This window comes from Mobula hypostoma, chromosome 9 (assembly GCF_963921235.1).
Source record: "Mobula hypostoma chromosome 9, sMobHyp1.1, whole genome shotgun sequence".
In the NCBI taxonomy this organism is placed as follows: Eukaryota; Metazoa; Chordata; class Chondrichthyes; order Myliobatiformes; family Myliobatidae; genus Mobula; species Mobula hypostoma.
In genome coordinates, this window is record NC_086105.1 from 125700743 (window position 1) to 125844921 (window position 144179).

The window sequence follows — 144179 nt, forward strand, 5'->3', positions numbered from 1 at the left end:
CAGCCTTGTCCTGAACACTCACCTTCTCCAAAGTGCAGGCATTCAGGAATACTACACTCATTTGTAGAGACCCGAGCGAGTTCCTGCTTGAAGGATGACCACAGCTCCATGTCACATATCCTTTCCACAAAAAGTGCCACACCCTGTTATTCAGCCCGCATCGATGCCATTGAAGTCTTCTCCAAGCCCCTTTCCATCATTGCAGTATGAATTTGTGCTGTCACAACCATCCCCAGGGGTCAGGGAGGTTGCTTCTTCTACTCGGACATGCCTCTTTGAGATACCTAGAGTCATGGCATTAATAGAGCACTGCAGCACGTAATCAGACGCCGCAGCCTACCTTGCCAATGCTGGTCTGGTTTTCTGCCTAGTCCCACCCACCTGCACCCCGGACCATTGCCCTCTACATCTCTTTAAACCAAGATTGAGGCTGCTAGGCCAAATGTGTAAAGGTGCAAGCAGTCGCAATAATAGAAGCCACACCGGGACACCTGACAGCACTGCTTTGTGCACGGTCTCTATCCTGACTGATTAAACTTAAAACAAAATTGCAGAAGAGAACAGCATGCCCCATGTTATACCAGGTAATAAATGCAAATTATCAGTACTGAAGCTCCAGGACCTCACTTTAATGAAATCTCTGGCAATTTTCTGAAGTAATTTGAATGCCCGGATTCAGGTCCCATGTTAATGAAACCTGTTCCTCTACAACAAGACATATATAAAAAAAAGAATTTGTTCATCTGGTCTTTGCAATCAATCCTCTCCTGTATCCAAGGTGGTGGTCAATGACTAGCTGCCATCTGAAAACACTCGAGATCAAGACTGCTTTGATGGAAATGTGTACTCTTTTGAATTGCACATTGTCACTAATATTGTAAGGGTCATTTATTTGTGGCATAAATCCTGACTGACTCTAATTGAGGTTAGGCGGTAAGGTGTGGATGCTGAACCTAAGTCATTGACACCATTATCAGTAGGGTGGAGATTGGCATCATCTGATGAAACAAGTTAAGATGGAAGGGTGAGAAGGGAATAACTCCGTATTATTTATTTACATACAAAAACCTGACAGAGGATGCCGATTGAAAACCCAAACTCCAACACCCCAAACTGTAGTAGCACTGCACTAATCTCTATGCTGCCATGGTGAAAAAAATCTCATTTGATTATTCAGGTGCAAATGTGGTCTCAATTAATGCTAAACTACTCTCTGGCACAGAAACTTGATTGCTCAACACTTGAATAGGTCTTCATTCTGCTGTGGTTGGCTGAGACTAGAACTACAGCTCGTGGGTTAAGCATAAAAGGTGAAATGTTTAAAGGGAACATGAGGGGGAACTTCATTCAGAGGGCGGTGAGAGTGTGGAACAAGCTGCCAGCGCAAGTTGTGGATGCGGGTTCGATTTCAACATTTAAGAGAAGTTTGGATAAATAAGTACATGAATGAGAGGGCTATGATCCAGGTGCAGGTCAATAGGATTAGATAGAATAATGGTTTGGCATAGATTAGATGGGCTGAAGGGCCTGTTTCTGTATTGTAGTGCTCTATGACTCTGTAATTTGTACTGGAGATTTCAGAAGCATAAAAGCATTTCAATAAATTTGCAAATTTGGAACTTAAAATAAAAGCAGAAGAGGTTGGAAATACTAACAAGCCAGACTGCATCAGGAGAGAGAGAAACACACACACGTTTTTGCTGTCTTTTATATCTGTTTTGTAATTCCAACTTTCTTCATTTTACTGATGTAAATTACTTGTATGTTTCCTGGCTTATCTCAGTGAGGATTCTTTAATGATTGAATAAAGAGCCTCACTGTTTGTTCTGCTCATCTGAATTGCAGAGATGTCCCACAGAGGGTGTGTGTTGTATCAGATGCCAGGTCAGAACAGAGCCCTGAGAAACGTGGAGCGGGCTGCTACCACCACGAAAAAAGGCAACAAGAGTCCTTCACTGGAAAATCAAAACTGATGTTTCAAACACTTGAGAGCACAAGCGAGAACACAATTCTACACCAGAGATTAACAATTCCACAGGAAATGCAATACATTGAAGAATTATTAGTGATGCAAAGCTCAAAACAGATTTATGCTCCATTTCCAGCTTTTGCTATACCAGTCAATGACTAGAAAATTGAAACTGAGCATAAATCCATCTGGGAGTTTAGCTCCATTTGAGTAACCATAATTTTCTTTTCAGTACAGTCACTCCAGCTGAAAATATTCCATGTACTGAGAACTGAGCTTAACTTCCCAGTACACAGCTTCGGTTCCCTTCCACATCTTTACTTATTCCCTTTCCTCTCTGCTGCCCTGCATTCTTATCTCTTGTATGTTTCGTGTATGATAATCCTCAGAAGTTCTTCAGTTATATTATCAGTAAAAAGGTGACTAGGGAGAGACTAGGCCCTCTTAAAAAAACATCAAAGGCTGCCTATGTGTGGAGCTGCTGGACATGGCAGAGACCTTTAAAGTCTATTTCAGTTATCCACTGACCAATATGTGTTTTGTAAAAGCTGCCTTCTGCTATTTCAGTATGAGCATATAAGATGATTTCTCTGAGTCTTACAATAGCTACCATTGCTGTGGTATTTTTCAGCTATTGATTAAGTTATAAACACTTATTCACTGCAATTGAATGTTTTCTTAATGTACAATATGCCATTCATCACTTTTAATCTACCTTCCCTTTCTGTGTTGCTATGTTAACTGGCAGGGGGATTACTAAGAACATATTAGATATGGGCAAAGATGCAAAGCACATAATTTCATATCACTTGCTCAGAATTCATCTACCCAAAGTTTATCTGCTCTAATTTCAATAATACAGAGCATCAGAAGGGACCTATACTGTACCAAGAGACAGTCACCCATTTAACAAGAGATATTGAGGCTTGTTAGATCTTATTTTGGAGATGCAATATAGCAAATATTAACTTTGACAGTAACTAGCCTTCAGATCTGAATATGGATTGTAGATTGAATTTAAAACACAGCTCGGAACAATCCCAATTGACTGATATGGCAGCAAATTCATAACTGTAATCAACCCCCCATTGCATGAATATAACTCAGAGACAACAGTAATTAATCGCATTTTGGGTGCATTGGTGGGAATGCCCAGGAATCTAAAAATTACGTGCAACTCAAAAGAAGCACTATGAGACCATTGTAACTATAGAAATTTTCATGTTACCTTTGTTCATTAACATATAAAAATGTGCTGTAATGTTGTGTAAGGGGGTTTCGATTTTTATGTTACTGCGGAGGCTAATTAAAATGGCGTCTTTGTTATGTTAATCTGGGGAATGCGGCTTTGTTGTGTTAAACACTGAGAAGGTTTGCGCTAACAGTTTGTTTTTGCTTTAGAGTCTGATAAGAGAGTGCTATTAACCAGTTGGGATAGTTGTTATGGTTTTGGTGTATTTGAAGATACTGTATGCGCGGGGTTTTGGGGCAGAAGGCGGGAGAGAGAGACAGAGGATGGACGAGCTGCTGTGAGTCCGCTAACGGGGTCGGACCCCGAGCGGGACGTTCGGCGAGGAGACGGAGACGGACTAGTGTGGAGCGTCTGGTCGACCACCGTTGTTGATCCCAGGCGGCCGGTCGAGGTGGTCCGAGAGGTCGCAGGGTGAAGAAGAAGGTCCTTGAGCTCCAACGGTTTTGTGCACGAAGAGATTGAACTTTGATAAGTGTGGCGCCTTTTATTTTCCTTTTATATTTTATTCTCTTTTAATTATATAGTTCCAGTAATATCTATAAACTGTAAATCATTTAATTGCATCTGGTGTATTGTCTGTTATTTGGGTGGGGTGGGGTACCTCACACAGCATCCACACAAACGAATTATCCAGTTTGGCAGGGCCGAGGCTGTTTCACTAGACGACAGCGAGCCGAGCGACCCTGAGGGTGGCCGGGGGGGCTACAGTTGAATTGGGGAGCCTCTCTCAGGAGAGACTCCAAAAGCTCCCAGCTTGTGTGTGTCCCAAACAAAGACTTCGCTAGCCGCATCTCTCTGGTGGCTTCATTCACAGTCATGACATTTGGGGGCTCATCTGGGATATGTTTGTACCCCATCATGTGGCCAGCAGTATCAGCATTTCTCAAGGCTCTGGTAAGGAAAATGAAGGAAGCGTGCATCACATTTAGGCAGCTGGGTATAAATTAATCCCTCATGGATTTGACAGGAAAGATAATTCCAAAAGTTCTTCACTTACAGGTATATTAACAGTAAGAGGGTGACGAGGAAGAGACCAAGTCCTCTTAAAGAGCTCCAGGGCCACCTATGTGTGGAGCTGCAAGAGGTGCTAAGGATTTTGTCTATTTCTCCACTGTGCTTACTAAAGAGAATATCATGGATGCCAAAGCGATGCGAGTAATAGGTAGTGAGGTCATGGACCATATGCATATTACAAGAAAGAAGGCATTTGCTGCCTTGAAGCACATTTAGGCGGACAAAGCCCTAGGGCCTGACCAGGTGCACCCCTGGATCTCATTGGAAGCCAGGAAAGAAAAAGTGGAGCTCCTTGTAGAGATATTTTACTTTGTTGTAATCTGCTGGTGAAGTTCCAGAAACCCAAATGAAGGCTAATATGATTCTATTGTTCAACAAGGGTAGCAAAGACAGATGAGTATGTCAGAATGTTCTTTCCTTTATTTACACAACATTGGCAATGTGGACAATTTCCTTTGAAATCCAGCATATATCCCGTAACCTAGCATCCAAATTTATAGGGGACAGCACAGGCCGGAGATTGTGCCCCTTAGAGAGCCGAGTCAGAATCAGAATGGTTATCATTAGCATATGATGTGAAATGTGTTGTTTTGCAGCACCAGCACAGTGTAAAGACATAAAAATCTATAAATTACAAACATTTTTAAAACAGCAAAAAAGCTAATGTACATGTGTTCATGGAGGATTCATAAATCTGATAGTGGAGAAGAAACTGAGTCAATGTAAATCATTCAGGCTCCTATACCTCCTCTGTTACGAGACAGGACAAGTCCTGGATGGTGAGGGTCCTCAATGATCAATGCCACCTTTTTGAGGTACCACCTCTTGAAGATGTCCTCAGTGGTGGAGAGGGTTGAGTCCATGATGGAGCTGGCTGAGACTACAGCCTTCTGCATCCTCTTTCAATCTCGTCCATTGGAGCTTCCATACCAGGCTCTGATGCAACCAGTCACAAAGCTCTCCACCGTACATCTGTAAATGCTTGCAAGAGCCTTTGGTGATATGACGTATCTCCTCAAATTCTTAATAAGTGATGGGTGCGCAGAACGTGCTACCAGGGGTGGTGGTAGAGGCAGATACATTCAAGACATTTAACAAATTCTTAGATAGCCACATTGACGATAGAAAAATGGAGGGTTCTGTAGGAGGGAAGTGTTAGATTGATCTTGGAGTTAGGTTACAAGGTTGGCACAACATTGTGGGTTGAAAGCCGTGTACAGTGTGGTAGTGCTCCATGTTCTAAAAAGGCATTGCCTTCAAATTAAAGCTAAGTATTTCAGTGCACTATTAAGAAGCAAGTCCATTTTTACAAAAATAGAACCTTTACCCCAAAGTTGGATCAGATGAAACATTCTTCAGCCTAGACTGCTAGATTGTTATTAGGCAAGTGTATTAAAGGTTGTGCAATTCGGATGAACAGAGTTATGCTACACATCAGCCTTTAACATCAGATCCTACCCTTATCCTCCAGCTCTCACTTCAAAGAGTTCTTTGCTTCAAAATTGTAAGTCCATTATTTTTATATTATTTAAAATCCAAAAGTATTTATTACTGTCAATGGTATTTTTTATGCAGAAATTATTTATGATCTTGATTTCTTATTCAACTTTGCTCAGTAATGACTACCAAGGAAAAAGATCATTAACCTCTCTGAATAACTTTATGCACTCAGACTAAAATAATCATGCTTTAATCTCTTTCTTCAAAAAAAAAATTAAATTAAACTCACAAAATATTGTAATTTACCTCTTTATCAACTGAAATTACACAAGACATTGGCTTTTTCTCAACATATTCAATGATTTTGAATAACACACACAAAATGCTGGAGGAACTCAGTAGGTCAGGCAGCATCTATGGAAAGGAATAAAGAACTGACATTTCATCAGGACTGGGGATGGTTTTGAATTTCTATTTCCCTGATTTTGTCATTTGATTTGTAGTTTCCTCATCAACTTTATGAAACATAATACTTAAATGGTTACTAAAATTAAATCATTTTGCAAGTGAGGTCTTTATTCTTAGTATTGTACAAACCCCATTTCCAGAAAAGTTGGGATATTTTCCAAAATGCAATAAAAACAAAAATCTGTGATATGTTAATTCACATGAACCTTTATTTAACTGACAAAAGTACAAAGAAAAGATTTTCAATAGTTTTACTGACCAACTTAATTGTATTTTGTAAATACCCGTCATGTGCTAGGCTGAATCCATTACCTTTTGTGGGGTTTTCCATTCAAAGGCATTGGTGTTCCATCACACAGCTGGTCAGCACACTTTCCACCGTACATCTGTAGAAGTTCACCAAGGTTTTTGAAGGCATTCTGAATCTCTGCAGACTCCTGAGGAAGTAGAGACACTGTCATGCCTTCTTCCAAATTATGTTTATAGCAAGCAAGTAGACTACAAAGCCTAAATTGGGAAGTTAGGAATAAATTTTAGCCTTACCAGCAACAACCAAATCTGAAGAAACAAAAATACCAAAAACAAAATAACATTGTTTAAGAGATGTAGAAGAAATAGAATGGCAGCCTAAAGTGGTTGTTTGAAGTAGAAGATTTGAAATTCAGAAACCCAATGCTGTTGACTTAGTTATCCATTCCTAACGCATTATATCCTGTTCTGCTAATGTTGGTGTTCAATCAAGACCCAAGCCCCAACACTGCCTGGCACTGTTCTTCCCTCAGCCTCTCCACCAGTTCATTCCTTTTGTACCTCAAAGTTCAGTTCTCTGATGGCTATTTCATGGCATGGAATGGACAGACCAGTCCATAGCCACATGAACTGTCCATCGTGAGGCAGATTGTGGACAGGAGGGGAGGACTGGGATGTTTGGTGAGCTGCAGGTTGTCAGATGATTAACTCAATGTCACAGATCAACAGATCGGGTGGCAGTGTCAAGATTTAGTGAACAGGACAGGAGGAACCCAGAATTTAGGTAAACAAAATAATGGCCCACAAGTCTGGCAAATCAGCGTTCTGATTTTCCTGATTGCATGATTTGACCTAGAGCTTGATTCTTGGTTAAACTCTAATACGAATCTGGGAACAATCAAGGACGAGCACATTATCACAGGAAATATTCTATCTGTCCTAGTTACATAGCTTTAAATTGATTGTTACACTGACAAAGATGCCCTGCATTTGATATGAGATTTTAAATGGTCAATTAATAACTGGGACTCATTGAGAGAACCTTTCTACAGCTATTCCTGGTGATAACTTTCACTGATTGCAGTTGTGAAAAGGTAAAAATATTTAATAAACAATAAAGTCTATGGATCTTGCGGTGCTGCAGTTCTGCAGACAACGTCACATAGTGTAAAGGAGCTGTCAAAACAATCTCAGGATTGAATTGCTCCACTAGCTAAATCAGCTGAGTGTGCAAATAATACATCTCTAAAGAATCAATCTAACACTCCGGGACATAAAATAACTCACTTTGTTTTATGTGCCAACTAAGTTTTTAATTCCCTAAATGTCACGTTTAATTAACTAAGCAGACTTGGGAATAAAGTGGCCTGAAGAGAATGGCAAGGAAGAAAAGATGGTGAAGAAAAGGCATCAAGAAAGTATAAGAGTGAGAAATTATTTAACATGATAGGCCTTTGCGTGGGTAAAAGTACATGTGTGAAAATGGATTAAGGTTGTATTAAGGATGGAGTGTAAGACTGGAAGAGACAATGCTTTTTTATCTTCTGCTGATGAAGAGGGGAAGAGGGGTTATGTTTGTGATGGGTGTGGTCTGAGTTTGTGCTGGCTGCTTCACTGGTGTATAGACAGAATCCACAGAGGGAGGGACGTTTTCTATAAATGTTCCTGGAGGTCTATGTTTCTGAATTGTATATTTTATTGGTTGGTACCACTTTACGAAACTACAGAAAGAAACTTTGTTTTGCACAGGCAAGTTCTTATATAAATGAATCTCAGTTTTAGTTTGAATAACTGGCTATTTCCCAACCCCATCCTCCATCTATCCTAGTTGGTGAAAGAGAGAAAACAGTGAAACACTTACAAAGTCAAGGTGTCATAAATACTGGTAAAAGTACAAGTATATTTTGTTATATTTGTTCATTTTATATATATATGTGCAAAAACAGTATGTCTGTTATTTTCATCATCAATTCTTTCATTACAACAGAAATCTGAATCCAAAATAGTGTTTATGAAACTTTTTTTTTAAGATAATGCTTACATCAAGTGAAAGAATGGCACAGAGGGAATCTGCTACCTCACCTTCTGGCAGATGGGATTCAGTCCTAACCTTTAGTACCGTTTGTGTGAATGTATCATTTTCCCCAGACACCCCAGTTTCTTCCCACTTCCCAATCACGTGGAGTCTGTTAGGTTAATCAGCCATGTTAATTTTTCCCCAGTTGAAAATCAGTTAGAGATACGAAGGACGAAAATGGGATGAGTGTAAGATTGGTGTGAATTAGTGCTTGATGGTTAGTGCAGACTCAGTGGACTGAAAGGTGTGTTTCGTGTTATATGGCTCCAAAATAGAGTTGTGGTCCTTGGAGAAAGTTTGCTGCAGCAGTGGGAGGGAGCTTAGATTATTCAGGGTAAGTAAAATGGGAGAACTCCAAACAACCTTTGCAGTATCTTTCAATGTTAATTAACTACAAAGTATAGTGAAATGCATTAATGCTTTCTGGGACATAACTGTCACTCCCCTTGCTTTGGTTATCCCATAGATGTGTAAAATGTACTTTTAGAACACAGTTGAGGAAGAATTTCTTTAGCCACAGGGTGTTGAACCTGTGACTGTCTACAAGAAGGGTCAGAGCTGACTCTATTTCCTGAGGAGACTGAGGTCCTTTAACATCTGCTGGACGATGCTGAGGATGTTCTACGAGTCTGTGGTGGCCAGTGCGATCATGTTTGCTGTTGTGTGCTGGGGCAGCAGGCTGAGGGTAGCAGACACCAACAGAATCAACAAACTCATTCTTAAGGCCAGTGATGTTGTGGGGATGGAACTGGACTCTCTCACGGTGGTGTCTGAAAAGAGGATGCTGTCCAAGTTGCATGCCATCTTGGACAATGTCTCCCACCCACTACATAATGTACTGGGTGGGCACAGGAGTACATTCAGCCAGAGACTCATTCCACCGAGATGCAACACAGAGCGTCATAGGAAGTCATTCCTGCCTGTGGCCATCAAACTTTACAACTCCTCCCTTGGAGGGTCAGACACCCTGAGCCAATAGGCTGGTCCTGCACTTATTTCCTGGCATAATTTACATATTACTATTTAACTATTTATGGTTTTATTACTATTTAATTATTTATGGTGCAACTGTAATGAAAACCAATTTCCCCCAGGACCAATAAGGTATGACCATGACTATGAATTTATTGCAACAGATAGTTACGGAGGCCAATTCACTGGGTATATTTAAAGCAGAGGGCGATAGGTTCTTGATTAGTAAGGGTGAAGGCAGTTGAATGGGGTTGAGAGGAACAATAGATGAGGCATGGTGAAATGGCAGAGCAGACTCAATGGGCCAAATGGGCTAATTCTGTTTCTATGTTTAATAGTCTTGGGGCCATTTATTTCCTAAAATATTTCCACCTTGAAAACATCAGGAGTGTTGATCCAAAGGTTAGGTTATTGATCATTTCTACAAAGATGTAATTGCTGCCACTATTAACTAAATAACAAAATATTCTCTGGATATTTGACAATACATTTGTAATGAGACAGAACTCTCTTCCACAGGCAACTATTTAATTCTGACATTAATTCAATGGTTTAGGACTTTCCACTTTTTTTATGATGTTCTGAAAACAGCTGGATCCTGGATGACATACTATCAGATCACCAGGAGGTGGCAAGAGTGGGCTCCTTCACTCTGTCCCTCTGACTCTCAACACAGGTGCTCCTCAGGACTGTGTCCTAAGCCCCCTCCTTTACTCTCTGTATACCCATGACAGTGTTGCCACCCATAGCTCCAAGCTGCTAATTAAATTTGCTGACACCCTACATTCATTGGTCTAATCTCCAATAATAACGAGGCAGCCTACAGAGAAGAAGTTATCACCCTGACACAGAGATATCAAGAAAACAACCTCTCCCTCAATGTCGCAGAAACAAAGGATCTGGTTGTGGACTACTGGATCTAGGATTGAGAGACTGAACAGCTTTAAGTTCCTCGGCATACACATCACCAAGGATCTCACATGGTCTGTACATACCAGCTGTGTGGTGAAAAATGCACAACAGCACCTTTTTCACCTCAGATGGTTGAAGAAGTTTGGTATGGACCTCCAGATCCCAAGAACTTTCTACAGGGGCACAATTGAGAGCATCCTGACTGGATGCATCACTGTCTGGTATGGGAAATGTACTCCCCGCAATTGCAGGGCTCTGCAGAAAGTGGTGCGGACAGCTAGTGCAACTGTAGATGTGAATTTCCCACTATTCAGGACATTTACAAAGACGTACGTAAAAAGGGCCTGAAGGACTATTGGGGACCAGAGTCACCCCAACCACAAACTGTTCCAGCTGCTACCATCCAGGAAACGGTATAACAGCATAAAAGCCAGGACCAACAGGCTCTGGGACAGCTTCTTCCACCAGGCTATCAGACTGCTTAATTCATGCTGATACAATTGTATTTCTATGCTGTATTGACTGTCCTGTTGTACATACTATTTATTACAAATTACTATAAATTGCATATTGCACATTTAGACAGAGAAGTAATGTAAAAATTTTTACTCCTCATGTATGTGAAAGATGCAAGTAATAAAGTCAATTCAATTAAAATTACATTTTTAATAACTTTATTGTTTCCAGCAGATAATAAAACATAGCTGTCATGACTCAAATGTCTCATAAAGTTGATCCAAAAACCAAAGCGGTAATTACAATTTTCATAATACATAATACATTAATAAAGCTGGAGGTACTCAACAGGCCAGGCAGCATCTATGGAAAGGAGTAAACAGTCGACATTTATTCATTTCCATAGGTGCTTCCTGACCTGCTGAGATCCCCCTGCGTTTTATGTGTTTGCTTTGGATTTCCAGCATCTGCAGATTTCTCATGCTTTTGACATTAATAAACATAACTAGATATCGTACTTTAGACAAGGTTGAAAAACAGTGCAAGATTTTGCTGATCTCTGTATAGGTCCATGTATAGAACAGTATAAAGAGACAGCAAAACATATACAATCAGTGGCCACTTTATTACATACATCTGTACTCCTGCTCGTTAATACAAATATCTAATCAGCCAATCATGTGGCAGAAACTCTATGCATAAAGGTATGCAGACATGATCAAGAGGTTCATTTGTTGTTCAGACCAAACATCAGAATGGGGAAGAAATGTGATCCAAGTGACTTTGACCATGGAATGATTGTTCATGCCAAACAGGGTGGTTTGAGTACCTCAGAAACAGCTGATCACGGACAACAGTCTGCAGAGTTTACAGAGAATGGCGGGGGAAAGAAAACAAAAGAATCATCCAGTAAGTAGCAGTTCTGTGGGTGAGAAAGACTTGTTAATGAGAGAGGTCAGAGGAGAATGACCAGACTGGTTCAAGCTGACAGGAAGGTGACAGTAACTCAAATAACCATGTGCTACAACAGTGGTGTGCAGAAGAGCATCTCTGAATACACAACACGTCAAATCTTGAAGTGGATGGACTACAGCAGCAGAAGACCATGAACATACACGTGATGTATTTACCGTGGATCGTGACATTCAGAGCTGCTGATGGACTTGAAGTGTAGTTATTTTCTTTACTACAGTCCTATTATTGTCAAAAGCAGAACCTGTGATAGAAGAATCGCAAGGCAGAAAATAACAGTAGTATATTGCGCACTGACTCTTCTTTCTGCACTACATTATTGACTAGCATTTCTGTGCTAATATTTGCAATGCAAGTGCAGAGGCCTAGCAAAAAGAAAAAAGGTTAAGCTGTTTTTTCCCTTTCCCTCCATCTATAACTTTAAAGAGAGTGCTCTGTCCCTATTTTCTTTAAGTTAACCTGATACATACAGTATTATCAAAGATATGGAAGTAATTGATAGAGATGATTCAAACAGACTGGAAACCATATACTTGAAGAAAAGTTTGAATCTTGTTAAGATTAAGAAGGAAAGTCAAGGTAACATTGCTTCACAAAGATAATAAAAACACAAAGACAGAGGATACAGAAATGGAACTTTCCTGCACAAGAATTCAAGTCCAAGGATCAGCCGATTCCTTTTATCCATTCTGGAACACAGATTGGCAATATTATTTCTAATTATTGAGTTCTGGAAGAATTTAGAAAATGAGCTGCAAATAAATTTTGTGGAGAGGAAGTTGTTGGCATTTAGTATGAACATTTGTTCACTTTGCTGACCTTGATCATCTATTCCTGTGTCTCTCTAATGTAGATTCCAGGTTTATTCCAGCCATTTGAAGCCAATGCACTCCAATTCAAATCACATTTGAAGCTGGTGTTCTACACTCAGCTGCTTGTTCAAATGCAATGTTTTATCATTTGGCGCTGCCCTGTTTTTTGTTCAATATCTAAAGCGGATTTCATTCAGCACAATCCTTCATCTTAAATGCACCATGGCTGCGTAGCAATTAACATGACACTATGACAGTTCAGGGCATTCAGGAGTTTGGAGTTTAATCTTGACGCCATTCTGTAAGAAGTCTCTGTATGTCCTCCCCGTGGAATGCGTGGGTTTTTTCCGGGTACTTCCACAGTCCAAAGATGTAGCAGGTAGGTTAATTGGTCGTTGTAAGTTGTTCCATGATAAGGTTAGGATTATTTGGGGTGTGGGGTCGCTGAGGCAGCGTAGCTCGAAGGGCTGGAAGGAGCTACTCTACACTGTTTTGCCAAATAGATTAATTAATAGGCAGACAAAATATCATCCACTGCAACATTTGACGTTCTTGCGTTCACATTCTGTATTTCTGAAGATTAGACAGACCTTTCTATACACGATTATAATTACAAGCTGCAAGCTGTTAGGGACTATAATTGTCATGCTTCATGAAGGATTCCTGACAAGCAGACACAGGATGAGCTTGACATTTTGCTAACCAAAATTAATTTTAAGACCTTCAAAGGAACATTGAATTATACTATAGTTTTTTTCATTTAAAATGCAATATTTGGTTTCACTGCCCTTTGACAGAGTACAGAGAGTTCTGATGTGATAAAGGATTAGAGCATGTCAAAATCTGATTAGCATCAAATAGGATGCTGTTCTGGCAAATCAAATTTTCATGATTGAGATTCTATAGCATAACATGAAAAGATGAGGATACAACTGAAAATCTACAGTCAGAATAACATTTATTTTCCCACAAATATTATCATTTCAATTTCATTGATGTTGCCTGCGTGCAAAGGAGAGTTCTGTCCCATTAAAGTTGACAGTTTCACATCTACGGTCTTTAGAAATTGAAAAGTAGATGGAAGCAATTGAGAGAAAGATTGAACAAATACTGTTGCTAACCTAACAGAGCCATGGAACATTATACAGAAACATTTATAATTTCCACTAAACTACTTGCAAAACATTACTCCTTTTAAAAGCCAGCAATACTTTCAGTTAATGAAATGAATGTGACAGAAAATTGAAAAGAACAGTAGGTGGAAGGAACAGTTTTGCTTTCGGTTCTAAATCAAGAGAATCATGAGGTTTACATTAACCGTTTGCACGGCAGGGAAGAAGAAGAAGAAGAAGAAGAAATTCAATTTTGGTTGGTCACACAGATGAGATTTCTGAAGCTGTTGATGTTTCGGTTTAACTGCGTCCAGATGCATTTGGAATTACTCCGTTGTTTTAATCATTTTCGAAGTGTACACCAACACTTTCTGCCTGCCCTTAATTGCCCTCAAGAGGTTGTCAGCAACTACCTTAAACTACTGCAGAACTTCCAATGAAGTTATCCCCATGGTGAGAGATTTCCAGAAAACACTTCAAAGGTGCTCTCAGTCTCCTTGGGATAAAGAAGACCGAGATCATCCCCAGGGTAGGGTTAATTAGGTGGGTTGCTGAATGGTGCAGCTTGTTGGACCAGAAGTGCCTGTTTTTGGCAGTATCTCTAAATAAATAAACTTCTTTAAAAGGCTGCATCATCTATTCTCTTTGTCTCGTGGGAATTCCTGCTCTGTGACCAATCAAAATGGACAAGGAGCATCTGGAAAGGCACTAAGCACTTTGCTCCCTTGGAACAGGTGCACATGGAAGCTAACCAACTATGAATGAAGCACAGAACCTCCCAAACAACCCAACCATCCACCACGTCGAAAGACCCCCGCTCCACTGAGGAAGAGTCCTGGGAGCCCCAAGGACACTTTAGCCACCTCAGAACCGATGAAGCTGAAGTGGAAGCAAGTTCTCCTGTACTTTTCAGGATTGCTTAGGAAAGAGACTCCCAAAACTACTGGATAGGAATTTAGACTCTACAGCGATGGAAGGATGATAGTGAATTTCTGGGTCAGGATAGAATACGATTTGGTGGGAAACCTGGTGATTGTGGTATTCCCATGTGCCTGCTGCTCATCTTGGTTTTGGGACATTCTGTACTAGTAGCCTAGACTAACCTAGATCAGTGGTCCCCAACCTCCAGGCCGCGGACCGATACCGGGCCGTGAAACATGCAGTGGTGCAGCGGTAGCTGGGACGCACGCAGCGCATCTTTAAGAAAAAAGCCGAAATAAACAAGCTAATTAAATAGGTGCCTGCCCAGATCAGAGGCGATTGCTGATTTCACTTGCTCTACGCAATCGTCAATGGCCTCTGATCTGAGCCGACATTTACGTGCCAGGCGGCACCTAATTAATTAGCTTGTTTATTTTGGCTTTTTTCTTAAAGATGTGCTGGGTGCGTCCCGGCTACCACCGCACCCCTGAATGCTTAGCGGCCCGGAGGCTGGGGACCACTGATCTAGATGATACATTTGGCAGCCCTGGTGCATGAGAAGGAAGGAAGGAACTATCAAGATGGTGGATAGGACACTAATCAGCTATGCTACTTCATCCCGGATCTTATCGAATCTCGAGTTTGAGGTCCACTCATCTAAGCAAGTGGAGTAATTCCACCAGTCTCCTGACTTGTGCCTTCCAGATGAAGGGAAGGCTTTGGGGTGTCCATACTCTGGTGCTTGAACAGAACACATGCCCCATCTCTGGCATGGATGTACCAGTGTCCAGGCACAAAATGCTGCAGGTGCCTCCATGGCAAGCCAGTAAGGGAATAAAATGTAGAAGACTTTGGGCTTGGGTTCAGGTCAGGTTTTAAACCTTAGGGGAGGAGTGAGAGAATGGCTCTCAGAAGCAATCCGCGTTTATCAAGTATATTCAGGAAGCAATTTTCCTACCTGGATCTCAATGAGAAACAGCATTTGTGATTTCTGCTCCTAGGCAGAGATCTCTTCACTGAAGTCTCCCATAATCTGCAGCCACAAGTGTTATCTCAAAGCATGACAAATAGCAAATGGCTACAGCTGTTACAGCTCAGCTGCAATGAGAAAATGGAGGTATCCGATGTGCACTTTGTATCAGTTAGATCACAGACGCTCTTGATCTGAAAAGAACTTTGCCAAGAGGTACGAGGCACCATTGATTGCACACACACATGGTTATGAGGCTGTCGAGGCTCAACTCTTCCACGTTCTGGACCCAAAAGGGTTTTCTCTCTCCTGATGTCCAGCTAGTGCAACGATATGGGTTGATGCCCAGACTCCTAGAAGTGAGCATCTTGGCGTGATTCTGCAGTGGTCAACCATGCTGACTGCATTCGAGCACCGATGCAACCCAATGGCACCAAGCTGCCAGAGTTTTCCATGGGTGCACGGTCCATGAGCACACCACAACCAGTGGGAGACCAGAGGTATACCAAACACAATCTTCACACTCACTTCACACTCGCACGCTGAAATGGCACCTTTGTCCGAACTGTTGTGAACGACCTGTGCTGTGCTCACCAACATGGAGCTCAGGGTTATAACAGTCTGCTGCACAGCCTTGCGATCGTGAGGGCCTTGGCTTTGCCAGCAGCTACAAACCCACCCAAAGACAGAAGGATGAAGATGAGATGGGGGAAGAGGAGGAAGCAGATGAGTGAACCGGGTCAACCCATTTCTGTCCAGGTTGAATGCTAATAACCAATGCCCCATGTTACCATCCCTGTGAAACTGAGCACCAGTCAATGCAGAAATCCATTACAAGTAAGCACTCTAAACATTTTACATGAGGTGATGCCTTGCATATGAAAGTTAATCAATGTTTATCAGCCATTCATGTGTTTCCCTGTCTTGGTGCTCCTACACCCTGCTGTCTCTGTGAGTTCAGCACCATCCAGTGAAAGACCTCTAACTCAGCCATGACCTTCACTAGCTGAATGGTGAGGATGAGCGCAGCCTGCAGTATCTTACTGTTGGTTCTCAGCATCTGCGCTATGTGAATGGGAGATTGAACATTGATAGCAGTGCCTCCACGGTTCTAGTAACCTGTTGGAGATGGTTAGACAGCTAGACTGGTGTGATGCACCGCGACCTCTATGTTACCATCTTTAATAACACTTGGATCTCCTCAAGAGCATTCTAAAGTGGGAGTACCTCATCTCCCACAACATACAGTTACCAATGTCCGATTCATTGACTGGCGGCACTAGCTGGAGTTCTCCGCTCTGTAACATGTGCACTTTAGCATTAATCAGCACAGAAAACTTCAACTGGTTCAGACCCGTCACAATTATGCACAGCTCCCCAAGCTGGTGCATTCAGCCAATGCATACTGCAATCATTCCAATACAAAAGCAACAAGAGGTGACTTATTGCCTGTGGTCAACCTGTGGGAGCAGGTTAATCTCACATCACAATCCCTCCAATTGATTTCTGGGCCTATCAGACTTTATTTCCCCCTCCCTCCCCCTCCTCCCCACAAGGCTGCATACAGTTTGTTGTAATCTGCAAAGCACTTTTGACAAACGACAGTCAAAACAAAGGAAATTTGTAATGCTCTCTGTAAGCAGACTAAACGATATTTTCCACCTCTTCCATCCTTCTCGTGAAAGGCACAAATCATCCTGAGTAACACTTCTGTGGATGGTGATTTGGTGATTCCTCTCTGTTAGACAGATGTGCAAGCTGAGCAGATCCAGAGTGCTGGAGATAGCATCTTTCAGAGGATATTTTAAAACGAGCCTCTCCGTACTCTATTGCAGTTAGAACAAGAAAGCTCTGGCCAGCATTTGGTCCTTCAGCTATCACCTCCACTAATTGGTCATTTATCTTAGTTCTAAATGAAACTCAGTGTTTGCCAATTTGCACTTGCATTTATTGCTAACATCAGAAGCAACACGTCATGTCACGGTGGTTACTGACAGGACTACAGCCAAGAGCAGAGGGACAGCAGACCCTCGCTGTCACGTTGGTTGCTGGCACCGTGCGGCGGATGGCAGGCTCTCACGGTAAGCACTGGCAACCACTTGACTCCGGGAGCAAAGCAATGGCAGACTCTGCATGGAGAGGTGTAAACAAGAGGATAGGCAAAGGAATACCGACAGAGACTTGAAGGCACGACCAAGCAACACAGAAGACAAATCACCATCTTCCTGCCACCCTACCAGGGATAAGGTTCCTTATGTCATTGCCTACCACCCCACCGGCCTCCACGTCCAGCACATAATTCTCCGAAACTTCCGCCACCTCCAACAGGATCCCCCCCACTTTCTGCTTTCTGCAGGGATCGCTCTGTACGCACTCCCTTGTCCATTCATCCCTCCCCACTGATCTCCCTCCTGACACTTATCCTTCCAAGCAGAACAAGTGCTACGCCTCCTCCCTCACTACCATTCAGGGCCCTAAACAGTCCTTCCAGGTCAACTGACATTTACCTGCGGGTCTGTCGGGGTCATTTACTGTGTTCGGTGCTCCCAGTGTGGCGTCCTATACATCAGTGAGACCCGACATAGATTGAAAGACCACTTTGTCAAGCAGCTATGCTGTCTGCCAGAATAAGCCGGATCTCTCAGTGGCCACCCATTTCAACCCCCCCCCAGCTCTCACCTCTCACCATTTCCCACCCCCTTTTCCCTCTCTCACCTTAACCCCTTGTCTACCCATTGCCTCCCTCTGGTGCTCCTCCCCCCTTTTTCTTTCAGCCAATCAACTTCTCAGTTATTTACTTCATCCCTCCCCCTCCAGGTTTCACCTACCACCTGGTGCTTCCCTCTCCCCGCCTTTCAAATCTACTCCTCAGCTTTTTTTCTCCAGTTGTGTGAAGGCTCTCGGCAGGAAATGATGACCGTACTTTTCTCCCCCAGTAGATGCTGCCTGGCCTGCTGAGTTCCTCCAGCATTTTGTGTGTGTTGCTCCACTATCCCAAACCAGTAGGACTCTGTCTGTCTGTCTGTCTGTATCTTGTTTTACGGCGGTTGGCATCCAGCTTAATGGTGCATTACCACCACCCTCTGCTCCAGAATGTGCACTAGACATACATTCTAAATCCCTTCACCCAATCGCACACAAACCTACACTTCACCCTCCCATCTTTGACCATCCTAGTAACCTATTCCTGTTTATTCGTCATATTCTATAAAAAAACCCCTGTACCCCTTAAAAACGCTAAAAATACCCGGGCTCTCTCACCCATGCCCAGCAACCCTTTTAATGTGAATTCCTGCATCCCCAACTCCCTTAACTTATTTCTCATCATCTCTCTCTGTATCCCATACTTCCTGCAACACAAAACTACATGTTCTACTGACTCCTCTTCCTGACATTCCTCACACAATCCCGTCTGGTGTTTCCCTATCATTTTCAATGTTTTGTTTAATGCACAATGCCCCAGCCTTAACCTAGTCCACACAATTTCCTCTCTTCTGTTTCCATTACCTACCCTAGTAACTGCAACACTCTTTTGTATTTGATATAAATGCCTCCTTTTCCCCTCCCTGTCCCATCTTTCTTGCCACATTCGGTTGACTTTTTCCCAGATTACACACTTAACCTCTGCTTTACTGATACTAATGTGCATTTTCACATTTTCTTTCTTTAACGCCCTCTTTGCCAACTCATCCACCCTCTCATTCCCCTTCACCCCTACATGTGCTGGAACCCATAGAAATTTTACCTGACCTCCCTGATTTGCAATTCTTGTAACTAACTGAAGGACTTCATAAAGTACATCTTGCCGACTGTTTGTGTGAAAAGACCTTAAACTTGCTAGAACTGAGGATGAATCTGAACATATCAATGCTTTGGCTTGTCTGGCTTTCTGCACCCATTGCAACGCAACCAACACTGCCAGCATCTCCACTGTAAACACCCCTAACTTATTAGATGTTCTTCTGCTGATTCCAATTTCTTTTGCTGGTATTACCACCCCAAACCCTGTCACTCCTGTTTCAGGTTCCTTCGCACCATCCGTATAAATGTGAGTATAATCACTATACTCTTCCATCACATGACAGTTAAATGCATTTACCAAATCTGTTTTATATCTTTCTTTCCTTTTTACCTCGAACAAATGCCAGTCTATGTCAGGTCATACAAGCTTCCGTGGAGCTACAACCAGATAAATTACTGAAGGACTTATCCTCAGATCAAATACTCCACATTCTTTCGCGATATCATTCCCTACCCGACTAAAGGTATCCCTCTGAAACCTCCCATTTTCCCAGCACTCCTGCAACACTCCTTTAGCAGGGTGAGAATCATTGTGCCCCTGCAAGTTAGCCCAGTAGTTTGCCATCAGTTGCATCCTTCTTAGTTCCAAAGGCATTATTCCCATTTCTACCTGTAGGGCTGACACTGGTGACGTTTTAAAAGCCCCACTGCACACTCTCAAGGCCTGAGCCTGAATCACATCCAGTTTCCTTATAAGAGACCTAGCTGCTGATCCATATACTATATTTCCATAATCCAATACAGATCTTACTAAAGCCACATACATTCTCTTCAAAGCTGAACAACTTGCTCCCCATTCCCTATCAGTCAAACATCTCATCACATTTATTACTTTTTTACATTTCTCCTCAACTTTCCTGATATGGTCTGCCCATGTTAATCGTGAATCAAATATAACTCCCAGAAATTTAAGTGATGCAACCCTTTCTAATTCAACCCCATACATCCTTAACTTCTTCCCTACCTCAACCCTTTTCCTGGTAAAAAATACAGTTTGAGTTTTGTCTACTGAAAATCTACATCCCCAATCATAACCCCACTCCACCACTTCACCAATTGCTTCTTGTAGTTTCCTGATTATATGGTCCATGTTCCTGCCTCTTTTCCACAAGGCCCCATCATCCGCAAACAGTGACCTACCTATATCCACTGGTACCTTTGTGAAGACATCATTGATCATAATAATGAAAAGTAATGGGCTAATCACACTACCTTGAGATGTGCCATTTTCCACTATGTACTGTTTTGATAATTCTGATCCAATCCGAACTTGAATTTTTCTACCAAACAAAAAAATCTTTAATCCAATTAAAAACTCTCCCACCAACCCCCATCTTGTGCAGTTTAATTAATAATCCTTCCTTCCACATCATATCATAGGCTTTTTCAATGTCAAAGAACACTGCCACTACTGACTCTCTATTTGCCTGGGCCTTCCTTATTTCAGTCTCTAACATAATCATTGAGTCCATGGAATTCCTTCCCTTTCTAAAACCACTCTGATAACTTGCCAGCATTCCCCTTTTCTTAAGCTCATATGATAACCTTTCTGTTATCATCCTTTCCATTATCTTACATATACTTGATGTTAATGCAATTGGTCTGTAGCTAGTGGGTTTTGACAGATCCTTGCCAGGCTTCCTTATTGGAATTACTACTGCTTCTTTCCATGCACTTGGTAATCTTCCCTCCTCCCACACTCTGTTATAAAAATGCAGCAACTTGAAGAGCGCTCCTTCTCCTAGATTTTTTAGCATCACAGAGCATATCAGATCTTTCCCTGGGGAGGTTGGTCTCGATCTCTTTATTGCTCTCACCATTTCTGCTAATGTAAATGGATCATCAATTATATCATCTGTTCCTTCCCTCCTGCTTAACACACCTGGGTGTTGGCTCATTATTCTTTCCCTTCTTCTCCCTTCTTCAGACAAATTTTCTGAACTGTGTATCAGTACAAATGACTTGGCCATGACCTCAGCCTTATCCCTACTGGAGACTGCAGTTTCCTCCTCAGATATCATTACTGGATATTCCCATTCCCTTCTATCTCCTCCCATCCTCTTAATAATTCCCCATATCTCTCCCACAGGTGTTGTTCTTCCTACCTTGTCGCAAAAACTCCTCCAACTTGCCCTTTTAGCTTGACGTATAGTTCTTCTCACCACTGCCTGTGCTTTCTTATATTGAACCAAATGCTGCATATTATGGGTTCTTTTAACTAGCCTGAATGCTCTATTTCTGTTTTTTACAGCCTGACAACATTCCTCTGTCCACCATGGTACCAGTTTTCTATTCATCCTATTTTTACTCCTAGGTATAGATCCTTCTGCTGCCATGATAATTGCTGAAGTCACCTGACTATTTAATTCATCTACATTTCCAGAAATATCAATCTTTGTCAACCCTTCTTCACTCAACTTCTGGAACTTACCCCAATCAGCTTTTTCAAACACCCACTTTGGAGTTCCACCACCTGGTCTTACTTCAACTCTTTCACCCACTGAACACAAAACTGGGTAGTGATCACTGCCTACTGTTGAAGCAGTCCAAACTCCCCAGTTACTAATGCCAGCCAAGGTATTAGACACTAACGTAATATCTAACACTGACTCAGTTCCTGTTGTTATATCTATCCTTGTGCCGCTACCATCATTCATACACACCAAATCCCTTTCTTCCATCAAATCTTCAATTACCTTTCCATTTGGATCTGTAATCTGATCCTCCCATATTGTGCTATGAGCATTGAAATCTGCACACCACACTACTTTATGTCTGTTTTGTCCTTGTATCTTTAATAGGCTGTCCAAATCCAACCTTTTACATGGATTGTAGTAGTTAAATATAACCACTCCCTCCCCTCTCTCCCACACTTCTACCACGATGTATTCCCGATCATCTCCTTTTTCCAGTACCCTATATGGTATACCTTGCTTGATTAACATAGCACAACCCCCTCCTCCCCCTAGATTTCTATCTTTCCTTATCATTGTATACCCATATACCACAAAGTCTAAAGTTGGTTTCAACCAAGTTTCCTGAATACACACTACATCCGGTTTTACAACCATTTCTTTAATAAAGTGCTTGAATTCCTGGCTATTGGCCAGTAAGCTCCTTGCATTCCATTGTAAAAGAATCACCATAATTAGTATTAACCAACACATGACACTTCCTGGCTTGACTGATTACTGAGGTTCTCCCTCACTTCCTCCCATGTCAGTCCTACTAACCCTAAATGGTTTACTGCTGCTTTTACCACCAGCTGAATTTTGTCACTTTTTGACTTTACCTCAGCAGTACTATTAATCACTCCTGCAATGAATGTTACTAGAGCCTCTTTGTCTACATAAATCCTGTCATTTGTTCTTTGTTGCATCTCTCGTATCCCTATTGCTCCCTGTTCATTAGGAACATTATTCTGTTCTCTTGACATTCTTACAGCTTCTGCATAAGTGATCTTTCTTTTCACTCTTATTTCTTGAATTTTAGTCTCCTGTCTCACAACCTCACACCCACTATATGCAACATTATGAGCTCCTCCACAATTGCAGCATTTTGGTTGAACTCCTGTTACGCACTTTCCATATTCATGATCACCCTCACATCTAGCACATCTCCTCTGCCTTTTACAGTTTTTAGTCACGTGTCCAAACCTTTGACAATTATAGCACCTCAATGGCTTTGGCACATACACCCTTACTGGGTAACTCATGAAACCCAGGAACACCTTCCTTGGCACTCTTTCTTCTTCAAATTCAATCAATACAGATTCACTTTCCTTTTTCACTCCCTCCTTTGTTGTTTTCAGTCTTTGAACATTCATTACTTTCCCTCCTTTGATATTCCTCTTTATCTCCTCCATATTTATACTCATTGGTATCCCCGTGATCACTCCTTTACAACCACTGTTTTGTGCTCCCACCCTCTCAGTGTATTCCACCTTGCATTTTCCTATCTCTTTTAGCTTGAGTGCTTTCTCAAGTTGTTCCTTATTTGCACATCTTACCAATAAGTTGCCATCATTAAGGACTTTTGCAAATACTATTTCCCCTATCTTATTTGTCAGAGTTGTTGTTAGCACAAACGGGTTAATTTTCTTCATATGTCCCTGAGCCTTCTCATTAAACCTAATTATGACAACACCTCCTCTCTGAGCTTGTTCATCTTCCTCACTTTCAGAGCTTTCTCCACTATCGTTTCTTATTCTTTTATTCCCTTTGTCTTGGTTTTTATTCATCCGACCCCTCACTACCTCCTCATTCCCTTTATTTCTCCCTTCACAATAATCCACCTCTCCCCAGCTGCCTATCTCTGGTCCCAAGTCTCTATCCCTCTCCTTCTCCACTTCCTTTCCCTCAACCCCGCCTCTTATCTTGTCCACCATTACCGGACCCACACGACCCCCTCCCAGCAATTTCCGTTCCTTCCCCACTCTCTTTCCCTCAACAGGTTCCAAAACACACTCATGCATCAAGCAAAACACAGCCAGCTTCCAGTCAAGCCAACTCAGCCACTCCCACCTGTGTAGCCCCCACCCCCCTGATCAGGGTCACGTGAACCCCACCAGTAGGACTCTGTTTACAGGGCACTTTAAATAATCATGGAGGCCAGGCAACACATACTGATTATGATTAACTTGCCAAGAATCAACCGAAAGCACCTGGGTTTAAGGCTCTAACAATTAGTAAATACAGGTGCTCAAGGAACCCCGAAGCCCAACACTTTACGGCAAGCCACAGAGCTCATTACAGTCAGGTGGAATTTGTTCCAAACAATATTAGGATAGTCTGGTGATGTTAAATGTTATCTATAATTACTGGCCCTAGTATTTCCCAACAACGTGAAGGTCTTTGATGTGTGTTGTTATAAACAAAGTTGCTGGTGAACACAGCAGGCCAGGCAGCATCTCTAGGACGAAGGGTCTCAGCCCGAAACGTCGACTGTACTTCTTCCTAGAGGTGCTGCCTGGCCTGCTGCATTCACCAGCAACTTTGAAGTGTGTTGCTTGAATTTCCAGCATCTGCAGATTTCCTCGTGTTTGCGTCTTTGTTTATAAATCTGCAGGTTGTTCTGGATTCTAAACATACTATGATGCTCCGGGGGATGGGGGGAGGGGTGCGTGGTCAACAGTCCACCCCTGAATTTCTAATGACCAACGCTGATTATTGTTCTTGTTTAAAATGCTTTCGAGGGATTGTGGTGGGAAGTTCCAGTTCACTTATTGTTGCATTTTGGCTTGGGTTATACAGTTATTCACTTGTGTATTTGTGGGTCACCCAGACTGTAACCAGGGTGTGTGATGGTCACCTCCCCTGACTCTATGTGACCCAGGTTCTCTCCCAGGGTCATAGCGCCCAGTCCGGTTTTGTGTTTATCACAATAAAAACGATTGTTGAGTTTAACGAGCTTACTCTTCTGTCATCATGGTCGGAATGCTCGCCACATTGGTGTCAGGAGTGGAATTAGAAACTGACGATGAGATTGAAGAGCTACGATATCGGACATTGCACCTTCAGACCCGGGGAATAAAATGACGGACCAAGCAGTGACTTCTGGCTGGGACATGCAGGCGAGGCCAGGAGCGAGGTCCTGGGAACTGAGGATCGTACCTTCCCAGGGAGCCTCGACAGAGCAAGCATTCCCAGGCTCCCCAACCTGGGGGACAAAGCAGAGCGTGTCATCTGCTTCCCTCGTGACCTACACCGGGGAACCCAAGATACCACAGCCATGGGAGGTTGGGCACCATGGCAGATGCCACCGGAGCAAGAGGAAGACCATCGGGCATCGGCTTCTAGCGCTACAAGGCTCACACTGAAGGTTATACCAGGGCGCCTTCTGCAGCAAGTCCACCTAACGTCACCACCATCGCTGGCCGAGGTGCTAGCAGAGGCAGAGGGGTCACTCCGCATGCTGCAAGCCTGGGCTTGTGTCACTGAGGAGGAGCCCGTGAAGCGGGCCCAACTTGCACAGTGACGGCCCCGCTGCAGACCATGAAACAATCCCGGCTACCAGTGAGGTAAGGTAGGCCATATGGCCTGGAACTGTCCCAAACTAGCGCCACACCACAGCCATCAGGAAACGCCATGCGGGCAGCGCCACACAAGACCTCCAGCAGAATCGGTCCAGTGTCGCCTCTCTGGGTGGGCTGTTTGGGTGAAGAGTGGAGGGCATCAGGTGCTGTGCGTTGATGGACACGGAGTAAACCACCACCATCATCCATCAGACATCCCTGCCTGTGTGGTCAGTGACAGTGGTGCAGCTGACTACGGTCACCGGTGACAGTGCGGCAATGCGCGGGGAGAGGAGGCTGCGTATCGCAGTGGGGGGAACACAGTGGAGCACGAGGTGTGGCTCGCCGACATCCGAGAGTCGTCCTGCAGCGTTGGGCTAGACCTGCAGTCCCGCTGGGCGGCCCACGTGGAATGCCGGGGGCAACACTCCACCTCGGTGCTGAAGCCCGTGGCTCCCTGGCGGGGCAGCTCCGGAAAGCAGATCAGGCAGAAGCAGCAACAACCACCATCAGTCTCAGAGCAGCCCGCGGCGGCCCAACGCAACACAGCTGAACCACGGGCAAGCGACGGTGACAGCCGGCGACCACCTCCCCACCAGGGACCACTGGCAACTGTGCAGCGAACAGGTGAGCGATCCCATGCTGGCCCGGGTGAGGGGATGACTATGGCGGCCGGAGCGGGCACAGGACTCCCCTCTAGACCCAGAGACCAAAGCCGTATACTCGCAGTGGGGAATGCTGGAGATGCATGATAGACAACTCCTGCAGCAGATGGCCTCCCGGGGGCTTCGCATTGCGGTCGGTGCACAGGCTGCTGTGGGCCGGGGTTTCGAGGTCGTAAAGATGTTGGGCAAGCTGCGTGAAGGCTTCTACTGGCCTGGGTGCAGGCAGGACGTAGAGCTGCTCGTGCACTACTGCAACGTTTGCACGTGCCAGGAGCTGGACCGCCAGTTTAGGGTGCCAATGCACGGGGGTGTATCAACGGAAAATAGCGGCTATGGCAAGCACTGAAATTGTGCCCGTCCAAACATCTGACACCCAACCTTTAGATAATTTTACCATAATATCAGTTCAAAAATACAAGTCAAGCTTGTTAATCTTTTAATTAACAAATTATGGCACTACATGAAAATTATAACTGCATTATATGGTCGAACATGAGACCATAGTACTTGGCTTTACGAATGCTTCTCAGTAAACTCTGGCGAACAGTGGATGCCATCATGTGGATGAATTCGTTCTGGACACGCGGTGAAAGATAAGACGTAGATCCAGGATGACTTTCCAAATGAGTGAGGTGTTCTTTTATGACAGGGTCAAAGATGGCTAGTAGTTTCAGTAAGCCAAGGAAATTTCCCACATTGGAGTCATTGTCTAGTTGAAGTGACTCCCTATGTCCTCGCAAAGCCAGGTTCTGAGTCACAAGGAATTTTATGCAGTGAAGGATTCTCGTCAAGATATCACGCCTCTTCTGCTTTTCCTTCTCAATCTGTGACTGAAATACCGCGTCAATAACTCCGCTGTTTCCAGCTAAATTCCTTTCCATTTCTTTCCACTGTGTGAAGCATTCCCAATGATTCTTGGCATTTTCATGAACACTAATCCTTTGAGGTGCTTTCCACTGGTTGAATCCACTTTCCTGCTCCAGTGAGGATTGATGGCCTGACCGGGGAATAGACCAGCCATGAGTGAGTCACTTCCTTACCACAACCATTTCCCAATTTCTTCTTGAACCAAGTTTTGTTCATTGAGCGGTTATTTGTTGGTAGGAAAGGCCCCTCACTGTTCTGAAAATACTTCGAACCCAGCTTTATTATCTCTGTTCTCAACGCGTCAGGCAGAATTGCTTTTCCAGTATCCTTGTCGAACTTCAGAAGTCCAATGTCATGCTGTTCAATCACCTCTGGTATGACAGTTCGAGGCTCTTTGACACCATCCAGTTCACCAGGTTCAGTGTCGTCAGGTTCAATCTCGTCAGGTAAAATCTCATCAATAAACTCAACATCACCACCACTACCATTGTCTTCCCCTCCTGTCACGTCCACGTTCTCTGTGGCAGCCTCACTCTTAATCTCGTCATACTCGGATTTATCTGACTTGACTTCCTCCTCGGCTTGTGATGCATTTGTACTTGATCCACCTTCGGATTCTAACAGGACTTGTAACAGGTGCAGGTGACTCCATGGAACATGTCGAACTACTTGTTCCGGGCTTTTCAAAGAAAGGCATGAAGAACTTGCTCGACTTCTTGGCTTCCTCCGCCTCCAACTTCCGTCTCTTCCATCCTTCAGCTCCACTTTCCTTCTTCTTCGTGAAGAAACATTTCATGGTCTTCTTACACAATGCTCTGAAATAAGGCCATCCTGGTGCTTCTCACCCATGATAATCAAAGACAGATCAGACATCCGAAGAAAATTCTTTTTTCACTATCTGAGGATGGCTTGTCTGACTTTAATAGAAACTGCTCAGTGGCGCCCCCCCCTTCAAGTGGCGCCCAGGGCACATGCCATACCTTAGATATGCCAATGCAGCAGCACATAGTGGGAGCCCCAATATGGGGCTACTGACTGCATCTACGATGTTTTACACGAGTGGATTCTCTCCCTGGGTCATAGCGCCCAGTCTGTTTCTTTGTTTATCACAATAAAAATGATTGTTGAGTTTAATGAGTTTACTCATCTGTCATGGACTGAACATTCACCACAATAGAGTTGAATAATGTAAATATTTAGTCTTCTCGATTTGTATTGGAAATCCTGACCTGAAAGATAGTCTGATGGGTGTTCCACAGAACAAAGGCTTTTGCTGAAGTTGTGGACTTACAATTACTGTTGCTTATTATGTAAGGATGAAAAGAGGTCAGCCTTCTTCAGATTCTACATTGTGTAATGTTGTCATGATAAATATAGTTCCATGGTTCACACAAAATGAGCATTAATACTTGGAGTGTTATTACTCAGCACTGAGTTTGCACTGAGGCTATGCATGCATCTAAAATGGCAAATTACATTAAATCACATTTGTAATATGTATACTGTAGTTGTGTAAAGGGAAAAGAAAACCAACTTGGGATTCAAAAGGAATAATTTCAGGAGCTGAAGCATGTTATTAGAGCTGACCAGAAGCTAAGTACAGTAAGCAGAAAAGCATTTCCAATCTTATAACTTGTCCAAACGATTTTCCCTATTTCATAACATGCCCCACATACCTCACACTTTAGATACAGAAACTTTGACTGTCTGTGAACACTTTAATGTGTATCAAGTCACTATGCTTTAAAACTAAAATACTGAGAAAATTGTAGTTCCAATGAATCAAAACCTGGGGATTCACTTTCTTCTTCATCTTTGCCTGTAAAGATTGGTTGTTGTTTCCTGCTCTAGACATCCTTTCTGCTGTTTCTTTAACCGTACAGCCCAAGATCAGTGGCGCCTGATATCACTGGTATTATCCTCCATTATCAGAATTGCATCAGCCAAGTGTGAGGAAGCTTCTCTCCTTGGTTCAATCTTTCTATTATTCCACAAATACGCTGGAAGTATTGGCCCCTTTTCCATTTTTCCTTACTCCAGTATTTTGTGTAAAGTATTCATGATTTTTTGTGCACACTGTGCAGTTGAATTAATAACCATTCTCAATTAGCCCATTCTCCACTTCTAGCCATCCCCACTTTAAACAGATGGCATGCATATCAATGTTTTGCCCCTCTTTAACTCTATAAACACTCATCAAACAGTGTGATTCCAATACAATTTGTCTTAAAATTGATCAAATTGAAACACTTCATATCATGTCTTTGAGACTATTGTATGAAACCTATCTCTGCATTTGTCTGGCTCTGGCTTTTTTATCTACTCCCTTTCCTCCCTTCTTGGTGGTAAAGCCTTCAGACACTTCAGCTCCTAACCCTAAAACCCCATCCCAAAATATTAACATTTTACTTTCTCTCTCTCTCTCTCTCTCTACTTGGGAAAGTTGTCTTAAAACCCAATTTACAGAACAAACCCACAAAGACTGCAAATTATCCAAAATGGCATCAGTTTTAATGTCCCCTTCTATGAAACGGAAGAAACCAAGTAGGCTCTCCAGTGTTTTCAGCCTATTTGATCATTCAGTGACATCATTTCAAATCTGGAATTTAGCTCAATCAACTGACTTTAATTCAACATTCACTTTAGACAAACTTACATTTGTCTGTTTACTTTCTGACTTTATTCTTTTTGTCCTTTTGTTATTTTCACTCAACTCAACCACTTAATTTATTGTGCTACCAATTTCATTCCCATCTTTATCTCCATGGTATTTTGCTTTGTAGACTTTCATTACTAATTTCCATCTTACTAAAACAGAACAAGTGTTTTCTATGATGTTAATTTAAGCTTTATGAAATGAAATTATAACTTGAGCAATGGCCCTTGAATTACTGCAATTATAATTATACAGATTTATTCAAAGATATTTGGTAAATATGCAAATAAAAATGTTATTACCATAAATAGTACAATTACTGAAAAATTGATAAGCCTTAATGAAAAACAAATGAATATGACATACTACCAAGAAGAATCATGCTGTTTGCAGCCACGGTATACTAACAAAGTGGAACTAACTAGTCTTATAACAACCTCAGTACAACCTGGCTCCAGTCAGTTCCTATGTTACATTAATTGGCTTTAATTTAATGGAACAACCGTTCTTATTTTGGTTTACAGTATCTATAATAAAAACTTGTCTTAAATTTGGTGTCGGCATTCTCTGAATACTATGCCAACATTTGGCAGGATCCTCTGATCTACTATCAGTCCTAGTATGTATATTTGTGTTAGCTATTACAAAAACAACTTAAATTTTATGTGGCACATTTCACAAGATCCAAAAACATATTTTAAGGTAGAAAAAGCAGCAACCAATTAGCATTCAAGTGTCCAACAATCTGAAAATATCAGGTAACTCATTATTGATATTGACTGAGGAATAAATATTGGCCATTACGGTAGGAAAACTACTGTTTCTCAAAATATTGCCACTTGAACTTGTTTGTGTACCTCTGTAACGCTATCAGAAAAATAATCAGAAGGAGCTGTAGAGCTGTTTCAAGAGCCATTCCCCCAAAACATCACTTGTGTACAATGTTTCTACTTCAGGGCCACAGGAGATTCCTCTGCCTAATTACAATTGTTCATTATTAGTTTCAGAATTAGTGGGTCATTACTCCATCAGATATGGCCATCTTCAATTTAATTTACTTCAATTTAATTATTAATAAAGAACACTTCCTTCCTCAATAAGAACAGCATATGTTTATGTATTTAAAATAATTGTCTTCTAAACACTTATCCTCTACATAGTGATCATTGGTTGGTAACTATATTTTCAAAAGGGAACCACAGCAGTTGCTGCACTTCCCTTCTGTATTGTGTTTCAAATGTCAAAAGCATCCGCTGTTTTAATAACATTATTGATAATTACAACTGATCTACAAGCAGGATCACTGACTAACAGTATGGCAGGACAAAATTTTAATGATATATTTTGCCATTTATCAATAGTTAAGTGTTATTTAAAATTTTTAAAAATTAAGAAACATAGAATTAACCATATTTAATCTTTTTGAATCAAATAGTCAGATTACAACTTTTTTTTAAAAAAAGGATACACTGATGCATCACCGTGGAGCCTCAAAATAACAAGTAACCTCGCTAAATTGCTTACTTGCGTATTGCAGTGCTATATCTCAATCTAGTTAGCTCAGCAATGCTCTATAAACAGACTGATCAGATATCCCTCTGAAACAAACCCCCTTGTAGATATGGTATAAGGAAATGGAGTAAGAAACAGAATTGTCACAAAGAATTAATCAAAATTATCTATAATTTAATTTCTACTAAAGTGAATTTAAATCTCCTATATGTGTACCAGGATAATGTAGCCCATACAAAGTGGCTTGATCACAGGTAACTAACCTATACGCCTTGTGGGAATGGTCAGGACTACAGTGGAAACCCATTTTACAGTTTAGTACCTTAAATGAAAGATGAAATCAACTGGTTAAAGCCTGAAGTCCCACACCACTAAGTTCAAGAACAACTACTTCCCTTCAACCATTTGGTCTTGAACAACTGGCAAAACAGTTCAGCAACACTATGACCACTTTGCACTAAAATGACTTTTTTTTGTTTTGTGTTCTTTGGTGTAAAAATGTTTAGTTTGTTTGCTTATATACTTTGTGCCTGCTGCAAGTAAGTTTTTCATTGCACCTGTGCAGACATGTACTTGCACATGACAAAAATTGACTTTGACAATAATGAGGCATAAGATGCTAGAAACATGCAGTACCTGTGGTTTTCTACCTGAAACCTACACTCTCTCATGCATACTGCCTGACCTGTTGAACATTCCCAGCATTTTCTGTTTCAAGTTTCAGATTTCCCAGCTGCTGCTGTTTTTGATTTTCTTTTGTTTATGATTTATAAATCAAACTGAATTGACTGAAATCACTTGCAAATACAGTATATGCTTAACAGTGATAATACTTCGAATGCCAGAGCTTTGCAATCTTGTACAATTTAGCAGCTATTTATCTATTATTTAAAATATTTGGTAGCATATAGATATAAGAATGAAGCTGCAATACACAAACCAAGCATAACTTGGGCCCTCAGTCTCAGACTTCCTGCTGCAGAGGGGCTCAGGTTGACGCCATGATCTTCATCCACCCTCTAGCCTGCTGATTTATGTTCTCAAATGAGTGCACGATCTGCTGCACCTGAGCAATTAACATTTGGAAGCATGTCTTTTCTTATCAAATCTGTGGAATTATCTGTAGCTGGCCCCAATTTGGATCTTTGTCCTTACCCCTACACTTTTTCAGGCTTGGCCTCTCTTGGTAATATGTAAGGCAATGCCACCTGTTCTATGGGTTGTCAGTACCTAAACTAACACTACTGCATCCACCTCTCCTCCCCACTACCCTGCACTAGCCTAGATGAGAATAGCGTGTGGATAACCAGCAGTCAGCAGACAGAGAGGTAGAGCGGCTTGTGGACTGGTGTGAACACAGCAATTTGAGTCTCAGCATGGACAAGACTAAAGAGATGATTATGACTTCAAGAAGGTCCGGGCTGACTGCTCCCTACTGCACATCAATGGCTTCTCTGTGAAGAGTTAGGGGCACCAAGTTTCTTGGAGTGCATATCATGGATGATCCTACTTGGTTCCTCAACACCATCTCTTTAGTCTAAAAAGAGCATAGCAGCACCTGCAGTTCCTGAGGAGATTTAGGCCAGCGAGGCTCCCATCCCCCACTCTACCAGAGCACCATCAAGAATGTCCTGACTAGTTGTATCACCATCTAGCATAGGGGATGGCAAGGCATCTGACCACAAAGCCCTGCAACAGATCACAAGGACTGCTGAGAGAATCTTCGGGGTGTCTCTCTCCCCTCCCATCCAGGGCATATATCATATACCACTGTGTTTGCACAGCCCTCAGCATTGTCAATGACCCTTCCCATCCATCTCACAATCTCTTTGACCTCCTACAATCAGGTAGAAGGTACCATAGTATAAAGAATAAAGACTTTTAGGCTGGGTAACAGCTTCTTTCCCCAGGCTGTGAGACTTCTGAACACCCTGCTACCACCCAGTACACATTATTTATGACAATGCCAGTAGCATTATACTGCTGTACACTTAATTATATATCATATGCACTTTATATCAACTTGTACTTCTACATTTGTTATCTGTTAATATTGTTATTATTATTTGTGTGATTTATATACTGCATTTTTCATCTTGATCCCAGAGGAACATTGTTTTGTTTAGCTGTATACATGTGTACGAATGAATGACAATAAACTCAAACTAAAATAAAGACCTATAAAAATGATGCTGAGATCCCTGCAAGTCAATGGTTATCTGGATACAATTCACCATGCTTGAGAATCACATTCACCCCACATCAGTCAAGGCCTGGGTCATTAAAGACCACATTCTTTATTATGCTGCAATGTAAGATTACTCAATATTTTACTGAATATTTCATTCTGTGACTCTGCTACCTTTGTCATATTAAATGTATTTGCACTATTCTTCAACACTGCATCAAGTGGATTAGATTAGATGCTAAGGTAATTAAATTCTATCCATATGGAGTTGCAAGCACACAAATAGAATACTGAACAATGATTAAAAAGATAGCAAATGGATGCTCAGCAAAAATAAAACCCAGACCTGTAAAAGTGCTGATGAGGTCCCTGCAAGTTAATGGCTTTCAGGAGACAATTCAGGGAGCTGCAATTTAGGGAGATGCAAAAATATCAAATCACGTCACTGGCTATGCTCCATGCAAGCCACCATTTTTAATCCCATTTACACAACTTTTCTTTGAAAGCCCTTCAGCTCTGGAAAAACATCACTGAAGTTGTCAGAAACCTTTAATAATCTTTGTAATTTCCTAAAGGGAAAACAAAAACAGAATTTCCAGTCTCTATATTGCTGTTTCCTGGCAAGATACCATCCTAAAATCTGTACTGAGGTTTCTCAATTCTCCCCTCAGTATGAAGAGCAACACTTCACCCAAAACTTGTTATTGCTTTATATATTTTCTATAACCCCTTGGCATTTAGTTTCCAACCCAAAAACAAACTGGAATACTACTACAGCTTTGACGTGAGGGGCTGTTTTGTGAACTGACGTGCCTCAAATACCACACCAATCCTATTTCAATTCAAACTTCCAGATTATTTAACTAAAATCCACAAACCCTGTTACAAAATATTTGCTTGTTACAACTAGATACTTCAACACTAAACATTTTTCCAGAGAACAATATGTAATCTAAATAGGCCAAGTGGTGTTCAGTTGCCAAATGATCACTATTTACTGAGTTCTAGTTCATTTCACTATCATTCAACCATGCATGAATACCCATGAGTGCAGCCAAACAAAACTGCTTTCCTCCGAGATCAAGGTGCAAAACCCAGTACCAACAGTCATACGCAGCACAAAACACGTGTGGTACAGTAATAGCAGTAACACAGCCTCACAAAAAAATAATATAGCCCAAGTCCCTAAGTAATTTGTCCCATAGATTGATAGTACATGAATTTTGTTGGCAAGAACAAGCCCTTGGCATTCAGCAGACGATCACATACACACAATCCAGCTCGTCTTCTGAACGAACACTGGAGGGCAGCATCGCTGGGAGGAGCTTGGTCCAGTCGAGCATTGACACTACACCACACGGCCACCGGTCTCTCCCCTCATTGAAGGGAGGGGCTTGGCCCAATCGAGCATTGACACTACACCACAGGGCCACCGGTCTCTCCCCTCATGGGTGGGAGGGGCTTGGCCCAGTCGAGCATAGACACACCACACGGCCACCGGTCTCTCTCCTCATCAACGGGAGGGGCTTAGCCCAATCGAGCATTGACACTACACCACACGGCCACCGGTCTCTCTCCTCATGGGTGGGAGGGGCTTGGCCCAGTCGAGCATAGACACACCACACGGCCACCGGTCTCTTCCCTCATTGACGGGAGGGGCTTGGCCCAATCGAGCATTGACACTACACCACACGGCCACCGGTCTCTCTCCTCATAGGCAGGAGGGGCTTGGCCCAGTCGAGCATAGACACACCACACGGCCACCGGTCTCTTCCCTCATTGACGGGAGGGGCTTGGCCCAGTCGAGCATAGACACACCACACGGCCACCGGTCTCTTCCCTCATTGACGGGAGGGGCTTGGCCCAATCGAGCATTGACACTACACCACACGGCCACCGGTCTCTCTCCTCATGGGTGGGAGGGGCTTGGCCCAATCGAGCATTGACACTACACCACACGGCCACCGGTCTCTCTCCTCATAGGCAGGAGGGGCTTGGCCCAGTCGAGCATTGACACTACACCACACGGCCACCGGTCTCTCTCCTGGGCGGCTGTGATAAGTGACATCCTGGCATGAGGCTTATTACACACTACAACCAGGGCCATGCGGTTCCTCCATTGTGGGTCTCAGCCATAAACCAGTGAACTTGACTTGCAGAATTCTAAGTTACCAACTCAGTTACCAAGTATATTAAATTAAAATAAACCATTATTATAATGCAGAAAGCAAATCAATATTCAGTTAAACTTCCTCAGAAAACTAACATTTTAAATACAAACAACAGGAATTCTGCAGATGCTGGAAATTCAAGCAACATACATCAAAGTTGCTGGTGAACGCAGCAGGCCAAGCAGCATCTCTAGGAACAGGTGCAGTCGACGTTTCAGGCCGAGACCCTTCGTCAGGATTTTAAAATACATTAAATATATTTGTTTTATTCATACAAGGTAACTACAATAATCATAAATAATGTGCAGCTACTAACTAAGGGAATGAATGTGTAGAAGGATAAAATAAACCTGTAACACTAAATCAACAAAGCAAAATAAGACAGGAAATAAAATTGTGAAAATCTTCTTTAATGTAGGAACCTTGTTTTCCGGCATTTGTTGTCATCTATTGAACAGTCATTTTACCACATATTCAAATGGCTCAGTTCAGAAACACAGGACAAGCAAATATAAAACAAATTGTTTTGCTTCTTGGTTGAGTTCTCACAACAGCAAAAAATAAATTAACATACCAGCTGTTAAATCATAATTCTGTCCAATATTTCCCAAATCTTTTAGTCAATTCAGATCACTGATCAAAAACAAATGCAACCTCAGTTCCTTATAAATACCATTCAAGAACGTTAGGAGGTTAGCAGTTTAAAAAAAAGGCTCTTAACATAACAATGAGTGATTTCAACAAGAGAAATTATTTCATTGTATAAAGAACAAGAACTCCATAGAACTGATATGTAGGTCTCCCAATGTTAACTATGTGCGCCTTGTCTTTGGTCTTTTGGTTTGTCTTTTTGCTTCCTCTTGACTGATGCCATCTGAACCACCTTGACTGAGAGCCCGCACACCTTGTAACCTATTTACCAACTGCATCAGCAATGGGATAAGCTAGAGGAGAAAAGGTCACATACATTATTTTTATTACATTGAACTACTTAGCCAAGTGGGAGTGAAATCCTAATGATTAAATTATCTCCTAAAGTAGCTTAACTGTGAACAAAGTTATGTATTGACCACTCATTTTAAAGAAGACAGTCTATCTTCAAATCTGGTATGAATAATTAAAAGGGAAGATCTGACAATTTTATTTGCCCAATAAAAATCTTTGTAGGAACTCATTGCACAAAGGCTAGTTCAATTCGTCTTCATCATGTTCAGTTTAAAAGAACAAGCAGTTATGGAGAGCTCGCAGCAACTTAAAGGCAATAAGGACAGATAAAATACTGAAAACAATCATTTCAATTTTTCTGCATAGCTTAATCTTTAAAAAAAATTGGAGAAAAATATCTAACTCAAAAAAGGATAATGTGATATATACAGTATATTTATGATTGCATACAATATAGTATACAAGAGCTCCACAGTTTGTCTGAAAAATTAATGTCACGTGAAATTGGATTCCATGGGCTACTTTCAAATCAAAGGTGGTACAAATGAAATATATTCATGTGTGCTCAATAAGATTACAACAAAATCTTTCTAACTACAAATCTGCCACATGCAAGCATTTTATGGCACCATCATGATACAATACTAAGTTTAAGGGTTTATAACTGCTTTTGTAAAACGAAGCAACTGGCTTTAATTAAAGTTAAAAGAGTTCCTGTGTCTTCCTGCTAATAGCATTATTTGGGAATGGTAGAGCTGAGAGAATTAGCATTGAATGTAAATTAATGGATTATGAAGGATATCCAGTAGAAATATAAACAGCCCACAGCATATTGGAAAGTTTAGTTGTTGCAGCAGCACCTATAATTTCCACTAAAAACATAAACAAGTTATTCTGCTGTATAAATGATCAGAATTTGAAAATCCTGGAAGTTTTTTCACTGCTGAACACATTTGATATCTCTATTGTTCATGAACAACAAATATAATTGGTTTTCTTCCAATACTACAAATTACAATAAACCTGAAATATTGCAAGGAAGCAGGCAATCATTTAAAATAAAAAGCTGGTAAAAGTGAATTCAAGTGTGTGTTTAGTTCACCTTGTTTGATCAGAAATACCAACACCCAACCTGTTATCAAAGTGTTGTTAAAATCAGCACCAGTATGACAAAACTTCAAATAGCCTGAATTTTCTCTTCTGTCTTAGATAGATGACAAGCCTAAACACTAATTGGATCAATCCTGAAATAAAGCCTTGAATGAAGTACTGTTGTAAAGAATTGATTGCAACACTGAAATGCTGTCTCGATAACCCAAACACTTGGCGCCAGTGATAACTCCTTAAAATGTTCCAATTTTGAACTTCCAAAGGCTCTTCTTTTCTCTGTTAGATTAAATAACTCATTGGATCTTATTTTTTTTTACACTGAATTTTGAATTGCTATTTGTATCATTAGTTATGTGTTTTCATAATCTGGTATACAGCTGTTCATTTTAAACAATTCATTTTAAATACAAAAACGTTAGCTTTTATTAATAAAATGTCCATATGCGGCACAAAACACATTTATAAGTGCTTGAAACAGAAGCTTACCTTATCATGATTATAACCAGCCAACAGCAGGAGCAGAGTAAGGGGCAGAGCAATGTATGACCCCTGGGCAACATCCTGCTCAGGTAGTTTTCTCTGGAAAAGGACAACATTAAATGGTAACATTATGGGCAAAACAAGAATAGGTTGCTTTATGAATTTATTTCATATCCATTAGAATCATAGATAAAGGTGATAGTTCATAATGGATTATAGGTTCCAACAGAAGGTAACCAAACATGTTGGTATGTGCTTAAAATATATTTTTGGTATTTGGCATCACTGAGAAGGCTGGCCAACAATTGCCTATGCCCAGTTACCTGGGAAAACAAACCATTGATTTCAGCCACAAAATACCTTGCCAAGTGATCAAAGGCTATTAACCAAAGGTGCATAAATGGATGTGTAATGTACCTCTAATGACATGGGGAGTTACTGAATGGCTACTCCTCTTCCAAATATCCGTAAAGTTTTCAGCCTATCTCTTGAACTTTGTAATCTACTCAACCCCTGTAACCACGAGAATTCTGCACTCTTGAAAATCAAATCAACAGCAGATAATTTAATCTGAAATAAAACTAAAATGGTGGAAACTGTTTTTAATTCTATAACTTTCCTGCTCTTCAAAATCAGCTCCTGTGCTCCATGTTGACACTCTGGATTCTGGAAGCATGCCACCACTTTTTCCTCCTTTAAAAAACCTCAAATCTTTCTCTTTGACCAAGTTTGCAGTCAACCATCCTTGCATTTCATTTGGTTCTGTCACATTCTGCTTCTATAATGCCCCCTTCAAAGCTCAAAGCAAATTTATTATCAAAGTATATATATGTCACTAGACACAACCTGAGATTCATTTTCTTGCAGGTATACTCAGTAATCCAAAAAACTTGATGCAATCAATGGAAGACCACACCAAACAGGGTGCTAACCAGTGTGTAAAAGACAACAAGGTGTGCAAATATAATTGAGATTAGATAGACAGAAAGACAAACAAACTGACAAGAACGTGACACGAAGAATCCTTGAAATGAATCCATAGGTTGCAGGAACAGTTCAGTAATGGGGTAAGTGAAGTTATCCTCGCTGGTTTAGAGCCTGATGGTTGAGAGGTAATAACTGTTCCTGAACCTGGTGGTGAGAGTCCTGAGGCTCCCCAATGGCAGCAGTGAGGAGAGAGCAGGACCTGGGTGGTGGGGGTCGCTGATTATGGACCTTGCTTTCCTACGACAGTGCTCCATGTAGATGTGCTCAACAGGAACAGCCTTATCCGTGATGAAGTGGGCCATTTTCACTACCTTTCGTAGGATTTTCCGTTCAAGGGCATTGGTGTTTCCGTACCAGGCCATGATGCAGCCAGTAAATACACTCTCCACCACACATCTGTAGAATTTTGTCTAAGTTTTTGATGTCATGCTGAATTTTGCAACCTTCTAAGGAAGTAGAGACACTGCCGGATTTTTCTCGTAATTGCACATCTGTACTGGACCCAGGACAGGTTCTCTGAAATGATAGCACTGAGGAATTTAAAGTTTCTGACCCTTTCCACCTCTGACCCCCTGATGGGAACTAGCTCACGGACCCCTGGTTTCCTCCTCCTGCAGTCAATAATTAGCTCCTTGGTCTTGCTGACATTGAGCAAGACGTTTTTCATGTGGTATCTTTTCAATCTCCCTCCTACATGATGACTCATCACCACCTTTGATTCAGCCAACGACAGTAGTGTTTGCCAGCAAACTTAAATATGGCATTGGAGCTGTGCATAGCCACATAGTCATAAGTATAAAGTGAGTAGAGGGCAAAGCCTGCAGCTGATAGAGATTGTGGAGACGTTGCCAATCCAAAATATCTGGGGTCTGCAAGTGAGGAAATTGAGGATCTAATTGCTCAAAGAGGTATTGAGACCAAGGTCTTGAAGCTTATTGTTTAGTTTTGAGGGGATGATACATTGAATGTTGAGCTGTAGTCGATAAACAGCATCCTGATGTATGCATCTTTGCCGTCCAAATGGCCAGGGTTAAGTGAAGATCAATGAAATGGCATCTGTAGTGGACCTGTTGTGCTAGCAGGCAAATTGGAGCACATCACATGCATGTACACTCAAGATTAAATTTAAATAGCAGAGCCAGTAGTTCTAAACATAAGTGCCTTCTTTGGAACTGCTGACTCCAACCAGTGATGTTTACCTTAATATTTCAAGTTTAATTTGTGGGTTGCAGAACCTGGATGCAATATAGCGTGTTATGAATGGATAATCGGATTTTGTTGATTCTCATTTACTTTAGCAGACTTATCTCTCGGCATCCTGGAGTTGCAAGACAAAGCTTTATCGTGCTTGACAATCTTCTTGTTACCATGTTAATTTGTGCTGCACCACCGTAAAAGCTTTATGTCAATGCGAAAGTTGCAGTATAAAACGTTCTAACTTTATTTAACTACTGTAATGAGACAATGTTTATAGTCAAATAGCAGACATGAATCAGTCAGCATGCCAATTGGTAAAAAAGCGGTCTGCTTAAAAAGCAACTTTTGGTAAATTTGTTAAATGCAAAATAGTATATTTGAAGTTAATTAGATAATAGCAGTTAAGATAATGTATTACTTCGCTTTCCAAAAGGCTTTCGCTACAAATCTAAAAAAGGTGAAGTAGTACAGTGTTCACCAGGGTAAAAATTGCTCACCAAAATTTAATTTTTCTTTATTTTCATAGAACAACAGACTACAAAAAGGCCCTTCAGCCCACTGGGCTTGCACTAGTCACATTAATTAAAATTAAAATTAAACAACCTTGCTTCTTCCTGTACATAACCCACATCTGAGAAGAGTCTCGGCTGTTTATTCCTCTCCATAGATATTGTCTGACGTGCTGAGTTCCTTCAGCATTTTCTGTGTTACTCTGGATCTCCAGCACCTGCAAATTTGCCTCTGTTCATGATCTATAACTCTCTATCCCCAGTGTCCAAGAGTCTCTGAAATGCTATTATCATATTTGCTTCCATCACAATGTCTGATGGCCCATTACAGGCACACAGCACTTAATAAGCAAAAAGAACTTACACTGTACATCCCCATTAAATGTTTTCCCTCTCTTCTTTATAATAATTCAATTAATAATCGGTAAAGTATAATTCAAAATTCAAAGTAAACTTATTATTAAAGTACATATATGCCACTATATACAACTCCGAGATTAATTTTCAAAAACTGTTATAGATTCAATGAAAGACCACACCAACAGGGCAGACCACCAGTGTGCAAAAGACAACAAACCATGCAAATACAAATAGGAAAAAATAATAATTAATAAATGAGCAATAAATATCTAGAACATGAGATGAAGAGTCCTCGAAAGTGAGTCCATAGGTTGTGGAAACAGTTCAGTGATGAGGCAAGTGAAGTTATCCACACTGGCTCAAGAGCCTGATGGTTGAGGGATAATAACTGCTCCCGAACCTGGTGGTGTGAGTCCTGAGGCTCCTGTACCTTCTTCCTGATGACAGCATCCAGAGGAGAGCCTGACCTGTGTGGTAGGGGTCCTTGACGATGGACACTGCTTTCCTGTGACAACGATCCATGTAGATGAGCTGAATGGTGGGGAGGGTTTTACCCATGACAGACTGCGCCATATCCATCACGTTTTATAGGATTCTCCATTCATGGACATTGGTATTTACATACCAGGCCATGAAGCAACCAGTCAATATACTCTCCACCACATAGCTATGGAAGTTTGTCAAAGCTGTAGAGGCCATGCTGAATCTTCGCAAGCTTCTAAGGAAGCAGAGGCACTGCCGTGCTTTCTTTGTAATTGCACTTAAGTGCTGAACCCAATGGTAACGTTGACAAATTTAAAGTTGCTGACCCCATCCATGTCTGATCCCCCAACGAGGACTGGCTCATGAGCCTGACGTGCTGCTAGGCAAATTGGAACAGATCCAAGTCACTTCTCATGCAGGAATTGACACGTTTCATCACTAACCTCTCAAAATACTTCATCACTGGATGTAAGTGTTACTAGACGATAGACATTGAGGCAGGTCACCATGTTCTTCTTAGGCACCGGTCGGTATAATTGGAGCCTGCTTGAAGCAGGTAGGTACCTCAGACGGCTAAAGCGAACACTTCCAAAGAACAGCCAAATCAAATTATATATTCAACATTTCTTAACAATCAGAACAAAAATTACTTTGCACATTCTAATTAATAATCTCAAAAATATTCTTCACTTACCGAAGGGGTGAATAGAAGGGTAACGTGTTTGTGGTAGCCTGTGGCACTGAAGGATATCTGGGGCAAGGTGTACTCATAAAGCGACTTAGGCAAAGTAGACTCCAACGCAACTACATAATTCTGCATGAGCAAACAATAAAGCAACTTATTCTTTTCTATATGTGAAATAAAATCTCCTTTAAGCCAATAAAATTTAATTGTGTAAACATTACTTGGCTGTCCAATTCTATAAAATGAAGCACTTTTTACCTCTCCATCTCTTAGCAGCGGTGGGAAGTGGAAAAAGAGGGACTGACCCAGTGACACAGTTTGAATGGGGTTGTCCAAGTTTTCACTTTTGTACAGCACCACCTGAACAAGTTAAGCAGATCTATTTTAACCTTCTTGATGAACAAATTTGAAGTATCAAATAGATTACATCTATTCATATTCTACTACAAATTATCAAACCTTATTAAGTTCACAAAGCTGTAACTTGTCAGCTGGCAGCAACTTTAAGATAGCATTATGCATGCCATCAGGGATTTGTCACCATGTTCCACAATCTCAGTATCTCTGCAACAATGAGTTACAAACTGTGAAACAGATGCTTCAAAGGGAAATAGGAGAGATTAAACTGTAAAACAGTCATTAATCCTCCATCTTTTATCTTGTAGGTGATAAAAAAGCATCTTCTGACAAAATATGAGATCAGGTTTTTTCCATAACCAATTTAGATCCAGGAACTGAGACAATCAGAAGGAAATAAAAAGATGGTATCGTTTGCCAATGAACCAATGAGACTCACCCGCAAAGTGGAAAGATGCTCTGCTGAAGTGATAATATTACCACTTAAATCGAACTGATTAATTTGTCGGAATGCTAGAATATTCACACCATCAATATCGCTGTTCTCAACCTGTACAAAAGACATGCAAAAGGATTAGATAAATTTGATTTTTAGTGTTACCAGTTTACTAACCACATAGAAGTGGTAAGGAAAGAATAGTAAAGTATTTAGACCATAAGACAAAGGAGCAGAAGTAGGCCATTCGGTCCATCGAGTCTGCTCTGCCATTTTATCATGAGCTGATCCATTTTATCCTATTTAGTCCCACTGCCCCGCCTTCTCACCATAACCTTTGATGCCCTGGCTACTCAGATACCTATCAATCTCTGCCTTAAAGACATCCAATGACTTGGCCTCCACTGCTGCTCGTGGCAACAAATTCCATAGATTCACCACCCTCTGACTAAAAAATTTTTTTCGCATTTCTGTTCTGAAAGGGCGCCCTTCAATCCTGAAGTCATGCCCTCTCGTACTAGATTCCCCCATCATGGGAAACAACTTTGCCACATCTACTCTGTCCATGCCTTTTAACATTCGAAATGTTTCTATGAGGTCTCCCCTCATTCTTCTAAACTCCAAGGAATACAGTCCAAGAGCGGACAAACGTTCCTCATATGTTAACCCTCTCATTCCCGGAATCATTCTAGTGAATCTTCTCTGTACCCTCTCCAAAGTCAGCACATCCTTTCTTAAATAAGGAGACCAAAACTGCCCACAGAACTCCAAGTGAGGTCTCACCAGCACCTTATAGAGCCTCAACATCACATCCCTGCTCCTATACTCTATTCCTCTGGAAATGAATGCCAACATTGCATTCGCCTTCTTCACTAAACTTTAAGGGAATCCTGTACGAGGACTCCCAAGTCAACATCCACTCTGGGACTAGACTCCTGTGGAATTTTGTAATGATTAAACTGATCAAAAGCGCTGAATTGTGCCAACAATTGCCCTTACTTCTGCTCAGCATTGCCAGCATTCAACTGAATCTTGGATTCACTCTGATTCTGAACTCCACAATGCACAAGATCTAAGAGTTCAGTTAGACAGGGTCAATGGGGATTGTAGGGCAAGTAGTCAGGAGGTAAAGGGAAAGAAAGGGATTTTTTACTTAAATCATTTTGTTTCATTTTAATTACTTCAGTTTTATCTATTCTTAATTGATTTTCACATCTTTAAAAAACTTATTCTTATACAGGATGAAACGCTCTAGTTGGCATTATTGGAACCAGGCTAGAATAACAGAAGTTGCATTGACAGGTTAATTAGCTGAAGTTTTGTACAGATCTTAGTTAACATCAGATTTTAGATCTTAGTTAGACAGTTATTATTACAGAACCGTACTCAATTTCAAAATAGGTAGACTACAAAATACCAGACTAGAGTTTCAATCTGCAGAATTTAGATACTCCTGAATATTACTAAAATTAATTAAAATACTAAGTAGCCTGCAAAGCCCTGCTAAAAGTCCAGACACCAGTCAGATCATATCCCTGTACTCCAGGGTGTGGAGAGCCAGTGATACACCCTTCCCCCAACATCTGACTCAGATATGGGCAGACATTGTGTGAACCACAGAGAGCAATGCCAGGTTAAGGGACCAACAAGGTCTGGCCGCAAAAGCTTTTTTCAGATCATTCTGGACTAAAGTTTTAGAAAGAACACGTGCATAAAAAAAGCTTTTATATTTAGTTTTTATATTTAACGCTTACCCTTTTTAATCAAGTAACAGGTCTAATGCCATAAACAGAAGAGCTTGATCAGACATGTACTTTGATAATAAATCTACTTCAAACTTTTTTGAAACTTATTTCATCCTCCTCTAAACTCTCACCATGCTTTGCAAGGAGCAGAACAACTGCATGCAAGGTTAGTTTGCTTGAGTAACAAGTCTATCACAGTACACATTTGAAGATGAGCAAGTGGCAGAGCTTGAAAAGTAGGAACCCCTTGCCAAATGGTTGCCAGCAGCAGCCTATCCATTTTGGATATTTAACGACAGTTATGTTGTAACTCAGCTGGGTAAGAAATAAGTGCTTTCAATTCATCAATGTGATGCATGTGTGAAAAGCACAAAAGATGATAAAATCAGTTTATACCCTCCATCACAGGCAAAGAAAGTGAGAATGCTGATGGATGGCACTGTCACTATGGCACAGGTTAATATGAGGTGGCCTTCTGACTGATGTCACAGTGGCTTCACAGAAAATACCTCTATGATGGTATTTGCAGAGTAATCCTTATTTACTATCAGGCAGAAAAAGTCAGGCTTGAAGATATCATTGGTCTTATAACGATGGGCATGGCTGTGATTATCACAAATGGGCACAATATCCTTTTCAAACGAGCCATTTCAACCATAAAAAACAATGTAAAACTAACCGTCACCATCCGACCAATATACACTTGTTAAAGTTTGCTCATCTACAGTTCCACCTTAAGCTCATGTTTACATCTCAATTTTTATTTTGCTTTCGGTAAAATTCTAAAATAAGCACATAATGTGGTTTTGTATCTTTGAGATTTATTCAATGTGGCTGTTGCTCAACTAACTCCAAAATGAAATTAACACCAAGAAAAAGAAAATCCACAGCATAGACATCAAGGACAGTACATAACCAGCTTCTATCTAGGTCAGTGCCAAGCTGACAGCAAAATCCAGGCCAAGGAAGTCCATTCAACCAACCTGTATGGCGCGATACTGTGGAAGAGCCCTTTCTATGTGGTCATTGCCCTCAGCTTTCAACTGGATATGATATACACAGGTTGGCTATAAAGAAAGAACAGCAAAGTTAATTAGCATTTCACGACAAACAAATTCCAATGAAGAATTCCAATGAATACTTTTGCTGCCGATCAGCCAATCTGCATGTGAAAGTTACCAATGACAAAATGATAGTTGTATTTCAGCTCTAATGCACAATAGCTCAACCTCTTGCCCAAAAAGTTCCGTTTCTGAATTCAAGAATCTGCTGCACAGAAGCAATGAGCAGAAGATACACCTATCCCCATATTTTAAACAAAATTAAAATGGTCTGATGGTATTCTTGATGTGATCAGTGACTTTAGTAAGAAAAATAAGGGTTTGTTGCAAATTAAATGGTTTATTAGATGGTGATGAACTCTGGTACATACACCTGTAAATATTTTGATAATCTAATAATTGTCTACAAAATATTTGGTAGGACCTGCCCAATCAGTTTTGTCTGTATAATACTTTCCACTCCACGTCCATGGAAACTAGAATTTTAAGAGAACTCAAGGAACTGGGAGCTGCACCCTGGCTGTCACAATGAGTGTGGGCCATTACTGGTGTCACTGGGTAGATCCCAACCCTTATAGTGGATTCCCTCATGCTGCATCACTATAAGTGATCACTGGGGGCACGTCAATGTCTTACACTAGACCCATCTGATTATGTCAACTCCAAAGGGGAGGTCTATAAAGAACACTGGAAAACTATTTTATATCACTATATGCCAATGTTGACCACATACTAATAATTGTTTTAATTATCAAAATGCTTAAAAGTGCCTAGAGCCCTGTTTAGGGCTATTCTGAAGAGTGATGATTCATTATAATGCTCTTGGCTATATTGATATTCTAAGCTATATTGACTGTTGTGTTGTATTATCTTACTGTACATACTATTTATTACAAATTACTATAATTTGCACATTGCATATTCAGACGGCGACATAACGTAAAGATTTTTACTCCTCTTGTGTGTGAAGGATATAAGAAATAAAAGTCAATTCAAATTCAATTAATTCAATTCAAATTCTCGGTCCTGTAGTCTGAACACACACAGGTTCAAATGCCTGCAAGGCCTGGTACCAAGTCAGCAAGAGTGGGCAGTGTGGTTGCTCAGCACTAAGACTGGGGCTGAGGGCTGCATATGTCAGCATTGAGAATACAGGACATTGCTTGGGACAAGCAGTAACCTTTCCATGTGTGCCAGTGTACTTCTTACCAAAGTGAAATCTCTGGGCCAGGGAGAACAGAGCAGTCAAAGAGAAGGTAGCAACTTCCACCCCATTAAACAGGAGATGATGAGAGAAATAATATGATTTAGGCTTTCTGTCAGTTCATGGAGCAAGTGCTAGCAGACCCTAGCAATGGCCTACATATACTGTGCCAGCCACAGTACAGCTCCAGCCTGCCCAACCTCAGCCCTTACTAGGAGCTTTTGCACAGTCTTAGTTTCTCTGCTTCACAACACATCAGGACAGGGAGGCAGAGGTTTGCACCAATGCATCTCAGTGTATATGAAGCTATAATGCTAATTTTTAGCATTGATTTCACTAGTACTTTTGCTCCTAGGAACAAACTCAGAACTAAAAGTACACGAGTATACTCTCTTTAATGAGTTCATAATTAAATCAATGACAATTAAATTGTTATTCATTACCAGTAGACCCCGGAGGCGAAATTTTCCATCTTCATCTGTTACAGTATCCTCTCCGTAAATACTGCAATCCTTTTGGCCAACAGCTTCCACTGCAACTCCTTGTTCTGGTTCCCCATTCAGTGATGACACTGTTCCATAGCAGCTTTTGTTTATAAACAAAGTATACAGCTTAGACTTTTAAGATGAAATTTTAGACCATTTAGAATGCAAGAAATACCTTCACAAAAAAATTATGCTTCCTATCTGAAGTCTTAATAATAAAAAAAAATGTTGAGGGCCAAGTCTTGTTAAGTTGATAAATTGCCATCTTTCAAGATTTACCACTGGTGCTAGAATTGATGATATTTAATGAATGTAAGTTTTACCAGAGATTAGACATGCAAATGGTAATTAGGACACTGAACTGCATCAACACAACAAATATAAAGAAAACAGATAGCAGGATGTCTGATTATTTATTTATCTCACAGCAATCTTGGATTTAGCTTTATAAGAAAACTTAAACAAAAAAAAACTTATATCTTTTTGTATTTATCATCATGGGTCTTCTGAAGGTAACTGCTAAAAAGTTCATACAACAGCATAGCATGCTACTGCCTCTCATTCCCGTGGGGTAATATTTGACCTACACTCAGAATCCTGTATGGAGCAGCAGGCAGTGAACCCACTGGTTTGTGGTGGTTCACTGAGATATGCCACTGTTTCTTTTTAAATTGAACTGTTGAAATTGCAATGAAAATCTGAGCACTGGGGTTTCAGCCCATAAGAATAAAAGAGAATGCACCTCACAGATAAGCACTTACACTCACTGATTCTGAGTTTCACATTTAAAAATGTTCCACTTCAGTTCAACTATAGTAGAATGGATTTACAATCCATTTTTTGAAGCTTATTTTAGGTTTTAATACACACTAAAGTAGAGATTGCAGTCATTCAAACATGAAGCATTAAATGAATTCCCTATAATTGCACTATTAGTTTATTGCCTGTAACTTATCACATTCACCATTCTGTCAATCAGCAAACTGAATTTGCTTTATTAGTGACTTTTTCCTCAAATTTTCATTCAGATCATTTTAGAATTTTTTACATTACGTATGACAGTTCAACATAGAAACTTCATGTCAGATGTGGACTTATCCAATAACAGCTGCTCTCAACCTACTCTCTCCAGCTCATGCCTAACAATTTAGCACCTTCCCCAGAAGTCCAGATCCAAACTTATCATTATCCAAAACAATCTTAAAACTTATGTTGTGATCACTGTTCTCAAAATGTTCTCCCACTGAAACCCTAATTACCTGGCCAGACTTAGTCCCATACAAGGCCAAGTATAGTCCCTTCACTGGTTGAGCTATCTACATACCATTCCAAGAAACCCTCTTGCAGGCACCCAACAAATTTTGATCCACAGAGTCATAGAACAATGCAGCAAGAAAAAAGGCCCTTTGGCCCAAATGATCCATGCTGACCACACCATCCTCACTTCTAATCCCAGTTGCCCGCATTCAACCTATAGCTTTCTAAGCCCTTCCCCTCCATGTACCTATCCAAACGCCTCTTACATATTGATACTGTACCCACCTCAACCAATTCCTCTAGCAGCTCATTTCAGGTATTCACTACCCTCTGTGTAAAAAAGTTACCGCTAAGGTCTATTCACATTTCTTCCCTCTTGATCTGTACCCTCTTAGTTTTGAACTCTGGGGAAAAGACTATGACTGCCCACCTCTTCCATGTCCCTCATGATTTTTACAAACTTCTCTGAGTCAACGCTCATTCACCTGCACTCTAGGAAATAAAGATCCAGCGTGGCCAAACTCTCCCTACAATTCAGCCTTCTAGTTCAGGTAGCATCCTCAAATCTCTCCAGCTTGACAATGCCTTTTCCATAAAAAGGTGACTGAAACTGTACACAACACTCCAAGTTCAGTCTCACCAACAACTTGTATAAATGGAACATTATGTCCCAGCTCCTGTCGAAGGCCAGCATACTAAACACCTTCTTCATTATCCTGTCTACTTGCATGGCTGCTTTTAGCAAACTGTGCACTTCTGCTTCCAAGTCCCACTACTAGTACTGTTAAATAGTACTGATTCATCTATGCCTTTTGCACTAAGGAAGTCCCAGTCAATGCTGGGGAAAATTAAAGTTATCTACTACAATAGCCCTGACGCACTGACGTATTTCCATAATTTCTTAATACATCTGTATTTCCCACTCTCAGTGGCTACTAGGAGACCTATCATATAACCCCAGCAGAGTAACAGCTCTACCCATATTGACGCATTGGATACACCTTTTAGTACATCCTTTAAGTGCAGCTAAGGTGTCCCCCACCCCCAGATCAGAAATGCAACTCACTCAACTCTCTTGCGCCCCTATCACATCAAAAACATCAAAATCTAGAAGGCTAAGCTGCCAGCTCTGCCCATACCTCAAAGGCTCTGTAATGTTACTTTATTCTACACAAAAACATTGAGATTTGCAATAATGAGTGCAATGCCTTAATCAGTTTCACACAAGAGCTATTCCGCTTGTTATTGGCTACTACTATGAAAATCACACATTTTCCAATCCAAAAATTATATTTTTGTGCATCATGTAAATTGGTTCTACCGACACAAACCTGTAAGCAGTCCGATAGCCTGTAATTTTGATTTTAAGAGATTGTCCTTCTTGCACTTCAATCATTTGGGATGCAGGTTCAAATCGAAACTCCTTCATCATTGGTTTGAAATAGTACTGACCAGGACTCTGCAATCCAATACAGGTAATAAATACAGCATAAAGTTGTTCATCAGCACTGAATAAAGATTGCAATTCAGATGTCATACTCAGAGAGCCATAGACTATAGAGTATACAAATGGGCCCTTTCACCCACCTTGTCCACGCCAAACTAGTTGCCTATCTGAGCTAGTCCCATTTGCCTGCTTCTAAACCATATGTCCTAAACCTTGCCTCTCCATGTACTTGCCCAAATGTGTCTTAAACATTATAATTGTACCTGCCTCTATAGCTTCCACTGGTGTACCCACCACCCTTTATGGAAAAAGTTGCTCCTTAGGACCCCGTTAAAGCTTTCTCTATAGCACATCTCCTCTCACCTTAACTTATGCCTCACCCAAAGAAAAAGACTGACTTTTAAACTTTTCTGTTCCCCTCATGATTTTATAAACCTCCATGAAGTCTCTTATAATGAAACCCCCTGTAATTGAGAATAAAAAACTCAGGAAACATCTGGGTCTATCCTTATAATTCAACTGCTGCAGCCCAGGTATCATCCTCATGAATCTTTTCTGCACCCTTCCAGCTGAATAACATCTTCCTATAGCTAGGTGACCAGAACTGAACACAAATTGTGAACTGTGGCCTTACTAACATCTTGTACAATTGAAGCATGAGTTTTTTGTACAGTCCCAACTCTTGCAATCAGTGCCCTGCCCAATGAGAGCAAGTGTATCAAATGCCTTCTTCGCCACCTGGCCTACTTGTCTCACCACTTTCAGCACACTGTATCTGTAGCCCTAGGTGTCTATGGTCTACAACACTCTCAGGGGCCCAGCCATTTACTATGCACATCCTACCCTGGTCTAACTTTTCAAAATGCAACACATAACACCTACCTGTAAATTCCTTGCATCATTCTGGCCCACTTTCCCAGGTGTTCAAGATTCTGTGCAATACAACCTTCTCTGTCCACCGCACCATCACTTTTGATGTCATCCGCCAAGTTAATAATCATGCTAACCAAATCATTGATATAGATGACAAACAACACTAATTCCTGTGGCACATTGCTGGTCACAAGCCCCCAGTCTAAAAAAACAAAGCAACCCTCCACTACCACTCTCTGTCTCCTTCCACCAAGTCAAATTTCAACGCATCTGGCTAGCGCACCCTGGATCCCGTGTTATCTAACTTTCCGGACCAGCCTACCTCATAGGACTTCATCAAATGTTTACAACTAGGACTCTGCCTTCGTCAATCCTCGTGTCCAACACTTCAAAAAGGAATTCAATCAAATTCATAAGATATGGTTTAAAGCCTTGCCCACCATCTCTCATCAGTCCTTGTCTTTCCAAATGCTGGTAGATTGCCTCTCAGAATCCAGTACAGTTTCAACATTTTTTTTAAAACTATTTACAAATTTGTTTTTATGAATACATTTAAAAATGACTCAGTCATAAAATAAACTTTTTTAAATTATCTGGATTACTGAATTTGTAAGAGAACAAAAATTTCCCCCACTGTCAACTGCAAGAGTCCCAACTACTAAAGTTAAACCAAGCCACCTCAGTTTTTGAACCTGGAAAACAGAAGTATTTACATTTAGGGAATCAGACAGACAGGGAACACAAGGTGGCAATAACATCACTCTAGTGTACGACCTTGTGTTCTTCCAGGGATGGAGTAGAACATTGTTAAGGCATCTTCACTATGCACCTAATGCTTCTTTCAATGCTCTGGAACCTCTTAATACCAATCCTTGCACCTACAGTAATAAAACATTCTGAAGAATAAAACTAACAGCAAATTATATTTAATATTTATTAAATGAATTCACAGTTGATGCATTAAACATTACCAGGTTTGCAAAAGTAAGCATGCCATTTTCTTGTGTGAGCAGATTAGAGCGGAACTGTCCTCCACTAAGAGACAAAAGGACTCCAGCAAGGGGGTGCTGGTCTTCAGTTTTTATCTGTTTATAAATATAGCAATATTCACTTTGATGAAAGAATTAAAATTCATAATTTCACAAATAGTACTAATTTCACAATGAATGTTATAACTACATCATAATCAAGTATCAATGTACTTTTCTACTCTGTTAACAACACCAATATAAGTCACATCTATTTTAAGGAATGGTATTGGCAGCAGGAACTAAGATTTTAAATAAGAACTCATAGACTGAAACTAAAGCATCACAACAACTACTCTGAAGAATTTGTGGTATATCCCAAACTGATTCCAAAAATTAAATTACTGGAAGATTTGTAGATACCTGTAAGCCTAACAGACGACATCAACTGGATTAAGCTAATGTCAGAACAGCCTAACACTTAAACAGCTTAAACATTAATCCACAACAGACTTGAGGAAGTATCTCAACATTTAGCAGCTTAGAATTCAACCACTAAAAAACCTATGATAATTATTAAATTAACCTTTTTAAATAACATGACCATGATTTTAATTTAAAATTATGAAAATCGACATTTGGAAGAATTCTACATTTTAAATAAATGCTTTTGTAATGAAAGACATAAAATATCAGTATTGTTAGCTAATATGATCATATAAATGTAACTCCCAAAAATGTAAGATGACATGTGCCATGCAAATATGATTATTGGTGGCAAAAGCCATAGTTCAGCAGCTTCCATAAAGCTAGTTAAAAACTAAGAAATACTCCATGGTAATTATTTAATATGAATTACTCACTTATCTTACCTCAAAAGTTATTCCTGCTAATGCAAAAGCTTTAAAATCACCAACTGTTCCTTCTATTGCAGTCAGAACGAAACCTTCCTTTTGAGCAGTTATGGAATACTCCTGGTCTCTGTGTAATGGTCCAACTCTTATAAAATAGAACAAAGAAATAAATATACCACACCTGTCCTTTCGAATGCTTTAACGCAAATGTAATACCCTTGCTTAAAGAAGACAAACAGAAAACAGGTCACTCAAGGTAAGCCAGCCTAACATCTAGTTTGGGGAAAGCTGGAATTTATTATCAGCTATATCAGGATGAATAAACTCTTCTCGGGCTTCAGCCACGTATTGGTATCGATTTTAACTGAAGTTTCAATGACGAACGCTGCTGTCTTCATCAGGGATCCCTGATGAAGATGGCAGTTTGTCATTGAAACGTCGGTTAAAATGACCTGTACCTGGTTGGAAGCCCGAGACGAGATTATTTGGCATATACACCAGGAAAGCACTAGATCGTGTTTTTTTTTAAAGTATCAGGACATTTGTAAAATGAAGTACAATCATCTAGAGTCAACATGTTTTTATAAAAGGGAAATCATGAGTTCCTTGAGAATGTAATAAGCCATGTGGACCAAACAGCAGAGTATATTTGAAGTTACATAAGGAGCCACATAAGGATAATATTAGTGTGGATGGAAGACTGGCAGCTAACAGAAGACAGAGACAGGATAGTGGTTATTTTCAGTTTGGAAAGATGCATCTCATGAGATACCATGAAGATCAGCGCTGGTACTGAACATACAATTTATATTATTGACGTTAATGAAGGAAAAGCAGAAACTCTAATAGCTAGAAGTCTGAAATAAAAGAAAAGCATGGGAAAAGTCAGGCAGAGAGGAAGAGTTAATGCTGATATTACAAAGCCATGTAAAAAAGCTAAGTGTAAGGACACAGGATGTGCAAGGAGATATACAAAAGTTAAAAAGGATAGGATGAAAGGAACAACAACTGGCAGATTGGGCAAATGAGAATTATCCAAATATATTAGTGCAAAGAATAGAAAAATAGAATACTGTTTCAATGGAGAAATACTGCAGAATTCTCTTGTATAGTACAATCTGGATAGCCTAGAGGTACAGCAAGTGATTAAGGCAAATGAGATGTTGATTTTATTGTAAAGCAGATGGACAACAAAAGGAAATTCTTGCTGTAAATGTACAGGGTACTGGTGATACCACATTTGCAGCACTCTGTATAGTTTTTGGTCTCCTTATTTAATGAAGATATACTTATATGGGAGACAGTTTGCCAGGTTGCTTTCTGGGATGTTATGAGGAAAGATTAAGCAGTTCTGGCCTGTATTAGTAAGGTGAACCAAGAGGTGACATTGTTGAAACATGCAAGATTCTGAGTTATTTGCTGAGAGGAAATCCAGTTAAGTAGAGACGAGGCAGAATTTATCCCTAAACAGGTTGTGATTCTTTGAAATTTTCTGCTTTGATGAGCTGTGGAAGCAGAATGACTGAAAATACTCAGAGCCTAGATTTTTGTTCTATAGGGATTATGGGGAATAGGCAGGAACGTGGATCTGGAGCCAAGATCAGGTCATCTATGATTCTATTAAAGTTCAAGGGTCTAAATGGCCTATATTGCTTTATTGGAGGAGATGGTACAGGAAACAGAATTATCCAGTCTAAACATAATGAAACATTTTGACATTCACAACTCCAAATTATTATGAACAAGTAGCTAACTAATATTTCCAACTCTATCAAGCAGTGCTTTACAACAATCACTCATGAATATGGCAGGGAGGAACAGAAATTGAGAAAACTTACATTTAGTTCTCTATCTTAGTAACTAACTGGAACAGAAGAAATGTAAGGAGATGACTAATAATGAATGAGCAATGTGGGAAAAATGCATGATTCAAAAATACAAGGTTAGGATTTCAGGAATCAAGGATCATTACTGTCTAAAACAACTTTGCAGCAAAATCTAAACTTATATAGAGAAACACAAGTCCAAATAGAGAAGGCATATAGCATGGTTGCCATCATTAGTCAAGCAAGTGTTTTATAAAAATTCTAGTTGGCCTGCATCTGGCGTATGGCCAACTACAGGAAGGATGTTGAGGCTTTGGAGAGGGTGCAAAAGAAGTTTATTAGAATGTTGCCTGGATTAGGGGACACGTGTATAAGGAGACAGGGGACAAACTTAGGTCATTTACTCTGAAGCAATGGAGGCTGCAAGAAATCTGACAGAGGTTTTTCTTTTTCCACAGTGTTGAAATATCTAACACCAGAAGGTATGCATTTAAGGTGAGAGGGGTTAAGTTCAAGGGAAATTTGTAGGGCAACTCTTTTTATACAGTTAGAGGCAGGTACCGGGGATGTACTGCCAGAAGTGGTAGTGAAGGCAACTATGATAGAGGTGTTCAAGAGACTCTTAAATAGGTACACAGATGTGTAAGAAATGGAAGGATATGGACATTGTGTCAGCAGAAGACAACAGTTTAGCTGATTATTAATTTATTTAGTTGAACACGTGAGTTATTGGGCCTGTTCCTGTGCTGTACTGTTCTTTGTTACAAACGAGACTCGTAGAAATTCCAATAATGATAGAATAGGCACTTTTGCAGTATAGTTTTTTTTTCATGCTTATAATGGAAATACAACTTTAACTGAAATAGAATTTCAGCCCTGCTTTAGTCAAAGATCCACACTGCCCCCCTGTGGCTTCCTGAGTCTTAAAGAAAAACTGAGAAGTTGCAAAGACAGTCACATAACATCTCACTAGAATGATATCCCAAACTCAAATATTTAATCAATATCTGTAGTTTTGATTATTTCACAGTATTCAATAAGATGTGAAGTATATGGGTCTGAGTGCCTCTGGGTGTGAAATATGCAACCCAATTTATTTCTATCTTTTTTTTACAATGTAAATGATACAGCATGAACAGTAGCAATCCTAACCTTTGTACCATTTAGCTTTCTCTTTAGAGGGTTAAATGAAATGAAGGGAAACCTTCTACTCCACTGAAGTACTGCAACCTCAGTACATTTACTGCATTGAAAGACCCAAGAGAATTCTTCAGGTTACCTGTATGACCCTTCTTCATTAGTAAACACTGTTATAAGTGGCACTGAGTTTTTCTCAGTGATGATTATCTCAACACCTTCCAATGCTGGGTGTACCAGTCCTTCCAGAAATAGACCAGCTTTTCCCTGAATCTCAATTAACCTTCCCGGGCATGTGTCTGCAACAAAATGTTATTTATTAACTGGCAGCACCAGATTGAAATTACTTAAAACATCCTTCAGCTATTTACTATCAATATAACAACATATTTTTCTTCACTGATAGCTGGATTCAATCTGTATATTTTTAATTATGAAAACCAACAATTCATTCATTTTCCTCATCAAGACAATTATAAACCCTGTAGATTGAAAAGTTACAAGATATTACTAGATAAGCCTAGTCCATTCAGGTCAACCTACTATTAGGATACTTCCATTAGGAATAAATCATGTCAGAGTCAAGCAGTACATACAGAGAGGAATTATGTAAATTATAAGGGTCAAAATAATTACAGTAACAAGATGAACAATACAGTGGCATGCAAAAGTTTGGGCGCTCCTGGTCAAAATTTCTGTTACTGTGAATAGTTAAGTAGAAGATGAACTGATCTCCAAAAGTCATAAAGTTAACGATGAAATATTCTTTTCAACATTTTAAGATTAGCGTACTATTTTTGTTTTGTACAATTTTAGAGTGAAAAAAAGGAAAGGAGCACCATGCAAAAGTTTGGGCACCCCAAGAGATTTGAGCTCTCAGATAACTTTTACCAAGGTCTCAGACCTTAATTAGCTTGTTGGGGCTATGGCTTGTTCACAGTCATCATTAGGAAAGGCCAGGTGATGCAAATTTCAAAGCTTTCTAAATACCCTGACTCCTCAAACCTTGTCAACAATCAGCAGCCATGGGTTCCTCTAAGCAGCTGCCTAGCACTCTGAAAATTAAAATAAATGATGCCCACAAAGCAGGTGAAGGCTATAAGAAGATAGCAAAGCGTTTTCAGGTAGCCGTTTCCTTAGTTTGTAACGTAATTAAGAAATAGCAGTTAACAGGAACGGTGGAGGTCAAGTTGAGGTCTGGAAGACCAAGAAAACTTTCTGAGAGTACTGCTCGTAGGATTGCTAGAAAGTCAAATCAAAACCCCCGTTTGACTGCAAAAGACCTTCAGGAAGATTTAGCAGACTCTGGAGTGGTGGTGCACTGTTCTACTGTGCAACGTCACCTGCACAAACATGACCTTCATGGAAGAGTCATCAGAAGAAAACCCTTCTCGCGTCCTCACCACAAAATTCAGCATCAGAAGTTTGCAAAGGAATATCTAAATAAGTTTAATGCATTTTGGAAACAAGTCCTGTGGACCGATGAAGTTAAAATAGAACTTTTTGGCCGCAATGAGCAAAGGTATGTTTGGAGAAAAAAGGGTGCAGAATTTCATGAAAAGAACCCCTCTCCAACTGTTAAGCACGGGGGTGGATCAATCATGCTTTGGGCTTGTGTTGCAGCCAGTGGCATGGGGAACATTTCACTGATAGAGGGAAGAATGAATTCAATTAAATACCAGCAAATTCTGGAAGCAAACATCACATCATCTGTAAAAAAAAAAGCTGAAGATGAAAAGAGGATCGCTTCTACAACAGAATAATGATCCTAAACACACCTCAAAATCCACAATGGACTACCTTGAGGCGCAAGCTGAAGGTTTTACCATCGCCCTCACAGTCCCCCGACCTAAACATCATCGCAAATCTGTGGACATACCGCAAAAGAGCAGCGCATGCAAGACGGCCCAAGGATCTCACAGAACTAGAAGCCTTTTGCAAGGAAGAATGGGCGAAAATCCCCCAACCAACAATTGAAAGACTCTTAGCTGGCTACAGAAAGCGTCTACAAGCTGTGATACTTGCCCGGGGGGGGGATGTTACTACCTACTGACCATGCAGGGTGCCTGAACTTTTGCTTCGGGCCCTTTTCCTTTTTTGTTATTTTGAAACTATAAAAGATGGAAATAAAGAAGTAATCTTGCTTAAAATATTGAAGAAATGTGTCATCTTTAACTTTATGCCTTTTGGAAATCAGGTCATCTTTTACTCGTTTAGTTATTCACAGTAACAAAAATTTTGGCCGGGGTGCCCAAACTTTTGCATGCCACTGTACATATTTTGAACATATCAAATATCCTATCCTTCACCTTGAAACAATTCTATTTAATAATTCCACCATAAATGCAACTTTTAATCCAACACAGGTTATTATAATTTTTAGTCATTCAATGTTGCAAAAATACGTTGTCACGACGGAAAACTTGGGAGTGCAAATTGCCCAAACCACAGCGATAATTTTTGGACACACATCAGCAGTTGCAAACATAATTTATTTGATCAGCAAAACTAGTGCATTCAGAATTTTAACTGAAATCTTTAAATGTTCCTAAAAATCATTGATCCTGCCCTGTAGTACCCCAGAAAAGTTGAGTGACTAACTTTACTTGTAATTCAATAAATTGATGTCAAAAGAGAAGGGATATTAGCAACTGGAACTTTCAACGAAATACTAACTAGTGAACTTAAGTAACAACCTTACTTGAACTAAAATAAGTATTTCAGTAATGTTCATCATCATTACATACATCAACATTTAAAATTTGAGCCATTTTCCTTCTTAACTCGAGTATTAACAAAATGTCACTATTCAAAATATCAGTTTTCTAACAAAGTTTATTCTAGCATGTACATGCAACTACTTGAAACGGGTGTGCAGACAAATGAATGCTTGCCATTTCCAGCCCTTGAATCTCATTAAACCAATTCTCAAACCAGAGCATCTAAAATCCACCTGCATTTTTGTTAATTATACTGTGTTATTACATTTGAGATATCCAACTCTGGACTTTTGAAAAAACCTGATATTAGCATATCTGGTCAAATTCTGCACAGATAATAAATTATAACATCAATTATTCAGGAACAGCATCTTCCCATCTGCCATCTGACTTCTGAGTGGACATTGAACCCATGAACACCATCTCAGTACTGTTCTATTTCTGTTTTTGTACTACTTATTTAACTATTTCAGAGAGAGACAGAGACTTACTGTACTTCCTCTTTTATGTATTTCATTGTGCTGCTGCCGCAAGACAAATATCATAACATACAGTATGCTGGTGATATTAAACCTGATTCTGATAACAGTAAAAATCTGTATATTATTTACGTATAAATTACTAGACATATCAAGTCCTATGTACATCTAAGCAGCCTATAAAGATCAGACAGCTAACAAGAGTACATTACGTTTCAGCTTGTGGCTCAGAGGTGCTATACTATATTCTAATTATAATTAATTCCAATTCATCTCTAAAATAACTAATAACCTTCTTTAATAGGAAGATTAAACAATTAAACAGTTCAATTTTTTTTTTAACTCTGGTTAATAAAATTTCAGATTTCTGCAGTGTCTGCTTTATTGCCTTCCTCAGTCAATCTAGGAGGACAAGCCATTTTCAAACAATTATTCTTCTACAACCTACCAAACCCACCCCTGCACATCTGTTGTGGCAGAACATTCCTGTGGAAACAGTTGATGACACTTACTTCCAAGTCATAAATCAGTGGTTTCAAGCCCACTGCAGAGATTTGATTACATAAATACAGATTGACCCAACAGGGCAGTACTGTAAGAAAATAGCTTTAGAGATCAGACATTAATCCAAAGTGTTGAAAAGATCCTAACTCAGTGCACATTTAACCTGTGTGTTTTACCAAGCGGATGCAAACGATAGCAAGGACGGATATAATCAAGTGCAAAATAAGAAATTTTTTTCTAACTTTACTATTTAATATTTCAAGCTTATCAAAAGGTTACCTCCAGTAATGACTGCCTCCACTGATGGAGGGTAGAAGAGAAGTTCCTTTGATGAGGGTGTGACTGTAATCTTTTCTCCAGCTCTACCAGAAAATCCAAACAATTGCAACATTAGAGTTAGCAGGATCTACACATCCAAAATAATATGGTTAGACGGAGGAGCCTTGTGATACATTAGATCATAAAACTTAAATGTCAAGCAGTAGAGAATTGTAAAACTAATCTTTGCAGAAAAAGGACAATCTATTTTATGCTTTGAACATATGAACAAACTTCTAGTTAAAGCCAACTCAAATTAAATTACTCAGGAGGTTTAAGACAAAGGAATAAGACCAGACCAATGACATAGAAATGACCATGAAACTAAAGGATTGCCACAAAATAAACTTATCTGGTTCAATTATGTCCTTCAGGGAAGGAAATCTGCCATCCATGCCACATCCGATTAACAAATATCACCAGACCTATAGTAATATAATTGCCTCTTTGCTGCTTTATGAATAGTTGAGCAAACTATTCAGTTGTATCATAACTGCTCAATGGTTGAACCAGATGGCTTCTCAAGGCCACTTAAGCCAACACCAAAATCCTCCACTATGATGAATTTTTTTTTTAAGTTAAAATGGCCTGAAGAAACAGAAATTCATTTGCCCCTTCAATATTGGCACACTTAAGTTTACATCTTTTCATCCGTTTATATACACATACTGAAAATACTTAAATACACATTTCACAAGGTTTCCAAAATTCACCACACAAACTGCAAAGAACAAATTGATGTTAAGAAAATCCCTCGTCAATTAGAAAAATATATAGCAAAATAGTTTAAAAGTAAATCAGTGATTATTCAGAAATATGCTTTGCATATAAGGAGCTTAGGAGAATCAATGGCGTCTAGCAGGGAGTCCTTTGTTTGCATCTTCAAAAACAGCTCTATTTCCATCTTTAATATCTCTATTTTTCCCTTTCAGGGTTCTTTTGAAGACCCCGACCTGGTGTTACACGCTGACTAGTTTTTTGTGGGAATGGGACCTGCTCTTGGGGTTCCACAACTGGCTGTTATTCAGCATGCCAAGGGCGTGGCCCAATAGCTTCACTCGCCTTCGGAGGTCCGAGATTTTGTGACTCTGGAGACAGGGGGATCAGAGGTCGGTGTCTGGGCAGGAGATCGGTGTGTCGTGGGAGATGGAAGCTCTAATGCTGTGTGCCCAGAGACCCGAGATCTTTGGACAGAGCTCGCAAAAAGTGACACAATGGACTTTTAACATCATAAACCAGCAAGTTGTTTGTTACTTCTCCCCTCTCGCTTTGAAACGGAGACGTCTCTCTCTCCCTTATTAGGAGGAGAGAGAGAGCCTGTGGTATGTCAAATGCCAGGTGAACAAGTAGTCTTTGGAGTACTCCAAGTCTGTGTCTTTGCTGTTGCTTTGCTCACGCTTGAGTGCTCAGTGGTGGGTGCCGATGCTTTTTTCTGCCGGTGGGATGAGTGGTGATCATTGCTTGCTGCAGCTTACATGCGGGAGGGAGGGAAGCTGGGGGGACTTTGGGCTTTTAACATTTAACTGTCATTCATTCTTTGGGGCACACCTCTGTTTTTCACGGATGGTTGCAAAGAAAAAGCATTTCAGGATGTTTATTGTACACATTTCTCTGACATTAAATGTACCTTTGAAAGCAATCTACATGAAGAAGAAATTTTTCCATTTTTGGAATAGATCTTAAGCAGCAATTTATAGACAAGACCATTCCCACAGACTATTTAATAGAATCAAGTGCAATAAATGGAAGATATTCAAAGAATCTGGCTAAAATCTGATAAGATGTTTAACTTAATAAATTGACAAAATTGTGCTCATAAATCATAGTTAAACATAAATCACCCTACCTCTGGTGAAGAAGGTTGCATTAATGCTTGCAATGCATACAACAAGCGAGATTCTTTTGTCATTTATATTCATATTCTAAAATTGAAATCGCAGCCAGCTGATTTTCTTGCTCAATTTCACATTTTTAATGTAAAATGAAAATTGCAGTGCCTTTTTCTCTTTTCTTATGTTTTAAATTACTATATATAAGCAATAGGAAAACCCTCAACACAACTGTGGATTATTAATTACCATAAGACCTTACCTTGCCCAGTATGAAAATTCATAAACAAAAGGTCCTGCAAGCTCCTCCACTATTTCCTGAGCTGGAGGCTCTCTTTCCACATCCTTCTGGCCCTTCCTTTCACGCTCAAGTTTACGGGCTTCTATTTCTGCTAGCTGCTGTTCTCGTCGTTGCTCCTGATGAGACTTCAAAGGTCCCAAGACCAAAGCAGGCTCACTATCAATTGACGATCTATGGAGGGGAGGAAGGAAAAACAGTAATGAAGCAGAAAGAAGTTATGAGCACTAGAATTATTTAAAGGAAGCTTTGTATATACTGAATTTCAACAGGTTTACTAAAGATGCTATGTCATCAATTATTTTGAATTCAAAGCAGTCTCAATAATCCAAAGGACCCTCCCCCCACACTCCAACTCAACAACACTTAAAATGTTAATTAGCAATACGTGTGGCATTCTTCCAGTCAAGAAATTTTCACTCATGCTGTGCCTAATCAACTAACGGTTATAAACTGGTACAGCAATACATTTCTAATTATTTCTTGGTTATCAATTTGGTAAACATTACATTCCCAAAAATTCAGAACATGTCAATTTTTTTGCCGATACTACTTAATCAGCTATATATTGCTAGCATTTGTTGTGTTTTACTTCAAAGATGCCTATTTTTCAAAATCAAGGCACAAGATAAGGTTTAAGTTACTGGACTAACATGGGGTAGCTTAGTAGCATAGAGGTTAGTGTAATTCTTTACAGCACCAACAACCTGGGTTCCTGTGACTGTATTGGTTTCCTCCAGTTGCTGCAGTTTCCTCCCACATTCCAAAGACATATGGATTAGCTGATTAATTGATCACACGGGTATAATTGGGCAGTATGGGCTTGTGGGCCGAAAGGGCCTGTTGCTGTGCTGTACTCCGAAATAAAGTCAACAGTTGAGCATCAGGCGTTACTAATCTGAGGATTAGTAGTCTAGTCTGAGGATTAGTAGTCTAGTCTGAGGATTAGTAGTCTAGTCTGAGGATTAGACTACTCCTCTGTAGATACAACATCAACTCACACTAACTAACTGGAATAAGAAGCTAGAACCATTTGAAAAATACACTGCAGATACAGTAAGTGCAATAAAACAGCACCTGCCTAGTCATCAACCTCTGCTACCAAGGACAAGAACATTCAGTCAATGGTAACACCACCTCCTATAGGTTTGCCTCCAGTTTGAACACTATCCTGATTTATCTTCCAGAAATAGTAGGGGACAGAGGGTCCAGTGAGATGGAGGAACTGAGCGAAATACATGTTAGTAGGGAAGTGGTGTTAGGTAAATTGAAGGGATTAAAGGCAGATAAATCTCCAGGGCCAGATGGTCTGCATCCCAGAGTGCTTAAGGAAGTAGCCGAAGAAATAGTGGATGCATTAGTGATAATTTTTCAAAACTCTTTAGATTCTGGACTAGTTCCTGAGGATTGGAGGGTGGCTAATGTAACCCCACTTTTTAAAAAAGGAGGGAGAGAGAAACCGGGGAATTATAGACCGGTTAGCCTAACGTCGGTGGTGGGGAAACTGCTGGAGTCAGTTATCAAAGATGTGATAACAGCACATTTGGAAAGCGGTGAAATCATCGGACAAAGTCAGCATGGATTTGTGAAAGGAAAATCATGTCTGACGAATCTCACAGAATTTTTTTGAGGATGTAACTAGTAGAGTGGATAGGGGAGAACCAGTGGATGTGGTATATTTGGATTTTCAAAAGGCTTTTGACAAGGTCCCACACAGGAGATTAGTGTGCAAACTTAAAGCATTGGGGGTAAGGTATTGATGTGGATAGAGAATTGGTTAGCAGACAGGAAGCAAAGAGTGGGAATAAACGGGTCCTTTTCAGAATGGCAGGCAGTGACTAGTGGGGTACCGCAAGGCTCAGTGCTGGGACCCCAGTTGTTTACAATATATATTAATGACTTGGATGAGGGAATTAGATGCAGCATCTCCAAGTTTGCGGATGACACGAAGCTGGGCGGCAGTGTTAGCTGTGAGGAGGATGCTAAGAGGATGCAGGGTGACTTGGATAGGTTGGGTGAGTGGGCAAATTCATGGCAGATGCAATTTAATGTGGATAAATGTGAAGTTATCCACTTTGGTGGCAAAAATAGGAAAACAGATTATTATCTGAATGGTGGCCGATTAGGAAAAGGGGAGGTGCAACGAGACCTGGGTGTCATTATACACCAGTCATTGAAAGTGGGCATTCAGGTACAGCAGGCGGTGAAAAAGGCGAATGGTATGCTGGCATTTATAGCAAGAGGATTCGAGTACAGGAGCAGGGAGGTACTACTGCAGTTGTACAAGGCCTTGGTGAGACCACACCTGGAGTATTGTGTGCAGTTTTGGTCCCCTAATCTGAGGAAAGACATCCTTGCCATAGAGGGAGTACAAAGAAGGTTCACCAGATTGATTCCTAGGATGGCAGGACTTTCATATGAAGAAAGACTGGATGAACTAGGCTTGTACTCATTGGAATTTAGAAGATTGAGGGGGGATCTGATTGAAACATATAAAATCCTAAAGGGATTGGACAGGCTAGATGCAGGAAGATTGTTCCCGATGTTGGGCAAGTCCAGAACGAGGGGTCACGGTTTGAAGATAAAGGCGAAACCTTTTAGGACTGAGATTAGGAAAAACTTCTTCACACAGAGAGTGGTGAATCTGTGGAATTCTCTGCCACAGGAAACAGTTGAGGCCAGTTCATTGGCTATATTTAAGAGGGAGTTAGATATGGCCCTTGTGGCTAGGGGGATCAGAGGGTATGGAGGGAAGGCTGGTGCAGGGTTCTGAGTTGGATGATCAGCCATGATCATAATAAATGGCAGTGCAGGCTTGAAGGGCCGAATGGCCTATTCCTGCACCTATTTTCTATGTTTCTATGATTTAGAAATATATTACTGTTTCTTCATCATCACTGCCACAAAATTCTGGAACATTGCAGTCTATCTTCACTAGATGGACTGCAGTGGCTCAAAACATGACTCATTGCCATACATAATTTCTTAGAGATACCTTGCTCAACATTTATGTATGGTTTAATTTATTTCTGCAGATCTAAGATGTACACAAATTTGCTAGATATGAGAAAAAATTAATGGCAGACAAATCACTGAACTCTAAGCAATAACATGCCTTAAGAGTGGCTGCAATCCAATTACAAAGTCATATACCCTATAAAAGCAAAATCCAATTGTTATTTTTCACATTGAAAAATTATGTAATTTCTAACACAGAGCTGGAACAGCAAAGAGTTTAATAAGATTAGTCTTTGGCTGCTCTTACCTGATAGTAACCGTGACATCCGTTAATTTATCTGTCACGATAGCACCGAGTGCATGATGTCGAGTCGCTGTTAAGGTTAATATGGTGGGTGCTGCTCTAATAAACAAATAGTAGAATAATAGCTTTGAGAATTAATGATAAATATATTAAACATATTGGTGTTGCGTTAGCAAAGAGGCTTCAATACTTACGTGTCATAGATGTAAAATTCTTGTTCAAATTGATGGCATGATCGAGGGGTTACCTTATAGACACCTGGCAACAGAATTTTATAGATAAAGATCTCACACTTCGCATTGGGTTACAAGACATATTTTATGCTAAAATATGTTATTCTATATAACATTCTATATATTACCAAGTTGATGATTATCATAGCAGAATCAGTACCAGACTAAATAGGAAAGGGGTAGAGTCCTGGCAGGGAAAGGTCTTGTGGAAACCTGGACTAAGTGGGGACACCGTGAGGACCTATGATATTGTCAAGGAAACTACAGATTTCCTAGGACTTGTGAGTAATTAGAAACAAGGAAATTTTGTAAGTTATGAACTAATCAGCTTCAATGTCGGTAAGTTGTTTTTTCTTTACTGGTTACTTTAATAACAAACATTAAATACACAATGTTTTTCCAACAAGTGCTACCTAAATCCATGTTTTATCAGTTTCCATGTGTTAATGTGCGAAGAATTGCAGCACAAACGATGGCAATCTTAATTTTTCCTCCCTTGCATCCAGTGTGTTACTGCTGAGACCGTTGTTGTTTGTCATCTATATCACTGATCTGGATAATGTGTTAAACTGGATCAGCAAATTTGCAAATGACACCAAGGCTGGGGGTGTAGTGGACAGTGAGGAAAGTCATCAGAGCTTGCATCTGGATCGGGACCAGCTGGAAAAGCGAGCTCTATAATGGCAGATGAAATTTAAACAAAGACAAGTGTGAAGTGTTGCACTTTGGGAGAACAAACCAGGTTAGGACTTGCACAGTAAGGAGGAATGTAGTAGAAGAGACGGATCTGGGAATACAGATCCATAATTCCTTGAAAGTGGCATCTTGGGTAAACAGGATTGTAAAGAAAGCTTTTGGCACTTTGGCCTTCATAAATCAAAGTACTGAGTACAGGAGTTAACATGTTATGTTGAGGTTACATAAGATGGTAAGATTGAAAGAGTGCAGAGAAAATTTACAAGGATATTGCCAGGAACTTGAGAATCTGAGTTACATGGAAAGGTTGAATAGGTTAGACTTTATTTCCTACACCACAAAAGAATATGAGAATATTTGATAGGGGTATACAAAATTATGAGGGATATAGATAGTGTAAACTGAGTTTGGGCGAGTCTAGAACTAGAGGCCGTGGGATAAGGGTGAAAGCTGAAATGTTTAAGGGGAATTATGAGGGGGAACTTCTTTACTCAAAGGGTGGTAAGAGTGTGGATTGAGCTGCCAGTGGAAGTGGTGGATGCAGGTTCAATTTCAACACTTAAGAGAAATTTGGATAGGTACATGGATGGGGTGGGAGATGATATAGAGGGCTGTGGTCCAGACACAGGTTGATGGGACTAAACAGATTAGTAGTATGGCACAGGATTTCAAGAGAATAGAGCCAAATGCCTGAAGGGTGTCTGCAATTATTGTTATGGTAGGGTGAAAAAGAGGTGGGTGGGCATGGGGAAACTAGCTGTTGTAAAAAAAGAAACACCGGATGACAGGGAAATTGGATATGTCAGTTAAAATGAGAATGTTAAATTGGATACTTTTGGGGGCAAGAACTAATGTAGGTCAGAAAGTGTGCACTTAATGAATTTGGGGCTCAGCATAGTCGATTTGGGTATCAGAGTACTGTATGATCAAGGGAATGGCGGTGTAAGGAAAAGGTCTCTCGACAAAAAAGAAGGTAAACTGCCCCAAAATCAAATTTAGACAAATACTTAATATTACATAACTATATTAATAAAAGGGGCAAGGATGATGTCTAAGAACAAGAATAAAAAGTCCGCTTCGAAGGCTGATAAACATAAAGAGACGCAGCAAGGCGACGGGCCTAGCTCCCCCACGGCAAGCCAGGACGGAGATAATGAGGGGGAATCGGTGACTCTGTCTTTGATTCTCGGAGAGATTCGCGAGTTCCGACAAGATAACAGCAAACAGCTGGAAGATATTAAAGGAGAAATAGTAAAAACTAACTCGCGGATAGATGAAGCCAAAGTGAGGATTGTTGGAATTGAAGAGAAGCTACAAAACGCCGAGGAAGTGATAGCAGAAATGCTGAAGCTACAAGACCAACTCCAGTGGAAACTAATAGATCAAGGCGGCCGCTCGAGAAGGGAAAATGTGAGGATCTACGGAGTTCCCGAAGGAACCGAAGGTAAACCCGGATTGATGATTCCCTTTGTGGAGAAGCTGCTTAGACAGAACCTTGATATACCGGCCGCAAAAGACCTACAGATAGAAAGGGCTCACCGCACGTTGGCACCACAGCCTCCAGCAGGTGCCCAGCCCAGATCGATTCTGATCAGATTTCTCAGTTACAGAACGAAGGAAGAGGTGCTTACAAGAGCATGGCAAAAGAAAGGTTTCATGTGGAACAACTGCAAAATCAGTTTAGACCACGACTACGCACCGGGGATTCTTGCCAGACGGAAGGAATATACGGAAACACGGAGAGTCCTGAAGGAAAACAACATCAGATTCCAGACCCTGTATCCAGCTCGGCTGAGAGTCTTTTACGACGAAGGGACAAAAACTTACGCTACGGTGGAGGAGGCAACGTTGGACCTGGCGGACCGGGGACTACCTATTAAAGTTATCACCCAACCGGAGTCGCTACTGGAGAGGATTCGGCAGAAGTCGTGGCAGTTAGTGGGGCGAGGACGCTCCACTCGAACCAGAGTGTCAAACTACAAGGAAAAGCTGCAAATATTCAGACGCGAATGTACAGACAATACAGATTAATTAAGAGAAATGACTGAAAAGAGTAAATCGGACTTAAAAGTAAAATGAAAACTGGTAACTGAAAATAAACTAGGCGGAATAACTTGAATTATAGTAATATGGTCGAGACATAAATAGGAGAAAATTCTTTATGATTATTCAAACTGCTGAGGGCCCTCTAACACAGGGTGAAGATAGAGGTTATCCCTCTGAACTGAGGCAGGTCGGTGCTCAGGCCTCACTGTGGGAAGTCGGGAAAAATTTTCAAATTTTCAGAGTACTGTATGATTAGAACTTGATATAAATGATGGGAGGCTGCAAGGATATGTTGAACAGAGATGTTGATGGAAGTTGAAAGTAATGGCCTTGCTTTTTTCTGAGTGTTCAGCTGAAAGAAATAAGACAAACAGCTACTTATCTCTGTCAGCCAAGAAATGGTTGAGGAAATTCTGAGTAGTTTTCAGAACACAAAACAAAACCTCCAGAAACCGGTGCATGTGGATCAATTTTCTGAAGAGCAGCTGTTTATTGATTTGATGGGGCCGCACGGTCGTATAGCAGTTAGTGCAATGCTATGACAACACCAGCATCGGGGTACAATTCCCAATGACTAGGAGTATATACGTTCTCCCCATGACCACGTGGGTTTCCTCCAGGTGCTCTGGCTTCCTCCCACATTCCAAAGATGTAGGGGTTAGGGTTAGTAAGTTGTGCATTTGTTATTTTGTCACCAGAAGTATGGCAACACTTGTGGGCTGCTTACAGCATATATTCAGACTACATTGGTCATTTTGATGCAAATGATGCTTTGCACTGTATGTTTCGATGGTTGCATATACATGTCACAAATAAAGCTAATCTTATCTCTTACCTTCTGCACAGTACTTTGGAACATATTCCTATATTAAAGTGTGATATAACCACCCATTGGTTTGTAATGGTTTCTTAGGAAATTCCATCAGAATGGAAAATCAAAAAGGATAAAGTTTTGTAATATTTTTTTGAGCCAAGGAGCAATAACAGAATCTTCTACTTAACACAAAGATCTTATACCTGGTTTAGAGAGACAAAATCTGTTCACTCCTTTTGTGAGATTATATACACCGACATTTTCTGGGCCACTTCCATCTTGGTAGAACTCCTAAAATACAAACAGTAGGAAGAACAATCTTAAGCACCAGTCAAATGTAACATGCGAAACCCAGTGCTAAAACCTAGGAAAAATTATGCAATATAACCATTTGAAGTAACCATCTTATTTGTTTAATCACCTCTCAATAAGATATGTAAGATATTGCTGCCATACTTCTTACTAACTCTAACCTGTATGTTTTTGGAAAGCGGGAGGAGACTGGAGCACCAAGCGGACACCCACATGGTCACAGGAGAATGTGCAAACGACTTGCCGACAATGGCAGGAATTAGTCCCCGATCTTCCGATGCTGGTACTATAAAGTGTTACACTAACCGCTATGCTGCTCTGCCTCCATGATCTTAAACCAGACATAGATCATAGATCAGCAGTGAGAGATTTAAAAAGAACATCAGTGTACTTTCCTCAATCAAAAAAGGTATTTGAAATGAGCTGCCAAAAATAGTGGTTGAAGTAGGCATATTAGCAATATTTAAAAGCCATCTAGAAATTTAGAGAACTATGTGCCAAATGCAGGTTTATAGTACTAGCTTGCTGAGCAACACAGTCAACATGAAGAAGCAAAGCTGTAGGGCTTGTTTCCATGCTCTATGACTATGACTCCAAATGTTAAAGATATGCAAGGGATTTATGAAAATATCTCTCGATGATCAACTATGACAGATCTAAGAATGTTCTTTCCTTTGGCTGAAGTGTCTACACCCAAGACTCACATAGGGTAAGGGGCTCCCATTCAGGATAGAAATGGAAAGTTTTTTTTCCCCCCTAATCAGACTGTACTACCTTTGCCATCTCTACTTAAAAGGACATGGTGACTCTATTGCTGAACAGATTCATGAAAAATGAGCTGCAGATTTTAGTTAGTAAAAGAATCAAGGTTATTTGAGCTACTACAGGAAGGGAGGGCTGAGGTAATTTTAAAAAAAATGCCCCTTACCAATGTAATTGCATGTGAGAGTGTACATCGAAGCATGTAACCTGTCTGTTTGAACTCTATGCCGGACAAATCCCGGTCCACAACCTCCAGCTCCAAAGAACGGTTTTTCCAGCACCATTCGTCATGAACAATATTCACTGCAAAATAAAAAACACAGCAAGGCAACAATATTCACCTGAATGAATTACTTGCCTACAAACACCCCTGAGGAAATTAGTGCAACCAGACGTAAAATTCTTACCTTTGTATTTCCCAGGTAAGATGTCATTAAAAGTGAATAGCACAGAGTCAGCACTTCCCGAGAGCTGCAAGCTTTGCTTCTCACCATGACGACTTAAAGGTTGAAGGGTCACAGTTAAATCACCACAGGAATCTTAATGAAAAGGGATCAACTCATTAAAATAAATTAAAACACTTAAAAAAAAAACTTGCTCATACTTAATGCTATTACTGCAGTAATTTTATTATAGGAAAGCACAGAAAATTTTATCTGTTCTTCCAAGAAACAGATGAAAAACAAAGACTAGAGCATAACCGAACTATCTTCTGACCCGAGTCTCAAAGACATTTGAAGAGATCATTGTTCACTATCCTGCACCATATACAGTGAAGCACAAAATTGTGTTCACTATCCTATACTGTATAAATGTCTAACCATATCCTGTAAATAATAATTGCAATCTCCTTTAAAGTACAAAACCATAAATCATATTCTTGCAGAAATCCTTTCAAGGAATATTTGAAAAAATAACAGCGTATAATTGGAGAAATACAGACATATTTGAAGTTCAAAGTAAATTTATTATTAAAGTACATATATATCACCATATACAACCCTGAGATTCATTTTTTGCAGGCATATTCAACAAATCTATAGAATAATACCCATGTAAGAATCACTCGGGTATTCAACCAGCATGCAGAAGACAACTGCAAATACAAAAAAAATAATAAGTAAGCAGTAAGCATTGAGAACATGGAGATGAAGAGTCCTTGAAAGCGATTCCATAGGTTATGGAAACATTTTAATGATAGGGCAAGTGAAGTTAAGTAAGGTTATCCACTTTGGTTCAAGAGCCTGATGGTTGAGGGGTAGTAACTGTTCCTGTACCTGGGGGCAGGTCCTGAGGCTTCTGTACCTTCTCCCTAATGGCAGTGGTGAGAAGAGAACATGTTCTGGATAGTGGGGGTAAGGGAGTCCCTGATGATGGATGCTGCTTTCCTGTGACAACGTTTCATGTAGATGTACTCAATGGTGGGGAGGGCTTTACTTGTGATGGACCAGGCCGTACCCACCACTTTTTGTGGGATTTTCTGTTTAAGGGCTTTGGTGTTTCCATACCATGCTGTGGTGCAGCCAGTCAATATACTCCCCACTACACATCCACTGAAGCTTGTCAAAGTTTTAGATGTTATGCCGAATATCCGCAACTCCTAAGGAAGTAGAGGCATGCCGTGCTTTCTTCATGATTGCACTTACTTACTGGGACCAGGACAGGTCCTCCGAAAAAATAACACCAAGGAATTTAAAGTTGCTGGCCATCTCCACCTCTGATCTTCTGATAAGGACTGGTTCATACACCTCTGGTTTCCTTCTCCTGAAGTCAATAATCAGCTCCTTGGTCTTGCTGACATTGAGTGGGGGGTTGTTGTTGTGGCACCACTCAGCCAGATTTTCAATCTTCCTCCTCTGTGCTGATTCTCACCACTTTTGATTTGCCCATCAACAGTGGTGTTGTCACAAACTTAAATGTGGCACTGAAGCTGTACTCAACCTCCGTCATAAGTGTAAAGCAAGTAGAGCAAGGGGCTAAGCACATAGTCTTTGGTTCACCTGTGGAGATGGAGATCGTGGAGGTGAACCAACTGGGGTCTGCAAGTGAGGAAGTCAGTGATCCAATGGAGTACTGAGGCCAAGGTCTTGGAGCTCATTGCTTAGTTTTGAGGGGAAGGTGATATTGAATGCTGAGGTGTAGTCGATAACGAGCATCCTGATGTATGCACCTTTGCGGTCCAGATGTTCCAGGCTTGAGTGAAAAGCCATTGAAATGGCATCTGCTGTGAACTTACTGTTCCGGTAGGCCAATTGGAGCAGATCTAAGTCGCTTCTCAGGCAGGTGTTAATACGTATCATCACCAACCTTTCAAACCACTTCTTCGCTGTGGATGTAAGTGCTACTGGGCGATAGTCACATTCTACTTGGGCGCTGGTATAATTGAAGCCTGCTTGAAGCAGGTGGGTACCTCAGACTGCCAAAGCGAGAGGTTAAAGATCTCAGTGATCACTCCAGCCAGATGATCAGCGTAGGTCTTTAGTACTGGGCAGGCACCCAATCTAGGCCAATGCTTTTCGTGGGTTCACCCTCCTGAAGGCTGCGTGTATGTTGGCCCCGGAGACTGAAATCATAGAGTTATCGGGGGCTGTGGGAGTTTATGATGATTCCTCAATGTTTTGACAGTCAAAGTGAGCATAGAAAGCACTAAGCTCATCTGAAAGCAAAGCCCTGTTGTCACTTATGTTACTTGATTTAACTTTATAAGCAGTGATAGTATTAAGGTCCTACCACAACTGTCCAGCAACCTTCTTTGATTTAAGTTTAGTTCAGAATTGCCATTTCACCTATGACATGGCTTTCCGGAGATCATATCTGGACCCCTTGTAACTTTCTTAGTTACCAGACTTGAATGCCCCTGATCTGGCTCTCAGCAGATTGCAGTTCATCCAGGGCTTCTGATTGGGGAAAACTCTGAATGCTATTGCGAGGACACACTCGTCTAAAGCTATTCTAATAAAGTTCGCTACAACAATGGTGTATACCAGGTCAATTTTTTTCACGCACGAGTTCAGATGTGCCATGCAACTCTTGTACCCCCACAATTCTTGTAAAAATGTTAATACAGAACTCATGCGTGAATTGACACATGGAATGTAAAAGGCTGGCCACCCCTGGTGTATACATTCTGATCCACAGTCGAATCCTTGAACATGGCCCAATCCACTAGCTCGAAGCAATCCCATAGCCACTCCTCTGCATCCCACGATCACCTCTTTGTTGTCCTAATCTCTAGAGTTTTGCTCTTTAGCCTCTAACTATATGTAGGTAGGTAGAAGGACAGCCAAGTGATCCAACTTAACAAAATGCAGTCTGGGTAAGGAACAGTAAGCGTTCCCCATCTTAGTTGAGCTAATGTTTACCTTACCCAATTGTCCCCGATTACAAAGTTATTGATATGTTGACAAAGTAATATGAAGTAATTGAAGAATTTGTAAAACCTTTCTTGGTTCTCAATGTTTTTTTGACATTAGCTAATAATGTACTCTCACGTGGGGCCATAGATTCACAGAAAGTTTACAGTTTAGCAGGCTATTCTGTCAGTTGAGCCCATACTAAGCGATGAAGAGCAAACTATCTGAACCTCTCTGCAGTGTCTTGCAAATTATTTTCGTTCAGCCTTCCTTTAGAACATTTAAACCTCCTATACCACTACCCCAAACCACTGCATTCCAGATCATAATCACTTGCTGTTCAATAATTTCCACACACTGCTTTTGGTTGTTTCGGCAGGTCTCACCAATCTACATTTCTTGATCCTTACACAATGGGAACAGTTCCTCTCTTTTCACTCTGTTTAAATGTTTTGTTTAGGTTTCAAATACTTTTATCAGATCCCCTTGCATTCTCAGCAACACATCCCAAAAGCAGTCTAATTACAGCTTGGAAAAGGGGCATCTTATTACCTGATCCGACCTGTCTCAAAGAACTCAACGAGATGACATGGTAGCTAAGCCGCATTAATGGGAAGGTAAGTGGGACTACATAACTAAAATAATGACTAATGTGAGTTGTTCACCAATCCCTCAAGTAGGGCCTATAATAAGTAGAAAAGATCCAGACTGAGAAGAAAAAAGGACAGCTGTCAATCAGATGAAAACCTATCAAATTGTCAGTCTGATCTCAGGCCAGTGACTGTTTCATCTGACACTAGTTGTATAATCTCCCTAATTAACATTATGACTGCCACTTTTCAAAAGCCACTCATAATTCCTCAACTCCTTGAGCTATCTTGCAATCCTTCAGAAAAAGCTTAAAACTTATAAACTTAGATCACGATTCATCAGATCTTATGAAACTCTCATAAATAAAAGACAACGTAATCAAATATCTTTAGCTAAGAATTTCTGCCTTCTCTTCCAAATGTTCAAAATACAAGAAACTTTTACTATGTTTTCCTCAACTAACCATGAATGAACAAAAACAAAGCTAACAAATGTTGGTGACTTAATACCATATAAATATGCTTAGTATGGCAGGACTGTTTCACTAAATGTGGATAGAATTCTCTCTGTATTACTCATAGATTTTTAAAGTTCTAGAGTATTTGATCACAACACTGAATGTAAGGAGGTGGATGCAATTTTAGCAAAAATGCATTATTTTAACATGTCATACTTAACTCTAAGCATTCACTTACCCAGACATAGCACTTTTCCAGAAATAGATGCCATAAACTGGATGAAGGAAAGGTCTAATATGGGTGCATTTGTTACTGTAACTATATGAAACTTTGGTTTCAATGCAAGTCCTGCCTTTGCTTCCATTTCGCTGATAATAACCTATTGGAATTCAATATCAGTAACAAAGAAAATGTGTGTTAAGCGCAGTTTTTCCACTCATCAATACAGTATACCAGTCTATATTAAATTCTTCAGGTGTACATTACCTGCAGCATGCAGAGGTTATTAGTTTTACGGATCAGCCAAAGGAGGTCAAAAACGTTTGTGAAATTTAAAAACCTATTCATTCAATTAAATTAGCAATAACCCATCTTTTCTGATGGGTTAATCTAAAGAATGGGAATCACAATTACAATTCACATGTGCTGAGTTAACTCACTGCTACCAGAGGTAGTCTGATTGTTAATTAACCATTGTCCCTTAGCTACAAAATAAAAATCTGCATGAGTTCCAGTCTTACTTTTGAACCTAATCATGTCAACTGTTGATGGAGTAGCGGAGAGAGAAAGCTTAACTTCAACAACGTTAGCTGTCTATGCTGCTTCATCATTATACTTGAAGTTTATTGCAAGCAAGTTTTATAAATAGAAAACAAAGCTTAAGGCACTTGTTTGTAAATATAGGGATGACACAGTAGCGTAGTAGCTAGTGTAACGTTATCACAGCACCAGCAAACCAGGTTCAATTCCAACACTGTCTACAAAGAGGTTGTACATTCTCCCCATAGCTGTATGGGTTTCCTCCAGGTACTCCAGTTTCCACCACAAAGATGTACGGATTAGTAGGTTAATTGGCCACATTGGTATAATTGGCAGTGCAGGTCATTAGGCTGCACGGGCCTGTTACTGTGCTAGATTTCTAAATAAATAATTTTTTACATTATTACATTTACAAGTTTGGTCAAAAATTTAAATTCAAATACAACTCAATTATTGCTTTTAACATTTACAGGTATCCCCCACTTTTCGAAAGTTCGCTTTACGCCACTTCGCTTTTATGAAAGACCTACATTAGTACCTGTTTTCGCTAACCGAAAGGAATTCAAAGAAGATTTTCGCTTTTATGAAAAAAGGCAAAAAGTGAAAATAGCATTCAGCGTTTGTTTTACAGCAAGCTGTTATAGAGGCAGCACGCACACCGAACAGCGAGAGTGGCGCCACCAAGCGCCTTCCCTGGGAACTGCACTCAGCATCAAGCTACCATAGCTTTGAACTGTGTCTGTGAGCATCTGTGCTTTATCTCGATTTATTTTGTGCACCCGTTAGCAAGATGTGCCTTAAGGTATCAGAAAAGCCTAAGAGAGCTCGTAAGGGTGTTACACTTAGTGTAAAACTGAACATAATTAAGCGCTTCGATCATGGTGAACGAAATAAAGACATTGTGCGTGCGTTGAACTTGCCTGCGTCCACCATTCGTACTATTTACACACAGAGAGAAAGAATCTTGAAAGCTGCCAATGTTACTGTTGGTCGTGTATTTATCATATCATTCCTGCTTTTACTATATGTTAGTGTTATTTTAGGTTTTATGTGTTATTTGGTATGATTTGGTAGGTTATTTTTTGGGTTTGGGAATGCTCAAAGATTTTTCCTATATAAATTAATGGTAATTGCTTCTTCGCTTTATGCCATTTCGGCTTATGAAAGGTTTCATAGGAACGCTCTACTTTCGGATAGTGGGGGGAACCTGTATTGGTTTTCTTCATACTCACACCATGATCTTTGAATGTGCAAAAGTGTTACTAGATGGAAATGGAAAACTAAACATATGACAATAAATATGATTCCCAAGCTTAAAAAGTAACATGAAATTAAAAATGAACCAACATTGTACTCCCAGATAAACAAACAAGCAAGCTTCATAAAAGCACATAATTTTCCAAGTTTCTTCACCTGAATGTTATAGGTTCCCGTTTTGGCCTGGAAACAGAATGATCCATGAGAATCTGATTCTGTTATAATCGAAGACTTATCCTTATTTTGAGGAACCATTGCTAATTTATACTTGACTATCTGTTTTAATCCTTCAGGGAAACGTTTGATTGTCACTTGTCCACAGACACTAAAGCTATGAAGCACCAAAAGAAAAACAGAAAATTGTGTTAAAATGAGGTTTGAAAAATATAGCTAACGGTACTAAATATTAATGTATATAATACTTATTTTCTGTATGTTGTAATTCTCCTACCTTGTGGCCAGGATATCAGCCAGCTGAGGTGTATTAGGGGCAATCTTCACAGTAACTGGTTCAAAGAAAATGTGTTCTTTCTGTGTGTTTATGGTGTATGTACCTGCAGTCATGTTTTCAAGCCTGAATGAGCCATCAACCTTTGTAGTCACTGTTCAAAAATGAAAGATGAGTGATAAAGCAAAATTTCTGAAAGAACATGAGAGCCATCCAGAGAGTGTAATAGGCAGAAACTCCTGAAAAATGCCTTTCTGACTTCCATTTATTACATTGTGGTACAAGCTGTTCTAATCTTACTAGTACAAGACATCTACTGTTAAAGAACCATTCCCATTAATTTCCAAAAACTGTGTACAGAAATGACTTGGGTAAAAACAAAGGGGCGTACTGGTAGACATGGTAATGGCCGTTTAACTACACATATGAAAGAACTTATTTCTGTGGCACTCAAATCTAAGTCTTATAGAACCATACTAGTAATGTCTGAAAACTGGGTACAAAAAAAATTGCACAAATAAGTTTCCAATAATAAATTCTGACATTTCAGATATAGATGGAAAAAGCTATTATTTTTCCTGCTAACATAGGTTACCTGTTTGATCTCACTCTTTTTGCAAAATGCGCATCTCTGCACAAATTTAAATGAAGAAGGATATCTCTAGCAGATATAATTAACAGTGAACAGAAATACTGCACTGTAATCTCAAGCTTGTATCCAGGGAGTAATACAAGTAAATGCACCAGAGTCAAAACAAAGTAAAAGCATGTCATTTAATTCATTACTATTTAACTAAGCTTTGACTGTTACATATGTCAGCAGACAGAGGATGAGAGGAAGTCATTAGTGCTCAACAATAACTACTAAATGCAGTCTGCTGAAGTGGGGAAATACATATTTTTTGATATTTTGAAATTTGTTCAAATAGAAGCAGCTTGTTCTTGAAAGGACCAATTCTACAGTTACACTGGACCAATCACTGCTGACTGTACTTTAACAGTAACACCAACAGAAACTACGTTGTCTGGAATCGTGCAGAGGTGATCTCAGATATACAACGGCTTGCTTTCTCTATAAATTTCTTATTGTCTTTCTAACATTTGCGCATCAGAAACAAATAGCACCAATCCTAACTACATTTAGAATCAGGAAGAAATCCTGGCTGTATTTGAAGTTAATAAGGATTGAAATTAATGAGTTGAAAAGATGTAATCACAGAGAGCTTCCATAATGCATTTTCCACTCTAGCATTTGTTCCCTCCCACGCCCACCATCAGGAAGTCTTCCAATGATTAACAAGACAATTTAAGAACTTCAGAGGCATAGAAGAAATATCCTTCTCTAATTAATATAATTCCTCAAATAACAGTTGAACATTATAATGTGTCCTTCTCATAATAGATACAATGCTTCAATTTTTAAATACCTTTGATTTGGTTATTTAGGGTAACAGTAGCACGATGAATTCCTTGTCCGTTCGGCCCATTCAAAACACGGCCAGTGACAGAGAATCCCATCACTCGAAACACTGGCTGCAACAAACATAAGAAACACAAATAGAGCGAGCCCATTCATCCCACTGATTCAGCATTTGACAAGATCATGCCTCAACAGTACTTTAGGGTTCAATTCTACAACCTTAGCTCCCCTGGATATTAAATAATCTGTTGATAATTCCCTTTAATACTCTCACAGTGATAAGAGTCTCCAAGATCTCCTGAGTGAGGACATTTCTTCTCAATCTTAAATGGTCAGCCCCAGATAGTATAATTTTCATTAAAGATTGAGGGCAGGCAATATAGCTAAAGGACTCAGTATAATGTATACCAAAAGATTAGCGGTCTTTAACTCCTTCCAAAAATTTGAATTATCATTACATGTTGACACTGCAGATAGTTTCTCTTGGAAACGCTGCTGAATATCATGAGTCAAAGTGTCCTAGAGAGACAATATTGATTTTCCTTTAACGGTGATTGAATCTGTTTACAATGGCTTAAAGTGACCCAGTTATTCATACTGTATCTAACAAGGCGAAGATCCATTACATACATGGCTTTGGTAATATCTATACATTTTTCCTATCTCAAGCTCCCAGAACAAATCAAGAAAATGTAGTGCAAAAGAGTCTCCAAGTAGCCTTACACTGCAATTCTGTTTACATGATTCTATGCAATTTTTGAAATCTGAAAAATGATCTTTCCTCCTTGGGAATGCTGCTCAAGATCAGAGAGGAACTACTCCTCTACTTCTTTGTCAGTATCAACTGTTTGGAGCACATGTGCTGATAGACAGCAGAAGGCCAGCTGTTACACAGGCAAAATGACGACGAGCAAAAGAACATGAAAAAAAGCATCTGATGCAGAATGGCTGGAATATGCTCCATTATTTCTGCATAAAGATCAGAATCCCCAAGGGATCTACAACTAATCTTCAGTGTATCCTCATGCAAACGCAATGCAATGCTTCGCACAATGTAGAATCTTACAATTCTCATTAAACATTAGGGTGCTCTATCAGCCTACCTCAGGCCTTGGGGACATGACCCATCATAAATCACTAATGAGGGATGGACTTTGAAGAGAGTTCAGCTTCCTTCAGAAAACTGATCCCATGCACTTTGATTGCTTCTGACCTTTGGAAAGTCAGTAAGAGATCTGGGCCCATAATGCAGATTTCATCACTATCCTACTCCACGGATGTAAAACCTGTCAAACTATTCGGAGCACCTCAAGAGACTAGACAGATAACACAAGAACAGAAGGAAATAGAAGTAGTTGGCCCCCTCAGACTTGCCCTGCTATTCAACGTGATGATGACTTATCTGCCCCAAGCCTTGGCACCTGTTCTGTGCCAGTTCACAATGGCTCTCAATTCTGATTTTTCAGACATTTGTCTAATTCTTCTTTAAACACCCTCAGTGATCTAGCCTCCAGAAGATGCTTTTCATCAGGAAGATCAATTCTAAAAATTCCATGATTTGACATCAGGGCACATCTCAACATTTACCTAATATTACAGAAAAATTAGTATTTTATTAAGAGCACTGGTTTCCAGTTAACTACTCTTTGCAATTGAACACCACACAAACGATAAGCTGCTTAGCTGCACTATTTATGCAGACAGGTGGCAAACTGGAATTACAGACTAATGAATTCAGACATCTTATCAATAATTAAGTATACAAAAACAGCTTCATTAATTGTGAAGAGGTTAAGGCACATAATATTATTCTCCCGTAGAAACTAACTGTTTGGCCTTATATTAAAATTGACATGATGTGCACCTGTAGTGATAATGCAAAATATTAATTACTGTTTACACAGCAATAAAAAAACGTGACAACATATGCCAAGGTATGCCTCAGGTTTTCAAACACATTTCACACAAGACATTTTTCAATATCATACCTCAATCCTCAAACTATCATGTCCCACAGAAAAATCGAGCCTTGATGGAGCAACATCAAACGTGATTCTTTCTCCTCTATAAAATGGTATCTAGGGTTTAAACAGTGCATTAAATTTACAGACTTGCAAATTTAGTAAATAAATATCTGAGTGCATATCCAAACAAATATTTGCGAAAAAATTTGAAATATTTTTGCAAATAATTTACAATCTAACCCTAAATTCTGGATGTATACTGCAAAGGCTTAATAAGTAAATCTAAATTAATTGCATAGATTTAGAATTACTTAGATCATAGTTGATTACACGACAGAGAGAATTTCACCCTTACCCTCATGCATGTACGCTAAATGCACAATATGGTAATGATTAGCAGTCATACACAATTTCCAAGATTCCATTCTATTGACATCTTCTAATTTGGATATGAGCTCTTAGCTTACAGGTCCTTCCACCACTTGAAATACCTTTTTTCTTTGGCATGTGCGTGCGTGCAAATCTGTGCGTCTGCGTCTGCGTCTGTGATGATGTCTTTTTCATGGCTTCTACAAGGCGCGGAGCGAGAGAGAGACTGTGTGGTGAGCCACTCTTCACACAGACATTTTCACAGTATTTTTCCCCTTATTTTACGAGGTCGAGTTGCGATCTCGACACTCAACCCGGCACGGATGAAAAGCGTACTCGGGACCCGGGTCCGGCAACAATGTCATTGCGCCACCAGCCGGCCCAGAAAGAAATAGCTTTTCTAACCCACTAATCACAATCATTCAAGACATGTATAATATGACCTTGTTCAGGATCTGAGACCACCAAGTTCATTGAGGGCTGCATTGCATAGGCAAAGATTGAGATTTTAATTAACTTTAGTTTCCTTTATTTTACTAAGTTAGATTTTTCAGTACCTTTGTTATTGTTGTACATCTAAAATGAAAATTATTAAATGGTACATTTCAAGAAAAATAATGTCAACTTATGGCTTCCCTTTGGAATTTACCATGACATCTCTCCAAAGTACCTTTCAAATTCCTTCACAGCTCCTGTGCATATTTTCAGTACTTTTTAATTGTAAATTCAAGTCTGTTATTGCAGCCCACAAATTCAAGTTTTCTAACTAAAATGTATATCAAATATACCCTTGCACCCTTTGTCATCTTCTCCCCACCCTCATGAAGAACATGTTTGTTAGTTGTCCAGAACAAGCTATCTTTTTACAGTTTATTTTCTTTCATGCATAATGGCAACAAGATCTGCATCAAGGACCATTAAGTATATTTCTAGCCCACGATGGCAATGATTTTCAAATGATTTACCTGTTTGAAAGCCATCACCAGATCCAAATCATATTTCAAAATGCTTTTGAGGTGAGAGTTGCAGTATTAAACAAAGAGTGCATCAAAAGGGGGAAAAAATTACTGAAAATAAATGTATTCCAATTTTCAAAGTTTGTGTTAGATTACGTTAAATGAAAATTCCAATTGCAATAGAAAAACGAACAGTCCCCTGAAAAAATGTTCCAAAAGGAATACACAGTAAATGTAAATAGTGGATCTTGAAGAGTGCTATAGGACAGAGAACCAGAGGGATACAAGTATAGGTACGTAGCTCCCTGAAAGTAGTGATACATGTATATGAGGGTGGTGAAGGTGAAGCTGACAGGTTTGCCTTCATCATTCATAATATTGAGTACAGGAAGTACTTTGGAAACAGTACAGATCACCGGTGAGACTACACTTGAAGTACTGCATGTAGTTCTGTTTGATCAGCTATAGGAAAGTTGTCAATATGCTGGAAAGATGCAATAAAGATTCACTAGGTTGTAACTGGGACTGAAGGGCTTGTGTTATAATGAGAGGCCTGATAAGTTGGGATTTTTTTTTTCTGTGCATTAGAGACTGAGAGGGTGACTGTTCAGACATGTATAATATCATGAGGGGCTTAATTAAGATAGACAGACAACATCTTTCTCCCCAAGGTGGGGGTTGGAGGTGGGCTAAATGACATAAGATACAAGGTGAGAGGGGAAACATTTTCACAAAGAGGGTGGTGGATGTATGGAATCAGCTATGAGAGAAAACTGTAGAGACAAACACAATTAAAACATTTAAAAGATATTTAGACAGGTCCATGGATTTAGATTTAGAGCAGGGTTTCCCAACCCTTTTTTATGCCATGGACCAATACCATTAAGCAAGGGGTCTGTGGACCCCAGGTTCGGAACCCCTGGTTGAAAGGATTATGGACCAAACACAGGCAAATACGAGTGGCTCGGATTGACACTTTGGTTAGAATAAACAAGCTGGGATGATTAAATGACCTGTTTCCGTACTATATAATTACAACTCCCTGATAGATCACTTGAGACATCTGGTGGCCAAAGCTGGTGATAGCAGACAGTCTAAAGAAATCTTTGTATGGAAAAAGCACAGTCCTGCTTAACTTATATCATACAGGAGGTAATTTAACCTTTCAAATCCATACCTCTCCCAAAAGAGGAATGCCATAGACCCAACCTCTCATATTTCTCTATAGTCCTGCAGCCTATTTTGTCTCAGGCCTTTCAATTCCCCTTTAATTCCTAAGGGAGTTTACAGTAGCCAATTAACGTCCCATCTTGCCTTTGGGATGAGGCAGAAAACTAGCACCCTTTGACTGCCTTTTAATCTCACCACGACCCTCTGTTTCCTATGATTCTAAAAGGCAGCAGCAAAAGGTGAGAACCTGGAGGGAGTTGGGGACAGCAGCATCCCGGAAAGACAGAGGACTGTGGGATACTGGAATCATATACAAGAGCACACTATATGCTCTTGGAAGTGAGAAAACTAGGTAAAGAAGAACTCCAACATCCAGCGCTCTCAGAACTTTAATGGCACCAGACTGGCAGATTTTCCAAACAATTGGAGTTATTTCCATTAATAATCCAAAACACTTCTCGTTCACCTTTTTTTGCTAAGCTGTTACACAGCAATTAATTTTCCCAGAGAACCAAGTGAGTTTAAAGTGATCACAGTAAACTGGGTCTGGTGAGTTTAAAAAATACAAGTGTGGAAATACAGCACCAGTGAGTTAAAAAAAAAGCCTGGCCTCAGTGAGTTTAAGAAGGAACATGCAAGTCGAGAGTGTAGGTCACAGGGACAGATGAGCCAGATGGCAAACCAGCAGGATTTCTAATTGTCCAATAGCAGCTTTTCACAGTTTTACTGTAATTCAAAATTAGATGGAAATCGATAAATGAAGATGCTGGAGATCTGAAATAAAAAAGTAAAACATTTTCCTTTCCTAGATTACACACAGATAACAGAATAGTCTATTACCTCCATAAAATCCAAAATTAATTTACTACATGTGCATTTGTAATGTGATCTTGTGAAGAGCTTCAAAACCAAAAAGTAGCAATACTGCTAAAGAATTATTCATTGTGTACTTGCCACTGTATATTCTCCACTGGGAAGGGATGAAAAAATAAATGATCCATCTTCTCCTGACACAACGCTGCACAGGAAAGATGATGCTTCGTCTGGTGCTTGAAATCCTTCAACTGGAGACAAATTGCATCCAGCAACATCCTACCAACAAGGAAGGAATGATAATTGTCAAAAACAATCACTGCACAAGATGAAGAACAGCAGCAACTGAAATGCTTTCAATGAGATCAAGCATAGGTTCAATCTTCTGAGGATTACTCCTTCACATTTAGACTCAAGGCTTTAGAAGAAAATGAAATGCATACATTTCTAAAAAGCTAATTATCAGATTTTATGAATTCAGATACAAATTGTAAATAACCAATGAACTTAACCTGCTACAAAATACAATTGACAGCTTCTCACAGTAAAGTCACATTATTCTCTCTCACCTCTTTGGAGACCAATGAGGAGAACAGTAGAAACACTACTCCCTTCATTGGCTCACCATCACTTCGCACAGAGCCCAAAACGTCATATCCAGCAACTACCAAAGAATCAACTATGTTTGCATTAGAATTCATCACCTGCACTGAAGTAGATGCCTGAACAACAAAAGCAAAATAAATCAGTTAAAATTCAAAATATCTAAATGCAGTGAAATTCAGTTTTCAACTAAAAATTCCAAATATGGGTACATTAATACTGCAAGCATGGTCTGAAAACTTATTTATGGTATAGCTTAGAGAATGACAAATATAAAGTAATTTATATGGCCAAAATCTAATTCAGGGGTTCAGGCAAAGACAAAGGAAACGTGTACAACTTGAGCACTTTATAACCATTATTTCAGCTACAAGGTTAGGCTGTGGTCTAATTATGTTTTGATATAATATACATTATATTATACATTATGAACTTTACCACTTGCTATAGTGTTTATACGCACTGTGCATGCAAGCCCTGAAGTAATAGGCCAGTATCAGTTATGCATGAAGGCATGTGTTAATAAATGATCATGGGACGGTTACATTTCAGTGAGGCAATTGCCACACATTGAGGTAATTGCCGTACATCATGAAATTCTATGGCCATCACACATAGTAATAACTACACGATTTCTGCACGGACAATCATAAAAATGAATCACTTTCAGAATTTCCCACATGACCTACTACAAGGTATTTACCGAAACAATTAGAGCTAAACCTACTTTTTGAAGAGTCCAGGTAGGGTGAGAAGCAAATATTTCATAGTCACCAGGCAACACTCTTGTAAATGCATATCTACAAAGAGAGAGAAAATATTGATTCCTTTTAGAATGAATTTATAATGTCTTTACCATCCTGTTAAAACCACTATTAAACATATACATACTTTCCTCCAATTTGAGTCAATGAAGTCTGATCTATATCTGTTCCAGCCTTTCTCAATGTAACATGAACACCAGCAGGTCCTAAACTTTGACCTTTGCTTAACACCTGAGAAAACAGGACATTACAAATATTTACAAAATTTACTTTATTCACTGGTAGTGTGTTAAGAGGAATTCATGAATAAATGTTTATTTTCAACTACAAGTTAATTCCCAAGTTTCCAGCAATGAAGACGAAATTACAATTGTGGATATTCAAAATAATTAGAATTAAAAGGTCTAAAGTATCAGAGGCCTCCTTCACCAAATACAGTAATAATATCAAGTGTCATTTTGTTCTACAATGTTCCACACCATCTCCAAAGAACCTTTGTTCAGAATTTATCAATGAACAAAAATACAAAATAAAAACACTTCTTACCTTTCCAGAAACAGAAAATCCAGTAAACATAAAATTTATGTCCTCGCCTTTGGTGCAAATATCATTAACGCCATCTATATGAAGATCCACATTTGTAGGTTCTGGTTGCATAGGAGGAGAGAAAAACAAGAGTTCTTTTAAAGCTAACAAATACTTCTACATTACCAGCAAACTCCTTGTGGCATCATTCAAAGCTAGAGAAATACAATTTCACATGAAATATCTGCCTCCTTTTGTCATGAGATCTAATTATTAAAGTAAACAGTACCAGAGCTTTAATCAGTAAGATAACTGATTTGAATGTATGAAAGAACAATACAAGAACATTCAAAATGTAACAATGAATGAAACTGGTGCAGAAAAAGGTCAGTCAGCTTGCAAACTTGTATTGCTATTAATTGAGATTATAGCTAATCCAATACTGGCTAACACCACTTTCCCATTCTCTCTCTCCATCTCCTTGAATCCCTTGTGGTTCAAATGTCTCTGCCTCACATGTTTAATGACTCCACTTTCACAGCTTTCTGAGGTGGAAAACTCGAAAGAGCCACAAACCTTCGAGAAAATAAATTTTTCATCTGCATCTGAAATGTGTGACTTTTTATTGTGCAATGCCACTTAATTCTAGACACCCCACCATGGACAATATTCTCAGTATCTACCCATCAATCACTATCAAAGATTTTGTGCTTCTGTAACAACACTTCTCATTCTTCTGTACTTCAATGAACATTACTTTAACCTTTCTTCAAATGTTAACCCCTTAATCCCAGAAATTAATCTATAGAAAACCTTTGGTACACTGACTCCAATACAAGCACTATCTTCGTAAAATATCAAGATCAAAACTATACGCAGGACTCCAGGTACAGTGTCAGAAGTATCCTGTAAAATTGCAGGCTGTTAGCTCCACCTAGTGGTTAATAACTACTCTTTACAAAAAATTGTTTTGAACAACACCAAGTTTAATATAATTGGAATAAATTACCATTAATATCACTTGAGGACTTTTTGAAAAATATCTTGAAGAATTTTAAGGAATCAGTTGAACATGTAACATACAAAGTAATATATTCAGATTTATTTCAATTACCTGCCTTCCAAAAATAGAACTATTATTTTTAACAATTTCACAAGTGCTTTAACATTATTTAAAGAAAAACCTGTTTCCAGATACAAAAAGTCTGTATCAAGTGGATCTTGGGGGATGTAACAGACACACCAGTGAGAAATTACCCTATTTCAGGAAGCTTTAAGGCAATAATCAAATATCTCAAGAGCAGTTGAAAGCTGCCACTAAATCACACCATGACAGTCTCAACAAAATTAAATCAAATATTTTTATTGTTTTGACAATTGGAAATTTATTCAGTCTGGCCTGCAAAGTCTAGACCCATCACTGTGACTGATTATTATAACCACTTCTTTAATTCAGATGCAAATAGAAATGGATAATTAATGTCAGCGTTGTCAGTAGGTAGGGATGCAGGATCAGCTAATGAGTTGTAGCTGCATAAAATGGGTGCTGGTGGAGTCCATTGTGGTTCCTGGTCACTACATCTTCAGCAAGTGTTGCTGCTCAATGAACTGAGGTTCAAAGTTGATAACCTCAAATACCACAACACATCAGGGAGGGAAAGAGTTACATAGACATTGTTTCACTATAACAACTATTAGATCAACTGCTTCAAATTCAGTCTGTGGTCAGAGACAAGGGGGTGTGACTGTGGATGTGGCAAGATGTTGCATCCAAACAGCAAGGTTCAGCTTCTGAGATGGAGCTTCTGCTCTTGTCCAACAAGTCTGAGATTCTTGCTCCTTGTGAGGGTGAGTGGGAGCTGTGTGAAGGATGAGCAACTTAACCATGCCACAATGCTTTAGGGAACCATTTGGTGGTGATGCAGAGGAAGAGTAGAGAAATGTAGTTGTAATTGGAGATAGCACATTCAGAGGAATGGTCACAATTCTTGTTGCAAGGATCAAGAGTCCCAAAGGCTGTCTTCAGGACATCTCATCTGACCTGCAGAGGAACTTGAAGAGGGAGGGCAAAGATCCATTTATCATGGTCCATGTAGGTAGAATAAGAGGTTCTACTAAGGGATCATGAGCAGCCAGGGGCTAAATTAAAAATCACTGGACTGCTACCTGAGCCAAGCGCATATCGGCACAGAGTCAATAAGATACGAGTTAAATACATGGCTCAAAGACCAGTGCGGACGAAGTGAGTCTAAGTTCACTGGATATTCATATCAGTAATGGGGAAGGTAGAAGCTGCTCCAACAGGACGAGCTCAACTTGAACCAGGCTGGATTCCCATTCATGGCAAATTATATAACTAGGGCAGCGGATAGGGCTTTAAACTGAATAGCATGGGTTGTGTATAAAGGAAGGAGAGTATGGAAGAGGTTAATGAAGTCTTCAGAATAAAAAAAGACAGTAAGTTTAGAAAGAAATAAGAATTTAACTTCAGGCAACATAAAGAAAATCTTGAGAAAAGGGGTTGTGAATACAGGATTGAAAGTGTTCTATATGAATGTACACAGCATACAAAACAAGGTAGATAAGCTTATAGTACAGTTAGAAATTAGCTGAAACAGCTAATATATGATAGCACCGTAGAGTCATAGCTGAATAAAGATCACAGCTGGGACCTAAACACACAAGGATACACATCCTATCGAAAAGACAGGCAGGTGGGCAGAGTTAGTGGGGTGGTTCTAGTGTCGCAGTTAGCATGATGATATTCAAGCTCAGGGCATACCAGAGCTCAATTCTGGCACCGACTGTAGGAGTTTGTATGCTCTCCCTGTGAACCACATGCGTTTCCCCAGGTACTCCAGTTTCCTCCCACAAACCAAAGACATACCAGCTAGCAGGTTACATGGTCATCGTAAATTGTCCTGTGATTAAATAGGTGTGTTACTAGGCAGTGCTGCTTAGAAAAATTCTTCTGGATACAGTTAAGAAACTAAAAGGCATCCGTTAGTCTTGCAAGACCATGGATCTGCACCTGGAAAGTCTTCACTCTCCAGGGCACAGGCCTGGGCAAGGTTGTATGGAAGACCAGCAGTTGCCCATGCTGCAAGTCTCCCCTCTCCACGACACCAATGTTGTCTAAGGGAAGGGCATTAGGACCCATACAGCTTGGCACCAGTGTCGTCGCAGATCAATGTGTGATTAAGTGCCTTGCTCAAGGACACAACACGTTCCCTCGGCTGCGGCTCGAACTCACGACCTTCAGGTAGCTAGTCCAATGCCTTAACCACTTGGCCAAGTGCCCACACAGTTAAGAAACTACAAGAGTAAAAAGACTCCAAAGCAGGATATATACAAACCTTTGTATAGTAGCCAGGATATGGGGTACAAATTAAAAGAGGAGATAGAAAAGGCATGTGAGAAATGGAATGTTACAGCAGTCACAAGGATTTCAATATGCAGATACACTGCAGAAATCAGACTGGCACTGGATCCCAAGAGAATGAATTTGTAGAATGCCTTTAAGATAGCTTTTTGGATTTGGTGTTGTGCATTGAATAAGATTTGCTTAGAATTCACTCTGCAGTTGAGAGGGATAAACTAAAACTAGATGTATCACTATTACAGGTGAGTAAATGCAACTACAAAGGCATGAGAGAGATCTGGCTAAAGCTGATTGGAAGGAGGCCCTAGGGAACAGTAGCAGGAGTTTCTGGAAGTAAATTGGAAGATGGAGGATCATTTCATCTCAAAAAGTAGCAGTGTTTTAGAGGGAGAATGAGCAACCATGGCTGACAACAGAAATCGAGGACAACATAAAAGCAAAAGAGTGCAATACAATAGTGCAAAAATTAGCAGGAATCTAAAGGATTAAGCAACTTTCAGAAACCAAAGGCAAATAAAAAAAATAAGGGGCGAAAAGATGGACAGAACAATACAGCACAGTACAGTATAGACCCTTTGGCCTATGATGTTGTGCCAACTTATTAACCTATTCCAAGGTCAATCTAACTCTTCCTTCCCAATGCTTTCATCCATTGGTCTAGTTAAGTCTGTTAAATGTCTCTAATGTATCTGCCTCTACTACCACCGCTGGCAATGCATTCCACGCAACCACATGCCGTTCCTGGTTGGCAGCTCAGGACTAGTGGTGTTCCGCAAGGATTGGTGTTGGGTCTGCTACTTCTCACTTTGTATGAGAATGATCAAGATGATAGAATCAATGGTTTTTGTGACCATGTTCACAGATGATGAAAAGACAGATGGAAGGTCACGTAGTGCTGCGAAAACAGGGAGTCTACGTAAGAACTTGGGCAAGGTGGGAGAATGGACAAAGAAGTGGCAGATGAAATACAGTATAGTAAAGTATATGGTCACGCACTTTGGTAGAAGGAATAAAGGTATGGACTATTTTGTAAATGGGGGTGCAAAGGGACTTGGGAGTCCTAGTGCAGGATTCCTCAAAGGGTGAGTCAGTAGTAAGGAAGGCAAATGCAATGTTAGCATTCACTTTGGGAGGACTAGAATATAAATGCAAGGATGTAAAGCTGAGGTTTTATAAGGCATTGGTCTGACCACAGTTGGAATATTGTGAGTAGTTTTGAGCCCCATATCCAAGGAAGAAAGTGTTAGCAATGGAGAAAGCCCGGAGGTTTACAAGAATTATACTGGGGATGAAAGGGTTAACATTGAGGAGTGTTTTTGATGGCTCTAGGATAGTACTCACTAAAGTTCAGGAGAATGATGGGGGGGGGGGGGATCTCATTGAAATCTACCTAATACTGAAAAGCCTAAATTGAGTTAACATGATAAGGATTATTCCAATAATGGCAGAGTTTAAGTCCAAAGGGCAAGTCTCATAATAAACGTATGTCCCTTTAGAACAGAGATGAGGTGGAATTTCTTTAGTGAATTGGTGGTGATTCTGTGGAATACATTGCCACGGTCAGCTGTGAAGGCCAAATCATTAAGTATACTTAAAGCGAAAATTCTCATTCAATAAGGGTGTTGAAAATTTCCAGTTGGAAGACAGGCGAATAGGGTTCAAAGGGAATAATAAATCAGCCATGATCAAAAGCATACTTGGTGCACTGAATAACCTAATTCCACTCAATGTCTTAAAGTAACATCCATATTCCACTCCAATGTCTTAAAGTAACATCCATATGATATCAACATACAAGATATATTTTGTAGCTAAGCAAATATGGTAATTATAAAAAAAATTCATATACTGGTTTGGCATTCATACCTGATCACGATTCATTATAAATAACACTGGCTATACAACAACATTCACAAACAAAACTGTGGTCTGGAAAAAATGTTCTCTAATGGTCATTAGGTTAAACTATACTATCATTCAGGACCATTTCATGCAAAGAAGCAAAATTAGCTAAAGAACGATGCAGGAATATCACAAAGATGAGAGCTGATTTTTGTCATGCACATTTGAAGAGCACTCACCAAAACTCCACCCTAGGGGAGGCTCAATCTTTAAAATGAAATCCCCCTAGAGAGGAAAGAAACACATCATAAAATTTTGAGCAACCAGAATGTACAGATGCAGTACAGAGTTAGCCCTTCAACCCCTTTGAGCCACACCACCAACAACCCCCGATTTAATCCTAGCCTAATCAAAGGACAATTTACAATGACCAATTAATCTACTAACTGGTATGTCGTTGGATTGTGGGAGGAAACCACAGCACCCGGTGGAAATACACACATTCCAGCTGGCATACAAATTCCTTAGAGAAAATGCCAGGAATGAACTCTGAACTTCAACGCACCAAGCTGTAATATGTCGAGCTAAATGTTACACTACAAGGGCATATTTGTGACAGATGCCATAGGACAAAGCACAGTTACACTGAAAGTGGGCAATGCACTAATGCAATAATTAATCTACAGTTAGCAATGCCCAACACCAGAATATTTTATGAAATTTAGAGAATTAATTACATTTGTAAAGTAAATAACCTTATTTCTTCATTAAGACCATACACAGTTGCACAAACTGATCATATTACCATTGTTCAAATAACTAGTCAGTACGTCTCTCAAAAATGAAATATTCATTAAGGAAGTGTGAAACATTATATCAATAAATTGGAATCTGGAGTCAGAATTTGTCACAAGCAAACGGATATGAACAAACTGATTCTTACAGCCATAAAGTTAATGTCAATCGCTTTTAATATTTGCTACCTTATCATACAGAGGAATCATGAAGTAACCATTGTTGGGAGCACAATCCGTCTGGTATTTCAGCGTTCCCTGCTTCGTGTATAGTTTAATCTGTAAAGTAATCACAATATTCCTTTAATGTAGAGAAAAAAAATTAAGTATGGTTCTGAAACATCAATTCAAAGGACATTTGTTCATGAATTCCTTTACACTTGTTAAACATAATTCAAACATTCCCAATGAAATTTATTCTACATTTTTACCCCAAATACATAGACCAACATCAATGCAGAGAGATAGAACAGTCTAAAATCAGTATCCCAGAAAAATTCCATTTTAGATCAGCCATAATATGAATGAATGGCAGGACAAGCTCAAGGAGTTGAATCCCCGACTGTGCCATCCGACCGGAGGGATTTTCGATGTCTCGCAAGACGATCCAGGTATTCCCTAACTGAAAACCTTGGATGAATTATGAGGTCAAGTCCCTTTTAAAGGCTAGAGCTGCGGCTTTTAGGTCCGGGGTTACCAGTCGCTACAAGGAATCCAGGCGTGAACCACGGAAAGCCATTAAGGGCACCAAGAGGCAATATCGAGCCAAGTTGGAAGCCCAGGCTAACCACAGGGATGCCAGTAGACTATGGCAGGGTCTAAATGAGATCACTGGCCGCAAAGAAAAGGCTGGGAATATCAATAACTATGGCGCTTCTCTTCCTGATGAACTTAACGTATTCTACGCAAGATTCGAACAGAAGAGGAGCATCCCGCCCCCCCCCCCCGGATGAACCGGACCTGGTGGCATCAAGATTCATCGTCACCGAGGAGGACATTAGAAGGGCCTTCCTGAAGATAAATCCAAGGAAGGCGACGGGCCCAGATGGTGTCCCGGGACGGGTTCTCCGGGCCTGTGCAAGTGAGCTAGCTGGAGTGTTTGCTGACATCTTCAACTGCTCCTTGCTTCGGTCTAAGATCCCCTCATGTTTTAAGAAGGTAACGATAATCCCAGTGTCGAAGAACAGCAAGGTGGCATGCCTGAATGACTATCAACCTGTGGCTCTGACATCAATTGCTATGAAGTGCTTCGAGAGATTGGTTATGGCACACATCAACCACAGCCTACCGGTCAACCTCTTATGCTTTGCAATTCGCCTACCGGAGCAACAGGTCAACGGTAGATGCCATCTCTCTGGCCCTACATTCCTCCTTAGAACACCTGGAGAATAAAGACGCATATGTAAGGCTCCTTTTCATTGACTACAGCTCTGCCTTTAATACCATCATTCCAAATAAACTGATTCCTAAGCTCCAGAACCTGGGCCTTAGCACTCAGATCTGCAGCTGGATCTTCAACTTCCTCACAGACAGGACCCAGGCTGTAAAAATAGGGGACAAGCTCTCCTCTACAATCATGCTGAGCACTGGTGCCCCACAAGGCTGTGTACTCAGCCCCCCCTTGCTGTACTCACTGTACACCCATGATTGTGGAGCCAAGTTTCCATCAAACTCAATATACAAGTTTCCTGATGACACAACAATTGTAGGCCGTATCTCGGGTAATGTTGAGTTTGAGTAGAGAGGAAATTAAGAACCTGGTGGCATGGTACGAAGACAATAACCTATCCCTCAACGTCAGCAAGATGAAGGAATTGGTTGTTGACTTCAGAAGGAGTAGCGGACCTCACAACCCAATTTACATCGGTGGTGCGCAAGTGGAACAGGTCAAAAGCTTTAAGTTCCTCAGAATCAATATCACAAGTAACCTGACTTGGTCCAACCAAGCAGAGTTCACTGCCAAGAAGGCCCACCAGCACCTTTACTTCCTGAGAAAACTAAAGAAATTTGGCCTTCCCCCTAAAACCCTCACTAATTTTTATAGATGCACCGTAAAAAGCATTCTTCTAGGGTGCATCACAACCTGATATGGAAGTTGTCCGGTCCAAGACCGAAAGAAGCTGCAGAAGATCGTGAACACAGCGCAGCACATCACACAAACCAATCTTCCGTCCTTGGACTCACTTTACACCGCACGCTGTCGGAGCAGTGCTGCCAGGATAATTAAGGACACGACCCACCCAGCCAACACACTTTTCGTCCCTCTTCCCTCTGGGAGAAGGCTCAGGAGCTTGAAGACTCGTACAGTCAGATTTGGGAACAGCTTCTTTCCAACTGTGATAAGACTGCTGAACGGATCCTGACCCGGATCTGGGCCACACCCTCCAAATATCCGGACCTTTTTCTGCACTACTTTACTTTCCATTTTTCTATTTTCCATTAATGATTTATAATTTAAATTTTTAATGTTTACTAATTTTTACTATTTTTAATACTTAATATTTGTAATCAAGGGAGATGAAAGCACAGAATCAAATATCGCTGTGATGATTGTACGATCCAGTATCAATTGTTTGGCGACAATAAAGTATAATCAACCCTTACAGTGCTTCCTCCATTTTTGCAGCAAATATGATGGGCCAACATCTCAATTTTTCACAGTTCTCTTCTACAATCACATATGCATCCCCACAGGAATTGTCAATGTGGTGAAACAATTTATAGTTGACAGTTCTGGTTCAATGCTAGTGCTGTCAAATTGTGAGGTCATGTCTCTTACGTCGTGGGTTACAACCATAGAACAAAATGGCTGGAGTTGCTTAGCATTTTCGCGCAAGCGTGTTTATTTAGAGCATCAAAAATCAAACTGACAAAAATTAGCAAAAATAGTGAAAAGAAAACTACCAATATTTCTAAAAAGATATTTGCCACAAAAAAACAATTATAGCTACATACTATGTCCAGTGTGGGCTCTCTCTCCCCTACCAAGAGCAATCAGCCCATTTTTTAAGCACCAAGACATACCGTCTTTCCAAGACCCAGCTCCCTCTTATTGCTTCTCTTCTCCAATAGAATAAGACAAAGCAGGTAACCCAGTTTGCCCACCTTCATCACATTACAGCCAGACAATTGGTTGTTACCTCCAATTTCCACTTAAAGAATGTGGAGCATCATAGTTACTAATAGTGGAATTATTTAGTCTTGACAGGTAATACAAAGAACTTATTCCCATGCAGAACATATTATATTTTGATATCTTAACTGAGACCTGTTATTTGGTATTAACACAGTAACAGCTGCTATCTTGCCTGCCATTGAGGCCCTAGAAATTGGAGGCACCTTTAACTACACATGTCCAGTCTTATTCCTTTCAATTCATTGGGCCACTGAGACCTTAGATCTCTTTTATGCAACTTCTCAATTAGTCACTGCAGCTTTAATAATGTAACTTTGCCACACTGTCCCTTCCCTCATGACTGGTTATTTTTTAAAAAGAAATGTAGTACGGTAGCAGGCCCTTCCAACCCAACCAGTCCATGCCACCCAATTGCACCCATGTGACCAATCACTCCCATACTGGCTATTCTATATTGGCTTCTTGTATTTTTTTAAGAACTGATTTTAAAGTTCTCATGTTTTTAAACTCTTAATGCTCTGGGGTCAGAGTACATCACAGAAACACGTTTGTTTTATAATCCTGCTCGAGCTCTCAGGACTTCTTCTGCCAGACTTTAAAATTAAACAATCTCCCTCAAAAGATAATTGGCAGGTCAGCTTTTTAAGAACCAGGCGCCTAAACTGTGGAATTCAATACCTAAAGCCATAAGAGATGCAGGCTCAGTTGGCACTTTTAAACACCAGCTCAAAACCTATTTAATTAACTTTGCTTTTAACTAACATCGTTTTGTCTTTTTTCATGTTTGCACTTTTATTCCATAGTAAAGCACTTTGAACCACATCAACAAAAGGAAATCTGCAGATGCTGAAATTTCAAGCAACACACATAAAAGTTGCTGGTGAACGCAGCAGGCCAGGCAGCATCTCTAGGAAGTGGTACAGTCGACGTTTCGGGCCGAGACCCTTCGTCAGGACTAACTGAAAGAAGCGGTTAGTCCTGACAAAGGATCTCGGCCGGAAACGTCGACTGTACATCTTCCTAGAGATGCTGCTTGAACAACATTATCTGTAGGAAAAGTGCTCTTTAAAGTTATTATTAATCAATCTACTAAGCCAACTGTACCTCTGGAAAGTGGGAGGAAACCCACTTGAAAAAGTGTAACGCTAACTACTACAACACTTTCCACTTCCTTTGATCCAGAAGTTTATCCTTTGATCAATCCTGTTTCTTCAGTTGACTCGTTATCAACTTCATTTCCTAAAGTTTCTTAATTCTCAGAGAGCTTCACAGACCATGAACCAAAAATGCATATGGCAACGCAGGTTCAAAGTAACAGCACTGTGCGCTCTTCTGCTCTTTTCTGTACTAAGATTGCTGCTTGACTATTTTGATTATCACAAGACTAGACCAGAGAAAAAAACCGGAGAAACAGGAACGGGAGGCGCAGCAAGGAGTGAAGAGGCAGGCTAGCCAGGTAGGTAGAGGTGAGAGGGAGGCACTGGCCGGGGTTGGGGAGTATGGTCGGAAGGCAACTGCCGCCTAAGCGGTGGGCGTGTTTGGGAGGTAACTGCCGGCCAGGTGGGGGAAGACACCTGTCAGGTAAATGCAGCACGTAATATCCGGGCAAAGGAATGCGTCTCTGACAGGGCAGTACTCCCACCGTGAGTTCAGAAGGACCACAATCTGACGAAGACGGCTCCTTTTGCCCCCGATATGAATCACTGGGTGAGAGAAACCAGACTCTCTCCCCGATCCCGGCTGCCCCGCTCGGGGCTTTACAGCCAACAGCAACCCGGGCCTGCACTCACCTCAATTAACGAGTAATTAATCTCCACGTCGGATTTCACGAATCCCCCGCACCCCACCACGATATCCTCGCCCCGAGCCAGATGGCAGCTGAGCGCTGTAAGCAACCGCAGAACTGCCGCCAGCCCCAGTAACCCCCTCGCCATACCGCCAGTCCCTGCTGCTGTCCGCGCGCATGCGCCGCCAACTTGGTCCGGTCGTCCCAGACCGGGAAGATCCCAGGACATCGCCAACCAGCGGAACCAGAGTCTCCTGCAACCGGTGAACAGCCCGGCGAAAAGGCAAATCAGAATCAGAATCAGTTCTATTATCACCGGCATGTGACGTGGAATTTGTTAACTTAGCAGCAGCACTTCAATGCAATACATAATCTAGCAGAGAGAAAAAAAATAATAAATAAAATAAACATATTATAATAATAATAAGTAAATCAATTACTCTATACGTATACACATCAAAGTTGCTGGTGAACGCAGCAGGCCAGGCAGCATCTCTAGGAAGAGGTACAGTCGACGTTTCGGGCCGAGACCCTTCGTCAGGACTAACTGAAGGAAGAGCTAGTAAGAGATTTGAAAGTGGGAGGGGGAGGGGGAGATCTGAAATGATAGGAGAAGACAGGAGGGGGAGGGATGGAGCCAAGAGCTGGACACCCATTCCCATTCTGATATGTCTATCCACGGCCTCCTTTATTGTAAAGATGAAGCCACACTCAGGTTGGAGGAACAACACCTTATATTCTGTCTGGGTAGCCTCCAACCTGATGGCATGAACAATGACCTCTCTAACTTCCGCTAATGCCTCACGTCCCCCTCGTACCCCATCCATTATTTATTTATATACACACATTCTTTCTCTCTCTCTCCTTTTTCTCCCTCAGTCCCCTTGCCCATCCTCTGGGTTTTTCCCTCCCTCCCCCTTGTCTTTCTTCCCGGACCTCCTGTCCCATGATCCTCTCATATCCCCTTTGCCAATCACCCGTCCAGCTCTCGGCTCCATCCCTCCCCCTCCTGTCTTCTCCTATCATTTTGGATCTCCCCCTCCCCCTCCCACTTTCAAATCTCTTACTCTTCCTTCAGTTAGTCCTGACGAAGGGTCTCGGCCCGAAACGTCGACTGTACCTCTTCCTAGAGATGCTGCCTGGCCTGCTGCGTTCACCAGCAACTTTGATGTGTGTTGCTTGGATTCCCAGCATCTGAGAATTCCTTGTGTTTACAGTAAGCACCCAACTTCTTTATGCTTACCGCTCTCAGTGCACTTCCGGTCAGCCCGAACGGCCTGGAAGCTGTCCATGGAAAAGATTTGATCGGGTATGTCCTCGTGCAGCCCCATTCCAGTAAAACACATAACACTGCACTCCCGAAATGTTTTTCTGACGCCTGGCTAGCGCCGTGAACTTGTCCATTTTACTACCCACCGAACTCCTCTTCTCCATAAGTCTCTGTTGTCTTGACCCGGTCCTCTTTCCTCGCCTTTGTGATCCCCCTCTGCATCCTCTGTGTGTTTTCCTCCACATTTCAGCAGGGGTGTCTGCCGCTCTGCTCGCTAAACCGGCCGACATAAGTATATTGAACAGATTTTAAAAACGTGCAAAAACAGAAATACTGTATATTTTAAAAAGTCAGATAGTGTCCAAGGGTTCAATGTCCATTTAGGAATCGGATGGAAGAGGGGAAGAAGGTGTTCCTGAATCACCGAGTGTGTGCCTTCAGGCTTCTGTACCTCCTGCCTGATGGTAACAGTGAGAAAAAAGCATGCCCTGGGTACTGGAGGTCCTTAATAATGGACGCTGCCTTTCTGAGACACTGCTACCTGAAGATGATAAGGATATCAAAAATAAACACAGAAGAGAATAGGCTATTCAGCCCACAATGTTGTGCCAATCATAAGATCCATTTATACTAAACGTCCTCCTTTGTATCATCCGTATCCATTCATATTCATGTGTATATCTAAAAGCCTCTAAAACTTCACCAAACTGCCAGCTTGCACAGCCTGCTAATCCACCTATCACCGCCTGCTTAAAAATCTTGCCCCTGCCTGCTGCAGTAAAATTACCCACTTGGTTAGGCTCTGAACCAGCAGAGGTTATCTCCACTCAACTTAACTCAGCCCCCAACTGAACTATCCCTGCACCCAATGGGCTAACTTTCAAGGAATCTTCATCTCATGTTCTTGATATTTCCTCTTACTTTTTTTTAATCATCATTTTTTTCTTTTAAATTGCAGTCCATTGCAGACATCCCACCTCTCCCAGAAGTTCTGGGAGTCTCCCGCATATTGATAGAGGGTCCCTGATGCCAGGAAATTATATACATTATCCCGGAAAGCGATTTTTTTTTGAGGGAGAGCGAGCATCCAACCTGATTGGTCTCTCTTCGTGCTAAGAGTAGTCCCCAACCACCAGGCCGCTGATTTGGCGATATGGAACGATATGAATCAGCTGCACCTTTCCTCATTCCCTGTCACACACTGTTGAATTTGAACACACGAGATGTCATTACGCACGTGTCATCCATGACAACTCCTCGAGCTTGCAAATGACGACGGGCTGAAAAGGATGTTTAACATAACATCTCTGCCGGCATTCTGGATCTAAGTCAAGGCTGAATATCCTGATACACCCCGCACTTCCTGTTTCTACCTCCTACCCAAGAAACACCATCACCGACTTTATCCGCTCAGGGGATCTCCCATCCACTGCTACCAACCTTATAGTTCCCACACCCCGCACTTCCCGTTTCTACCTCCTACCCAAGATCCACAAACCTGCCTGTCCTGGCCGACCTATTGTCTCAGCTTGCTCCTGCCCCACCGAACTCATTTCTGCATACCTCGAACTGTTTTATCACCCCTTGTTCAATCCCTTCCAACCTATGTTCGTGACACTTCTCACACTCTTAAACTTTTCGATGATTTTAAGTTCCCTGGCCCCCACCGCTTTATTTTCACCATGGATGTCCAGTCCTTATATACTTCCATCCCCCATCAGGAAGGTCTCAAAGCTCTACGCTTCTTTTTGGATTCCAGACCTAATCAGTTCCCCTCTACCACCACTCTGCTCTGTCTAGCGGAATTAGTCCTTACTTTTAATAATTTCTCCTTTGGCTCCTCCCACTTCCTCCAAACTAAAGGTGTAGCTATGGGCACCCGTATGGGTCCTAGCTATGCCTGCCTTTTTGTTGGGTTTGTGGAACAATCTATGTTCCGTGCCTATTCTGGTATCTGTCCCCCACTTTTCCTTCGCTACATCGACGACTGCATTGGCGCTGCTTCCTGCACACATGCAGAACTCGTTGACTTTATTAACTTTGCCTCCAACTTTCACCCTGCCCTCAAGTTTACCTGGTCCATTTCCGACACCTCCCTCCCCTTTCTAGATCTTTCTGTCTCTGTCTCTGGAGACAGCTTATCCACTGATGTCTACTATAAGCCTACTGACTCTCACAGCTATCTGGACTATTCCTCTTCTCACCCTGTCTCTTGCAAAAACGCCATCCCCTTCTCGCAATTCCTCCGTCTCCGCCGCATCTGCTCTCAGGATGAGGCTTTTCATTCTAGGACGAGGGAGATGTCTTCCTTTTTTAAAGAAAGGGGCTTCCTTTCCTCCACTATCAACTCTGCTCTTAAACGCATCTCCCCCATTTCACGTACATCTGCTCTCACTCCATCCTCCCACCACCCCACTAGGAATAGGGTTCCCCTGGTCCTCACCTACCACCCCACCAGCCTCCGGGTCCAACATATTATTCTCCGTAACTTCCGCCACCTCCAACGGGATCCCACCACTAAGCACATCTTTCCCTCCCCCTCTCTCTCTGCATTCCGCAGGGATCGCTCCCTACACAACTCCCTTATCCATTCGTCCCCCCCATCCCTCCCCACTGATCTCCCTCCTGGCACTTATCCGTGTAAGCAGAACAAGTGCTACACATGCCCTTACACTTCCTCCCTTACCACCATTCAGGGCCCCAAACAGTCCTTCCAGGTGAGGCATCACTTCACCTGTGAGTCGACTGGGGTGATATACTGCGTCCGGTGCTCCCGATGTGGCCTTTTATATATTGGCGAGACCCGACGCAGACTGGGAAACCGCTTTGCTGAACATCTACGCTCTGTCCGCCAGAGAAAGCAGGATCTCCCAGTGGCCACACATTTTAATTCCACATCCCATTCCCATTCTGACATGTCTTTTTTATTATCCACGGCCTCCTCTACTGTAAAGATGAAGCCACACTCAGGTTGGAGGAACAACACCTTATATTCCGTCTGGGTAGCCTCCAACCTGATGGCATGAACATCGACTTCTCTAACTTCCGCTAGGCCCCACCTCCCCCTCGTACCCCATCTGTTACTCATTTTTATGCACACATTCTTTCTCTCACTCTCCTTTTTCTCCCTCTGTCCCTCTGAATATACCTCTTGCCCATCCTCTGGGTCACCCCCCCCTTGTCTTTCTTCCCAGACCTCCTGTCCCATGATCCTCTCGTATCCCTTTTGCCTATCACCTGCCCAGTTCTTGGCTCTATCCCTCCCCCTCCTGTCTTCTCCTATCATTTTGGATCTCCCCCTCCCCCTCCAACTTTCAAATCCCTTACTCACTCTTCCTTCAGTTAGTCCTGATGAAGGGTCTCGGCCTGAAACGTCGACTGCACCTCTTCCTACAGATGCTGCTTGGCCTACTGCGTTCACCAGCAACTTTGATGTATTTTGCTGAATATCCTGAGATAGCCACGAAAGCACTGAAAACGTTGCTTCCATTTCCAACATCTCTCTGCAACGAATGCAACAAAAACTAAATTGCGGAATAGACTGGACACAAGGGACCCCCTTCGAGTATCGCTGTCTCCCATCACCACTTGATGGGACCATTTTGTTGCAGGAAAACAAGCCCAGGGCTCCCACTGATTCAGCAATATTGGTGTGTTGTAATGATTTTATATGTTCAAACGAGGAAAATATGCACTGTGTGTTTAATATCCAAACATTACTTAAAATGTTATGATGCTATTGACTTATAATTGACTTATCACTATATTCATGTGAGGAAAATATGAGCTGTGTGTTTAATATTAAATTCATTAGATAAACCCTTTTAGAAACGAAATTGAGTGTATTAGCCACTTATAAGTGACTTACAGTTGACTTATCACCTATATTCCGGTCGTGATTAACAGCACCCCCTGCCCCCCAGCCAGTCCGTAAGAATATTGTCAATATTAAACCTGTCCGCGGTACAAAAATGGTCGGGGACCCCTGCTAAGTAGACCTATCAGTTTTCTCTGTGGTCGGGCTTTACAGTCGACCTCAAAAATAATGACAGTGTTGCTCGCTGCACTGTTTGCAACAGTGACTTTTCTATTGCCCATGGTGGGTTAAAATGTAAAAGACATGTTGAGGTTAGTTTAACAGGTGTCATTCATTCATTAGCATAGCTAACATTATTTAAATTAGCTGGCTGGATGCTAAGGAGATACACTATTGATGTCCTACGTGATGAGGCCAAACTCCCTGTAGACTTGCTTAAAGTTGTAATAGAATAAACATGATAATATAAGTACATATTTTATTATCACATTTTCTGCATATCTCCAACTTGGTTTATAGATTAGACAGAATCACTAAACAATGTATTGCATACACCCTTGGAGGTTGACTGGGGGTGGGGGGGGGAGGGGAATATGGGGTTGCCAGGGCGGGGGTCGGGGGTACTACCTCCCTGAAATGAGTTTTTGCAGGGTGGAATATCTGCCATTGTCTTTTATACATTGGCTGTTTCTCTGTCCTGCTGGGCGTAGTCTTTCATTGATTCTATTCTTTCTTGGATTTACTGTGTATGCCCACACAAAAATGGATTTCAGGGCTGTATTATGGTGACATATATACTTTGATAATAAACTTACTTTGAACTTTGAAGATATTGAGCATGACACAAAATGGAAACAAGAGATGCTGAAATATGAAGCAACACCCAAACACAGAGGCAAGCTTAGGCCTACTGAGAACTCCCAGCACTTGTGTATTGAGCATTACTCAGAATGCTCCATTACCAGCTTGAAAAAAAATGTTTAAAATATTATTAGACTGTGAGGAAGAAATTAGTACGATTAAATTCAAGTGGGATTCAGTCTGGAAAAAGTTAATTTGGGAGTTAGGAAAATCAAACAAGGTAAGGGAATACACTTTTGGCATATCTGTGCCAATCAAAAAAGAGCTATCCAGTCTAAGCGTACCTTCCAGCATTAGGCCCAAAGTGGCTTGGTATTGGTTTATTATTGTCACATGTACTGTGAAAAGCTGTTTTGTATGCAATCCACACTGATAAATTACACTGGCGTAGTGAAAACATTGAAAAATATTGTAATACAACTAAGGAAAGTGCAGTACAGGTAGACAAATTACCATGACAAGGCTGATTGGGAGAGAGTTCAAGAGTTCATCTTTATTGTATAATAGGTCCATTCAAAAATTGTATAATAGTGTGATAGAAGCTGTCTTTGAGTCTGGCAGTTCATGCTCTCAGGCTTTTTAATCATCTGCCTGATGGGAGAGATGGAGAATGACTGGTGGGAGTCCAGGATTATATTACTTTTCCCAGGCAGCAGGAAGTGCAGACTGATTCATAGGAGAGGAGTTGGTTTCTGTGATGGACTGGGCTGCATTCGCAATTCTTGTCTCAGGCAGAGAAGTTGCCATAATCGAGCTGCGGTGCAGCCACAGAATAAAAACATGAAAGGTTCATTGAGCATAGTACCCATGTGTCTGAACCAGCACATTGGTGATATTGATACCTAATAATCTGAAGTTCAGAATCATTCCCACCTGAACACCATTGATACCGCTGGAGAAATGTGCTCCATCCCCCTTCCAGATGCGAATGACTAGATTTTTCATTTTTCTGAGGTTATAGCCATGCAGGTCACAATTCTTCAACTCTGCAAGTACCATCTAAGGTTCATACGACTATCACGCTTTTGACAAGAGTTCCAGGCCTCTACCACCTATCTTGATGGAAAAAGTATTTAAATTATATATTTTAAAGAATCACCTCCCCTCAAATCCTTACAATTACCTTAAATCTATTGCCCCTATTTTTGAAACCTCTGCTAAGGAAAACAGATCCTTCCTACTTACTCAAGGAGTCCACCCAACAACAGGGCAGCACAGTGGTGTAGTGGTCAGTACAACGCTTTACAGTACCAGCAACCCGGGTACATCTCCTGCTGCTGTCCTGAAAGGAGCTTGTACATTCTCCCCTTGACCGCTCAGGTTTCCTCCAGATGCCCCGATTTCCTCCCACAGTCCAAAGACAAACTGGTTGTTAGGTTAATTGGTCATTATAACCAATGATTAGGCTAGAATTAAATTGGGGATTTGCTGGGCAGCGCAGCTTGAAGGGCCGGAAAGGCCTATTCCACACTCTATCTCAGTAAAGTACCAGAATAGTGATCAAGCAACAGTCAAATTAATACTAAGCACGATCTGATGATCTACCCTTTGGTCTAATTAAGCTTACCCAAATGAATTACATTGCATTTCACTGGTGAAATATTATCTGGCAATTTTTTTTGCAAGAGTGACCTTAGAGGTTTAGAAAATTATGAGAAGCATAGATAGGATACACAGAATCTTTCCCTCAGGGAATAGGTTTAAGATGACAGGGGAGAAGATCTGATGGTGCAAATTTTTCCCACAGAGGCTGGAATAAGCTTTCAGAGGAAGTGACAGAAACAGGTACTATTAAATGTACCAGTACTCCTATAGTAAAGGGGCAAAGGTATAAGGGCCCAAAGTGGGCAAAGTAAGGTTGGAATCAGATGAGCATTAACGAAGTGGGCCACAGGGTTCTCCCTTTGTGCTGCACAGTTCCATGATTCGCTGATCCATGTGACAGATGTATTTTGCAAGTGAATTTGCACAAAATATACAGTCGCTTACTGCCACAGGTAAGTTGCTGAAAGATTTTGGTAGGTAACCTCTGCCTTAGGTCCAGCTGACCTACTTGCAAATATATAAAGAAAGCAGATTCAAAGCCAGCTACTACAAACTTTATTATTTGTTCATCCATCATGATTTATAACATTGTACACCATTGTCAAAAATAAATGCAGTACCATAATGCACTACCCATTTTGATGCCTTGAACCCATTATTCAGGTTCTCATTTATAGGTACTACATATAAATACTTAAATAAAGCAACAATTTATCTTAAACAAAAAATTTTCAAACCTATAAAGTATATGAAAATACTCGTTTTATACAAATTTTTTTATAAACATATAGCAGGTGCCAACTTCAAGGTTTTATATATTTAACATTTTGTGTAACATATCCAATTTGGATGAAAACAAAAAAAAAACAATGACGCTACAAAAGACCAGAGTCCATTGCCATTTTGTAGAAGGTTCCTTTTCTGAGTATGAGATTAGGTATGGTATCAAACTCTACAACCTGACCCTTGTCCAGAACCAGAACCCTGCAAGAATAAAAGGTAATGTTATGTTAGAAACCTCAAAAAAACATTCGTGACCTTGGGACTATCACCTATTTTCCAATTTACAGTTAGCTATTATGAACAATTGTTAACATTTACATATTGGACCTCAGAAAACGTGCATCCATACTTATGACGCTGTCACAAGGAAAATGAAACAAAAGTGTTTTTATTACTAATATTACTAAACAAATCACATGGGCCTGAAATTTTGTGGGAAATATGCCTAATTTCTGCAACTTTGGGACTGCTATCCATTCCAATGCAGAAATCACTAAAGTCAGGGATTCACCACTGAACTGAATTGTGCTCAAAAGGTGCAATTAGTCCACTGATAGGGAGGGACAGGAGATGTGGGCTGGGTCAAGCAAGATTCAGCCCAAAATATTCAAGAACGTGTTTAATTGTCTGAAAGCACTTTTAACATTTTTAAGCAACAGACACAAAATGCTGGAGGAACTCAGCAGGTCAAGCAGCATCTATTGAAAATAGTCTACGTTTCAGGCTGAGAGCCTTCATCAGGACTCCTTCAACATTTTTAAAGCTTTTTTCCTCTTAAAATTCAGCACTGTGCAACAATCTTAGGCACATATATGTAGTTAGGGTGCCCAAGGCTTTTGCACAGTACTGTGTTAATGTGGAGCAGAGCTGGCATGGGTGTAGACAGACCCAGCCCTGAGACAGCAGACAAGGTCATTTGATTCTTAACAATTGGCTTATTGATCATTACAGAATGTCTCTCTGGTGCTTGCCGCTTCCTCCCCCCTCTTTCCCTTTACCCAACCACGATTGCGCTCTCCCTGCCGCCTTCCTATTCTCAGTCCACAACAGACACCCATAACAGAATTAGGTTTATCACTTACGAATGTTATGAAAGTTAGGTTTTTTGTGGCAGCAGTACAGTGCAATACATACAATCACTACATATAAAAAAGACAGTATTGTATGTCAAACATTCTGAACCATCGACTGTTGTAATACTTTGACAAGCGTGGCCAGGTAGGGGGTGTTGCATAGCCAACTGTGGAAGCTCTCCCATCCTTCTCTTAATGAATGGTCCAAATTTATTTGGCATCACTGTCCAGAAGATCCTTACCACCATATTCTTTCTAATGGGTTTTCAGAAGTTTTGAATGCTCAACAGTGAGCATTACTGATTTTGAAATATTAACCACAACACAAAATATAGATTTTATTAACTTTTTTTGGTGTAGACAGTTGCTCCTAGCTTGCAACATTCAATGGCATCATTGTAGTTTGCTTCAGCAGATTCACTTTGGTCTTCTGTCTCAGCTCAGACATACTGTAATTGGGCAAAGCACTAATTCTTCAAATTCATTGCAATGGCTTTACCAGATGTTGGCATTGCCTATAATTTTATCTCTCATTGGTAAAATTAAAACCAATCCATCTGGTCTGGTCTTGACCCAACTACAAAGATAGAGGCCAGGATAACAAATTTGCTGCATTATTTATACCAATTACCATTACTTTAACTATTTGGTTTACAACAAAAAAGCTACACAAACTAGCTGTGGATTCTGACTTTCAATTTAAGTAACATGCGTGCACGTCACAAACATACTCAAATCCCAAAAGTGAAATAAAGAAGCATAGTAATTTTACATCTTGTTTAATAACTCAAAATGAACTACTTTAAAACTAGGACTTTCTTCTCTTTTCCTAGTTGCTGTAAAGAGTTAACATATAGTTTAATTATTTGTACTTGATGGCTTTTTAGACAATCACTGGACTATTGTCAGAATCAGAATCAGGTTTATTATCACTGGCATGTGACGTGAAATTTGTTAACTTAGCAGCAGCAGTTCAATGCAATATATAATCTAGCAGAGAGGAAAAAATAATAAAATAAAACATCATAATAAATAAACAAGTAAATTACATATATTGAATAGATTATTTAAAAATGTGCAAAAACAGAAATACTGTATATTAAAAAAGTGAGGGAGTGTCCAAAGTTTCAAAGTCCATTCAGGAATTGGATGGCAGATGGGAAGAAATATAAAATACTCCGCAGATGCTGAGGTCAAAGCAACACTCACAACATGCTGGAGGAACTCAGCAGGTCGGGCAGCATCCGTGGAAACGATCAGTCAATGTTCCTGAAACACTGAGTGTGTGCCTTCAGGCTTCTGTATGTCCTACCTGATGGTAACAGTGAGAAAAGGGCATGCTGGAGATCTTTAATAATGGACGCTGTCTTTCCGAGACACCACTCCCTAACGATGTGCTGGGTACTTTGTAGGCTATCCCCAAGATGGAGCTGACTAGATTTACAACCTTCTGCAGCTTCTTTCGATCCTGTACAGTAGCCCCTCCAGACCAGACAGTGATGCAGCCTGTCAGAATGCTCTCCACAGTACAACTATAGAAGTTTTTGAGCATATTTGTTGACATGCCAAATCACTTCAAACTCCTAATAAAGTAGAACTGCTGTCTTGCCTCCTTTATGACTACATCAATGTATTGGGACCAGGTTAGATCCTCAGAGATCTTGACACCCAGAAACTTGAAGCTGCTCACTCTCTCTCCACTCTTGATCCCACTATGAGGATTGGTCGTCTTACCCTTCCTGACGTCCACAATCAGCTCTTTTGTCTTACTGATGTTGAGTGCCAGGCTGTTGCTGCAGCACCATTCCACTAGTTGGCAAATATCACTCCTGTACGCCCTCTCATCACTACCTGAGATTCTACCAACAATGGCTGTATCGTCAGCAAATTTGAGCTATGCCTAGCCACACAGTCATGTGTATACAGAGAATAGAGCAGTGGGCTAAGCACACACCCCTGAGATGCACCAGTGTTGTCTTTTAAATTTTCCATATTCTACCCTCAGAGGAAGCACAAACCAGGTTCTGTACACATACTAGGTTCTGCACTCTTCTCAGCAGAGACTGGAACTACTTAGTGAGGAAAATGATGGCGTGAATGAACATATTTCTAAATTTTAAGTTACTCAATTCCAAAATTAGCCCAACAGTTTGTTTTTACAACAGTTCAGGTTTCTACTATTGCCACTATTTAATAACTTGAAATCTTTATCTCTGAAGTATTTTTCTTAAAAAGCAACTGGTATGATTTACGCCGATTAATTTACAAACCTAACAACTGGAATTGTCTGCTCGGAACCCACTATTTGCCTAGAGATTTCAACTGTAATATTATTTTCAGCTAATAGAAAGCCAATAGAAAGCAGCACCTTTATTCAAATACGCAGCAAAGTGCAGGTGATACGAGTTGCTTGAGAAAACATGACAGTTCATCACACAGACAAAATGACTTCACTTGTGCCATAAAATTAGACAAATTGGAGAACGTGGATATGTTCCACTACCGTGTGCAATTACCCAACACAAAAATTGCTGCAGGATTGATGCTCAATTACCGTGTATAATCCATAATGGTGTTGAGACGATGTGCTATGGTGAGTACAGTGCATTCATCAAACTGGTTTCTTATCGTTGACTGGATGAGTTTGTCTGTTTCTAGATCTACAGCAGCTGTGGCTTCATCGAGAACTAATACTTTGGATTTCCGAAGAAGTGCTCGTGCTAAACAAATCAGTTGTCGCTGTCCAACACTGAAATCACAAAAAAAAATTTAGATTTTTTTACCTTCAGTTTTTCTTCTTTGGAATCCCTCAAAAATAAATAGTCATAGAACATATAACATGCACAAAATACTGGAGGAACTCAGCAGGTCAGGCAGCATCTATGGAAATTAATAAACAGTCAATGTTTCGGGCCAAAATTACTCACCCTCCTGATCTGCTGAGTTCTCCCATCACTTTGTGTGTGTTGTTCTGGATTTCCAGCATCCGCACAGAACCTCTTGTGTTTATAACTATGAGTACTTGTTTAACTTAAGTGAGTTTTGTCTGCTTACATTATTAAAGGCACAATCACTCAAAGGTGAATTTCCACTGCTTAACCCACCTCCATCATAAAAATCAGGACAACAGCTGCAGTACAAAGTTAGAACTGATCAGTTTTAGAATTAAATATGTTTGATCGGATCCTTTTGTGGTTATCCAGTACATTAAACCAAACACCATTAGCAAACAATCTGTCCTATGATCTTCTGACCAATCATACTGTCAAACCACCTCACCACACCCAGCTGTTTCTGATGAACAGAAATCTTTGGACACGGTTTAAAAATATATTAAAAAAATTAAACTACTAAATTCAAATTATAATGAGATAATATATAGATAGTCCTATTGAATGTGAGGCAGCAATTATCATCAGAGTAATTCAAACTGGCAATGTGATGGAAGAGTTGGGGGAAACAATAACCTCAATTCTGTAAGTTTCAAGATAGTTATGGGGAAGGGGGTTGAGGGTGGTTGCGGAGGGAGGCTGATTTTAAAAGAGAGAACCTGGGAAAAATAGATTGCTTGCAGATGTTTGTGTGTTAAATGATTTATTTTTAAAAGATTCTCATGTGTAGGACAATTTGCATGTTCTAGTAAGGGTGAAAGGCAAAAATGTCAAGATTAGGTCAATCTTGAAAGAAAAAGGATATAGAAAGGGGGAAAACAGAAGTATATGACATACATGCAGTCCTTCAACTCAGCATGTCTTTTGAGGAACTTAGCAGTGAACAGAGTGCATGGGATAGAACTTAAAGAAATTAGAAGGATAAATGGGACCATGAAATACCCTTGGCAAACCTAAGGCATTCTATGAGTATATCAGAAGCAAGTGGGATATCCAGGGAAACAGTGGGTTTCCTAGAGACCAATGTAGTAATCTATAAGTGGAGCTGGGCGTATTTTAAAATTTTAAATGAACATCTCTCATCTGTAATCATCAAGATAGTAGTTCAGGAAGGAGTACATTGATGGTCTGCATAATGTCAATAGTAAGAAAGTGGAGGCATTAGATGTCATGAAACACGCTAGGGTTGATACATCCACTGGTTCAGAAGAAATCTTTCCCAGGTTGCTACAGGAAGCAAGAAAAGGGATAACAAGGACTCTGACAGAGATATCTGCATCTTCATTAGCCACAAGTGAGATATTAGAAGACTGGGGACAAGTAATATGGTCCCTTTATTTAAGAAGGGCAGCTGGGATAGGTCTGTAAGTACAGGCTTATTCAGTTGATAAGGAAAATATTCAAGAAAAATGTAACTGTTATTTATGTGGGCCCAAAGCTACAGTAAAGTTCAGATGTAGTCATGCTGGGCCTTGAACACATTTCGTAGATCCTTGCTGCACTGCACAAGTGTGGTAATCCATCACATCCCAATATATGCATTGCAGCCAGTGGTAGTTCTCAAAGGAACCGGTGGTGAAGATTCAGTACATTCCAACCAAAAAAACATTAGAAATTGCTGGAGTAGAATATCAGACATCCCACCTCTCCCGGAAGTTCTGGGAGGCTCCTGCATATTAATAGTGGCTCCCTGATGCCCGCAAATTATATACAATATCATGGAAATCAATTTTTTTGAGAGCAAGTGAGAGAAAGCAAGAGAGAGCGCGAGAGAAAGCAAGAGAGAGCGCGTGAGAGCGAAAGCAAGCGAGAGCGAGCAACAGCGCATGAGCGAGAGAAAGCAAGCGAGAGAGCGAAAGCGAGAGAGAGAGCGAGTGAGCAAGCAACGAGAGACAGCGAGAGCGGAAGTAAGCCAGAGCGCTTGAGAGAGCGCGAGCGACCATGAGAGAGAGAGAGCGCGCCCTGGCAGAGTATTCCAAAAAAAATATAAAACATACATCACCCCAGACTACACTAAAGTGTACCCCTGCCTAATAGGGGTCAAAATAATGACAGTGTTGCTCGCTGCGCTGTTCGCAACAGTGACTTTTCTATTGCCCATGGTGGGTTAAGACTGTAAAAGACATGTTGAGGTGAGTTTAACAGGTGTCATTCGTTCATTAGCATAACTAACATTATTTAAACTAGCTGGCCAGCTGCTAAGGAGCTACTCTATTGCAGACATCCCACCTCTCCCGGAAGTCTGCCACAAATTGATGGTGCTACCTCCCTGAAATGAGTTTTTGCAGGGTGGGATGTCTGGAATATGGCAGTACGATTTGTGTTGAATAAATTCACAAACTAAATGACCACAACCCTCTTGGATAGTTATTTCCTCTGGTTGAAAGAATTTGCCATCTCTCTTGAATCACCAGCACCTATTTTGAGACTATGACCTTTGTTCTAGGCAACCAGCCAGGGGATATATTATCCCTGTATTTATCGGTCATGCCCAGAAGATTTCTAAGCATTTCAATGTGATCCCTTTTTTAAAGAAAAAGTCAAGAATGCACCATTAACCTATCACTTTCTTTCAACATAGTAATATGAATTTGTCCAGTTTTCTTTGACTCTTAAAGCGAGGCAATAATAAAACAAAAGATCCTTGTATACATTGAAACACGAGAAACAAAGCTGCTTTAATCTCAACATTCTCCTTCAGGTGGGTGTCATAGAAATCAGCTTAGCTTAGAATAAAAACATTGTTCAAAACCTAATCATTAATAAATCAACATTCCTGTGGTTCTTTTACTATCAAGATCAATTTTAGTAGCTTTTCCCTCAAATTTCCTGCTACTTGCTCTTTAAGGACCATGGCAAAGCAAATTGCAGGAGAGTTCCAAACTCATCCTAAACTTGCACAAGGAAGTAATCAAACAGCTAACTATTCTCACTTTGCTGTTTCGTAAACTTATGTACAACTTGCAGTAAGTTTAATAAATAAAACATGAAATCCAGAGGGGGCCACTTAAGAACACCATCATGGATAATGAAACACAATGGTGCAATTCTAATAGTACATTTTGAGACTTGCTGTCTACTAATTGCCAATTACTAAGATTGCAAGTCATAACTAGAAATAACTTCATAATATGCATCACTCCTTTACAATCAAATTCTGAGCACAGCAGATGGAATTTTAAAAGAAACAAAATTTAGGAAACTTCGGGAATTCGGAAGGCTCAAATTTTGCAGATCCCCTAGAATGTGCCAGTATTAATCTACCTGACTGCGTGAAAGTGCATGACTCCCTGTGGAGGTTGGAATCAAGCCCACTCCATTAAATTTGCTCACAGGAAATCTGTGCTGCATCACTGCACTTCTATCAGAACATCTGACATGGATGTGTAGACTTAATCAGATTTCCCAGCATTCAGACTGGGAAGTCTGCCCTCTGAGGCTACACCAGTTAATTAAACTCCAGCAGATCCTTTGATGCAAATTGAAAGTAACAGCCAAGAAAAACAAAATACAATTTCCTTTCTTACAATTTCAATTGATTTAAAGCTATGCAATCATCTTTAGTTTTATTAAATTATTTCAAACACATCAATTATTTTTATATAAATTGTGTCCAAGTATTCCTCAAGGTTGGGACATTTACGTAGATTCAATTTAATTGAGAGCTGTTATGCCTAGGGAAGGGTCGCAGCCATCCAAGGAATGGAGTTACATTTTGGCAGATCCTGCCTCTCTGACCAGCTGTAAGTCAAGTTCTCAGCAGAAGTCTGCACAACTGCCTCCTGCCACTGTCACCCATTCTTTGGTTGTTTTTTGTTTAAAAAAAACTGCAAAAGCTAAATTAGCAAAACAATTTATTCACTGATTATTAATCTTGATTTGAGCACATTTTTGTACTTTATCACCATCGCAGACATCTCTATTTACCTCAGATTCTCCCCTCCTTCGGAGCATTCATGATTCAATTTGTTTGAAAGACCAGACACGAATGCATTCAGGTGAGCCAGTTCCAGAGCTCTCCATACTTCTGCGTCAGAGTACTTATCAAAGGGATCCAAATTCATTCGAAGTGAACCCGAAAACAAAATTGGGTCCTATCAATGAATTACATATAACACTTCATTATTAAGAGATTTATAGAATAACATTATCAATATCAGGTTTAAAACATTAACTCCAAAGTGTTCAATTGCTTACCTGAGGTATTATTGTAATCTGAAGCCTGAGATCATGTAGGCCTATTTTTGTAATGTCAATTCCATCAATGTATATATTTCCTTGAGCCGGTTCAATTATTCGAAATAGGCCAAGTGCAAAAGATGATTTCCCAGCTCCTGTTCTTCCCACTATACCAATCTATGAGAAAAAGTAACAGCATAGTCAATAGTTCATCTGGTTGTGAAGATAACAAAAGAAAAACAAATAAGATTTAGATGTCAGGAGTAACATACTGAAACTGCAAAACCATTCCTTTATTTTAGGTAGTAGACTCATAAATCAAAAAAAACTAGCAGCTTAAAAAGAGAACAGTCACATTCAGATTACATATTGTGGCCTTACTCATAAGTTAAATGTTAAGTCTTTTGTCACAAAAATGAATATTTTTTTAAGATTTTCATAGAATTACTTCACCAATATTCAGATAGCTTTAAATGTACAAGAGTCAGCAAAAGGGTAAAATTTGTTGCTTGGGGAAAAGAAAATACTGGCCAGTCTTCAGCTTCTGTTAGCGCAAATGTGTGAACCAAGTTGTCATACAATGTCATGTTCCATACTATGACTCAGCAGATTCTCAAGCATCCAAACCACGACACAGTTGTGGTCCTTTTGGAGAGGTGGTACTGGTGTGGATGATACATATATCCAAAAATAGAAGGGAGTCATGTCCCAAACAAAGAGTAGCTGAGACAATTCCATCCCGCACTTTGGTAGAAGAATTGAAAGGGCTGATTATTTTCTAATAAGGACTTGGGTGTCCTTGTGCAAGACTCCCTAAAGGTTAGTTTGCAGGTTTAATCTGTGGTGATGAGGGCAATTGAGACATTAGCATTCACTTCAAGAGGACTAAAACATAAAAAAGATGTTGAGACTTTATAAAGCACTGGTGAGGTCTCACTTGGAGTATTGTGAGCAGTTTTGGGCCCCTTATCTTCGAAAGGATTTGCTGAAACTAGAGAGGCTTCAAAGGAGGTTCTCAAAAATGATTCCAGGACTGAATGGTTTGTCATATGAAAAGTGTTTGATAGCTCTGGGCCCGTATTCACTGGAATTCAGAAGAATAAGGGGTGACCTAATTGAAACCCATTGAAAGGTGAAAGTATCAAGTGGATGTGGAGAGGATGCTTCCTATGATGGGAGAGTCTAAGACCGGAGAACAGCCTCAGAATAGAGGGGCATCGTTTGAGAACAGAGATGAGGAGGAATTTCTTTAGCCAGAGAGTGGTGAACCTGTGGAATTCTTTGCTATAGGTAGCTGTGAAGGCCAAGTTCTATGCATATTTAAGGCAAAGGTTGATAGATTCTTGATTGGTCAAAGCATGAAGAGAATGGTGGGGGGGAGTGGAGGAAAGCACGAGATGGGAGCTGAGAGGAAAAATAGATCCGTCATGATAAAATATTGGAGCAGGCTTGATGGGCTAAATGGCCTAATTCTACTCCTATATCTCACAACTAAATTCCCCAGAAAGTTCAATTGGAACAGCAAAATTCCCATTAATTTTTTTGATAGTATTAAGTGTGTAACTGTGAAGTCAACATGCACATTAAAGTATCATTGAATATAAAATATACACAAACATCACTAATGTGCATTCAGTGCTCATCAATTTGCCTAGACAAGACTTACCAAACTTAAATCAGTGAAACCCAAAATCAGATCAATCCTCACATTTAGGGGAAAAACAGCATTTGACAAAAATATAATTTTAAATGGTCTTACAAGTATTTGCATATGAAAATAAAAGCTTAGCTGCTGATTATAGTCAGTAAAGAGTACAGCTATAAAGAATGACATTTACAATCAATAGCAAGTTTAGCACAAACACCAACTCAGCTAAATATTACCATTACTCAGTTCTATTGGTCATCAGATCATTTTTCCCACTAACCTTTTCACCTCCATTTATAGATAGAGTAATATCCTTCAAAGCCAAGTCAAGATCTGTCCTATACCGTAATCCATAATTTATAAATTCTACCTTTCCTTCCCAAGGCCATGTTTGAGGTGGTTGACTTTCTTTTATAACCCAATGTGCCTAAATAGAAGGAAAAAATCTGTAATATTTGTCTTAACAAATGCTGCCAGATATTCATAAGCAAAACATTATATTTGAAGAATCTCCCTTTGTGGGATAAAATAGAAAAAGCTAGCAATGACCGTGAATGGAAAAAACAGTGAACCTTTTACATCTTGAACACCATTAGAACTGGAAAAAAAGAGAAAACATTAAATTTCAGTAGCAGGCAAGATGGGAGAATGCTGTAGATGGTCCAATTTCCAGAGGCATATAGGAGGGCCGTGCCATGTACTAATTCCGAGATCTTGATTTTGAATCTGCTCTTTGATTGACTACACTGGCAAAGAAGACAGTGGTTGAAGTCATTATTGATATCTACTTTCACCAGGAGATGGCTCCCAAGATATGGGAAGTGGTCCATATTCATGACATATTTATTATTCCTCTCAATCCCATTCTCTTGCCTTCTCCCCTTAACCTCTGATGCCTTACTAATCAAGAAACTATCAACTCTGCTTTAAATCGATCCATGACTTGGTCTCTACAGTCATCTGTGGGAACAAATTCCACAGATTCAGCACCCTCTGGCTGAAGAAATTCATTGTCATTTCTGTTCTAAAGAGACATCTTTCTATTCTGAGGCTACACCATCTGGTCCTAGACTCCCCCACTGTAGGGAGAATACACTCCACGTCCATTCTATCTTAACCAATCAATATTTGATAGATTTTAGTAAGATTTTTCCACCCCCCCCCCATTTTTTTAAACTCCAGCAATTGGAGGCCCAGAAGCATCCTCATATGTTAACTCTTTCATTACCTTTTATGGCAATTCATTTTCTAGAGTTGTGGATCAATGCATATATTAAGACTCTTTTCCAAAGCTTACAAACCTATATTTTGTAAATGGACATAAGACTAAACTCAAACATGCTATACTCCCCCTTGATTCAGTGAGAACACACCTTTATTTCTTTTCATTCAAATTTAGTCTTACCTCTTTTGGAGTATCAAAATACTGCTGCACTCTTTCCACTGCAACAATATTAGTTTCTACTTCTGAAGACATGCGTACCAGCCAGTTTAATGTTGTTGTTATCTAAATGATAACAAAACCGATTTATAAATAAAATCAATTAGTTAATATAATGAATGTTATTAAATATAAGCATTATAGACTGGATAGGACTTTTTACTTTAAACCTGTGCTTAAATCAAACAGAATATGAATCCCAAGTGCCAATATTAAACAATTACAAGAATTTCCAAATACCTAGCCCTCAATAAAACTAAATTACTGACAAAAATATTGCAGATTACAGTTAAGCAACAAAAATAAAAACAAATTTTGTGGAGTCTATTTTTTTTTTAATCTTCCTGTTTGCTTAAGTACAAGAAATAATTATTTTATATTTTCATATTAGGAACTCCTGATCCTTTAGAAAAAAAACAAGCCATGCTTAACATTACATGATTTTGCAATGAGTATCTCATCTATTGAACATCAGCTTTTGCATTCTTTAAAAGGTTCAAATCAAAAGTCTAATGAAATAGTCCTTCATTCATTTTAAGAGACCTTAAACAGCAATCCAAAAGCTCAACACCATCCAAAGGCAGGATCATCAAGGACATACTACGACTTACACAAGAAACAAAAAGCAAGAGGATCGCATGTGCCCCTTGAGCCTGCTCCACTATTCAATGAGATCATGACTGATTTCTGCCTCAATAAAACTTTCTTACTCATTGATCATATTCTTCATTTCCTTTAAAATCCTAGTCTATCAATTTCTATTTCAAAAACAACCTTGACCAAGCCCCCACAGCTCTCTCAGAGGGAAATCTGAAGACCCTCTTGTTCTGAATGAGTAAATTTCATCTCATTTTAGTCCTTAATGACCCAACCCCTTTCTTCAACTGCCTTGATGTGAATGTATCAAAGCATGGTTAATAAGTTTGCAGATGATACTAAAATAGGTAGTGATCATTGTGGATAGTGTAAAAGGTAATGAAAATTACAAGAGGTATATGGGTTGAGGACCTTGCAAATGGCTTTCAATCCAAGTAAATGTTAGCTATTGCACTTTAGGAGATAAAATCAGGATAGGACTTGTACAGTGAACGGTAGGGCCCTGGCGAGTGTTATGGAACAGAGGGAGCAAAGGGAAAAGGAAAGAAATTCTTATACATTGTACCCGTCTGTGTTATATCATTGCATGAGCTCTGTAATGAAGTACATCTTGCATTATTACAGTACATACTTCAGTGATTTTTGATATTTTCTTCATCTATGATTTTATTTGCACACGAATTGCAAAATATTAGAAATACCGACATCACTTTATATCAATGTTTAATTAAAAGAGCAAAGTTATTTGGCATTTAATCAATATATCACAAAAAGTCCCATCAATTTTTAATGTATACAGAAAGATTTGCAAATACCTTTAATGTAATTGGTTCAGTTGGTGTTGGGTGGCATGATTTTCCTATGCTACATTTCATTATTAGTTTGTTTCTGATTTGTTACACTGTACACAAAAGTTCCGGAAACTCAGATGCATCAGCTGTCACAGTTAGTAGTACATTAACATTTATCCCCAAGTCAGAAGATCTCCATTGCAGCAATCAGGCAATGGGCATTGGGGATCCTAAGTTCAGGTGGGGATGGTTTGGGGGCATTGAAATTGTTGAAAGACCTGTGATAACATCAGAGCAACGCGATGGTTGGTGCTTTATGAATGAAAGGCAAGATATTGGTTTCAGATGGCGCTGGTGAAGCACAGCAACGACTTGCTGCTAGCAAACAAAACTATTAACTACTTTATTAATCACACTTTTTCCTCAGAAACGATCACTGCAATGTAACTTCCCTTTCGGAGTTGAGCTTTTGAACAGCCTGTACAACCTGACATTTTAAAATAAGTAGTTCTTATTGTAATTTGTTTTTATTATGTACTGCAATGTACTGCTGCTGGAAAACAAATTTCATGACACGTCAGTGACATTAAACCTGATTGTGATTCTGAGGTTCCTGGGAGTGCAAGTGCGTAGAGCACTGAAAGCAGCAACGAAGGTAGACAGGGTGGTAAAGAAAGTGGTACCACAGACTTTCAGTACAGCAATGAGCATTCGCATTGAGAATTTGTGATGCAGTTATGTAAAACGTCTCTCAGGCCACACTTGTAGAGTATTGTGTACAGTTTTGGTGAACCTACGAGAGGAAATATGTTATTAAACTATAAAAAATGTAGCAAAGATTTACCAGAGTGTTGCCTGGACCTGGAGGTTTTTGTAACAAGAAGTTGCACAGACTAGAACTTCATTCCCTGGAACGAAGACGACTGAGGGGTGACCTGATAGAGGTTTACAAGACCATGAGCAGCACAGGCAGGGTGAAAGCACAGTTTTCTCCCCCACGGAGGGGTGTGCTAAAATCAAGAGGGCAAAGGTGAGAGATTTAAAGAACATCAGGGGCAGCTTCTTCACACAAAAGGTGGTGTGTATTTGGAATGAACTGTTAGAAACAGTAGTTAAGTAGTATTAACTGAACAACAGCATTCAAAGTTCATCATGCAAGAAATTCCACATCGACATTCAAGAGCAAGTACAGGGGAAGGAGAATTTTAGAAGGTTATTGTCCAAGTGTGAGTAAATGGGATTAGTCTGGTGGGCAATACAGTCAGCATGGATGAGATGGGCCAAAGGGCCTGTTTCTATGCTCTATAACATTACAATCAGGGAATCAACCAGGCCACATCAATTTAATTCATCAATTGTTTGTTTCATAGCAATATATTTTATTTTTAGTACAGGAAACCAAATTTGTACACAATACTCCAAGGAGATATTTTGGCAGTTTTGTACTCAAACGCTCTCATCATGAGCCAACATGATTTCTCAGCAATCAGCCAAACCTGCATACCAGCTATCAGTAACTTGAACAGGCACATACTCCCTACCAAAGTGGATAACCTTGTATTTCTTCATAATACTCAGTATGTTACACTGCCACCTAGCTTGCCTGTTGAAGCCCCTTTCCAATCTCATCACATTCCCACTTAGTTCTGTGTCATCAACAAATATGGAAATATGACATTTAGTCTCCTCAGCCAAATCACTGATAGAGGCTATGTATGAGCTGTATTACCCAGCATGAACCTGCCAAGGTTACATTCTATCAACAACCTCCCCTCCAAGTTAGACAGGCACTTGCCAATGTCAATTATAAACGGACAGTGAACGTAGAATCACAACAGTACCCAGAACTGATGAAAAGTATAAAAATCGAGGACTTCCGGGTCATCAAGGGAATGGCGGCGTAAGGAAAAGGTCTCTCGACAAAAAAGGTAAACTGCCCCAAAATCGAATTTAGACAAATACTTAATATTGCATAACTATATTAATAAAAGGGGCAAGGATGATGCCTAAGAACAAGAATAAAAAGTCCGCTTCGAAGGCTGATAAACATAAAGAGATGCAGCAAGGCGACGGGCCTAGCTCTCCCACGGCAAGCCAGGACGGAGATAATGAGGGGGAATCGGTGACTCTGTCTTTGATTCTCGGAGAGATTCACGAGTTCCTACAAGATAACAGCAAACAGCTGGAAGATATTAAAGGAGAAATAGTAAAAACTAACTCGCGGATAGATGAAGCCGAAGCGAGGATTGTTGGAATTGAAGAGAAGCTACAAAACGCCGAGGAAGTGATAGCAGAAATGCTGAAGCTACAAGACCAACTCCAGTGGAAACTAATAGATCAAGAAGGCCGCTCGAGAAGGGAAAATGTGAGGATCTACGGAGTTCCCGAAGGAACCGAAGGTAAACCCAGATTGATGATTCCCTCCGTGGAGAAGCTGCTTAGAGAGAACCTTGATATGCCGGCCGCAAAAGACCTACAGATAGAAAGGGCTCACCGCGCGTTTGCACCACAGCCCCTGGCAGGCGCCCAGCCCAGATCGATTCTGATCAGATTTCTCAGTTACAGAACGAAGGAAGAGGTGCTTAAAAGAGCATGGCAAAAGAAAGGTTTCATGTGGAACAACTGCAAAATCAGTTTAGACCACGACTACGCACCGGGGATTCTTGCCAGACGGAAGGAATATACGGAAACACGGAGAGTCCTGAAGGAAAACAACATCAGATTCCAGACCCTGTATCCAGCTCGGCTGAGAGTCTTTTACGACGAAGGGACAAAAACTTACGCTACGGTGGAGAAGGCAACATCGGACCTGGCGGACCGGGGACTACCTATTAAAGTTATCACCCAACCGGAGTCGCTACTGGAGAGGATTCGGCAGAAGTCGTGGCAGTTAGTGGGGCGAGGACGCTCCACTCGAACCAGAGTGTCAAACTACAAGGAAAAGCTGCAAATATTCAGACGCGAATGTACAGACAATACAGATTAATTAAGAGAAATGACTGAAAAGAGTAAATCGGACTTAAAAGTAAAATGAAAACTGGTAACTGAAAATAAACTAGGCGGAATAACTTGAATGATAGCAATATGGTCGAGACATAAATAGGAGAAAATTCTCTATGATTATTCAAACTGCTGAGGGCCCTCTAACACAGGGTGAAGATAGAGGTTATCCCTCTGAACTGAGGCGGGTCGGTGCTCAGGCCTCACTGTGGGAAGTCGGGAAAAATTTTCAAATGTTATACGTTCAGAAATGTCTAGGGTGTGGTTATATGTCTTGGTTTACTGTTGAGAAGGGATTGCTTACTGTTTGGTTAGAAGAGGAGAGTGCTTTTTTTCTACTAGAGAAAAATGCAAACTGAATTGGTAAAAATAATTTCCTATAATGTTAATGGGGTTTTGAATCCAATTAAAAGAAATAAGATTATGTCTAAATTGAAAAAAGAGAGGGCACAAATAGCTTTCCTCCAGGAAACACATATGAGCCAATCTGAACATGGAAAATTAAAAAGAATGGGCTTTAAGCATGTATTTTATTCATCATATAAATTGAGTCACAAAAGAGGGGTAGCTACTTTAATATCAAGTACTCTTAATTATGAACATATTTCAGAGACTAGAGACAAAGAAGGACGGTTTGTAAAAATCACAGGAAGAATAGAAGGTACAGAAATAACATTGCTGAATGTTTATGCTCCTCCAGGTAGTGAATGGTCATTTTATAGACACATTTTTGACCTAATGGTCAGTTCTCGAGGGGTAGTAATTTGTGGAGGGGATTTTAATATTAGATTAAATCCTATATTAGATTCTTCAAGAATAGTTACTCAGAATAAACCTCTGACTCGGAAAGTGAATTCATTGATGGAGGAGTTGGGAATTATAGATGTCTGGAGGGAATTACACCCTACTAGTAAAGATTATACATATTACTCTTTCCCTCATTCAGCCTATTCAAGGATAGACTATTTCTTTATCTTTAATACAGATAGACTCAGGATAAAAAACTGTAATATTGCAACAATTGATCTGTCGGATCATAGCCCAGTCTCTATGTCTCTAATCCTGGAAAGGAAAATGAGGAAAACACTATGGAGGCTAAACTCACATATACTTAATAACCCAAAAGTAATGGAGAGATTAAGGGGAGAAATCAAAGAATATCTAGACCTTAATGACACGGGAGAAACATCACCAGTGATATTTATGGGATACATTGAAAGCTGTACTGAGAGGGAAAATTATTTCCATTACTACTCACATGAAAAAAATCAATGCACAAAAATTAGCAGGCCTTCAAGGAAAATTAAAACAACTTCAAGTTGTAGATAGCAACAAAAGTAATTCAAATCGAAAACAGGAAATTAGGAAATTGCAAAGTGAAATTGATGATATTTATACGTTGGAAACTCAAAGAAATTTTCTTTACCTGAGACAAAAGAATTATGAAGTAGGAGGTAAATCAGCTAGATTATTAGCATATAAATTACGAAAACAACAAGCAGACAATACAATTCATAAAATAAAGAATCCAAAGACAAAGCTTGTGGAGAGTACAATAAGGAAAATTCAAGAGAGTATTGAAACATATTATCGAGAGCTGTACTCCCAACCCCGGGCCCCCAATGAGCCCTATATAGACAGTGTATTGAATTTTTTAGATCTACCTAAACTTACAGATTTACAAAATGAAAGTTTATTAGAACCAGTAACTGTCAAAGAACTGAACGTGGCCATCTCTAGGTTAAAGGCTGGTAAGTCCCTGGGTTCTGATGGGTTTACCTCAGAGTGGTACAAGTCCCTGAAGACACAGTTAGCCCCATTACTACTTAACACCTTTAACTGGATCTTGCAGAGAGGAGAAACTCCACCTTCCTGGAGAGAAGCGATTATTTCAGTTATTCCTAAAGAGGGTAAAGATAAACTAGAATGTGGCAATTATCGGCCAATTAGTGTTCTTAATTTAGATTACAAACTATTTACATCTATATTAGCGCGCAGATTGGAAAAGCTTTTACCTGGCCTAATCCATTTAGACCAGACTGGATTTATTCAACAAAGACAAACACAGGTCAACACAAGGAGAACTCTGCACATATTAGAACAGGTTAATAAGAACGAGACAGAGACAATGGTAGTAGGATTGGACGCTGAGAAAGCTTTTGATTCGGTTAGTTGGGCATTCCTATACAGAGTGTTAGGAAGATTCGGCTTTCAAGGAAGGTTTATTAAAGTAATTCAGACTCTATATGATAGCCCTACAGCCCGAATTAAGGTAAATGGGGACCTCTCTGACTCCTTCATTTTAGAGAGAGGCACTAGACAGGGATGCCCAATTTCTCCTCTCCTTTTTGCGCTATATATTGAACCACTTGCCCAACTAATAAGACAGAGCGAAATCGTAAAAGGTATCAAGGTGGCAGGGATTGAACAGAAAGTGGCCTTATTCGCAGATGATGTTTTGGTCGATCTGAGTGAACCAGAAAAATCATTTATAGGATTGTTTACACTGTTGGATGACTTTGGGAAAATATCAGGTTATAAAATAAATGTAAAGAAAACGCAGGTTATGTCCCTAAATTATACACCATCCAAAAAATTGCAGGATACATACGATCTTAAGTGGGAAGCTAAATCATTAAAATATTTAGGAATAACCCTGCCGAAGGATCTTTCAACACTGTCACAAGTAAATTATGGGCCATTAATCTCAGAGATAAAAGCAGATATGCATAGATGGAATCTTATCCCCTTTTTAAGTTTAAATTTAAGGATAAATACTATAAAAATGAATATTCTTCCTCGGTTATTATATCTTTTCCGTACTTTGCCAGTGGAGGTGGATGATAATCAATTTAGGGAATGGGACAAATGGATTTCCCGCTTCATTTGGCAAGTAAGGAAACCGAGAATTCGATATAACACCTTACAGTTAGGGAAGGAAAGAGGAGGTATGGTTCTTCCTTGCCTGAGAAATTATTTTTATGCCTCACAGATAACCCCTCTGTTATATTGGTGTAATAGGGAATATAAGGCTAGATGGAAGGAAATAGAATTTGGATTAGTTGACAGTTTTCCTCTTCAGGCCTCAATAGCTGACAAAGGATTGATGGCCCAGTTGGAAAAATTTAATAATGCTTGGATAAATCTTACATTAAAAGTATGGCAGAAGGTGGTTAATTCATGTGGAATTAATAACATGCTAAAACTCTTTAGATGGTGTGCATATGATACCGAATTCCTTCCCAACAGAGGAGATAAAAGATTTGAGCTATGGATAAAGAAAGGTCTTACAACCTACCTCTCATTTAAAGATAAGAGTATTACAAAGTTTCCAAATCCTGCAGGACAAACATGGCCTAGAACATAATGACTTTTTTTTTAGGTACCTTCAAATACGAAACTATGTTAACCAGAGTTGTAGATATACAGACCTATCAACAGTAGAATTAGAATTTTTCAAGATTCTGAATTTGGCTTGCAGTTCAATACCTAGTAAATCAGTTTCTCGCCTATATAATGCACTCTCCCATGCTAAAAATGTAAATACACTGTATATTAAAGAGAAGTGGGAGAAAGAAGCGGGGTTGGTACTTTCAGAGGAGGCTTGGGGGAAAATCTGCAGCTTTCAATGGTCCTCGACTAATTCTTTGACTTGGAGAGAACATTGTTGGAAAAACATTATAAGATACTTCAAGACCCCATATCAGGAAAAATATAAAGATACAAATGTGATGTGTTGGAGAAGGTGCGGCTCCAAGGAGGCAAATCATTTTCATATTTTCTGGGATTGCCCTAAATTAAGTCTATTTTGGGAAGGTATTCATAGAACATTAGTTAAGGTACTTAGGTCCCAGATACCTCTGAACTTTGAGACGCTCTATTTGGGGCATGTATTGTTCCTTGAACAGAAGGAAGATATAAAGTTGCTGCAGGCCCTCTTAGCGGCAAGTAAGAAATCAATCACTAGAAAATGGCTAAATCCAATACCACCTACATTAGAAGATTGGTACGAAATTATCTTGGAAATATTTAAAATGGAAAAGTTGACTTACTCCCTGAGAACTCAAAAAGAAACATTTTATCAAATCTGGAATAAATGGATTGAATATATAACCCCAATGCGAGCAGACTTTAGATGACTCTCCTAATGATTTATATTGCTCTTCTCATCAACACAGTAATATTGCTAACGTAGGCACCCCTAGTCTAAATGTTTGTTGTTTTTTTTTGGAAAATAGAGAATTAACACAAGTAAAGGGAAAGATTTGGGAAAGGGATAAAAAAAAATGAAAAAATTAAGTAAATAAGTACATAGGGATTGGATAATTATGTCTGCGGGCAGGAACAAGCACGAACAAATTGTGATATAAACACCTACAATGGTTGGTATATAGGCTTGTATGCAACATTTTGGACCAGTGGAAATGGTCCAGAAGGGTTGTATGGAAACTATTATTACCATTTTTCTTAACAACTAATTTCATTACTTAGCCTAATAGGTTAGATTTACCACAGTACATAATTATCTATTTAAATGTTTATTTTCCTTTTATATCATCTCAATGTGTACTTAAGAATGTATAAATAATTGTAGTTTTATACATATAAAAAAATGGAAAAGGTTATATGTGTGAAAAAAGTACATGATAATTGTGAATTCCTTATCCAAATAAAAATAAAATAAAAAGTATAAAAATCAGTGAAAGTTTAAATATACTATAATGACAATGAAGAATATGCTACCTTTAACGTAGCTGAAATACAGAGAGGTTCATAACATGTTATGGTATAATTTAAAGAAAATCTGCTTCTCCAAACCTGTAAAGCATATGAAATAGATAGACCAACAAGGCCTGGACTGATTGTAGTTCTGTAAGCCACAGCAAAGAGGGCGGAAAAAAGTACAATGCAATTGCCAACAAATTCCAGTCTCACAGCCAACCACCTAGTGGGATAACAAGACAAGAATAGTTAATTTAATTATTTGCGGAATCAATCATAACAGCTTTGGTGTCCTATCCCCGAAGACCTAGACCCAAGGGAAGTCAGTCCAATTGACATAACAAGACACTAACCTTCATAATCTGGTTTGACAATCAAGACTAATTGAATTGAAACCTGTATGGGGGTCTCTTTTAATGATCCAAGTTCTGATTTTCCAATAAAAATACATGGTTGCCGATAAAGCAAATGGTGAAGTTATACTGTTAGACTACCTGTTAGCAACAATACTAGGGTAATATGCTCTTTGGTTTTCATCTACTCTGGAGTCATTACGTCGTATAAAACGATCCTCTTCTCCAAAAGCACGAATGACACTGACACCAAGCAAGGTTTCGTTGAAATTTGTAAAGATGGGTGATCGGCTAGCTGATTCCAACCTCTTCAGCTGACGGGAGGTAGCGACATAGTATCTCTGGAAAAAAAGGAATGTTACTGATTTGGAATAATTCAGTTTTCCTTCAATGCAACAGGTGCTATTCAACAAGGCGTTGCAAAGGTCATTATACCTGAAAGCTCACATTTTGCTGTAACATGTAATCTTGAATCATTTCCCCTCCTATATTTATTTAGTATTGAGCTATATGCACAACTCTAGAGTTGCAAGACCTTTAGATTGCAATGACCCTGATTTTGATAATGTTTGCCCTAAACCAATAATCGTACAAAACGCATTCCATAAAGGAGTCCTGTAAAGGAATGCAGAAAGTCATTCAGGTCCATGACCTTGCCTTAAATTTCAACAGGGTCATAATGCATCTACACCTCTACCAGAATTCAGTTCTTTTTGGAAATGGAAGCTGATCCTTCCTAACTATTGTCAAAGTCAATAAACTTTCTTAATGGTAGTGTAGTGGTTAGCATAACACTTTACAGTAGGGACGACCTGGGTTCAATCCCCACCACTGCCTGTAAGGAGTCTGTATTCTCTCCGTGACCATGTAGGTGTCCTCCGGGTGCACCAGTTTCCTCCCACACTCCAAACACATACCAGTTAGTAGATTACTTGGTCATTTTAAGTTGTCCCATGATTAGGCTAGAATTAAATCAGATGATTATGGGGCAGCACAGCTCAGAAGGCCAGAAGTGCCTATTCTGCACTGTATTTCAATAAAAATATATTTTTTTAAACTCCTACACTATAATCAGCATTTTAATTAAAAAGCTGGGGAGCATCATCTGAACAATGGTCTGATTCTACCAGTCTGTAATACGGTTACCAAATTCACAGGACAAAATTTTTTTTAAACCGAGGTACCAAGCCTCAACTTAATGCTTTCATGCTCCTCGAGTTTTTCCACATGCATACTTAAGAATAAGGAAGTACATAATTTAATTAGGAAGCTCGGCATTTCCATAAAAGTGCACTAGAATGCCGAAATCCAAAACTTCCTGAGGAGCAAACCAGCAATTTCCCACCCGCACTGTGAAGAAATCCTAATCAAGTTTGACAGATGAGCAATAATTTTAGCAATCCTTCTTCAGCAGTTGCTCCATGCAGCTGCACACCCAAAAAGCGAGGAATCGCATGCATCAAGTAAATCTATGCAGTATCAATTGTTTCATTATCTAAACATTTAAAACAAAAGAAAACCTAATGTATACTTAATACTTACAGTGGTGTGATTTATTCAGCAATCAAACAAATTACTCAACACTGTGAATCACAATTGTGGCAGTAGCTGTGATTATTCTAATCAGACTTTGCACTGAAACAACAGGTGGAAAGTGGACCTTCACTCTGTCTGCCACAGGAGGATCCCCCAGTGGCTTACCCATTTCAATTCAACCTCCCACTGCCACTCTGAAATGTCTGCCCATGGCCTCCATTATTGCCATGGTGAGGGCAAACTCAGGCTAGAAAAGCAACAGCTTATATTCCATTTGGGTAGCATCTAACCTGATGATATGAACATCGATTTCTCAAACTTACGGTAATTTGCCATCCACCTCTCTTTTCCCAGTCGCAAATGTGGTCAACTTCTCATCCTTAATCATCTCCTCTTCTACCCATCACCTCCCCTTAGTTCCCCTCTCTTATTTCTTCCAAAGCCCTCTGACCTCTCCTATTAGATTCCACCACTCCCACTTCATTGCACCCCACCCCCCATCTACTTTTCCCATCACTGGTCTCAAATATCACCTGCCAGCTTGTACTCTTCCTCTCCCGCACCTTCCTTTCCAGTGCTGACAAAGGGCCTCGGTCGGCTGTTTATTGCTCTCCATAGATGCTGCCCGACTTGCTGAGTTTATTTTATTCTTTTTAGAGATACATCACAGCAACAGGCCCTTCCGGCCCAACACGCCTGCACCACCCAATTACACCCATGACCAATTAGCCCACTAATCCCTATCAGAGAGGAAACTGGAGCACCCAGAGGAAGCCCATGTGGTCACAGAGAGAATGTACAAACTCCTTACAGACAATGGCGGAATTGAGCCCAAGTCACTGGCACTGTAATGGCTTTAACGTTTCCATGCCACCCTCTAACATTTTGTGTGGGTTGCACAGTTCCTCCAGCAGCTTCTGTGGGTTTCTCAAGAATTCCAGCATCTGCAGAATCTCTTGTTTTGAATATAATGAGATTGATGAATTAGTGAACATAATTTGGAGCTAGAGAGCCATTTAAGGGGTGCTTTGGAAACTGATAAACCAAAACACCGCCCTTGAGAGAAAACTGTTTAAATGTAAACTCCATCTATTAATCAAATGCCATTGCTTAAAAACCCAGGCTGCTAGGTTCAGCATGAGAGATCACTGGGAATTGACAAGCAATCACTTCTACTGATAATTGTGCAACCATACTCTATTAACAAAGTAACAGTACCTTTAGATTAACAAAATAAACTTACAGCTGTTATAAACTGATTTATTTTTGAAAATCCTACAGAAAAATTAACTTTGTTGTTGAGTAGCCTGAAGCTCCTGCCCTTGACACCCTATTGCCAATAACACATGCTTTTTACAACTCAACTGTCTATAATACAAGATTTCTTAGGAATGCAACTATCCCATTACAGCACAACTCCCTGTACCATTTAAAGATGGGAAACACTGAACAGTGAATTACAAAGATTGACACTGAAATAAACCATCGATACAGACCTGCACAAAAAAGTAGAGAAGTCCCAATGGAGGGATAATCACTGCAGCTAATGGTGTGGCTACCAAAATCACCACACAAGAAATGAGAACATTGAAGAGCGATCCTATGAACATTTTAATCACCATTGGAAGCACTGTGTCTATTGTATCAACATCTTTGGAGAAGCGGTTTATCAAGTTGCCACTTGGAGTCTGTTCAAAAAAGCTCAGAGGTGACTTCAGCACGTCATACAACACATTGACATGGAGACGACGGGAAGCTGATATTCCTCCAACACTCATCACCAGTGAGGAAAAGAGCACAAAAACACCTGCAAAAGTACAAAAATTAATTAGTGGCAGAACCAGGAGGGAAGCCAATCCAACATCTTAAACTCAGACTACTCGCCAAGGCCTTTCACAGGTACAAGAAAGAAAGTGAATCCAACCAAAAGGAATACAAGGCACTAGCAAAGCATGATCACTCAATTTTACAACGACAGGGAGATGGAAAGGTGGCAATACATTCACGGCCAAGGTGTAAGCAGTTGAAAAGTGAGCCATCATTTGAATGGGGACCTCAGTACTGAATTTAAAAAGCTAAGATATACACTCAGCGGCTACTTTATTAAGTACACTTGTTCACTAATGCAAGGGTTGTATGGAAACTATTACTACCATTTTTCTTAACAACTAATTTCATTACTTAGCCTAATAGGTTAGATTTACCACAGTACATAATTATCTATTTAAATGTTTATTTTCCTTTTATATCATCTCAATGTGTACTTAAGAATGTATAAATAATTGTAATTTTATACATATAAAAAAATGGAAAAGGTTATATGTGTGAAAAAAGTACATGATAATTGTGAACTCCTTATCCAAATAAAAATAAAATTTAAAAAAAAGCAAATATCTAATTACCCAATCATGAGGCAGCAACACAATGCATAAAAGCATTCAGGTATGGTCAAGAGATTCAGTTGTTGTTCAGACCAAACATCAGAATGGGGAAGAAATGCGACCTCAGTGACATTGACCGTGGAATAATTGTTTGTGTCAAGACAAAGTGGTTTGAATATCTCAGAAACTGCTGATCTCCTGGGATTTTCAAACACAACAGTCTCTAGAATTAAGAGAGAATGGTGTAAAAAACAACACAAAAAAGATCCAGTAAACAGAAGTCTGTAGGCAAAAATGCCTTGTTAATGAGAGAGGTCAGAGGAGAATGGCCAGACTGGTTCGAGCTGACAGGATGGCAGCAGTAACTCACATACCCATGTGTTGCAGCAGTGGTGTACAGAAGAGCATCTCTGACCACACAACATGTAAAACCTTGAAGCGAATGCACTATAACAGCAAAAGACTGTGGACATGCACTCAGTGGCCACTTTATTAGGTAGGAGGGGTTCCTAATAAGGTGGCCACCGAGTATAGCCTATTGTAGACTAAAACAATGGAGAATTGTGAATCCAAGGCATTGTGGCGAGGAAGGTCATAGCCAAATGTAAATCAGCAAAGAGAAAGATGAAAGGAACTTCATGCTGAATAGGATATCAGAGATCCCAAACTAGCTTAAGTTTCTCAAGGATGATTTCAAAAGAGGCCATCTGGCAGAAGAGTGGAAAAAAGGAGATAAGAACAAAGGTGACAAATCTTAAATGAGCTTATTTGGGTGGTCTGACACAGAAATAGTGATGTTAAGGAAATGAAAGCAGCTGGTAACGAATGATAAGGGCAAAAAGTTCAAATGTAGCATTGCATTTGGAAAAAGCTTTGACACACTTGGTGGAGATAATGGTACAAAAGTAACCGGGGCCAAAGTGTAGTCAGTCTAAACAAGGGGTAGGACTAAGGGATGTAGCAAAGGCAACAGAACTCACTGGGTGACAAAGAAATCCAGAAAATACTTATTAGTAGTTAGACAATGAAGTGAGTCGAGACAAGAGCTTTAACAGTCTATAGTAAAGTTGTCTTGATGAAACAAAGTGATTATCTTTATCCTTCAAAATGATTATAGGCATTTTTGTTAGAGTAGACCCTGGGATGGCCTACCCAAATTTGCTGATGTTTCCTACTCAAAGCATGGCTAAGCCATCTCTTTACAAATAATAAGTTCACTTCCCTTGAACTTGGGGCATAAACACTGGACTAACAGTGAAAAGAAAACTGATTGAAAATAGAAGGTTTTTCTATCAAAAAGAACATCAAGAAACCGATACTGAGAATTTTGATGAGCAAACAAAAGGTCAAGTAGTTGGCAACTTGAAAGAATAGCAGTGACTAGCCAGAACAGATTACAAGTTAAAATATATATTTTTAAATAGCATACAAATGTAATACAATTTTGCACAATACATTTAGAACAAACGCTATTACAATGTTCACAACAAGTTAAAAGAAATCTATTCATTATCATTTCTGTACTAGTGAGGTACTTCCAGCTTAATTATAAACTAAACATGACCATTTTGATACAAAATAAATTCCCTTAAAGGGGCATTTATAAATAAAATCCGTGCCTTAGAAGTAATAATTTATTAAATATCTATTTACAAAGGCTGCAATAATCCAAATACCCTTTACTTACAGTGGATAATAAATCTCAAAACTTTCAGAACTAATGACTTTTCTCAACTGCCTTCATATTATCACAATTCAAAGATACATTACAAACCCTGAGTTGTTCCAAGTGCACCATATACTCCCAATCTGAGTGTGGTATGCAGTTGCGTCCCATTAACAACTGGATCATCTGTCCATAAACTCAACCAGTAGTTAGAGAATAAGGATGCTACATGTTGGCAGATGTAGAATAATACAATCCAGAAAGAGACGCAGACTCCAATTGCCTTTAAATAGGTCCAGAAAACTGTGAATTTGACCTGCGTTTTAAATAAACATAATCAATACATAGTACAAAATAAGAGACAGCCATTATTTCCAATCTAACTTCTATCAGCAAAGTTCACATACCCATGGGTTGCTCTTTTGTGCTGTCATTAATACTAGTTTAAATAATCATGGCCCAACACAGAGTCCAAGGCATCCTAGTTATGATAGCTTGCCAACCTGACAAAAGATATATTTATCCCCACCCCCACCACACTGCCCAGCATCTATGGTAATATGCTGCTCTCAAACCCATGAGGTATTGTACATGGCAACTTCTGTAGCACCTTACTGAAGGTCTTCTGAAACAAAATTATCCATAGGTTCCCTTTTTCCCTACCCCAGTTAAATTTCCAAAAAGAATAATTTCCCTTTCATAAAATCATGTTGTCTCTGTCAAATCATAGTAATCTATTTTATTTTATTGTCATTTCTTTAGTTTATGGATTCAATTTGGAGTCAACACTATTCCAAGAGACTAAATGTTTCCTTTCAGAGTATGATAGTGACTAGAAAATTGAGACTCTGTGTTTCATATAATCATCAGGTTTGATGAGCTGCCTAAAAACTAAGCCTTGATGCCTTATTAAAACTCCAAGGGGTAAGAACGTGTTCATGGTCATATATAATAAACCCACATGCATTAGTACATAGACACCACAGTCAACCCTTGAAATTCAGTGTCCTTTAAAGACAATGAAACAAACACTTGCCCATCACTCATGTCAGACTAATTTGTTGTTACCCATTCTACTCTTTCATCACATTTTAAACAAGAGACCTCTGATATCCAGCCTGCAACCAGAGTCTGTGCTATTTCCATCTTTGATCTCAAGAGTGTGGCATTATTCTCATCCAACTTTTAAAGTTGTCACACCCTTATTATGACCTCCTTATCATTGATTACTATTTCCAATATATCACATTTTCTTCCTTAATACCAACATTCAGTAAGGACATGTTGCATTTGAGGAAAGAGGGTCAATAAAAGCATTCCAAGTGCCTATTATCATTTCTGCTTAATTTCCCCTCTGCATCTTCTTCAGGTTCAAGATGTTGATTCCTCAACATCTGCGAGTCTACAATTTCCTTGTTCTGAACCCTCACCTTGTTTCACAGGGACTTGATGCTGATTTACTATTTAAGTGTCCATTTGCATCTCAATCTAGCAAATCTAGCCCTGCCCAATTTAGAACTTTAACTGATCTTCATTATTTTACATAATGATGTTAAACCCAAGAGAATTTTAATTGCTGATCCCCAACATGCAGTCCCACTTCAACCTTTTCCACTTGCCCTGATTTCTGCCCCAAAAATCAAGCCTTGTGCCACATCCTCCACTGTTGCCTTGCTATGCATCAAATTATCTTAATTGCATTTCAAGAATCCAATACCTTTTGTACCCTTCAGTCTTGTACAATCCCAGTAAAATGTTAGTTTGCAAAAGTAGTTAGCAATTTTGAAGAACAATGTTATCATTAGACGAATCTACTACATTATTACTAGGTTTGCAGGGAAGATCAAGTTTATCGCCATCTGACTATACATACAACCTAATGAAACATTCCTCTGGACCACGGTGCACCAACATATATTACACACAGCACATAAAACAAAATATCACCACAAATAAGTTAATAAAATATAATTCAAAGTGGATGTAGTGAACAGTAAACAACTCGCTATCCAAGTGACGAGACCTTGGTGGCAGCAAGCTTTTTATTAGTCTCTCAGCCTGGAGAAAGAAGCCATTACCCTCAAGCTGTAATATAAATTTGACCATTCAGAGGAAATAATAAAAACTTGCAGGAAAACTAATAATCAGAACAAAACATGCAGGACAAAAAAATTATAGCCTACATGCTAATAATTGCCAAGATTGTATGCAAGCAACAATATGATGTGCATAGGTTTAGTGCTATGTCCACATATTGTTCACAAAAATACAAATCTGTCACCAGAGCACCACCCTGCCACTTCACATTATTTAAGTTAGGTGGTCACCAGATTCATCATTAATTATTTTGTAACAAATTGGTAGAGTAAGAGAGAAAAGGCACATAGTACACGTATGACAGGATTGGGGTAAGTACATCCTTGGAAGATACAAGGACAATCAAAGCAAACAAAAACGTCACCTTGAAGCTCAAGTATAAAAGCCATAAGACTTATTAGCCCCAAATGTCTGTCTAAATGTACTCCATTCCAGTATTGACCCACTTAATTGAAGCTGAGGTTCCAAACTTCAACTCAATACCACATGCAGGATATCTGAGCTATACTGATGGATTCCTCATGGGAGTCCAACAGAAAAGAATAAATTTCCTTAGATTTCTGGGCTTAGGCTAGACAATGTGTGTCTGTCAGATTAATCATGAGAGTGGCCATGAGAGTAGCAGCAAGTACTATATATATTAATTCCCTTTTCAGTTGATGTAATTTTATTTTGTTTTTACATGTGTACTTTGTGTTTTTTTAAATAAACAATGATCATGATTTTGAGCATTACATCTGGTGAAAACATTTACAAGTATTCAATTTAAACAATATTTTTGACAACCAGTGAGTGTGGAAGATTGACTTTACCAGCCAACAAGAAAGAAAGGAGATGTGGACATCCTTTTAAGCCATGAGATGCTCTGCCTTGCCTGAGGTTCCTCTTATAAGTTCAGGACCAGTTTCGTAGCAGTAGACTGCAGAGAAGATGGGCGCCACTTCAGGACAAGCAAATGTTGAGCTTTATCAGTGGAATATTCCCCTATTTATCCACTTTTTTTTTACCACAACTAATTATGTGAAGGTGCGCGAAAGCAGAAGGCTAAAACAGGTTGATTCACCAAACAGGACAGAGCTAGTGAAGGACAGAAGAATGAGTGACTAAAGAACTGGCGGCAGATGAAGAACTTGGATCATCGGAATCACTTCTGGAGCAGGTCAAGTTTGCACAAGGAGGATATGTTGTACATTAACTGGAAATGAACAAATATTGTTGCAAGGACACTTGCTTGAGCTGCTTAAGAGGGTTTAAACTAATTTGGCCAAGGAAAAGGAAGTACAGTTGCAGTGCACCAGATGGGGAGACCAAGTCAAATGTAGAGGATAAATCAGGCAAGTCCAGTGAGCAGAGAAAACAAAGGCGGGCTAGGGAGCATGAAAAGGATAGCAGGCTCAACTACGTGTATTTTAATACAAAGAGCCTCCCAGGGAAGTCCATCAAGCTTAGAGCATGGATTAGCACTTATAATTATGATATTCATGCAATCACTGATATGACTGAAGGAAGGGCAGATTTACGGTGTCTTCGTATTAATGCTTGGAGTATTCCACTCCCCGCATGCAGCTACTCCAGCCATAAGGTATAACCATTTCCTTACCCTACCAGTCAGAGCTTTATCAGCTTCTGTTAGTTTCACAACAGCTGTTTTTCTATCTACTTTTCCAGAGTTGTCCATTTTTGGTGAATTTTGCTGCTCAGAATGTGTTGCTATCTGATCATTAGACCCAGAGGTGGACTTGTTCTTGCCAAAATTACTGGAAGAGAAAGAAACAATTCTACAATGAAACACTTGTGGTCATATCTCATAGAACAAATAATAAAGGATTTTAATGCATTTATGGAATACAATGCCAATTAATTGTGATTATGACTCAACATGTTACATTACTGAACAGAATTGGAACACCACATGCAATATTTTGCATACCATAGTTCATTAAAATTTATTCAAAACGCATTGAAAGGTTTTTTCCCCCCTCAACTCTCTACTAATCCTTCTACCAACTCACTTAAGTCATTGTACTTTGACTATTTTCCTCTACTAAAAGGAATGTGTGCATTCTCTTCTTAGCTTCTCGAACATCAGCGGCACACACACAAAACTATTGTCAGGCAGCATCCCCGGAAATGAACAGTTGACGTTTCAGGACAAGACTTTAGGACTTGAAAGAAAGGAGAAAGATGCCAGAATAAAAAGGTGGGGGAGGGCAAGGAGGATAGGTAAAAAAATAGATTAAGCCATGTGGGTGGGAAAAATAAAGGGCTGGAGAGGAAGAAACCTAACAAGAGAGGAGAGTGGACGACAGGAGAAAGGGCAAGAGGAGGGGCACCAGGGGAGGCGATAGGCAGGCAAAAAGAAGTAAGAGGCCAGTGGGGAAGAAAAGAAGAAGAGGGCAGAGGGAAGGAATTTTTTTTTTTTTTTTTTAAACCAGAAGGAGAAATCAATGTTCATGCCATCAGGTTGGTGTCTACTCAGACATGTTGTTAAGATGTTACTCCTCCACCTGGAGGATGTGGCACAAGAGGCAGCCATGGACCAACATGTTGGAACAGGAATGGGAATCAGAATTAAAATGATTAATCACCAGAAAGTTCCACCTTTGGCTGATGGAACGGAACTGCTTGATAAAGCGGTCCCCCAATTTATGATGGTTCTTACCAATGTAGAGGAGGCTACACCAGGAGTGCCAGACACAATAGATGGCCCCTGCAGATTTGCAAATGAAGTGTTGCCTCACCTGGAAGGACTGTTTAGGGCCCTGAATGGAGATGAGGGAGGAGGTGAATGGACAGGTGTAGCATTTTGGCCACTTGCAGGAATAACCTATCCAAACTTCTCTTAAAAGTTGACATCAAGCATACAACACTTGATCTGACAGCTTGGTATATCTGATAATAATTAACCAATGGTGAAGGACCATCAATGTGTGCTTTCTGCATGCATAAATAGATACCCCAATCTTCAAGACCAAAGTCCTCCATTTAGAATGAACTCACTGCATGCACCTGTCATCTTTAAAATTTACACTATATCAGATCATTTGAGCAAGTGACTATTTTCAGGTCTGTTCTTTACAATAACGGGTGGCACAGATGCCTCCTGGTCAGCACAACGCTTTACAGTACCAGCAACCTAGGTTCAATTCCCATCGCTGCCTGTAAGTAGTCTATACATTCTCCCTGTGACTATATTGGTTTTCTCTGGGTGCTCAGGTTTCCTCCCACAATCCAAAGACCTACCGGTTGTTAGGTTAATTGGTTATTATAAATTGTCCCATGATTTGGCTAGGATGAAATCAGGGATAGCTGGGTGGCGTGGCTCAAAGGGCCAGAAAGGCCTATCCCTTGCTGTATCTGAATAAATAAATAAAACAAATAAATGTGCTGGGAGGGAGATTAGTTGGGAGGGACAAATTGACAAGGAAATCATGGAGGGAGCGCTCCCTGCAGAAAATGGAGAATGGGGGGGGGGAGGGGAACGAGAAGTAAAGATGTGTTTGATGACAGGATCCCTTTAGAGATAGCTGAAGTTGTGGAGGATGATGTGTTGGATACGGAAGATAAGGACAAGATGAAATCTATCACTGTTAAGGCAATGGGAAGATAGGGTGAGCATGCAAGTCCAGAAAATTGAGGAGATGCAGAATCAACAGTGGAGGAAGAGAAATCCCGTTCTATGAAGGACAAGGACATCTCTGAAAAGGGAACAGCAAATCCACAGGAGAAAGGGTGGGAAGAGATATACTCAAGATAGCCATGAGAATCAGTAGGTTTATAAACAGTTTGTCTCCAGAGATTGAGGCAGAGAGTTCGAGAATGGGCAGAGGGGTGTCAGAAATGAACTACGTAAATTTAAGGGCAGGATGGAAGTTCTCAAACGCTATACATGTTAATTAAACCATCCACCAACTTAATTTGTTAAAAAAAGCATCTCAAACTAACCAGTCTCTTTTCATGACATTACCCCTCCAACTCTGCCAAATTTTACTCTGCACTCTCTAGTATTAACACAACCTTTCTGTTGTTTATTACCGGAACTGTACATAGGACTCTAACTATATGCCAGGGAATCAATGCCAAGAATGATTTTTAAATCTTCAGATAAAATAATAATTGAAAAAACCTAGAAATCAATTTCAAAAAGGAGAGATAACATCTGACCAATATTTTAAAAGTAGCAGCAGTGGAAAAAGGTAAACAACAGCAATAGAGTATATGGCTTCAAAATAGATTAGTATGTGAGCTGGCAAACAAGGGACATGCAGCAGAATGGATGACAAACAGGCTCCAAAATAGAAAATGGAAAGTGGTTGTACAAATAAGATTGCAGAATGAATATGCATACTATTAAATTTCATTACAGAGGACAATACAATTTGCTGGAAGAACTCAGTGGGTCGAACAGCCTCTATTTGGCTGGAGTGAGTGAAGGAAAAAGAAATCAATTCTTCAGGACAAAATCCTGTATCAAGACCCAATGTCATTCTTGGCAATGATTTTTTAAATTCTTCTCTGGTTCCCTGGCATAATAGCTGTAGTATTATATACGTTTCTGGTAGCACACCAGAGGAAGCTTATGTTAGTACTTGAGAATGTATTGAAGATGCTGGCAGGATTGGAGAAATTAATTAAGAAAGACCTTGATCAGCTAAGTTCCTCCTGCAAGTTGCTGCTCCAAATTCCAGCATCTGCAATGTCTTGATTCTCAATATAAAAGGTGAAATATCTTGCTGGAGGAATAAAAAAAATATTCCTTGGAAACTAAATGCAAAAGTTTTTTTTAAATCTCAAAAGGATCTATTAGTCCACAAAAAAAAATAAGTAACAAGTCAAAAAAGCTGTAAAACTTATTTCTGGAAGAATTATACACAAAGGCAAATTAACAAACATGAGAAAAAATATTCAAGAGTGGGATGAAGATGCAACTTCCTCACAGTACAAAACAGCATCTTTAACTGGAAGTTAATGAGATACACAAGGACAAAAAGGAATAGGCAGGTGCAATGATATGTTAGTAGAAGTTTGTGTGGAGCACATACAACAGTACAAATTTGATGAGCCCAACAGCACAATGAAATCCTGTAAATTCTAATTAGATACCCTGTTTACACTTCTTCATCATGCATGCTCCATTAATGTTACACCTTCCGAAACACTGATTTTTACATGCATTTAAAAGAAAACATTCAATGTGCATTGTTTTCCAAGTTCCACAGAAAATTGGAAAATTTCATACAATTAACATTTCATATCACTTCAATACTTTTGAAATTAAGTTTGTGCTCAGTATTGATTGACAACTCAAAACTACAAGACATACCCTCGGAGGAAATCGTACCATGTCTTTTGTGGACCATTGGTATTTTCATTCTGTTTCTTTCCAGCTGAGTCATCTAAGCAAGCAGTATGAAAATTAACCATTTAGTATAGCATCCTGCTTTAAACAATGGTAAAAAGCATTAAAATTGACTGCAATTCAACAAAGATATTGGTTTGACATTGAATTAAAATCCCTATCAATGAGCCATAGATGCTGCCTGACCTGCTGAGTTCCTTTTACATTTTGTGTGTGTTACCATCTTACCAATACTAGACTACTTGACAGTGGTATAATCTTCAGATACAACAAATATGAAATACTATCTTAGTGCTTCACTAAGCAGTTTACAAATAGCTTGGTTTTCTAACCTCATTCCGCATCTCAAGAATTAAGCACATTAAAAGGACAGAGGGATAAAGTGTATTTTAAGTGAAGCAAATCCATGAATGGAGCATCTGCAGTTATCTGAAGCATTACACTAGACAGGAATATGCACAAATTGTCAATGAGCTACACTGTTCGCGTTTTTAAAGTCAGAAATACTTTCCTACTTGAGCACAGACATACATTTGTGTTTTGATCAAATACATTTGTGTTTAATATGAACCTATCAAAAGATACAAGATGACTTAAGGTGCAAATGGATAGCTGTAAACGATTTCTGCTTTTAAGTAGTAACTCATTTAAACAGATGGACCTGATGAAATTTTAAAGCCAAAAGTATTTTGAATTCCTGAATAATCATTTCAGAAACAATAAGGATACCTTGGACTTTGTGACTGTTGCTTCTGAAATCAATATATTTATTTTATTATAGAATATTTTAGAAGTCCCTCATTTTCCCACTAACCTCTGTACAACACCTTGAAACTGATTTTGGCATTAAATTCATTATATGTCAACAATGTGTCATCTTCTAAACCAGTGGTTTTCAAACTTTTTCTTCCCCAGTGACCCACCTTAACCAAATGGTTGAACCAGGGGATCCACGAATAACAAACTGATTGTTGCTGATATAACTATTGATACATACAAGAACCAGTCTTAAATTACTTCTATTAAATGCATTGATATTTACCAAGAGCGATAAATTTGTTGAAGTTGTGTAAACAAAAATTATTCTCGACCAAAATAATAGCTAAGATATTACACAGCAGGTTGTAAATTAGCATCACTCAATTATAAATCTGCTCACTTACCTAAAAATCCATGACCTAATTGATTGAGAAAATACACAAGCCAAAAAGTGGCTAACAAATATTTCTAACAAATACTCAGAATAATACTCTCAGGCCTGCTCTACAAGCATAATCTAATGTTAATGATTTAAAAAACACTTCATAGGAGCTCCATTAAACACAATAACAGCAGAAAGCTTTGACAAAGTACAGGAACATTATACCACCCATGGAAAGGGAGGTTATGGAATCACACCATACTGGACCTGTACTTCACTGACAAAATGATTAAACTATCAAGAAAGGCAATTCCAAAGCATTTCTAGACAGTACAATGGATACTTATATCAATTCACCTTCATTTTCTGTTGGTGCATGCATTCGGAGGAATTCTGAAAACGCTCCTTTTTGTTCTAAAAGTTCCTTGTAGGTTCCAGACTCCGAAATTCTCCCATCAACCATCACAAAAATCCTATTCATTTGAGGCAGGAAGCTAATACCATGAGTTACAAGGACACGGGTCTGTAAAATTAATTTTACCAAATTTAATTCAGTGAGTAGAACTTATTTTAGGAGGAGAGGGAGTCAGAATTCAACTGTATACAGCAGAGCTTTCCGATGTTGCTCACCTTGCCTTTCAGTAAACCTTTGGGTCCAATCACTTTTTCAAAGATATGACGACCAACATGTGAATCAACAGCAGAGAGTGGATCATCCAGAAAGTACACTGCTTTATTACTATATACTGCTCGAGCAAGACTCACCCTCTGCTTCTGTCCTCCAGACAAATTTACACCCTATAGGATGAATACAAAGCACTTACTTATTTGATCTTATTAAACAATCGTCTGTTGGTTGAGACAGTTGTACACTCATGTTAACATGGTTTGCTGTGCACACTTCTTTTACGAAACTAAATTTACAAATATTTTACATTTAAGAACCAGAAGACAGGCTTCATCAGAAAAGTTAGAGGTCCTTTACAATTGATAGTGAAAAAAAGCAAAACTTTCCATTTTATACTGTTACAGATTATTTTAAAGAGTTTTATTATAGGTATTAAGCATTTTGGAAAAAAAAGTCAAACAAAGGTTTAAGTGTTACTTAGTGGCCAACTTACTCAAAGATGACAAAGCTCACATTGTTCTACATATTCAAATATGTCCTACACATTCAAATACTCCTGGTTCAGATCCCTGCTACGACGACATTTGATAAACTAAGTAGCAGCAGTCTGTTCATTCAAATTTACTTTCCTGGAGTGCATCTGCTTTCTCCAAATAAGCCAATTGAAATTTAAATCCGATCATGTTTCAAAGAGCAGATACAAATTCATTTGTTCCAATCATGTATGGGCAATTGAATGGAATAAATAGTTCATGAGCAGACTTGGCTAATTGCTCTTCCTATAAACGTTCTGTCATTTGTTAGTTTTACAAAATGTTTGCTGCTATTCCAGGTGCAATCACAATGCACCAATATACAATTGTATGATTACACAATAAATAGTTTTCCACCTACAAAAATATTTCTAGTAATCAAATACATTTTAATTTGAAATTGAGCATTTATGAAATATATGTGCATACTCAACCTTCTCTCCTATTTCTGTCTCATCCCCTGCAGGCAGAGTCTCCAGATCAGGCAGAAGTGCACAGCTCTCAACCACTTTATTGTACCACTCTTCCACTAATTTCTCACCAAAAAGAATATTTTGTTTTAAAGATGCATTCTGAATCCACGCCTGCTGTGGAACGTACGCTACTGAATTCTGTTAATAAACAAAACCATGAGTAACTTTCTACCCTTTTTTAAATCTTGATGCAATCTTTAAGACTATAATAAGAAGAGGAAAAGGGTTTCATATATTTGCTATTTCAACAAGTCTATTAGTTGATTGCATACAAGAAGTTTACAGCAGGGAAAAACCTCAATTACTCCAAGGTGTTCATAAATAAAACTGATGTAAATAATTCATTTTTAAAACAGTCCACCAGGCAAAATAACATTCTAACTGTGGCAGAGCACAGACAATGGTCTTCATTCAGGATTGTATCTTTCATCCTATTTGTCCATCAGGCTACTGAAACCACTTGGACTTTTAACAAACGTATAGCCAGAGAAAAGAAAGAAAGCCAAATTAAACAAAAGGCAGGTTTGAATGACCATAATCTAGACAAGGATGGTAGAGAACACTGGGACGATAGTTCACAAATTTATAAAATGACACGTATTGAGGAGCAAGAAACTGAACAACTTTTGCAAAGGTTTTAAAATAAACAAGGGGAGTGGTAGTGACTATTTACTAACACAAAGAATGTAGCTCTATACAGTACAAGAAAACACAATTAAACTTGTAGTCTGGTCAGCTTATTGACGAGAGAACTAACAGAACTTCTAGTTGTGTACAGTAGGAGGTAGAAGGAATGAAAAAGGGGAAATGAAATTATAGAGAACATGGATGGAAAAAAGATGGATGTGAACAAATAATTACAAGTAGTTCATGCAGTTTGGCAAATCAATTAACAAAAGATACACTTAATACTGTTTAATACTACAGGACACTGATTATGCAGCTTTTAAGAAGACCTGGCAGACATCAAGTCTGCATATTAAAAAAAAAGGAACATTAAAGCTCTAAAGAAAATGTAAATACATTCAAGCAAGGCACCATGAAGAGATTACTTATATCTGGGGAAAGAATTAGCACAATGGAGTATTTTTCTTTGAGGGAAAAAAAACCTGAGTCTTCTAAAATTATGAATGGATTGCACAGGGTAAATATAGAGACCAATTCCACGAGTGGGAAAAGAACGTAAAGCAATAGAACCAGATGGAAACGTCAATCAGAAATAAAAATCCAAACTAATAAAATGACAAATACAATTAGTTATTTTAATACCAGTATTTAAGAATTTATATTCCACAAATTCAAAGTGAATATATAGTAATGTGCTGTGAAAGTTTTATAATATACTAATATAATGGGTGGCATGATAGAGTAGCGGTTAGCGCAGGAGTTCCAGTACCAATGACTCTTGTGAGGGTTCAATTCCCACCACTGTTCGTACATTCTCCCCATGACCACATGGGTTTCCACATTCATTAACATATGGGTTACAGTTAGTGAGTTGTGGGCACACTATTTTGGTGGCAAAAGGGTGGCGACAGTTGCGGCTGCCCCCAGCACATTCCTCAGACTGTTTTGGTCATTAAATCAACCAGTACATTTCAATGTACATGTGACAAAAAGAAAGCTCATCTTTAATCTCTTTCTCTAACATCCCCTTCTGAAACTTCTGAGCAATTTCCGACTCTAATTACAAAAGCATAGCCAACCACCTACAAATGGTTTCCAGTCCCGACCCACAACTTCAACTTCCACAGATGCTGCCTGACCTGAGTTCCTCCAGCATTTCAAGTGTTGCTCTGAAACTTCAGCATCTGCAGAATCTCGTCTTTACAAATTGATTCTCCTCTCCACCCATCCCACCACAGATTGCATGAATTGACCCAAAAGAGAACACATCCCACTGACCTACGGTATTCCAAGACTTCTGCACAGTACTGTATTTGTCAACGTGGAGCAGAGTGCGAGTTTGAAAATCTGGTGGGAGCAAAGAATGTTGGGAGTGACGAGGGGAGAGCGTCGTGGGAGGAGTGTGGGACAGATGGCAGAGAAGGAATGCCGGGGACGAGGGGGTGGGGGGGGCGGGGGGCAATGAGTGAAGACACATGCAGCCGGTCCTAAGACACAAGGCAAGTTTATTTTATTCCAAACTATTGTTTCATTGATCATTACAGAATGTCTCTCTGGTGATTCCTGCTCCCTCTCCTCTCCCTTTTCCCCAACCACAATTCCCCTCTCCCTGCCCCCTTCCCACTCAGTCCTGTTGGCATTTCAAAGTCCAAAGTACATTATCAAAGTATGTATACTACATACTACCTTGAGATTTGTCTCTTTACAGGCAGCCATAAAACAAAGAAACACAATAGAACCCATGAAAAAAGACCATAAGACACCTGATATGCAAAGAAAAAACAACGTCCAAACAATAAAAATAAGCAAATAGCATTCAGGCCTGAAGTATATGAAAGTAAGTCCACAGCCACAAAGCCAGTCACAGCTGATCCAGAAGCCTGTTAGTTGCAGGCCACAGGCTCAGTTCAGAGCAGAGACAAGTAAACTTTGCCGAACAGCAATCTGAACACCAGCCCATCCCTCTCCTTTGGCCCCAACACCCACACCTTTTCAATCCCGCCAGGGGCTTAAATTGGCCAAACTAGGGGTTGTTCCTCGCTGTCATACTGGGACCCCACTGCATCAAATCTGCTCCACCTCTGTTCTGCCACTTCAAATCGCCTCCAAGTCTACTCCAGCAACGGCCAAACATTGGCTCATTCCCCGCTCTCGGGCTCAAGCCCTGGTGCCTCGATTCAGCCCATACATGCCAAGCTGCAACCCTCCTGCACCTTTGAGATTTCAGTT

General features: G+C 39.9%; 2 protein-coding genes across 3 annotated transcripts in view; both read right to left on the reverse strand.

Moving 5' to 3' along the window:
• Window positions 1-35849: 35849 nt before the first annotated feature.
• nomo (nodal modulator) lies at window positions 35850-96705 on the reverse strand. The gene is made up of 31 exons (XM_063059069.1): window positions 96543-96705; window positions 91806-91895; window positions 91062-91107; window positions 85620-85720; window positions 85201-85304; window positions 85037-85109; window positions 84276-84428; window positions 83848-83985; window positions 80423-80512; window positions 78442-78547; window positions 77018-77168; window positions 76723-76897; window positions 74788-74929; window positions 70556-70687; window positions 70315-70451; window positions 69278-69365; window positions 65480-65543; window positions 65289-65384; window positions 61988-62197; window positions 59858-59940; window positions 56018-56174; window positions 52931-53057; window positions 52062-52175; window positions 50102-50229; window positions 47472-47613; window positions 45747-45830; window positions 43022-43132; window positions 42484-42585; window positions 42235-42354; window positions 38011-38103; window positions 35850-36413 (listed from the first exon to the last, which is right to left on the reverse strand). The coding sequence occupies exons 1-31, from the start codon at window positions 96684-96686 to the stop codon at window positions 36282-36284; spliced, it is 3633 nt and encodes a 1210-aa protein (XP_062915139.1). The 5' UTR covers window positions 96687-96705; the 3' UTR covers window positions 35850-36281.
• Window positions 96706-104102: 7397 nt separating this feature from the next.
• Window positions 104103-144179, reverse strand: part of abcc1 (ATP binding cassette subfamily C member 1 (ABCC1 blood group)) — a 120744-nt gene continuing 80667 nt past the window's right edge. Inside the window, exons 17-31 of one of the 2 annotated variants that reach the window (XM_063059071.1) lie at window positions 141285-141461; window positions 140320-140487; window positions 140047-140212; window positions 138531-138585; window positions 134790-134946; window positions 131201-131408; window positions 128542-128852; window positions 125651-125850; window positions 125253-125379; window positions 116011-116112; window positions 114886-115032; window positions 112976-113134; window positions 112706-112872; window positions 108442-108636; window positions 104103-105015 (exon numbers count right to left, since the gene is read on the reverse strand). In XM_063059071.1, the coding sequence (XP_062915141.1) occupies window positions 104907-105015; window positions 108442-108636; window positions 112706-112872; window positions 112976-113134; window positions 114886-115032; window positions 116011-116112; window positions 125253-125379; window positions 125651-125850; window positions 128542-128852; window positions 131201-131408; window positions 134790-134946; window positions 138531-138585; window positions 140047-140212; window positions 140320-140487; window positions 141285-141461 (2448 nt within the window). In that variant the 3' untranslated portion in view covers window positions 104103-104906. Of the gene's footprint in view, window positions 105016-108441; window positions 108637-112705; window positions 112873-112975; window positions 113135-114885; window positions 115033-116010; window positions 116113-125252; window positions 125380-125650; window positions 125851-128541; window positions 128853-131200; window positions 131409-134789; window positions 134947-138512; window positions 138586-140046; window positions 140213-140319; window positions 140488-141284; window positions 141462-144179 lie in introns of both variants that reach the window. The other variant, XM_063059070.1, reaches the window with a different exon arrangement.

Excerpts from the sequence above, each read along its gene's own strand:
- nomo (XM_063059069.1), bottom strand. The coding sequence starts at position 96,686 with ATGGCGAGGGGGTTACTGGGGCTGGCGGCAGTTCTGCGGTTGCTTACA. Across the intron at positions 91,896-96,542 it reads TTAATTACTCGTTAATTGAG|ATTAAACTATACACGAAGCA; the intron begins GTGAGTGCAGGC and ends ATTACTTTACAG. Across the intron at positions 85,110-85,200 it reads TTGACTCAAATTGGAGGAAA|ATATGCATTTACAAGAGTGT; the intron begins GTATGTATATGT and ends CTCTCTTTGTAG.